Source organism: Neoarius graeffei, chromosome 3 (assembly GCF_027579695.1).
Source record: "Neoarius graeffei isolate fNeoGra1 chromosome 3, fNeoGra1.pri, whole genome shotgun sequence".
Taxonomy (NCBI): domain Eukaryota; kingdom Metazoa; phylum Chordata; class Actinopteri; order Siluriformes; family Ariidae; genus Neoarius; species Neoarius graeffei.
The window spans coordinates 73,669,072-73,813,250 of NC_083571.1; the positions used below are offsets into that span (position 1 = coordinate 73,669,072).

A 144,179-nucleotide genomic window follows, 5' to 3' on the forward strand; every position below is an offset into this window, starting at 1 on the left:
GACACACACACACACACACACACACACACACTCCAAAGGTAAAAGAAAAATAAATATAAGGTTCCATATTTTAAGCATTCACATCACCTTATCTGTGATTAACAAACATTTTAAAGAGGATTCTTTGTGATTTTTTTAGACCGAGTGTAACAGTATCACTGGCAGAATGATGTGAAGCGAGGCTGTGGGTGAACTGGAACTTGCCCAGTGCTGGAGGCAGGGATACGCTCTACTGGAGGTGCATACAGCCAATCAGTGCCAGTGTATAACATGACACACCCACTGAGTTTTGAGCCCCATTGGGTTAATATATTCTAGTCCATGTTGGTGACGTTTCCGTAACACGTCGCCAGGAGGCGCAGTACAGACTCACTCACAGGTGGAATGAATGTGAATGAAGTGGATTATTTACTCTATCATTAATCTTCCACAAAAATAATTTTGGAGGAGACACAAAGTTAACGGACTGAGCACATCTATATCTCATCTCATCTCATTATCTCTAGCCGCTTAATCCTTCTACAGGGTCGCAGGCAAGCTGGAGCCTATCCCAGCTGACTATGGGCGAAAGACGGGGTACACCCTGGACAAGTCACCAGGTCATCACAGGGCTGACACACAGACAACCATTCACGGTCAATTTAGAGTCACCAGTTAACCTAACCTGCATGTCTTTGGACTGTGGGGGAAACCGGAGCACCCGGAGGAAACCCACACGGACACGGGGAGAAAATGCAAACTCCACACAGAAAGGCCCTCGCCGGCCCCGGGGCTCGAACCCAGGACCTTCTTGCTGTGAGGCGACAGCGCTAACCACTACACCACCGTGCCGCCCAAAGTTAAATATAAACTTTTAAATTATATATAAATTATAGATGTTATTCCCTGCCCCTCCACCTTTTTAAATGCTGGAAGTAAACAATGATAATAAAAAGAAAGCAGTGTGTATTTTCCATGGAACATTTGGAATATTTCTCCCCTATACTACTCTTCTCTGTTTGACCAACTGCAACATTTCCTGAATATAGATCATCAGATGTGATCTGCAAATGACAAGAACCATCTCAAATAAGGACTTGATGGATGACATCAAAACAGCATTTCAACCCAACCCTTGGGACGTAATGATATTCAAATTAAATTAATCGACTCAATAAAGCAGGATATGTCACAAATATGACCATCAGCAGATATATCCAGTTAGGCATTGCTGAGCTACCACCATCACGCCATTTACACAATGAAACCTTCTGAAATAATCTGTCTCACGATCATTCTGAAAGGCACACTTAGTCTGTTTACATACAGTGGTGCTTGAAAGTTTGTGAACCCTTTAGAATTTTCTATATTTCTGCATAAATATGACCTAAAACATCATCAGATTTTCACACAAGTCCTAAAAGTAGATAAAAAGAACCCAGTTAAACAAATGAGACAAAAATATTATACTTGGTCATTTATTTATTGAGGAAAATGATCCAATATTACATCTTTGTGAGTGGCAAAAGTATGTGAACCTCTAGGATTAGCAGTTAATTTGAAGGTGAAATTAGAGTCAGGTGTTTTCAATCAATGGGATGACAATCAGGTGTGAGTGGGCACCCTGTTTTATGTAAGGAACAGGGATCTATCAAAGTCTGATCTTCACAACACATGTTTGTGGAAGTGTATCATGGCATGAACAAAGGAGATTTCTGAGGACCTCAGAAAAAGTGTTGTTGATGCTCATCAGGCTGGAAAAGGTTACAAAACCATCTCTAAAGAGTTTGGACTCCACCAATCCACAGTCAGACAGATTGTGTACAAATGGAGAAAATTCAAGCCCATTGTTACCCTCCCCAGGAGTGGTCGACCAACAAAGATCACTCCAAGCGCAAGGCATGTAATCGTCGGCGAGGTCACAAAGGACCCCAGGGTAACTTCTAAGCAACTGAAGGCCTCTCTCACATTGCCTAATATTAATGTTCATGAGTCCACCATCAGGAGAACACTGAACAACAATGGTGTGCATGGCAGGGTTGCAAGGAGAAAGCCACTGCTCTCCAAAAAGAACACTGCTGCTCGTCTGCAGTTTGCTAAAGATCACGTGGACAAGCCAGAAGGCTATTGGAAAATGTTTTGTGGACGGATGAGACCAAAATAGAACTTTTTGGTTTAAATGAGAAGCGTTATGTTTGGAGAAAGGAAAAACACTGCATTCCAGCATAAGAACCTTATCCCATCTGTGAAACATGGTGGTGGTAGTATCATGGTTTGGGCCTGTTTTGCTGCATCTGGGCCAGGACGGCTTGCCATCATTGATGGAACAATGAATTCTGAACTATACCAGCGAATTCTAAAGGAAAATATCAGGACATCTGTCCATGAACTGAGTCTCAAGATAAGCCTGGTCATGCAGCAAGACAACAGTCCTAAGCACACAGGTCATTCTACCAAAGAATGGTTAAAGAAGAATAAAGTAAATGTTTTGGAATGGCCAAGTCAAAGTCCTGACCTTAATCCAATCGAAATGTTGTGGAAGGACCTGAAGCGAGCAGTTCATGTGAGAAAACCCACCAACATCCCAGAGTTGAAGCTGTTCTGTACAGAGGAATGGGCTAACATTCCTCCAAGCCGGTGTGCAGGACTGATCAACAGTTACTGGAAGCGTTTAGTTGCAGTTATTGCTGCACAAGGGGGTCACACGAGATACTGAAAGCAAAGGTTCACATACTTTTGCCACTCACAGATATGTAATATTGGATCATTTTCCTCAATAAATAAATGACCAAGTATAATATTTTTGTCTCCTTTGTTTAACTGGGTTCTCTTTATCTACTTTTAGGACTTGTGTGAAAATCTGATGACGTTTTAGGTCATATTTATGCAGAAATATAGAAAAATCTAAAGGGTTCACAAACTTTCAAGCACCACTGTACTTCAGTACAGATATGCATCTAAGTGAAAACAAGACACTGATAAGTTCTTTGTGATAAAAGGTCAAGCACTCAACACGAGATATCAGGATAAATCAATAGATCGCTCACTATTCATCACAGAATTCATAGACAAATGAAGATAAACGTTAGAACCAAGAGGAAGTTTGACAATTTTGTGGTTTACTGCCAATGTTATTGTGTCACAAATGTCACAGTTCTTTAGGAACTTTAGTATAATATGTACGGTAAACTGCCATCACTTAATTTTATAAAAATCACCTAAAAATTAATCTACAATGCTATTTCTAGCAAATATATTTCAGCAGGATAATAGAAGTGACTACAGAAACTGAGATGAAGTTCAGTGAACACTTACCAATCAGACACAAAACGGCCAGTATAATCTTCCTGTCCATGGTGTTGTTTACAACCTAAAAGTAAATTATATATCAGATTATATATCAGCTATGCAAGCAAAGTGTCTCTGTGGCTGTATAAATCTTATCTTCCCTGTTTTATGATTACTGTTGTCATTTTCCCCCTATTTTATTTCTATTTAATTTATTTTCAATATGCATTCATACATGTTTTTTTATTAATGCTCTTGCTTTTCCATTTTATTTTTCATTATTTTAATTGCCTAATTTCACTCGTCTCAGTTTTGAAATGTTTTAATGCTTGTAAAGCACTTTGTAACTTTTTGAAAAGTTCAGAATAAATAAAGTTACAGCAACAACAACAACAACAACAATAATAATAATAATAATAATAATAATAATAATAATTTTAAATGACAGCTGTATAATTATAACAAGATATTATAAAGAGTTGTAATTAATTAATTAATTTGTAAATTTAAAGCAATTTTCTTGACATCAGACTAAATATTCTATCATGTACACTGTAAGTGAATATAACATTTTTAACCATAATATTTCAGTGAATATTAAATATCTTAATAATTAAATTGTCTATAAGAGCCTGATACATTTTATATCATCTTACAGTCTGGTGATTCTCGGGAGAAAGTAAAGTAATAACTCACCTGAGTCCACAGGTAGCAGAGATGGAGTGTTCTCAGTCTAGTGTCAAAGTCTAAAATATCGAGCAGGTAAATGAGATATTTATTCAACAGGAGTAACAACGTATTTACTCTCATGATGCAAAACCCATGATGTCAAAAGGGCCTGGCAGCCAATCACAGCTTGGCTGACAACCTGATAAACAACATTATTACCAAATGACGCTTCGTGCCATTTTCGTTTATTTATAGCAGGATAAAGAAAGGGTAAAAATAAAATTTAGAATGTGATTCTAAATTAGATAATTTTAATGCTTTCAGAGGATTTTCTGTTGGAAGCCATGGCCTAATGATTAGAGAAGCAGCTTTGGGACCAAAAGGTCACAGGTCTGAGTCCCTGGACCAGCAGGAATCACTGAAGTGCCCTTGAGTAAAACACCTGACCCCCCCCAACTGCTCCCCAGGCTGCTTTGGGTCTGTTGTACGTCACTCTGGATCAGAGCGCCTGCAAAATGCCTGTAATGTCGTTCATACTGTATGCTGAGACCACACCCTTGTGTCACCATTCTCTGTACAACATTTAAAAAAGACAAAATCTGATCTTTTTAAAATGAATACTATAATGAAGACATTTATTTTCACTCACAAATTACAATCTTGTTTATATGTACAGTAAATATAATGTTTAACTAGTAAAACTAAACGCATTCCTCAGATCATTCCAATTCAGTTGCACTGGATGTGAAAAAAAATACCAGTAAAATAATGAATTTTAGTTGAAGTCCCACCAAAACTTTTTAATCTCAGCAACACTTTTCTATCCCTCTTCAAACCATCAGATGAAGTTATCGTGCCAGGACAGAAAAGAAGCAAATAACTCAGTTGATCAGTTTGGGCTGGAGCAGGTTTTTAGTTTAGTTTAGTTTCACAGAGTTCGTCATAAATCCATACAGAACTGATTGACAGGCGAAAATTACAGGACGGATAGACCCAATTGACAATTTTCCCTTGCACAGATACAAAAACATAAAAATATAGACTGCTAATAAACTATAAAAGTATATAAACAAATTATGGATAAAAAAGAAAAAAGTTTCTAATGTCCTATTATTAATAAAATAGATAACTGACTATGGTGGCCGGTACGTAGGTAACTTTTCAAAATATAAAATATGAAGTCGACTCTTAAATACAGTTAGACTGGTTGCGTTCTTAATATTTGAAGAAAGGCTGTTCTAGAGTTTACCAGTTCTTGGCAGTGGCGGATCTAGACCAAAATTACTAGGGGGGCCGAGGTGGGGCCAGTGTTTTTTCAGGGGGGCACATATGGGCAAAACATGGCAATATTTAAGCGTTCAAAATGTTTTGTTTAGTTTATTTAAAACCAAAACAAAATACATTGAGCATAAATACAATGAAATAAACATTCTGTCTCAATAGCCTAAACATAAAATATATTGTGCTCAGTAAATCTTAAAACCATGTTTCTCTTTTTTGTAAAATAAGATTTCTATTTTTGCATACAATGAACCTTTTCTTCAGATGTGGCTGCACTGGAGTGTTGTCCAAGCACTTGCTGATATCTGGAGAAAGATGAATACAGTAAATATGAGAGTGCGACTGAGAACAACATTTATTTATCATTATTCAGTTATTAATTTATTATTATATCTATAATTTGTATTTTATATTTATTAATTATTATTCAGAATTCACACTTTCAGGGTAGGCTATATGAATTGTAGGTCGACACTGCTCACACACATACATTTGTTCAACATCACAAACCTGATGGTGTTGTACTTGATATGCATGCTGAATCTGGTTGTCCCAATGACTTGTTGGGTTGTCCCTCATTCTGTCCCTCAATCTGATCCTGAATGTCTTCATCCTCACTCTCAGATTGCTTTTCAGATGCCTCACTTTCCACCTCTCCAACCACCACCTCTGGCTCTCTCTCCACCTCTGGCTCTCTCTCCTCTTTCATAATCTTCATCTTCCTTACTCTCTCTATGTTGCTTTTTGCCAACAGGGGCAAAAAAGGACATAATGTCCTTCTTGCTCCTTTCCATGATGATAGCCTACAGTAGGTCTATACTAAAAAGTAAACAGAGAGGAATGTAGCCTCTACATATCAAAAGGCCATTAAAGTTTTACAAGAAGGTTAAACACTGTCGGTTATTTTACCCATTTCCCAAAAATATTAAGTTAGGCTACTTATTGCTGTGCAACGCACTTTTAAGAAAGCGCAATAAAATGGATTTATTATTGTAGTGAACAACAACAGTAAAACACGGATATGTGCAAACACTGACGTTACAAAATTGAATAATTTTCCTTACCTTTGCCTCTTTGCAGTAGCCTAGTCCTTGCAGGGCTGCAGCTGTTATCTCTCATGTCCGAAGTTTACAATTCGCGCTGCTGCTGGTCTTTCTGCTGCAGGTAACAGTGTGCGTGTAGCGCTTTAAGGAGTCCGTGTAGAACACTCTGTCATGTCAGTTCCGATCTTCGAGCCAGCGCACGTCAAAATTAATAAATCTTGTTACCTGTTCAGCACAGGGGCCACAACAGGGGCCAGGAGCAATTTTCCAGGGGCACTGGCCCCCCCGGCCCCCGTTTAAAACCGCCTATGACCATTATGGGTCGGTCCTATGACATTCTGCTTAATCCCAACTGAGTCTAAGATGGACACAAACGCTGTTTTTAAAGGGTCTTCTGGGTTATCGAAGTGAATATTAAAATCTCCGACAACTAAAGCTTTGTCTAAGGAAATAACCAGATCTGAGATAAAATCTGCAAATTCAGAAAGGAACTCAGAATATGGCCCCGGGGGCCTGTAAATAATAAGCAATGGAATTAACTGGGCAGACTTATTTTTCGAGGCTACATACATTATATGAGTATGAAGAACTTCAAATGTATTAAATTTATAACCAGGTTTTTGTGTTACACCTAGATAATCGTTATAAATAACCGCGACGCCTCCTCCTCTGCCAGTTAGACGAGGCTGGTGTATATAACTGTATCCAGGAGGACTCGCTTCATTTAATGCTATATATTAATTTGGCTTAATCCATGTTTCTGTTAAACACAGTACATTAAACTCCTGATCAGTAATGAGTTCATTAACCATTAGCACTTTAGATGTAAGAGATCTAATATTTAATAGCCCCACCTTTAGATCAAAGGTGCTGGCAGCAGCTGTACAGTCAGTATGATCTAATTTTATATTGATTAGGTTACTGGAACAAACTCTCTGAAAATTTCTACCTTTTTGTTGAGCTCGGGGAACAGACACAGTCTCGATGTAGTGGGCCCTGAGTGACGACTCTGTGCAGCTAGCAGACAGTCAGTTTAGCCTGTTCGTCTGCTCCCTGGCCTTGGCTCTGGATTGTCAGAAATTAACTATAGGCCTGTTCTGAGACTATGACCTATGCTGCAGGAAATGAGAGCAGCACCTTCCCGAGTGTGATGGATACCGTCCCGCCCTAACAGGCCAGCAGTGCCCTCAAAATTAGCCCAATTATCTATAAAGTCCACACTGTTTTCAGAGCACCACCTGGACAGCCAGCAGTTCAGCGACCATAACCTGCTGTAAGCTACATCGCCACGCCGCATTGGGATGGGGCCAGAGCATACTACAGCATCGGACATCGCCTTCGCTAATTTAAACACCTCTACAAAGTTACTCTTAATAACCTCAGACTGACGAAGGCGTATATCATTAGCTCCTGCATGGATAACTATCTTTGAGAACCTGTGCTTGCCTAGGACCCTAAGATTACCTGCTATGTCCGGCGCCCTGGCTCCCGGTATACACCTGACTAAAGCTGCTGGTGCCCCTAAAGGCTGAGCTAATTTCACGTGCCGTATGATAGAGTCCCCTATAACCAGAGCTCTTTCAGGTTTCTCAGTGGGTGCATCACTAAGGAGCAGTGATGTGCGTGAACGAGTTCAAAAGAACGCGTTCACTGAACACGCTCATTTTTTCATGAACTTTGAACTGAACGCAACACGTTTTAATAAAGAACTTGAACGTGAATTTGTTCACATTATGTGTCATGAACGGCAGACATCACTGTAAATGAACGTTGGAATTTGTTTTCCCTTGATAACTCGAGTGGCATTTGTTTTCTCTTTTGAAACGCAACGAGAGAAAGTCTCCCCCTCCTGTATTCTCGCAGCCGGTGCCGCTCAAATCATGTACCACACCAGACAGAAATGGCTTTGACATTGTGTGCGCAATGCATTGCGGGGAACGTAGTGTCCGGCCGAGAATAGTTGAAGAACATACTGGCTTCCGCACTACGTTACCCATGATGAATTGCAGCAGGGCGGGGTAGGCGTAGCTGGCAACGATGAGAGCGAGGAGGAGAATGGGCTGGAGCGAGAGAAGGAGTGTGTGAGAGACCAATGACGAGAGTGAGAGAAAGCGCTGCAATTTAAAAAAAAATGGCTAGTGGAAGTGATGGCACGGAGAGCACAGACACTGATTATGAACATTTAAGACAATTTTACACACTGTCACACCAAGACCCCGACGGCAAAAACCTTACCTTTCTGTGTAACCATGTTCCTGTTTTGAACAGATAGACCACGTCCCCAACACTGAATAGAAATGGTCACCAAATACTGTTTGAAAGTTACCTAAAGTTAACCTAGTGACCTAAAGTTGCATTAAGTTATCTTACAGTTACATCTTAAAATCACTCTATCAACCATAAAGATATGCAGTTTCCTTAAAAATAAAGTTTTTTGTGCCTTTGAGCACACGGGCGCAGATGGGGGGGGGGGGGGGGGGGATTCGTCCCACCCAGATTTAAATTTACCTCGTTCGGTCCCCCCCACTTATAGGGAGGGAAAAAACGTCTATGATGTCTTTCTTTGCATAAGACAAACCTCACGGAAAAATCAAAAGACTAATTACCATTCGGTTTATTGAGGTGCACAGCAGTGTGTACATAGTTGCAACTGCGCAGACTGCACAGGTTGCGAGCTCGAGCTTGGTTGCTATGGTTACCCACAAGTTTGACAGGCATATCGGGGACAGCTCCTCCTAGTTCAGGACCCCAACACGGCATGATGAAGGGTGCCAAAAGGCAGAAAACGATTGAAAAAAAAAACGACTGTAAGTAAACTGTGCCTTACTTTATCATATCACCTTGCAATTTTTTGATAGTCTGTTCAAAGTAATGTCGTAGTGAAAGTAAAATCGTGCGGAGTAGAGATGCCTTTCTGGTAGCCTCCTTCTTTCGGTGGTAGCCTGTAGATACAGTGCTCAGAAGGCAGTTTTAATGTTTAATCTGGCGTTCCCTGCCATAATTTCAGCGAGCATATTGTTTCATAAGGAAACTTTGCGAAGAGTTGTTGACTGACTGCCGCTCACGCAACACACAGGCATAGTTAGAAAGTCAGGATGCACTGGTTTACACTTTACACACACACATGTAGCCCAGCCTCTCGCTATGTTTAACAGTTGGAACTTAGCGGTTTTAAAACTAGTTTTGCAGTTTTGCAATTTCTGTGCGTGATGATAATGTGTAAACTTTGGATTTCCATAGGCTATGTTAAAATGTTATCATTGTCCTGGCCTGCAGGTAGTTCCTGGTGATGGCAGTGAGGGAGGTGAAATAACATGTATACACACTACCGTTCAAAAGTTTGGGGTCACCCAGACAATTTTGTGTTTTCCATGAAAAGTCACACTTTTATTTACCACCATAAGTTGTAAAATCCATAGAAAATATAGTCAAGACATTTTTCTGGCCATTTTGAGCATTTAATCGACCCCACAAATGCGATGCTCCAGAAACTCAATCTGCTCAAAGGAAGGTCAGTTTTATAGCTTCTCTAAAGAGCTAAACTGTTTTCAGCTGTGCTAACATGATTGTACAAGGGTTTTCTAATCATCCATTAGCCTTCTGAGGCAATGAGCAAACACATTGTACCATTAGAACACTGGAGTGAGAGTTGCTGGAAATGGGCCTCTATACACCTATGGAGATATTGCACCAAAAGCCAGACATTTGCAGCTAGAATAGTCATTTACCACATTAGCAATGTATAGAGTGTATTTCTGATTAGTTTAAAGTGATCTTCATTGAAAAGAACAGTGCTTTTCTTCCAAAAATAAGGAAATTTCAAAGTGACCCCAAACTGTTGAACGGTAGTGTGTATATATATATATATATATATATATATATATATATATATATATATATATATATATATACACACACAAAATGGAATCATTTGCTGACAGCTCAGTCCCCACCAGTTCAAAAATCCTATCTGCGCCCCTGTTTTAGCATCTTGTAACAGTTTTGCCTTCATTGCCTTCATTCAAGAGTTTTGCTCATTTCATACACACACACACACACACACACACATTATATAATATATATCAAATAATTAATATATATGTATATATTAAACTATATATTATTTACTTCTTTAATTAAATGCTGGAATATTTCATTGCACTAAGTATAGAACTGGTCTACCTTGTCTGTACTGTTGCATGTTTCATCGCCTGGTAAGAAACCCACAATTGCAGTGTCATGAGCAAATGTCTGCAGTGAACAGTTTCAGAGAACGTATAGTGATTTTCTAGCTCGTGGTCTGAAAAATGTTTTTATTTTCATATCTCACCAAAAAGTAAAATGAACTGAACTTTGAACTAGTTCAGAATTAAAATTGTGAACTTTGAACGTGAACTGTTCACTTTGAGCATGTATGAACTGAACTTGAACTAGTTCAGAAAAGGTGTGAACTGGCACAACACTGAAAAGCTTGTTCGCCATTAGATTGCAGCAATTTGGAGGTCAGCGGTGCTGCATGTGTGATGTCATATGCGCCACTGCCTTCTTTTGTGTGCACACTGACTCTATAATATTCTCTGCAATGGCGTGCGTCCTTGATACTAATTGTTTTGAAAAAGATGACAAAAGCTACAATGGGATGGTACACAAGTGTCATAATAACAATTATATTATTTTATAATTTTAATAATTTTATTTTAGCTGCTTATAATAGGGAATATTGAGTGATGTTTTATGACCCAATCCCACAACACTGTTAACTATAACTATAGCTATAACTATACGTATAACTATAACTATGATTATACCTTGTGGCAGTTCGTGTGGGTGGAGCACAGAAAGACGGCAGGCCAGAATTAAGTTCCACAAACTCTCTATTTTAGCTTTTCAGCTTTAAACTATTCACACACACGCGCACACACACCAGTCGGCTGGTTGGGGAGAGAGCTTCCTTCCTCTGCTCTCTCTCTCCTCATATAGGGCGCGGTCACTGGGGAAGACACACAAACACAGATTAACCAACATCAGGTGCAGTGATTCTGCCACTTGCCTTCCCTGACTCCACGGACCGACACTTGACCACGCCCCCACTGCCACATACCTATACCTAAATTTATTTCCAGTCTGGAGCAGTCACAGCACAACTATAATCCCGACTATCGGTTGTTGATTTTTGTGGGAAAATGTAACAGTTGTAGGGATTCTTTGACACTTCTACAATCAGCTTCTCCTCCACTGATGCAACAAGGATGCACAAAGATGTTCGGGAAAAATAGCACGTGCTCAGACAACGTCACATGTAAACAATTACCTGATAGGTAAGATGCTTTATTGGATCAGGTTCAGGTTTGGGAAAAATCCCCCCCCCACCTCTACTTAACATAGCACAAAATAAAAAGAGTCTATATGGTCCTAATTGGTATTGTTAGAACCAGAAGAGGTTGTCATTTTATGAGCAACTTAGTTATGGAGGTTAATCCAAACAAATTCCTGGCTGCTGCGTGCTCGCTGCACACAATGCATATGGCACAATGCATCACCCACTTCTGCTGGCTCCAGCACTGAAAGTGAAAGTGCCTAACCCAAGCTTGACACTAACTGTGTGGTGAGCTCTTTGGGATGGCACTTCTGACTTTTGTTTCCGGATTGCAGGAACTGCTCCATGTACCAGACGTCGCTCAAATCCTTCTATATGAATTTGCCTCACAAATTTATCTTTTACAAAATGTATGGAGCAGACACCAAACCGTCTTGTCTGTACAAATCAATCCCCATGCTGAGCAAGCTAGACGATGCAAGGAGGGGTTATGGTTCTACTGCGGGAGCTCCATACATAACCTCCAGAACTGTCCGATCCGACCAGCCCATGAGAACCCAGCCGATAAACCCGTACCATCTACAAGTCCAGTGAGAAAGCTCTCCTCAAAGTCTTTCCAGTTACCAGTGATACTAAAAGTTGCATCCTCCATTCACACCCTATCTGCTTTCATCGATTCAGGGGCAGAGGGGAACTTTATCAATAAAGCCATTGTGCAGAAGCTCAACCTACCCATCACCCCACTGCACAGTACACTCAGCATCCGGACCATTGATGGAGGACCCATAGATGACGGGCTGGTCACCTCACGCACCTAACCTGTGCAGATCCAGGTCGGAGAATTACACAAGGAGCTCATATCCCTCTACATTACGTCAACCATTAATCATGATATTATTCTTGGATATCCCTGGCTGCAGCTCTACGATCCTCTCATTTCCTGGCAACACAAGGAAATTCTCCAATGGTCACCTACATGTTTCCAGAGCTGTCTTTCTTGTCCTCAGGTCCAGATAGCCTCCACCTCTGTAGAGAGCCCTCAACCCGACTCCACTGACAATGTTCCTGACTGCTATCAGGACCTCTCCGAAGTCTTCAGCAGAGGGAAGGCTTGTGGGCTATCTCCACACAGACCTTACGACTGCACCATAGACCTACTACCAGGTATGTCTCCGCCCTGCAGTCGCATTTATCCCCTGTCCCAGAAGGAACATGCTGCCATGGAGGATTACATTCAGGAGTCTCTCAAACAGGGATATATTCGCGCATCCAAATCTCCTCCATCAGCTGGTTTCTTTTTCGTGGAGAAATGTGGGGGCGGGCTGAGGCCCTGCATAGATTACAGAGGTCTAAACCAAGTCACTATCAAGTATCCTTATCCTCTTCCCTTGGTTCCAGCAGTTCTGGAACAACTACGGACCGCCAAAATATTCTCCATACTAGACCCACGCAGTGCATACAATCTGAGCCAGATCAAGAAGAGTGACAAGTGGAAAACCGCTTTTAGCACCACTGCTGGACACTTTGAATACTGGGTCATGCCTTATGGCCTTTCGTCGGCTCCCAGCGTGTTCCAGTGTTTCATCAATGACGTGCTAAGGGACATGCTGGGCAAATATGTCATTGCATTCATAGACGACATCCTAATCTACTCCTCAGGTCCGTCTTCACCAGGAACACATCAGAGCAGTCCTCAGGCGACTACTGGAAAAATAACCTCTATGTGAAGGCTGAGAAGTGTGAGTTCCACCAAAGCAGGATCTCCTTCCTGGGCTACATTATCAGCACCAGTGAAGTCAGTATGGACTCATCCAAGGTCTCAGCCGTAACATCCTGGTCAACACCCAGATCTATCAAAGATCTTCAATGCTTCCTAGGCTTTGCAAATTTCTACCGTCGGTTCATCCGAAACTTCAGCACTCTGGCAGGGCCTCTAACCTTGCTGCTGAAGAAGGGTCCCAAGAGCTTACGTTGGAACCCAGCGGTAGAAGAAGCCTTCAACCGACTTAAGCAAGCCTTCACGTCAGCCCCTATACTCCAGCATCCTGATCCTGCAAAACCATTCATCATAGAGGTTGATGCATCCAACACTGGAGTAGGGGCCATCTTGTCCCAACATTTCGGGGATAAACAGAAGCTACACCCCTTAGCCTTCTTTTCTAAGAAACTAACTTCAGCAGAGAGAAATTATGATGTAGGAAATAGAGAACTGCTTGCTATTAAATTAGCTCTGGAAGAGTGGCAGCACTGGTTAGAGGGAGCCACTCACCCCTTCGTCATCCTTACTGATCATAAAAATCTCTAGTATCTCAGAAAGGCCAAGAAATTGAACCCACGTCAGGCCAGGTGGGCTCTACTCTTCACGCACTTCGACTTCACCATCTCATTCCATCCAGGGTCCAAAAATGTCAAGGCAGACGCCTTACCCAGGGCATTCGGGCCATCCCACCACAAAACAGGTTCATATCCCATCGTCCCACCACAATGTTTCATGCAGTCCATTACCTGGGAACTGGACAAGGAAATCAACGAATCACAACCCCAAACCCTGCCGGTCAACCTCCCACCTGGTCTTCTCTATGTGCCAAAGCGTCTCCTCAGTAAACTCATCACTTGGGCACATGCATCTCCCACCACAGGACATCCGAACAGCCAGCGTACATACCAGATGCTAAGGAACAGGTACTAGTGGGAGAACATGTTATCTGAAATCAATCAGTTTGTCGCCTCCTGCTCAGAATGTGCTCAAGCAAAGGTCCTGAGAACCCCCCCACTGGCAAACTATGCCCACTACCCATTTCCCAAAGACTATGGTCTCACCTGGCGATCGACTTTATCACAGACTTCCCTCCCTTTCAAGACAACACCATGATAATGGTAACCATAGACAGGTTTTTGAAAGCCTTGAAACTCATCCCACTGCCTGGTATCCCCACAGCCTCTCAAACCGCAGAGCTCTTGTTCCAGCAGGTCTTCCAGTACTATGGCATCCCAGAAGACATAGTTGGTGACCAGGGACCCCAATTCATTTCAAAGTTTTGGACAAGTTTCGTGGAGAGGTTGGGGGTATCCATGAGCCTCACTTCCAGTTATTACCCTCAGTCCAATGGTCAAGTAGAGAGAGCTAACCAGGAAATTGGCTGCTTTCTCAGAATCTATTGCATGCACAACCGGGGGACTGGGCATGCTTCCTGCCCTGGGCCGAGTATGCACAAGACTCGCTGAAACACTCTGCCACCCAACTGACCCTGTTTCAGTGCATACTCGGCTACCAACTGCCCTTGTTCCCCTGGGACGATGTACCCAACCAGGTACAAGCTGTCAATGATTGGTTCAAGCACAGTCAGACCGTCTGGGAGGAGGTTCATCAATGTCTGGAGTCAGTCTGCGCCAAGTACAAGATATATGGGTCATTCCATGCCAAATCAACAAGAGGTTATGCTCGACCATCTCAGATTTCAATGAAATTTGGAGGGCTCAGAGATACTATTAAAAGAAGTTAATCCCCAAAACTTCAGCTTCCTATCACCAATAGTTTCAGAGATACAGGCATTTGAATTTTTCGATTTTTTTGGTTGTTGCTCAAAACATACATATTTCAATGTTAGGGTTCAACCCAGTCTGAAACGGTCAATCGGTCAACTTACTTCTTGGGACCCCCGCCCTTGTACCACCCAAACGTCTGGGACGGAACACCGCAAAAAAACCAGAGAACCAGAGATCGGTTTCACTGCTGTTTAATCGCAGTATTCTCGCCAAAGATGAAAGATTACAAACACCTTTTATAACAAATTATAATCTCTCTAAACCAGGGGCGCAGATAGGATTTTTGAACTGGGGGGGACTGAGCTGTCAGCAAATGATTCCATTTTGTGTGTGTATATATATATATATATGTGTGTGTGTGTGTATATATATATATATATATATATATATATATATATATATATATATACACACACACACACACACACACACACACACCGTTCAAAAGTTTGGGGTCACTTTGAAATGTCCTTATTTTTGAAAGAAAAGCACTGTTCTTTTCAATGAAGATCACTTTAAACTAATCAGAAATCCACTCTATACATTGCTAATGTGGTAAATGACTATTCTAGCTGCAAATGTCTGGTTTTTGGTGCAATATCTCCATAGGTGTATAGAGGCCCATTTCCAGCAACTATCACTCCAGTGTTCTAATGGTACAGTGTGTTTGCTCATTGCCTCAGAAGGCTAATGGATGATTAGAAAACCCTTGTACAATCATGTTAGCACAGCTGAAAACAGTTTAGCTCTTTAGAGAAGCTATAAAACTGACCTTCCTTTGAGCAGATTGAGTTTCTGGAGCATCACATTTGTGGGGTCGATTAAATGCTCAAAATGGCCAGAAAAATGTCTTGACTATATTTTCTATTCATTTTACAACTTATGGTGGTAAATAAAAGTGTGACTTTTCATGGAAAACACAAAATTGTCTGGGTGACCCCAAACTTTTGAAAGGTAGTGTGTATACATGTTATTTCACCTCCCTCACTGCCATCACCAGGAACTACCTGCAGGCCAGGACAATGATAACATTTTAACATAGCCTATGGAAATCCAAAGTTTACACATTATCATCACGCACAGAAATTGCAAAACTAGTTTTAAAACCGCTAAGTTCCAACTGTTAAACATAGCGAGAGGCTGGGCTACGCGTGTGTGTAAAGTGTAAACCAGTGCATCCTGACTTTCTAACTATGCCTGTGTGTTGCGTGAGCGGCAGTCAGTCAACAACTCTTCGCAAAGTTTCCTTATGAAACAATATGCTCGCTGAAGTTATGGCAGGGAACGCCAGATTAAACATTAAAACTGCCTTCTGAGTACTGTATCTACAGGCTACCACCGAAAGGAGGCTACCAGAAAGGCATCTCTACTCCGTACGATTTTACTTTCACTACGACATTACTTTGAACAGACTATCAAAAAATTGCAAGGTGATATGATAAAGTAAGGCACAGTTTACTTACAGTTGTTTTTTTAAAAAAAAAAAACGATGCAATCGTTTTCTGCCTTTTGGCATCCTTCATCATGCCGTGTTGGGGTCCTGAACTAGGAGGAGCTGTCCCCAATATGCCTGTCAAACTTGTAACCATAGCAACCAAGCTCGAGCTCGCAACCTGTGCAGTCTGCGCAGTTGCAACTACTGTATGTCTGTACTGCTGTGCACCTCAATAAACCGAATGGTAATTAGTCTTTTGATTTTTCCGTGAGGTTTGCCTTATGCAAAGAAAGACAGCATAGACGTTTTTTCCTCCCTATAAGTGGGGGGGGGACCGAACGAGGTGAATTTAAATCTGGGTGGGACGAATCCCCCCCGTCCCCCCCTCTATCTGCGCCCGTGCTCTAAACGGCTATTGTGTCTGTCGAATGTGTGTGTTTGTATGTGACCTCAGAGAGGGGTGTGTGTGTGTCTATGGGAGGGTGTGAGTGAGTGACATCATTTTGATATCTGTGTCTGTGTGTGTGTGTTACATCTTAATTACATCACTGTTCTGATGGAATGTTCAGATGTATGTGTGTGTGCTTGACTTGTGAGTGAGCAGCTGGATCTTGGGGCAGGTAAAATAATCATAACATATTTCTGATCATATGACATGATAGCAAGGTACAAACATTGCTTACGCACATACGGAATCTTTCAACAAAGATATAAGTAAATAAGAACAAACCTAAACAAAGACAGTCATACGAAACATAAACAAAGAATATGTCTGGCAAAACAAAGAAATGCTACTTCACCAGAGAAAGGTCAAACAGGATTCAGGATTAAACTCATGAAGTCTTAACATTAGAATTATAAGGTCTTAACAACCCTAAATTATATTATGTAATTATAAAACTAACTTAAAACTATAAAACTAACTTAAATCATTGAATGCATCTTAGATCTAACTTTTAATTCCCAATACACGTTGGCTACAGTTGTGTGAGATATCAAAGGCCATTGTGAGTGTGTGTGAGATATCATCGCAGACCCTGTCGCCATTCAGACACATCTCAGATCAAAAATACACATTTCATATGAAAATAATCAAAATGTTCCCAAACAATGTCCAGCCGAGACATAAGGTCATTTTAACTGACAGAAATTAATCCTTAATTTTGTCACAAATATATTACTGCCTTCTTGGTCAAGAATAATACTTATATAAACCTAACAATCCCCCCCTTTGATAATAGTATCACTATTATCAAATCCTAGGATCATATTTGATCATTATCACCTCATGATCATATATGTGATTACATCGAGAATTAATCTTGAGTTAATCTTTGCCCTTCTTGACGTATATTGGTGCTCAGAGGGCGGGCATGCCCGATCAGCCCTCGTCCCACCTCACCGGAGCTTAGAGAAACTCAAAACCTCTTAATTCGTCCCAAATACACGCTACTTCCTTCAGAGTAATTTGTTCTAAAACAGAGGGAAAAATGAAATTAGAAGGCATATCGACCTATAGTGAGAACAGAGTCCTGTACGAATACAGAGTTTCAGAGCATAGAGATGTGTAATAATAGTAGAAAACGGCATCAGATGACAGACATAACACATTCGTGTGGTGTGCGCTTGTGCAGTCCAGTTAGCGAAGTTAGTCCAGAAGATGTTGTCTCGAAGTCCAGCTCGAGCGGGTAACCCTGCTCCGAGCAATGAAGTGGTCCAGAAGGCTCGGGCGGGTAGCCCTGCCCTGAGCAAAGATGAAGCAGTCACGAAGGCTCGGGCGGGTAGCCCTGCCCCGAGCAATAATGAAGTCACGAAACCCGTGATGAGGACTGTCATGGTTGTAGTGAGGATGATTGGTTCCAAACGGGGTGCAAGATCTCTTCCCCTCTTTGTTCACAACGTCTTGAGGATTCTCAGTCAAATCTGTGTAGAGCTCAGAAATAGAGAGACAGAGAGGGAGAACAGAGATTCTTGGGACACAGAGAAAACGTTAGTAGCAAACTTGTCATTGTAACACAACTTTGTTATGGAGCCTTCTTTAATTGCGTGGCATGGATCCACTGTGGAAAAAGATCAGTTAAAACAGCAGTAAAAGTAATGGCGACTATGTCTGCAGGCCCACCATATCTAGGTTTTCCCAATTGTCCAAATCATTACTTTAAAAAGTCACACCAGCACTCGTCTCCCACGTGAAAGGGGTGTGTGGTGGAGATAATATTGTACTATTGACCTTGGTACAAATTTTATGCAACTTATCTATAAGGGCTGCAGAATACTCATCCATATGCATTTTCAAATCAAAGGTACCCAGAGCCGGAGTTCCCTTCTTCCAGGGGAGAGGGAAAGGTCTTCCAAAAATAATTTCTTGATGTCATGCGAATTTCAGCCAGAATGAATTATGGATTACAGAACCAAACCTGTGTCCTGCATGACCTTAATTAATTTGTCTTTCAATGTTCGATTAGTACCTTCTACGATACCAGAGGATTGAGGAATGTGAAAACACCAGTTTAGTTTAGAGATACTTAGAAAGGGTACCTTTGTCTGAGTCTATGGCATTTGAAACTCCATAACTATAACAATAATTATTATTATTGATTTCTTATTATTTTATTGTTATTTTATTGTTCTGCTTTTTTACTGTCCAGTGTCCTTGGGTACCTTGAAAGGCACTTATAAATAAAATGTATCATTATTATTACTATTATAACTAGGTATTATTTATTTTGCCAGAGTACTACCTTCGTGTTGTCTCGAAAACAGGAAAAAAAAAAAACTTCTACCCATTTAGAGAATTTGTCCACAATCAAGATGACAAAAATCAAATGAGAAAGGTAGAGCGCATGTCTCATGCAGAATATCAGTGAACACACAGAATAACCACAGAGGTATTATAAATATCATAAATTATAAAACAAGAGCCGTTTAGAGCAAGAACCACCAACAAAGAGTACTTCCCCCATCCCTAGAGGGCTGGAGGAGAGATCAGACCTGATACTAGTAGTATGCATGATTTTTAGACAGACAATATCAATGTCATCCCAAGTATCATCCCGAGAATTAAGGAGGCATGCGAGAGCGCGACCTACATTATCAAAAGAGGATGTGACACGAATTTCGAGATTGTTAGTAGAACAGAGAATAAACAGTCATATGTTAATTTAATTACCTATTAAATTACTGATAAATTAATTTAATGGGTCTGTAAATTTTGCAACACCTGTTTAACTTGATGTGATGAGTGCAAGATCAGTGGGTGAGACAAAACCAATTTTTCCGCATCTAAAACCATCAAAGCACATGCGGAGACAGCCCCCAGACACGCAGGTAAGCCTTGAGCAACAATGTCTAATGTTTTGGATAAAAACGCACAATGATGCATTTCCTCCCCCCTCATGCTCCCCAGAGGCTGTGCCTTGGTGTTCACAGGCATAGAGGTGGAAGGGCTTGAAGTGAGCAGGTAACCCAGGGGCGGAACAAAGGGTGCTTCTGAGGGAGTGATAAGCAACCACCATAGCGTCAGTCCAGGTCAAAGGATGTTGCAGTGGATCGTGATGAGAGATTGAGGAACGGAGAAGCTTGTCATATAAAGAGCAGTCAGGGATCCATTTTCTGACCCAGAAAAGACATCAGTGCATGTTTAGTTGCAGGGCGTTTTGTGTCTAGAATGACAGCCTTGAGAAAGTTCAAAACTTCAAAAGTTCAAATACTTAAGTGTCCATGCAATATTGCAGCTTGGTTCTGGAAACCTTAAAGCCCTTATGCGCCAGATGTTGGAGCAGGCGCAAGTGTCAGTGTCTTGGCAGATTTCTGGTGACTCAACAGATACCAGAACACACAGACCACAGAGTCCTGAGGGAGGGAGAAGGTCACAGAGCGCGTTATGAATTACAGCTGAAAAAAACAGCAGGAGATGAAACCTTGAAACCTTGAGTCCAAACGCTATCTCCTCATGTGCGTGGAAAAAGGCAGAACAGAGATCATTAATGGAAAAACAGCAATGATGAGCAGGAACCTGTGACATTACAGAAGAAACAATCAATTCATTAATCTTACGTAAATCTTGTGTAAAATGCCAGGTACCATCAGGTTTAGGTAGCAATGACAGGTGTATTGTACAAGCTGGTGCACGATCTCACCACGCCTTGCTTGAGAAGAGACTGTAGGATGACATCCAGAGAGAGAGGTACTGCTTAACATAAACAGAATGCACATGAATATTGAATCATATTTTGTGTAGTTTCATGTCAATTTAAGTTCCAGGTTGCAGTGCAACAAAATGCAGAAAGGTTCAAGGACAAGGAATACTTATACAAGCCAATGTATCATAATCATGATAATTTATGACATTTTTTTCTTAATGGTTAAATAAAGATAAACCCAAGTCTCCAATTTATAAACACCACTGGAAGGAAAAAAAAAATCTCTCTCTTTTTTTTTCAACATTCTTCAAGTAAACGTTTGTTAACTCTGTTTCTTGCTGAAAAAAATTATGGTTAACTAAATACATTAAAAGCCTATCCATTCCATATCCTCTGTGGTTTTTAAAGGCAAAAGTATGGAGGTTTAAAACTCAGCAAACAGTTAATCAGAGCATTTCATATCAATATTTCGAAATTAGGAGGAACATGGTTAAGCTTAGCCTCATAAGTAGCAATAAGTTTAAAGAAAGAAAAGGAGATATAAAACAGGGCAAATTGAAATGACAAACAATTTCACTGAATGTAATTTGAATAAAATTGAATAGCTGATAAGCACTTTTTGTTGGATTCGATACGTGACAGAGACTCAAAATACAATTTTTAATTCAATTAACAGTATTAATGAGAATTGGTTGTCTTGGACATTTTGACTTTATGTATATGGAATTTACTTAGTAATATAGAGAGATTACTTATTAAATTTATTATTGTGAGAAAGTGCCAAAAATAATGATTTTCTCTGCTCATTGCAGATTTCTGTGGCTGTCCTTGCCTGCTGTTCTTGCATGAGTTGTTTGTTTATATTATAGCTATCTGTAACAGTCTGGGAGTCTTATCTCAATGTTGACTGAGAAAGAGACAGAGAGACTATAGAGATGGAACAATTATTCAAAAAATGTCAAAAATGAAGTAAAAAGCGGGTTAGCTCGCTGTTGAACTAATTCAACTAACTAAACAAGTCCACGTCTCGCTAAAACGCGTCAGAAACAGGAGTATATAGGATATTTAAAGGTTAGAATTACATATGATTAATAAAAATACCACTACATGATCAGTTTTAAATGTTTTAGATCAACATTAAACATTAGGTTAAACAAACTTTTCGGCATTTCCATTCACACGTAGGGTAAATATATTTGATGTCTTTTATTATGCCTTTAAACAGGAAGTGGTATAATACTCAATATTTTAAAAATGATTCCTGATAAATATCTTCAAATCTGAAAGTGATATTTGATTTGGCTGAATTAATCAAACTCTAAGCCTTAAATATATTTCTTCTGTTTTTACCATGTCTGTTTAATTTAAGTGAATGTTTTAAAAATGGTTTTTATGTTGTATTTGCTTGTACAGTTATTTCATTATTTTAGGTCTGAACGCATAGAATTACGGCCCAAATCTGATGAGACGAGAGTTTTGCCCTAAAGAGCTGCTTTTTCTTTTATCCAGTGCGCATGCCCAGTTCACAAGCATCATGGGAACTGGAGTTCTAATGTTATTTTGCCGTCATATACTTCGTATTCATCATTTATAAGATCTAGACATGAAACTGCATTAATAGCTGCACTATTAATTATTAAAACACATTAATAGTCTTGTAGAGTGCTCGCGGACCTGTTCAGAGATCACCTCGCAGACCACTCGTGACTTTCCTGTAGTGTTGCCACCTGTCCCGGTTTTTCCTGATTGTCCCGGATTTCCATGATCTGTCCCGGAAAAAAATAATAAAAATCCGGGACACTGAATGTCTCGGTTTTTTGTACATGATGGGCAAAATGTGTATTTCAACTTGCGAGCCAGCTGAGAACCAGTTTGCTTTTCCATAGCTCGCCGTGCTAAGCAGAGCCACGTCATTACGTTGCTGAATACGTCATTACGTCGCTGTAAATGTCATTTACGTCGCTGTATACGTCAGTTACGGCGCTACGTTTACATAAACCTTGGCGCGAATATCAAAGCAAAAACAACACAGAAGAAGAAGCAGCAGCAACAACAACAACAATAATAATAACTAGACAGGGACACTCTAACGAGTGCAAACCCCGCCTTTTCCCTATTAAAATACATTGGGCGAAAATTTCGAAGTTCTGCCATGACCTTGACCCTTTGACCTCCAAAATTTAATGGTTTCCTTCCTGGGTGATTGGCAACACGTACAAAATTTGGTCCAAATCGATCCATTGGTTCTTGAGATATCTTGCAGACACACAGACAGACAGACAGACAGACAGACAGACGGACAGATACACACACACACACAGACTGACGCAGGTGAAAATAATAATCCCTCCGACTACTGTCGGCGGGGTTAATAATGGATGACTTCGCGTTTGTACAGCTGCGGCTTCTCGTCGCTTAAAAATGGCGATCTTTCGCAGTCTTGTTATTGTTGTTGGTCTTAACAACTCCGCCCCCTGGCTGACGTAAGCGGTTCTTTCCTCTGGCCCAGCAGAGAGCTGGTGCTAGCCTGGAACCGTTTTTTCTGGCCCCAGAGCCAGTTCTTTGTCAGTGGAAACAGAAAACCCGGTTCCAAACTAAGCCCTGGCCCCGAACCAGCCCTGGAACTGCTTTGGTGGATAAGGGGCAATGGAGGATGCTTGGACTGATAAAAGAAACAGACTCTCTGTTGCAATGGTGAAGGCTGAGCTTCAAGTCAGGCTAAACTTTCAGTTGTCCTGTACTGAGTTCAAGACATTCATTGAAAATCAGCCAGGACTCATAGCAGCAGCAAAGAAAAACACCAAATATAAATGGAAGATTAGGTAAGGTTTTGGTGAATTAAATGAAATAGTGTAGTACATACTCCTGTATGTACTGTATGTGCCCAGTTATATCAGTTACATGTCCTCCTATGTATTTGTTTAGCCAAGAGCAGCAGAGGCACAGGCAAGCACAAGCAAAGCACACACCACACTCTAAGCAATCAGGTAAGCTGTTTGACACTACCCCTTACATTGTTACATTCAGGTATTCTTAGATACAATGAAAAATTAGATTTATTTTTATTCCACATAAGCAAACAAACAGAACTTAATTATGTATTCCCCTTTTACCTGTGCCCACTACTGCCCTCAGGTGTCCACAACCAAAAACTGTTGGAAATAAACCAAAATAATGAAGACCTGCTATATTATGTAAAGCAATTAACTAAACAAATAACTAACAAAAGCATCATTTTTACTAATTAGAGCAATACAATTTCAGCGTGGGCGGCACGGTGGTGTAGTGGTTAGCGCTGTCGCCTCACAGCAAGAAGGTCCGGGTTCGAGCCCCGTGGCCGGCAAGGGCCTTTCTCTGTGGAGTTTGCATGTTCTCCCCGTGTCCGCGTGGGTTTCCTCCGGGTGCTCCGGTTTCCCCCACAGTCCAAAGACATGCAGGTTAGGTTAACTGGTGACTCTAAATTGACCGTAGGTGTGAATGAGAGTGTGAATGGTTGTCTGTGTCTATGTCTCAGCCCTGTGATGACCTGGTGACTTGTCCAGGGTGTACCCCGCCTTTCGCCCGTAGTCAGCTGGGATAGGCTCCAGCTTGCCTGCGACCCTGTAGAACAGGATAAAGCGGCTACAGATAATAAGATGAGACAATTTCAGCGTAGAAGGGCGATTTTTGTCTTGGGTTAGATGTGCGAAGGGCGCCGTTGCTTACAAGCAAAAAGGTCGATTGGATGGTCGAAATGTCCAGGATTTTTGTCAGACACAGGTGGCAACCCTACTTTCCTGATAACTTTCCAGTTACAAGTTTCGGACTATCAACACACAATGAATATAAAAAATAAAATACAGATGATCTACTCACCAAACGCTGAAACTAATTGATTAAGAAGCAGATTTTTCCTCTGATGATTCCATTCTGTGTTATGGGAAGAGGATCTCTTCTCTTGGATTTCTAACAGTGATGAGATTCACAAACGATTCGGATCTTTTTCGGGACGAAACATAAATGACTCGATCGAGCGAATCGATACAGACACATGGACTGCATTTGTTGAGTTCATGCACACGTAATGGTTTGAGGAAAGTTCATACTTTAATTTCATGCAGCATGAAAGTGTGATTATTGTTTACAATTTGAAAACAGGAATACAAATAAGGTTTCCGTAGTTTCTGAGTCAAGAATCAAGAGTGAATCAAGTAAATTGATTCACACGCATGCGAGTTTGTTCTAAAGAATCGATTCAGTGAAGCTTTCGTTGAGATCATAATGCACACCCATGTCAACTTGTACAGAATGTCCGTATTTTATACGGATTTGATTCAATAAACATAGTATACGGGCGTACAAATAAAGTTATACGGATTCTTTTAAACAAAAAAAACCTTCAATATTTATTTAGAGCTATAATCAATTCCCACGATGATAAAAGAGCACATAACATTTACACTTTGCGTTTGTTTGTTTTTTTGTCAAACATTGAAGCCTTATATAAATGCTATAACAATTAAAGATACATTACACAGCTCCGAGAGATTGCAAATACCTGAATGAGGATAAATCAAAACTGAGCCGGCCAAATTCTCTAGAATTTGTGTAGAATGCTAAACCACAGCAATTCATCCAATCCCGTGGGTTTTTTCTCGGGGTCCGGGTACCTTACAATAATACAATTAATATAATACAATTTTCCCCCCATGGTGGCACGAAGGAATCAGTCCCGAGATTAATTAGGGTAATTATTATGGGTTTAACATAAAAAGCGCGCTCTTCCCGTGACAGCTCCTTCACTTCACGAGGGTCACCTTCCCGTAAACAAATTACGAGGATAGCCTTCCCGTGTTTACGAGGTTTAACCAATCTTCCCATGGCTCTTCCACGAGGTCCACCAAAAACATAACCAAAATAATAAACAACTGGGTTTTTTTTCTATTACTACCAACCAGGCGGAAGTCTAACCAATCAAATTAATCAATTAAAATAATTTACTCACCTGATTGGGAGTAATCCCCGTACGGGCCACCAAATTGTTAGGGTTCAACCACTGGCGGCTCGTTAATAGGGGCGATTTGGGCGACGCACTCCCAAACAGGGAGGGAGGTTTTTTTTTTTTTTTTTTTTATATACTCCTACTACCAACAGTAATGTCATTGTCCAATCAGGCTAAGGTCGCGCCTGGTGTAGCCACGCCCTTTTGGGGCGATTTCTGTCAGGTTCAGATTTGCCCCAAAATCTCCCATTGACACTAATGGTACGTACGGTTTTTTCGAAAATCCTGCTCCCAATGCATTTTCTATTAGGTTTTATGTGCTCGCACAAGCAGCGTGCTTACGTCATACGCCTGTTGCGCCGCGCAAGTGTTGCCAGATTGTGCATTTTGGCGGGTTTTGAACATAATTTTGGGCTGGAAAACGTAACTTGCGTGGGAAATGTGTGAACATTCTATGAAGATGGCGGCGAGTGTTGAGTGCAACAATACGATAGCGTCTCTGAAAGAAGTTCCCTTTAGTCGTCGTACCAATGAGGAGAAAACGGCAATCAAACAGCTAGGACCTCCTAGACCGAATTTAAACATCAAGCAAGTGTCTACGAAGGGGGAGAAGACCTACTCAAGAGGTTTTAACAAGAACTGGTACCACCGGAAAACTTGGCTAGCTGGCTGTGATGTAGTCAATGCTCTTTTTTTGCTACCCTTGCGTTCTCTTCCACCCTGGAAGTAGCACAGCAGACGGTACAGTGATATCTGATATTTGAATTTACTAGGCAAAAGTTGTTTGTTTTTTTTTTTTTTTGTGTGTGTGTGTGTGTGTGTGTGTGTGTTTTACCAATGCCAGTTTAACATTGCTTGGAATATTTCAGTAGCCTCAAGTTCTCTCTGACTTGGTGTAAATTAAGCATATTTTCAGTTTATTGTACAGTATATGTGTTCATTGGAGCCAGCAGCACATTACCTTTTTTCCAACTTGTTAAGCCAAGTTGCACTGACTACAAAACCTTGTGTAACTTTGTGTGTGTATATAGCTAAATAACTAAAGCTTTTTGTGTTCATTGACATGCTTGTAATACTGTAAATTTCCTTTTAAGGCATGGCTTTCTGGAGGAATTCTTAGGAAAAAAAACTGCAGAATTTATTTAGAATTATTTGTTGTTAAAATGGTGCAATTCCATATAAAAAAAACCACATAATTAAGCTGCACATGTTTGATGGTTATGCTTTTCTTCATCTTTTTCAAAACTTGAATAAACACTTGTTTTGGATTTATATCCTGCCACTTTAATTGCATTCTTTAGAATTAAAGAAATTAGAATATGTTTATAATTAAGAATTTGTGTCTACTTATTATAGAATACTGGAAAAATATGAGAAAATAAAATGAGTAATGTAATATTGATTGTGATGCCAAATGTTTTGCTTTGAAGGCTTCACAATGAATCTTCCTTAGTTTTAGCCTGGCAAGCCAGACTAAATGTGAATATTTGCCATTCGTAGGCAAAAATATTTTTGGCGCTAGGCGGGTGGGTCTAGTTTACTAGGCTACCTTAGTTTGCCACCTTTAACTTGTTCAATGTTGCCACCTAGTGGAGAGAAGAGATATTGTCTATATTGATATCTGAATTTACCAGGCAAAAACAAGTTCGGCCAATTGATTTGCTACCTAGGTCAATTTACTTCAGTCCTGTGGACATTTACGGTCCGTGTAGACATAACGGGGGAAAATTGCCCCCCCCTGAAAAAAAATTCAGGAGCCGCCACTGGGTTCAACCCAGTCTGAAACGGTCAATCGGTCAACTTACTTCTCGGGACCCCCGCCCTCGTACCACCCAGACGTCTGGGACGGAACACCGCAAAAAAAACAGAGAACCAGAGATCGGTTTCACTGCTGTTTAATCGCAGTATTCTCGCCAAAGATGAAAGATTACAAACACCTTTTATAACAAATTATAATCTCTCTAAATGGCTATTGTGTCTGTCGAATGTGTGTGTGTGTGTGTGTGTGTTTGTATGTGACCTCAGAGAGGGGTGTGTGTGTGTGTGTGTGTCTCTATGGGAGGGTGTGAGTGAGTGACATCATTTTGATATCTCTGTGTGTGTGTGTGTGTGTGTGTGTGTGTGTGTGTGTGTGTGTGTGTTACATCTTAATTACATCACTGTTCTGATGGAATGTTCAGATGTATGTGTGTGTGCTTGACTTGCGAGTGAGCAGCTGGATCTTGGGGCAGGTCAAATAATCATAACATAACATATTTCTGATCATATGACATGATAGCAAGGTACAAACATTGCTTACGCACATACGGAATCTTTCAACAAAGATATGTTATAAGTAAATAAGAACAAACCTAAACAAAGACAGTCATACGAAACATAAACAAATGTGGCCTTGGGCAGATAAAGCGAGCGTTGACTAAATTGGACCTTAAGCAGAAGAGCAATTACTGACTACGCCACCAGGGGACTTTCACCCCAGGAATATTAACCAAAAAAACACTTCACAATGTTGACACGCAAGGTTCGTTTGACTAAAGACACCAGAGACCAAAGTTATGAAAATACAAAAAGGTTATTTTATTTTGTTACGATGTTTAAAAAATAATTCTTTCCTTTACTTCACAATCACTTTCATTCACACTCCAAAGGACTAACTGACATGCATGTGGGGCAAGGGTAAGGGAAAAATCAATATTAACAGGGCCGAGCTCGGCCTACCAGCCGGGGGCAAGATACCAGGAGACGGAGAAGGGATCCAAGGAGGCACACCATGCAAGCCCACGTGTCACACTCACTACAAACCAAATCAAAATAAATCAAATAAAATCAAAAACACGACAAAAGGAGAATTCCACACAGGCACACGTGAACACACACACGGACAATAGGAAAACACCACCACCTAAGGGATCAGCTGCCACCCCGCCTTGGGCACACAGTACCTGAAAAGTAAATAAACAGAAAGGAGGTATGAAGAGAGAAAATCAAACAAAAAAATAACACAGCTTGATCACAACAAACTAACCAATTAAAATGCACAACCACACACGATGTAAACTAAGGGAGGGAAACTACGTGGACCACTGATGATCCACAGCTTACAATGGCCTCCCACCAGTACTGGCATACAGCTGGCAACCAAAGGCTGCTTGCCATGACAGAAAAGGTTGGCAGACGTGGTTGCTAGCCACACACAAATTCACATAAAGTAAGCTCTCGCGAGCATTAAAACAAATAAACAAATAAAAAAAAGACATTAACATAAATCAGGCCCAATAAGATAGCCCACTGGCTATCCGCAGCTATAAAAAAAGAGCCTCCTGCCAGCAGGAGAAACCTGAGCAGGACTAAACCAAATAAACAAAAATACCCAACTTAACAGGAAAAGAAAATATCCCTCATACCACACTCCAAGCACACATACACGCACACTGATTATAGATGAATGATGATCAGGCACACAAGCAGTCTCACACACACACACCCTACAAAGGTTAAAACTAGTGTTAAAGTGCTGTGGTGGTTTCGCAGCCCTCCTCCTGCAGGCAGCTGCACCAATCAGAGAAAGCAGCACTCGGTAGAAACGCGCTGGCAAGAACAGCAGCAAACCCGGACCAAAACCGGCAACACCACGCGATCCAAAACTTCTCGCCTAGTCCCAGCGAGACTCACAGAATTTCATGGGCCATCTGCACTTAATACAGACGCCAAGAAAACGTTCGGAAATCACTGCACACAAAATGCACAGCTGGACAAGACCGGAGGAAAGCCAAACAGTGGATACACGGCCACAGGTAAACGGGAAGGGGTGTGACAGGAAACAGCGAGGGGGGGGGGGGGGGTCGTCACGCCTCCAGAGTTCAAAATCACTCTACCATAAATAGGCTGGCGACGCACGCCATTGGTTGAGGCTGCCCCAATTGCCAAGAAGCACTTAACCCAGTGCGTCTCGCCACACAAAGAATATGTCTGGCAAAACAAAGAAATGCTACTTCACCAGAGAAAGGTCAAACAGGATTCAGGATTAAACTCATGAAGTCTTAACATTAGAATCATAAGGTCTTAACAACCCTAAATTATATTCTGTAATTATAAAACTAACTTAAAACTATAAAACTAACTTAAATCATTGAATGCATCTTAGATCTAACTTTTAATTCCCAATACACGTTGGCTATGGTTGTGTGTGATATCAAAGGCCATTGTGAGTGTGTGATATCATCGCAGAGCCTGTCGCCATTCAGACACATCTCATATCAAAAATACACATTTCATATCAAAATAAACAAAATGTTCCCAAACAATGTCCAGCCGAGACATAAGGTCATTTTAACTGACAGAAATTAATCCTTAATTTTGTCACAAATATATTACTGCCTTCTTGGTCAAGAATAATACTTATATAAACCTAACAATCAAAGTGCAATATAATCTTTATTATGCAAGATAGAAACCTAAAATTTTGCACAGACTCAATGTATTGTACTACAAGCTTCAACTTAGAATTTCAATGGTCATTGTATATTAGATGGTGATTTTAACAAGGAAATTAAAAAGACAAATTTGCATTTTTTTTCCATTTTTAACTCATTCTGGAAGCTTGCCTGTGGCAGTAATGCTTAAACTAAGAATGTTATTCAAATCTACACAGAAATATCTACCAATTTCAGTTTTACCAAGTCTCCACTATTCCTAGTTTGTCTGTAATAGGGTTTTGAAATTCGCCAATTTCTAAAACATGCCATTTTCAGTAGCAAGAAATCCAATGTAGGATAGCAGTTAGGAACTTGTAAATTTTTTTCAGTAATCCCCAAGACCCATATTTTATATTTCCAAATTTTTGTTCTGTGTCTCTCAAGTATTGTTAAACTACAGGGGTTTAAAAAATCCATTTTCACCAAATTCAAATTTTTTATATATTTTCATATAACTGATATTTGAGGGTTAATAAATGCTTCAATAAGGCTCAAGTAGGTTAGGAGACATGTTTCTTCCTCAATTTTAAATAAAATCTCAATTAATGCTCAGTATTAATTATTTGTAAATTGATTGTAATCTAAGACTGTGTAACATTAGCAATCAATGACCAGCTATTGTGTACCAGTCAACAGCCAGCCTTATCAATATCAACACAGCACAATAGGTGACCTTTGATACCAGAACAGGTGGCTCATATCTTGTAGTTTTAGAGTCTGTAAACTGCATACTTGTTCAGATAACATTATATTGCTTGGATTATATTAAATACATTGTAATACAGAGCACTGAGAAAATTTACCAATGTTATTAACTGAATGTGTTTCTTTGCAAGGATTGGATATTTTGAATAGTTGACTAGGGAATTTAATTGTAGTTGCTTTCAATTTGAGATCAGTATAAATGAGTTTGTTCTTAGACATCTAGAAATGGCTGAACTTCCTCCCTGTTCTATAGGAATTGGACTAAAGAAAGATTCTGACTGCCATAAACTAACATACAACAGAAATTGTAAGTTAAATACACTCTCTCAGTATAGTTTGGAGCAAATTTCATTAATTAGAGAACTGAACTTGAGAACATTTCAAGCTCAGACACAGTATGTCTGCATCATGAGAAACTGTTTCTGATGAAATATGAAGAGCTACAGAAAAGTTGTTGTGATCCATATGAAAGGCACAAGAAAAAAGTTAAAACAGAATTACGTTCAATTCTTCCTGAAACAGCAGATTCACTTTCAAAACTGATAAATAAAAATATTAAACCTGGACAAAAATTGTGTTCTAAATGTTCACAGAGAGTGAAAGAACATTTAAGCCAAGCAGATTCAGCAGGTTCTTCAGAATCAGAACAAGAGAGCATGTGTGTAGATGTGGATCCAACATACACTGGTGAGGTAGCTGAATCACTTGCCAAAAGCCTTGTGTCAATTGGTTGCTCTCCACTGAAAATTGCCAAGTATAGCCACAAACAGAAAGCTGCATATGGCAAAGCAAAGCTGCAACGAGTAGAAGAAACTTTACGTTCTAAAATGAAATTTTATTAATTAATGAAATTTGCTCCAAACTATACTGAGAGAGTGTATTTAACTTACAATTTCTGTTGTATGTTAGTTTATGGCAGTCAGAATCTTTCTTTAGTCCAATTCCTATAGAACAGGGAGGAAGTTCAGCCATTTCTAGATGTCTAAGAACAAACTCATTTATACCGATCTCAAATTGAAAGCAACTACAATTAAATTCCCTAGTCAACTATTCAAAATATCCAGTCCTTGCAAAGAAACACATTCAGTTAATAACATTGGTAAATTTTCTCAGTGCTCTGTATTACAATGTATTTAATATAATCCAAACAATATAATGTTATCTGAACAAGTATGCAGTTTACAGACTCTAAAACTATAAGATATGAGCCACCTGTTCTGGTATCAAAGGTCACCTATGGAGCACTTGCATGTGACGTCACAGCCGATCCAGATTGTGACAGACGCCATCTTGTCGGTCAAACGCCATATTTCCGCCTTCTACTTCTGCTTCTACTTCTACCTTTTCTTCTGGAAAACCCTACTATATACAGTTCTACTACAACGGCTGCGGCTACAAGCTCTCCCTACCTGTACACGTTTTTTATGTTTTTTGTGTGTATTTTTGCATGTTGTTCGTCTGTACCAGACTTCAATATCCACTACAACCGTATGGACTTACTGGACATTGGTTTCCAGCAGAAAATGACGGTTTGTAGCGATTTCCATCGCATGCACAACATTCCGGACAAGATAGCGAGACCAGCAGGGTCTCCGTGGATTGTTATCAGAAGCAAAGCGAAGGAGGCGGCGTCGGGAGCGGAAGCAAAAGCGAGGCTGCAGGCAGAGCCGGCCTGTTAACTAAGCTCAGAAAACAGCCACTCAAATCTCCACTGCCAAGCCTCTACCTCTCCAACGCCAGATCCATGGTAAACAAGACGGACGATTTGGAATTACAACTGGAATTACCTTATTCTATTCTATTCTATTCTATTCTATTCTATAATCGGCTGGTCAGTGCTATACTACTTAAGTGACTTACCCGTCCAATGAGGATTATTTTCTTGTTTACAAGATGCCACATCTGAGTCGCTGACAAATCCTGAATTTCTGTAAAGATAACTGTCCAGAGATTTATAAGCATGCAGTGCTTCACCACTGAACAGCGAGGGAAAGTTGATGAGGTAATTATACACGTCTGGGTATTCCGCTGGCAGTTCAATATCCACTGACACGGTCATGAAAACTACATCCGGTAAGCCATAAGGGTCACTAATCCGTAGATCGTTTATTTTAGACATATATCTAGTTATCTGTTCATTAGAGAAATGAGCCGTGTAGTCCGTCGGTTGAAATTTATCCATTCTGTACACGAGTGCAGCAGTATTCAGCTGTGTTTTTTACCAACAAGATGGCGGCTGTGTACTTTCCGGTCACGTTACTGCAAGATCTCTATAGTGCTGTGTTGATATTGATAAGGCTGGCTGTTGACTGGTACACAATAGCTGGTCATTGATTGCTAATGTTACACAGTCTTAGATTAAAATCAATTTACAAATAATTAATACTGAGCATTAATTGAAATTTTATTTAAAATTGAGGAAGAAACATGTCTCCTAACCTACTTGAGCCTTATTGAAGCATTTATTTACCCTCAAATATCAGTTGTATGAAAATATATCAAAAATTCGAATTTGGTGAAAATGGATTTTTTAAACCCCTGTAGTTTAAAAATACTTGAGAGACACAGAACAAAAATTTGGAAATATAAAATATGGGTCTTGGGGATTACTGAAAAAAATTTACAAGTTCCTAACTGCTGTCCCACATTGGATTTATTGCTACTGAAAATGGCATGTTTTAGAAATCGGCGAATTTCAAAACCCTATTACAGACAAACTAGGAATAGTGGAGACTTGGTAAAACTGAAATTGGTAAATATTTCTGTGTAGATTTGAATAACATTCTTAGTTTAAGCATTACTGCCACAGGCAAGCTTCCAGAATGAGTTAAAAATGGAAAAAAATGCAAATTTGTCTTTTTAATTTCCTTGTTAAAATCACCATCTAATATACAATGACCACTGAAATTCTAAGTTGAAGCTTGTAGTACAAGACATTGAGTCTCTCTGTGCAAAATTTTAGGTTTCTATCTTGCATAATAAAGATTATATTACACTTTGAAATATGTATGTTTTGAGCAAAATGCAAAAAAATTGAAAAATTCAAATGCCTGTATCTCTGAAACCATTGGAGATAGGAAGCTCAAATTTTGGGGATTAACTTCTTTTAATAGTATCTCTGAGCCCTCCAAATTTCATTGAAATCTGAGATGGTCGAGCATAAATTTGTCAGATATTTGTTGATTTGGCATGGAATGACCCATATGCAGATAAGCATAGAGGAGAGACTCCCAACTTCCTACTTAGTGACAGAGTATGGGTGGCCATGAAAAACCTAAGGGAGACCAACACCTGCAGGAAGCTCCAACCTCGATACATCAGGCCATTCAAAGTCCTGTGGCGCATCAACGAAGTGTCATACCGTCTCGAACTCCCTCCCCACAGCCGAATATCACCCACTTTTCACGTCTCACACCTTAAACCTGTCATCTCAGGACCCATCACCAGCAACACACTGACCCAAGAACACCCCTCACTTGACCTTGAAGGAGATCCCATCTACCAGGTCAACAAGATCCTCGATTCAAGACGTAGAGGAGGCCAAGTTGAGTACTTGGTAGACTGGGAGGGGTACGGGCCAGAGGAACAAAGCTGGGTCAAATCCAAGGACATCCTTGACCCCCTTCTGAAGCAAGAGTTCCACGCCCAACATCGTAGCAAACCAGCACCCAGAGGTAGGGGTCGTGTTAGGACTGGGACTGTTTTGGCCTCTAGAGGCCGCTGTTATTTCATTTTCTTGTCATGTTTGTTTTGGCCTCTAGAGGCCGCCACTGTTTCTGTGTTTTATGTTTGTTGTTTTCCATGTGTCTTGTGCCCCGCCTAGTCCTCATTAGTGTCACCTGTGGCCTATTTTAGTTTGTGTATTTATACCCCTGAGTTCAGTCCTCTTGTCACGGAGTCTTTGTGCTGTTATGTTTAGCTCCAGTTACCTCTGTTCTGTGTTCCTTGCTGTTGTCTCTTTGGTTTTGCACTTTGATTTTCTTTTTGGACTTTTTGGACTTTGTGTTTACTGTTTTTTTGATCTTCTGAGCGTTGGTATTTTGCCTTTTCTTTTCTAGTTTTTTGCTTTTGTATTTAACTTTGACCTTTTGGATATTTTATTTTTCCCTTCATCTTCTGAGCATTTTTTGGATTATATTTTTGTTTGGACTGTAAATATTGTAAATAAACTTTTTGATACTTTTCTACTTCCGCCTCACACCTCTGCACTTGAGTCATCCCCCTGCTGGCCTAGTGGGGGTTTGCTGGATTATCACACCAACGAACCAGGTTCGAATCCCAGCAAAACCCTAACAGAAAGACTCTGTCATGACCGACTCAGCAGAGGCTGCTTCAACTGTCTACCTGGCCAACCTTCAGGGAATTATGGCAGCTTTGACATGCTTCGGAGCGACCATGGACACTCATGGGTGAACACTCACAAGCCAACGTGAGGCCCTTGCTCGCCATGAGATGCTGCTTCAGCAAATTGGGAAAACCCTGGCACAGCTGACACCTTTGCCTGCATATCCTGATCCAGCTCCTGCTCCAGTGCCTCCTGCCACACTGTCTCCTTCACCTCGTGAACCCAGCCTTCCTGCACCACAGAGGTATGACGGCAAGCACGGTGAGTGCCGGGAGTTCCTTACCCAGTGCCAACTCACCTTTGAGCTCCAGCCTACCACCTACACTACGGATCGCCGCAAGATCGCCTTTGTGATAACCTTGTTAGCTGGTAAGGCACGAGCTTGGGCAACAGCTATCTGGCAGAGACGGGGACCCGAGTGCTCTGATTTTGAACTATTTACTGAAGAGATGCTTCGGGTCTTCGACCAGGCGGACATCAGTACCGACGCAGCCAGAAAGCTCATGTCCATCCGGCAAGAAGGAAGCGTCGCAGATTATGCCATCTCGTTCCGGACGCTCGCAGCAGTAAGTGGATGGAACGAGACTGCCCTGGTGTCAGCCTTCCACCATGGTCTGTCTAACCCCATCAAGGACGGCCTGGCCTCTATTGGAGGCCCAAGTGACCTCGAAACTCTCATCTCACATTCTACTCGTCTGGACAACAGAATGAGAGAACGCCGCCAAGTCCTGAGCCTCCCCAGCCTCCCTGCCTCTACCTGGAGCCCGTCTACCTCCTCCAGTGACTGTCCAGAACCCATGCAAGTGGGTCGTACTCGCCTCTCCGCATCTGAGAGGGAGCGCAGAAGGAGGGACAAGTGCTGCATCTACTGTGGCAAGCCTGGTCACTTCCGAGCATCATGTCCCGAACTCTCGAGAAAAGGACCGCCCCGTCCAGCCGAGGGAGGGTTGTGACGGGGCCTACCCTCTCTCCCGGACTCCCTGGCCAAGGAATCTACATCCCGGTCTCCATCTCCTGGGGTGAGTCTGTCCACTCTTGTCAAGCTTTGTTAGACTCAGGGGCGGCTGGAAACTTTATGGATGTCAACTTCGCCCAAAGTATCAATGTCCCGACTGCACCTCTTGAAGTCCCACTGTCTGTGTCTGCCCTCGATGGCCAAGTGTTAGGTGATGGAAGAGTCACCCAAGTTACTTCTCCAGTCTTCCTCCAGTCTCAAGGTCACAAGGAAGAAATATCCCTGCACCTGATTCCTTCACCAGAGTTCCCAGTGATTCTAGGCCTTCCTTGGCTTACCCGCCACAACCCTCGCAGAGACTGGGTAACAAGCCAGGTTGTGGAATGGGGCCCTGCGTGCCATGCCTCTTGTCTGCTCTCTAGCTCTCCTGTGTCTCCTGCCGAGCCTCCTGATCTCACCGAGTTATCTCAAGTTCCCACAGAGTACTGGGATCTCAAGGAAGTTTTCAGCAAGAGCAGGGCTGCCGTTCTTCCTCCGCACCGGGCCTACGACTGTGCCATCGACTTGCTCCCTGGGACTACCCCTCCTCGTGGCAGACTGTTTTCCCTCTCTCAGCCAGAACGCAAGGCCATGGAGGAATACCTCAAAGACGCCCTGGTCTCTGGGTTCATTCGACCCTCCACCTCACCTGCTGGTGCCAGCTTCTTCTTTGTCGGCAAGAAGGATGGGGGGCTCCGACCATGTATTGACCACAGGGGCCTGAACAAGATCACTGTGCGCAACCGATATCCCCTTCCGCTGATGTCCACAGCATTTGACCTGCTCCAAGGCGCCACCGTCTTCACCAAGTTGGACCTACGGAACGCATACCACCTCATCTGTATCCGACAGGGAGACGAGTGGAAGACTGCCTTTAACACCCCGTCTGGGCACTACGAATACCAGGTGATGCCCTTCGGACTCACCAACGCACCAGCTGTTTTTCAGGCCCTAATCAATGATGTCTTGAGGGACATGATTAACCTGTACGTTTTTGTCTACCTCGACGACATCCTTATCTTTTCCAAGACCGTGCAGAAGCACCGCCACCATGTCCGCCAGGTTCTCCAGAGGCTGCTACAGAACAATCTGTTTGCCAAGGCCCAGAAATGCGAATTTCATGTTCCCGAGGTCTCCTTTCTGGGTTTTATAGTACGGACAGGCCAACTCCAAATGGACCCAGCTAAGACCCTGGCCGTCCGGGACTGGCCCACTCCCAAGTCCATCAAAGAGGTTCAGCGGTTCTTAGGATTTGCTAACTTCTACCGCAAGTTTATCAGGAACTTTAGTTCTGTAGCAGCACCCATGTCGGACCTCACCAAAGGGACAGGTGGATCTTATGTCTGGTCTCCTCAGGCGGAAAAGGCGTTCAAAGACCTCAAGGACCGCTTCTGCATGGCACCCATTCTGGTCCTCCCGGACACCTCCCAACCATTCATCGTGGAGGTGGACGCCTCGGACAGTGGTGTCGGCGCGGTGCTCTCTCAACGTTCGGAAGGAAAGCTTCACCCCTGCGCTTACTTCTCCCACCGCCTGAGTCCTGCGGAGTCCCGGTACGATATGGGGGATCGAGAACTGCTAGCGGTCAAACTGGCCCTTGAGGAGTGGAGGCACTGGCTGGAGGGAGCGCAACATCCATTCCTGGTTTGGACTGACCACAAGAACCTGGAGTACCTCCAGCAAGCCAAGAGACTGAACCCACGACAGGCTAGGTGGGCCCTGTTTTTCAGTCAGTTTGACTTCACCCTCTCGTACCGCCCCGGCTCCAAAAACACCAAACCTGACGCACTGTCCAGGCTGTTCTCTGCCACTAACAGGGAGACTGAAGGCGGGCCTATTATCCCTGTGTCCCGGATTGTGGCCCCTGTCCGCTGGGGTATTGAGAAGGCCGTCCGACGAGCCCAACGCCAGGACCCCGGTCCTGGGACGGGGCCACCGGGCCTCTTGTACATCCCACATCAAGCCCGGGCCAAGGTTCTCCAGTGGGGTCACTCTTCCCCTCTCACCGCCCACCCGGGAGCTCGGAGGACCCTGGACTTCCTGAAAAGACGCTTCTGGTGGCCTAACATGGAGAAGGAAGTTAGGTCATTTGTCCTGTCCTGTGAGGTCTGCACCAGAACCAAGAACCCGCGACAGCGTCCCCAGGGTCTCCTGCATCCTCTGACCATTCCCCGGCGTCCCTGGTCCCACGTGGCAGTCGACTTCATCACGGGTCTCCCTGAGTCTCAAGGTAACACTGTCATTTTGGTTATAGTCGACAGATTCTCGAAGGCCTGCCGCTTCATACCACTGTGCAAACTCCCTTCTGCTCTTGAAACAGCCAAACTTATTTTTAATCATGTCTTCCGAGTCTTTGGTCTCCCACAGGACATTGTCTCAGACCGAGGGCCCCAGTTCTCCTCCCAAGTGTGGCACGGGTTCTGCAAGGTCATCGGAGCCACTGCCAGCCTCTCCTCTGGGTTTCACCCACAGTCCAATGGCCAGACGGAGAGGCTCAACCAGGACCTGGAAACCACCCTGCGAGGCCTGGCTATGGATAACCCGACATCGTGGAACACCTGGCTGCCATGGGCAGAGTATGCCCACAACACCCTGCAGTCATCAGCCACCAAGCTGTCGCCATTTCAGTGCCAATTCGGGTTCCAGCCACCTCTGTTCCCGGACCAGGAGGAGGACGCGGGGGTGCCCTCAGTCAACCAATATGTGAGACGGTGTCGCAAGACCTGGAGCAAGGTCAGGAAGACCCTCATCCAGACCTCCAGAACCAACCAGACTCAGGCCAACCGCCATAGAAGACCTGCCCACGCTTTCTGCCCTGGGCAGCGGGTTTGGCTGTCCACTAAGGACCTTCCACTGCGGGTGGAGAACCACAAGCTTGCTCCTCGCTACATTGGCCCCTTCAAGGTGGTGCGCAGGGTGAACCCTGTCTCCTATCGGCTCCAGTTGCCCCGGACTCTGAGGATCAACCCCACATTCCATGTTTCCCTGTTGCGACCCATACTGACGTCCACGTATGCCCCTGCCCCTAGGAACCCCCCACCCTCCCGCATCTTCCAGGGTCAGACTGTGCTCACTATGCATCGCCTGCTTGACTCCCGCCGGGTCCGCGGCGGGCTGCAATATCTTGTGGACTGGGAGGGCTATGGTCCTGAGGAGCGCTGCTGGGTTCCTGCTCGGGACGTCTTATATAAAGAACTGTGTCGGGACTTCCATTCGGCCCATCCGGATCGCCCTGGGAACGTCAGGAGACGCTCCTGGGGGGGGGGGTCCTGTTAGGACTGGGACTGTTTTGGCCTCTAGAGGCTGCTGTTATTTCATTTTCTTGTCATGTTTGTTTTGGCCTCTAGAGGCCACCACTGTTTCTGTGTTTTATGTTTGTTGCTTTCCATGTGTCTTGTGCCCCGCCTAGTCCTCATTAGTGTCACAGAAGCCTATTTTCGCTTGTGTATTTATACCCCTGAGTTCAGTCCTCTTGTCACGGAGTCTTTGTGCTGTTATCTTTAGCTCCAGTTACCTCTGTTCTGTGTTCCTTGCCGTTGTCTCTTTGGTTTTGCACTTTGCTTTTCTTTTTGGACTTTGTGTTTACTGTTTTTTTATCTTCTGAGCATTGGTATTTTGCCTTTTCTTTTCTAGTTTTTTGCTTTTGTATTTAACTTTGACCTTTTGGATATTTTATTTTTCCCTTCATCTTCTGAGCGTTTTTTGGATTATATTTTTGTTTGGACTGTAAATATTGTAAATAAACTTTTTGATACTTTTCTACTTCCGCCTCACGCCTCTGCACTTGAGTCATCCCCCTGCTGGCCTAGTGGGGGTTTGCTGGATTATCACACCAACAAAGCAGGTTTGAATCCCAGCAAAACCCTAATAGGTCGTCCCAGAAAGATACATCTGTAAATGCCTGCATCCTCACATACAGCTAGGTCTCTCCATTGCATATAAAATTTGGACTCCACTCCAGGCTCTAATAAGAAAGACTTGAATTTGGGCACCCTGTAAACCTCCTTAGTTTGAGCTTACTTAAGGTCATTTTAGCATGGAGTGATTCAAAAGAGGTATTAAAACTCCCTTTACCCTTTACTTCAACACAAAACTTGATTTTAAATTGAACAGAGTCAGAACAGAGACAGAAGAGAGCAACTGGACTTGCTTGAAGATTCTTGAAAATTGTGCGTACAAACAGATATGTTTCTACGCACTTTGGGATGAGATCCCTTCGACTGGTGTGGGAGTATGAGAGGACTTACAGAAAACTGGCAGACATCTAGCCAGAGAGGATCGTTCATTTTTGTCAACCTGGAACGACCATCACTGAACAGAGGTGGGTGTATGACATCTTTTATCAGCCACCTACAATGCAGCCATCAGCATTCTGATTCAGATTCTATGATGATCCATGAGAGGATAAATACTTGATACTCCCTATTAGTCAGACAGAACTGAGGAAGCCTTTCGGATGAGAGGTGAAACGTCTTCAAGAATCATCAAGCAAGTCCAGTTGCTCTCTTCCACCAATCACAGATTACTGTGTCTTTTGTAATTTTCCATTTTTAAATAATGTTCAAAATATTTTATGGTTAGCTTTCGACTTTAACATTGTAAAGTGTTGTGTGGAGATTAGTTAGAAAAAAAATTTATTCAATTTTAATGCCAGCAGATAACTCTGAAAATACACAAAAGGTTGTACTGGCATTTCCTACCTACTGTATGTGAACTTTTGTAATTGTACTTATTCTCTCTGAGAAACACCGGAGCTATAAATAACCCATAGGTTCCACCGAGATTTGAACTCGGATCGCTGGATTCAGAGTCCAGAGTGCTAACCATTACACCATGGAACCAGATGGACTCTAGTCGGATTCTGATCAGATCCCAAAACGAACACTGTGGTGTTCAGGTCCTTTCAGTCTAGAAATTGGAGAGCAAAAATCACTCGAATGAACGAATAATTCATCCAGTTCTTCAAAGGCATTTTAAACTGTGTACTGAAAATAATACCGTTCACATTTTACCTCGTAGAAGGAACTAAACCGGAAGTAAAATGTATTCGAATGACGTCACAAATATGATAAATTAAAGTGTACATATTAAAAATGTATCAGAACCCACATGATAAAAATAAAATAATTAAGTGAACATATAAGCGTAAAAAGATTGAATTATAAATTGTAAAATAAAATAAAATATAATTTTCTAAAGAAATTTTCGAATTATGAGTACTGAGCTGAACACTTACACAAAGAAATTTATTTATTAAAAACATACAAGAAATGCATTGAATTAAGTTTTATATTTATGAATAAATATAGTCCAGCAAGTGTAGTACTGAGTAATTATGTAATTTTATACACAAAAAGGCAAACAATCGCAAGTAGTCAGCCTGCTGAGGTTGAATCCCAAATACCTGTTCACTCTTAGTGTAAGTGCACTATATAGGGCATGAACTAATGACTGTTACCGCCTTTGTAGTGCACTGAATGAGTAATGTGAGGGGATTTGGGATTGGACCCATGTCCCTTCTTTCTCTCTCTCTCCCTCTCTCTCTCTCCATTTCCTCCTTCCATACCGAGTGTTAGAGAGGAGATAAGTGAGTGTGAAGTGTTTTAAAGTGATATTAATGCGTAATGTGACTGAATTTGTGCTTTAGGTTTCGGTTTATGGTGTTGTCATGGCGAATGAAGGCTCGTGCGCCTGTCATTTAGAAGCTTGCTAGTCAGTTTAGCCTCTTGCTCATTTTACTGATTTTTTTAAAGTGATAAGCAGCTCACCTTAATTATTTTTAGTTTAATAATTGTTAAAGAGAATGTGTATTTATGTTTCGCTGAATCTAACTGAATTATTTCCCAGTGTGATATTTTTGCGAAGTTAACAGACGCTAATTGTTATGCTAATGCTAACAGTTTTAGCCGAGTTTGTACACGTAGGCGAAACCTGCATAATGACGGCTGATATTTAGCAACTAGCTAACTCAGTATTTTAGTAAGAAAACACACGGTTATAATTTGAGATGATGAATGAGGTGTCAGTGTCATTTCCGGCTCCTGTCCGGCCGTGATGTGTTTCAATGTAAAAATATTAGCCGTATAACTTGCTAAACCGTGATCTATTGTACACGATACAAGATGTGCTTCTCCCTTCCCCTTTTCTTTATGTTATCTTTTTTTATTACGGTCGTTGACTTATTTCTGAAACGTGTTGTCCAGTTCAGAGTGAGTGAACTTGTTTATATGTTTGCACTTTCTCAGGAAGCGGTAGGCCTCAGTGAAGCCTCGGCCTGGCGTGATGTCGGAGCCGAAAGCGGCCGCTCCGGCGCCCGGAGACACCTACAAGGGCTGGCTGTTCAAGTGGACCAACTACATCAAGGGATACCAGCGACGGTGGTTCGTCCTGAGTAACGGCCTGCTGTCCTATTACAGGTAAAGACTGCTCTTTAGAAGGTAGGGTTTGGATGTTTGTTGTGTTTACAGCTTCATCACTGTCCATTTCATCACAACACAATATAGAGAATTAAAGTGAAACTTAATGCAAAAAAATTAGTCTGTGAAGTGGCACTGAAATCCAAATGAGTCTTTTTACAGATACGATACAGATATGTAAAACAAAAATGCCAGTATTTTGTGATTTTTAATTGTATAGTTCATGATTTCTGGGGAAGGGGGAAAAATACACACGTAGTACTAGTGCATCTCAAAAAATGAGAATATTGTGAAAAAGTTCAATATTTTCCATCAGTTATTTAAGAAAGTGAAAGTGTTATATATTATAGACTCATTACACATATAAACTAAAATGTTTCAAGCATTTTTCTATTTTAATTTTAATCAGTATGGCATACAGTACAAAAACACCAAAAAACCCATCTCAAAATATTAGAATATTTCATTTCAAGTTTGAGTAAAACAGTATGAACACAGTGTATCTCTCGGTCTAGTTCAGTACACACAACCACAATCATGGGGAAGACTGCTGACTTGACTGTTGTCCAGAAGATGATCACTGATGCCCTCCACAAGGAGGGTAAGCCACAAAAGGTCATTGCTGAAAAGGGTGGCTGGAAAAGGTGCACAAGCAACAGGGATGGCCGTAGTCTTGAGAGGATTGTCAAGAAAAGTCGATTCAAGAACTTGGGAGAGCTTCACAAGGAGTGGACTGAGGCTGGTGTCAGTGTATCAAGACCCATCACGAACAGACATCTTCAAGAAAGGGGATACAACTTTCGCGTTCCTAATATCAAGCTACTCCTGAGCCAGAGACAATGTCAGAAGTGTCCTATCTGGGCTAAGGAGAGAAAGAAATGGACTGTTGCTCAGTGGTCCAAAGTCCTCTTTTCAGATGAAAGTACATTTTGCATTTAATTTGGAAATCACGGTTCTAGAGTCTGGAGGAAGAGTGGATAGGCACAGAATCCAAGGTGTTTGAAGCCCAGTGTGAAGTTTCCACAGTCTGTGATGATTTGGGGTGCCATGTCATCTGGTGGTGTTGGTCCACTGTATTTTATCAAGTCCAAAGTCAACATAGCCATCTACCAGGATATTTTAGAGCACTTCATGCTTCCATCTGCTGATGAGCTTTTTGGAGATGCTGATTTCCTTTTCCAGCAGGACTTGGCACCTACCCACAGTGCCAAAACTACTACCAAATGGTTTGCTGACCATGATATTACTGTGTTTGATTGGCCAGCCAACTTGCCTGACCTGAACCCCATAGAGAATCTATGGGGTATTGTCGAGGAAGATGAGAAACACCCGACCCAAAAATACAGATATGCTGAAGGCCGCTATCAAAGCAACCTGGGCTTCAATAACACCTCAGCAGTGCCACAGACTGATCACCTCCATGCCACACCGCATTGATACAGTAATTCATGGTAAAGGAGCCCCAACCAAGTATTGAGTGTATAAATGAAAATACTTTTCAGAAGTTGGACATTTCTGTATTGTAAATCCTTTTTTTTTATTGATCTTGGGGAATATTCTAATAATTTGAGATACTGAATTTCTGATTTTCATGAGGTATAAGCCATAATCATCAAAATTAAAACAAAAAAGGCTTTAAATATTTCACTTTACATGTAATGAATATAGAATATATGAAAGTTTACCTTTTTGAATTAAATTATGAAAAAAGGAACTTTTTCATGGTATTCTAATTTTTTGAGATGCACTAATATGTATGTATGTATTACGGGTCCCAAGAGTGGTACCACGGTAATAAAGATAAGTGTACCTGTAAACAGGTGCAGAAAAACAAGGAGAGATGACACAGGTTGTTTACAGTTGTTCCCCGAAAGTGCATCTCTTTATTTACTATCATTCATAGCAAAATATCTTTCTTTCTTTTGTGTCGTAGGTCAGTATCATCATGTTCAATACAATTACATTCATGTAATACAATTACATATACATATTCCAAACATTCCTACATTTACCCTGTCACCTTACACAAGTGATAAAAGGCCACTATGGCTGAATAGTGCAATAGCATGGAAGCTCCATTGTATTTAAAAGCAGGTTACCCGTAGCCACCTAGTAAACCACTTAAATAAACATTCATACTGAATGAGATTCTACAAAGTAGCAAATAGCACCGATAAAGATCTGGTTCATTACTGTAAAACACTCAAGTTACTTATAAAACAATAATATTAAAGTGTCAGTGTCATTACTATACTCAATCAATATAATCTAGATGAAAACCATTCATTTCAGGGTCATAGCTTAGTTAATACTGTACACTCATTACCAAAAGATAACTGTTACATCAAAACTGTATTCCTTAACCTAGCGTCTTAATACTCTACAAAATACCCTTCATGAAGTTAAGGTATTTATTTATTTATTAACTTGTATTCCTTGTCACAATAATCATGTCTTACGACCAGTGTGTATTTACGGATTTACTCTTGAAACTTCGTTTAGCACCAGTGTTGCGTCAGTGTATATTAATTTATTTATACTTGTTAAACTTCTTAAAATATCCCTTTCATCAAACCAGTGGGTGAGCATATCTATACTTGTTAAACTTGGTGAAATAATAACGGTAAAACCAGTGTCGGGGGGCTCAAAATATTACGTTAGCAGTTAGCTACAGTATCAATACAATCCCATAGGATTCGGTAAGCTAAAAAGACGGCTGCTAGCAGGCTGAGGTATCTCAGTTTGCCGCCACGGAGGGCTCGCGGAACGACTGCTGAACGTTAACGGCAGCTAGCCGCTTCATACGATGGCAACTTTCTAATATAACTGTTATGCTAAAAGTTCAAAATAACACAAAAACAAGTGTTCAAACAAGCATCAGTTATGAGTAGTTTACGCTACAACAAGGACGGGGTTTTACCCAGTACTAACCTGTAAACAGGTGCAGAAAAACAAGGAGAGATGACACAGGTTGTTTACAGTTGTTCCCCGAAAGTGCATCTGAGGGACGAGCGAGGGTCCGCCCCCCTAAGCACTCCCCCCCCGTGTCACACACTTGTGTTCCTACTGGGCACTAGGCCATTCTAAAGTGATAATAGTAATAAAAAAAATATTTATAAAATACTAACAAAAGTAGTAATGAAACTACACACTTGTGGGCATCTATTTTGGGTGCGCCACATATGTATGTATGTCTGTCTCATTCTGTACTAGTCTTCTGTTCACCCAGTTAAATGCTCTCTCTAGAATGTATGCTCTGCCAACAGTATTGCTTGAAAGTAGCAGCTTATTAGCAGTAAACATGATTGGATGGTGTGTTTTGGCTGTGTGGGGTTCCCTGACCCGACCCCCTTTCTCCAACTGAGAATGTGTTTTGAGCTAATTCATGTGAAAGAGGGTGGGATTTGAGTTGTGGTCATGTGACTTTTTTCAGAGGGGTGTTTAACAATCTTTCTGAACCTCAGACTGATGGAGAATTCTGTATTTATACACTTTCTCCATCAGTAATCTCCTCTTATTTACCGCTTAAATGCACGCCATAATGTCAAAAACACCCAGCGTCTCGTTGTCTAGGACATCATCCTGGTTACAGTTAGTTGTTTATGCCTCAGAGAAATGAGTGGTGGCAGCAGTGCAGATGGGACTTTGTGTGTCTGGGTCATGTGACTGTTGTAAGGTGGTCTTTTCCTGTAAACAGTGTGAACTAGTTCATCCACTCTGCTCTGTGGAGAGAAATCAGGACGTGTGTGAGGAAGAGATGTAAAGATCTGGCCTCCTGACTGCTGGTGGTGAATGTTAATCATGTCTCTGAAGGTCACTGAGTCACATTAGGAGTCACATGAAGATTGAAGCTGTGTGTGTGTGAAATGACCAAACATAAGTTTGTGACTCAGATCTGTGGAGCCATGTAAAACAATTAATGTTCCTTTGTTTATGATCTCTGCTTCAGTCCTAGACCTACAAACCAACTATAGCCTGAAATTGTGTTCAGTTTTCCATAGCATCCTCTGATGCACAGATTAGGACACATCAGTGTTGTTTCCTGGAGTCATTGGGTGTTTCAGGTCTTACGACAGACACCCTCTTCCAGGCAACTTGACCAAGGCTGATCAGACCTCAGCCTGTATCCTAGTAGCATTCTTCTGCCCCCACTGCTCCCCCCCCCCTTCAACCAGACCCATCTGGATGGTCTCTCTCCCGCCTCCATGTTGTTACCAATGGCTCCTCTTCTGCTGGCACCAGTTATGCCCAGGGCTCTGTAAGCCTTGTGCAGGGAGTCACCAGCAAATCCCCTACAGCCCACCTCCACTGGCATACATCTAGTCTGCCAGCCGTTCCTCCGACAATCCTCCACCAGCCCCTGGTATCTTCCATCTTCCTTTCTTGAGCCTCCTCCATCCTCTCTTCCCAGGGTACCGTCAACTCCAGCAGTATCAGCTGCTTTGTGGCCTCTGAGACTAAAATGATGTCAAGTCTTAATGTGGACTGGGTGATGTGTGGTGGAATTTTCAGCTTCATCTCCAAATTAAAAGTCATCCTCCAGTCTGGGGCTGTGGAGCGCAAACTTACAGAGCAGTCTTTTGGTGTTGTCTTCAGCACCTGTTCCTTAACAAAGTGAATGAATGATCTTGGCTGCAGCATGGGTGTATCTGCTGTCCTTGATCCCCTTGCTGATTGCCTCCGTGATGGATTTGAGGACCTGGTCATGTCTCCAGCGATACTGGCCATCACTCAGTGCTTGGAGCAGCTGCTTAGGATATGCTCAAAGGTTCCTGTCTTAGAACACAGGGAGCATGCAGGTGTTTCTGCTTTGCTCCATGTGAACAGGTTGGATGGGCTTGGAAGGATGTCGTAGATGCCCTGTGTCTCTGGGCATTTTACTTCCAGATATCCTTCCAGGTGACACTCTGCTCCATTGCTTGTTCCCACTTCATCCAGGCACCTTGCTTCCACATTGCCACTGCTCTGCTGGTTCACTCTTCCTCCACTGAAGCTTGCACCTCCTTTCACCTCTCCTTCCCAGTAGCAGAGCTATATGAGGACTTCGGTAGGCTCCTGAGTCCAGCTCTGCCCTGCACCACACTCCTAAAGATGGTCTTGTGCTTCAGCTGAATTTCTGCCTGCTGGTCATCCCCATCCTCACCACAATTCTTGCACTGGACACTTTGGTGTCTCTGGATTCCGTGTACTGCAGGTGTTCCCATGCACATGCCGCAATGAATTCCTCCTTGACCGAGCTGAACAGGAGCCTGAGCTTGTTGTTCCCATATAGTGCGATGCTGCGTGGCAGACTCAGCCAGCTGTGTAGATGGCTGCTTACCTCGTGCTCCAAGCATTCCACAATGGTCATGCAGACTTCAGAGATGAGCAGAGGCCAGAGGATTCTTGGGAGGATTTCATGTTGGTAAACCTAGGTCTTGAATCTTCCAGGGAGTCCAGACTTGTCCACTGATCTTAACCAGCCCTCCAGGTCAGCACTTGTTGCTTTGATGGAGTCTGTGTCCTTCAGGCTGCAGTTGAAGACCTTCCCGAGACTCTTCACTGATTTTTCTGTGACTGCTGGAATCTGTACTTCTCCCATCCTGAAGCGGAACTTGTCTATGATCTTCCCTCTTTTCAGAACCAAGGATCTGGACTTTGCAGGTTTGAAACTCATGCACGCCCATGACACGAGTTTCTCTAACCCCTGGAGGAACCACCTGGCACGGTTGTTGTCACTGTGAGATCATCAGAGATGCCAACCACTACGAAATTTTCGTATTTTATACGATTTTCTGCCACTTTTGCACCACTATGACCAGTTAATTCGAAACTACGAATTTCGCAGTGATCGGGAAAAAAAATCAGTTCGTTCCGCATTTTTGTTTGGTATGTTGAACTCCGCCATGATCGAAGAAAATTCAGTCTGTTCCGCATTTTCAGAAGGATGAAATCCGCGGGAATCATTCAAAGCTTTCGTGATACGTCGTCGCTGATTGGTTGATATTCGCTTCCGGGTTTGAACTCGATCAATCAAAATTCGTGATAGTGCCGTCCGACAATATATCTGTGAATAAAACACATTTCATAAGGATTGACTTGTCTAAGATTCATTTTTTTTATTTTGCAAAGTAACAAATGTACTCTTTCACTGTGCATTCTATACTCATGAAAACATTACAATATATCGTATTGTGTGCATATATGCATACAGTTTGCAACCGAAAACATGTTCTTCGGCCCCGGACTACAGATCTGTTTATTGAAAGGTTGGCATCTCTGGATCGTCCATGAAGGCTCTTATGGGAGGCTGACTTGCTGAGAGGGCCCTGGCATTCCCTATCTGTTGCTTTAACCAGCATATTCATTGCCAATGCGAACAGTGTCACTGACATGGTGCACCCAGTGATTATCCTGACTTCCAGCTGGTGCCAGTCTGATGTTACCTGGTCAAAGGAGACTCTCAAGCTGAACCTACTGTGTAATAGTCCAGGATGAGTTCTTTCATCTTCTGGGGTATGTGATGATGAATGATTCGTTTGGAAAAATTAAATTAACATCGCATGTCTGGAACCTAAAACATACCAATGTTTACAAAAAACTTTTTCCTGATGCGTTATTTAGTGTTCAGGTTTAATATCCAGAATATTATTCTATTCATGTAAATCAGGAGCCTACTACTTAAACATTTGGATTACATGTATGTAAATAAATCTGTGAGGGGGTTCCTGGTATTGTTGTGATATTGGAATATGAGTTCTGGTCTGGGGGATATACCTGGGGTGAAAGTAAGCCGGTCCTGGCCGGTCCGGCGTACCACTAAAAGATTTGGCCATACTGGAAAGAAAAATATACTGTTTCTGAAAAAAAATGCACTTTCAGCATAATAACACCTGCTAACGTTAATTTACCAAAAGCAACACGTTTTCCTCAATATACATTGCATATAACTCGTTCTGACCTGTCTCTGAATTATGTCTGAAGTGAATTCCTTCCATGTTTCACTTGACAGACAATGTGCGAGAGAGTGCGCGGAGCCACTGCTTAACCATCTTGCGCCAACGTGCGCAGCTGGTATCCAAAGTGTTTTAGTAGACAGAATGTCCAAAATGAAAAGTTAGTTTTCAACTGTTCAGCTAAAAAAATGTTATTAAAACAATTTTGTTGAAATGTGTTTGCAATTTATTTATAATCAAAAACTGATACAGGAGGATGAAAGAGTGATAGTGTGATTAAAAAAAAGTACTATACTAGTACTACTGAGTGATAAGAAGTCCTAGTGAATGTTTGATAAGTAGACAATAAATAATTAGGTGTATTTTTCGGTGCTCGCTGCGCACGTGCACTATGACTCAAAATAATAGTAACGGCAAGAAATAAAAGTTACTTTCACCCCTGGATATACCAGAAATATGTCATGGGGTGGCACGGTGATATAGTGGTTAGCACTGTTGCCTCACAGCAAGAAGGTTCTGGGGTCGAGCCCAGTGGCCAACGGGGGCCTTTCTGTGTGGAGTTTGCATGTTCTCCCCGTGTCTGCATGGCTTTCCCCCACAGTCCAAAGACATGTGGTTAGGTTAACATGGGATAGCCATGGCTTGAGGTTCGGCTGAAGTGCCCTTGAGCAAGGTTCCTCACCCCCAACTGCACCTCAGGTGCTGCCCACTGCCGTCTGTCTGTCTTTCTGTCTGTCTGTCTATCTATCTAATAAATGTGTGTGCGTACTCATTTGCTCGTGTGTTTTTACTGCTTCAGATGGCTTAAATGCAGAAGAGGAATTTCACTGTGTGCTTAAAGGTCATAGGCAACTGTTTTAATTTTATGCACATTTGAAACTTTATATGTTAAACCCTTTGTAATTTTCTTCTGGTCCCAAGAAGTATTGTTAATAAGTAATAATTAAAATAAGTTAGTGCAGATCGTGGCGAATTTCTGTTCGGCTATTTTCGTGACCACTCGGTGTGTGACATCATTTAAGACAAACAAACTGCTTGAGTTGAGTCCACTTCCGTGTATTTTCATTGCCGTTCGGCTTGATTGCAGACGTGCGTTTGGGAATTAAAAAAACAAAACAAAACATGCCTTATTGTTGTGCCATGAACTGTAACAACGGGACCGGTTCAGGAAGAAGTTTTTACCTTTTTCCGAGAGAGGAGAAGAGGTGGAGCGAGTGGGTTGGCTTTTTCCGAAAGAGGAGACAAGGCGGAGCGAGCGGGTTGGCCTTTTCCGAAACTGGAGACGAGGCGGAGAGAGTAGATTGTGCGCGTGAAGCCAGAGGGGTGTGGTTTTTTTTTTTTTTCCCCTGGAAGAGGAGAAGAGGCGGAGAGGGTGGATTGTGTGCGTGAAACAAAATCAAGCAGTCAAAGAAGAAACGGACCAGCAATGCTCAAGCAAAAAGGAGAAGATTGGAGGTAAACATTTTTACTTTTGCTTGCAATTGACAAGTCAAGAATCCTGAGGGATCCTGTACAATTATTGTGGAAATGAGACAAAGGGATATTTCCTCGTTTAGAGTAGGCTATAAATAGTATTATGCCACGGATGGCAGGCTAATGTGTCCTACCAGCGCACTGTCAAGTAATCGTTACCTATATCCACTAGGGAGGGCGGTTTAATTATTCTTCAAAAGGGCTCTTATTTAGTATTATGATGAAAGTAGGAATTTATCATAACTACCAGGATAAATCGTTTGGGCGCGAGTCTTGTTGAGGTCCAGGGTCACCGCGATCAGAGTCGGCCGAGTCGCTGTCCGAGGCCGCACGGTCAAACCAGTGAGCCACATTCACCGATTGCTTTGCGATGGCCATAGGTTCATACATGTATGGTTTCACCTCTCGATATTCAATTTGGAGAGTTCCTACTTCAAAATCGCTATCGCTTTCAGGCATTTTACACAACCTCTCATGACCAAAGTCTGTACACGTGTGCTCGCAAGTAAACACAGAGCTGCTCCCAGTCTGTTTGCCTTGAATGACATCACAACGACGGTCCCCTGGCAGTGAAAGTGCGCATAAGTGAGATGTAAACAGACCTTTGGAAATTGGGCAAAACAGTATATTTTAACCGTTTTATTCAATTTTAGGGTGCAAATTAGACACTAAGCAGATTGAATTCGCTTTTTGGGTCGTTCTTCTAGACAATAAAGTTGATATTCCACATTTCACCTCTGACTGTTGTCTATGACCTTTTAAAGGACAACTGAAAGCAATTTTTTTTTTAAATCAAAATTCTGTTTCTCATTTTATTAAATATAGAAATGCATTTTTGATAGCTATTTTGTCACTGCTATAGCAAGTTGAGTGTTTGAAATATGGACTGATATTACATAGCATATGTCAAAGCAATGGCCGTAAACGAGATTCGTTGAGACCTGTGCAAGACATCGTAGGACGGAAGTAAAACGTACAGTGGAAATCGGAATGACCAACATCTGCTAATATCTGGGTCCGAAATCGCTCACTCATTCAATACTTCCTATATAAGGAATTACTATATAGAGGACTATATAGTGAGCTCATTGGTAAAATGAGGGGGGGGGAAACCCTTTCAGAGACTAGTCCGTCATGCTGGTATTTACGTCATTACTGTCGCACAATTAAAACGTGCCAGATCAGTCTGCTGGTGGGTTTTCAAAATAATATATACATGCATGTGTTTTTGTGATAAATCCATATTATGCTGAGCATATTTCCCACATTTAGTAAATACAAAGTACCTGCATCTTTCAGTGTTTTTTTTTAAATCAAGGCTGAATACTTTTCTTTTTTGCCGCTGCCTTTTATCAAATCAAATTTGAGACTTTTGATTTCTTTCAGTGCAACTGCAAAAAAAGATGCACGTGCCCTCTTGCGAATGCTGATGTAATCAAGCCGGAAGTTTTGTTTTTGACCGCAATCAGGAAAGTTTGAAAAAAGTAAGCAGTAATCGTCATTTAAACTCATTTCTGTGCAATATTTCGTTTAGAAAACAGTTTTCAAAATGGCGGCGCTGACACTTCACATTTCGAAGTCTCGCACAAGTCTCGTGAAGATCGCGCGGATAAGTAACGCCTGCCGTGGACCAAACGAACTGAATTCAACATAGCTAAAAAAACGAATAGGCCGATAAGTATAATATTTAATTGCAATTAGTTGCCAATGCGAGTCACGATACAAGGTTACTAAAACCGAAAATGTAATTGAATAACTCGTTAATTAAGAAATAAAGCAAGTTTAAAAATGACTTCAGTTCCCCTTTAAGTCTGTGCTTGAGTGTACATGTGACAAATAAAAGCTTGGCTTGGCTCAAAGGCATTTCTACTAAACACAGTAGGTTTGCAGTTAAAATAAAACTACATTTAAAAAAAATTTACACTGAGTTTTAACACACACTGTTTCCATTCAGTTATTAAAATGTCAGTTTAATAAAAGGATAAAATGCTTTTGTATTTTGAGATATATACAATATGTCTCATATTACCCAGCAACATTCACACGGTTGATACACTTGTGTAAGAAAAGTGTGCATCTCTCTCTCTCTCCCTTCCAGGACCCAGGCGGAGATGGGCCATACATGTCGCGGCACTATAAATCTGGCCACAGCCAACATCGCTGTGGAGGACTCTTGCAACTTCGTGATCTCAAATGGCGGTGCACAGACGTATCACCTGAAGGCGAGCTCTGAGGTGGAGCGGCAGCGCTGGATCACGGCCCTGGAGCTCGCCAAGGCCAAAGCAGTGCGCATGCATGCCGAGTCAGGTGAGTCACTCTGAAGCAGACACAGAAACTTTTTCTTTCTGTATGCTTAATTGAATCTGATCAACTGAATGAAAGAACAGATTAAATAAGCACACTTCCTTTCTGTTGCAAGGATGGACGGCGGTGGAGCAGACAGAGAGCCGGAAAATTTCTTCCTCCAAAAATATATATTTTATTTTTTCTATTTTCAAAACTTTTCTTAAAATAGTGCAAAAATTTACAGTGTGCCAACCAAAGGCTCAAATTGCCAAAAAGAAAACTATACAAACAAAATAAGAAAATACAAAAATAAAGAGGCTTCAAGTTTGCCAGACTAAATCAAAAAGACCCTGAACAAAACTATTAGTCAGCCAAACCACAGTACCTTCAAACAAGATGTTCCAACCACAACTGAGGCTCTGGAGCTACTGCAGAGCTTACATACCCGCAGCCCCTCCCACAGCTGAGCCCAAATTGCAAAATTAATCAATCAACTAAATAATGACATCCTAAATACAAAATAATTTAAAGAAACAAACACAAAATATACAAACATCCAAAATAATTTTCATTAATCAAAACCCCTTCAGTGCATAGTAAAATGCATGTTTCCCCAACACCAGTAAAACACCCCTGTTGAAATAGTCCGTTCCACCAAACACCCGCGAAACCCCTCCATAACAAGCCAATGGTACAGTCCCTCGGTTTCTCACAACAAACAGGAAGTATGTGGAGTTCGCATGATGAGTTACTGAAAACTGTTTCGTGTTCTAAAACTGCTAGAACTAAAGTAAACTTGATGTTAGAAATAACCGGTTTGTACGTGTGTTTCCTAGACCATAGACAATGCTTAACAGATGGGAGATGAAAATGCTTAGAAATGTGTGATGCGTTTTGAGTGGAGCCAAACAAATGTTACTAGAATGCCGGTAGGTCTTTCCCTGCACTCGTAACAAATGCTGCTCTCGTTAGAAACTATGGCAAACGGTGGAGTATGAAATGCTTGAAAACCAGTAATACCCATACAGAAAACAGTAATGGAAATGAAGTGCAACTCACAGCGACAGGTCAGCAAAGATGTTTGAATGTTGCCGGCAGATTGCTGCCTGTGCGCTGGCGTGAGAGGTGTGTGTGTGTGCGCAAGCATCACGGCTCACTCCGTGACACTTTCCTCTGTCTTTACTCAGATGACTCTGGGGATGAGTGTGCATCCTCTCCACCGATAGCAGGTCAGGGCATTGGGGCTCGTAACTCAGAGGTCCAGTCCACGTTGAGAACTCTGGGAAGTAAAGTGGAGGACCTCAGTACATGCAATGACCTCATCGCCAAACACGGCTCTGCCCTCCAAAGGTCAGCCCCACCTCTCAGACACACATCCTCTTATTTTGTAATGCGATCGGTACAAAGTTGACATGGTTTCTCTCAGGTCCTTGTCTGAGCTGGAGAGCATTAAGCTGGGTGGGGAGACGAGCGATAAAATCCGGCAGGTGACAGAGAGGGCCACGCTGTTCCGCATCACGTCGAATGCCATGATCAACGTAAGTTGCGTGTGATGTGTGAATTATGTGAATAACATTTTTTTTAAGCGTCCTCCGTTTCTTCCAGCAAAACAGGTGTCTGCAGACTTCTGTTTTCATGTAAGAGCTCTGTGTGTGTGTGTGTGTGTTTTGTATTCAGGCGTGTCGGGACTTCCTGGCCCTGGCTCAGGCTCACAGTAAGCGGTGGCAGAAAGCTCTCCAGGTCGAGCGGGAGCAGAGAGTTCGTTTGGAAGAGACTCTGGAGCAGCTGGCCAAGCAGCACAACCATCTGGAGAGAGCATTCAGAGGAGCCACGGTACTGCCTGCCTCGTCCAGTAACCCCACAGCCGACAGTAAAGGTACACATGCACCAGCTCTAAGCTGCAGTGTGAATTTGATGTGCCAGATGTCACAATCAGATTTTTACTTTTACAAATTCGCGTTTTAATCTTTATTCTGATTTAAAGGCTCATCTGCAGCAAAGGGTGATGCCAGTGATGATGAGGAGAACGAGTTTTTCGATGCGTGTGAGGAGTTTATCACTGTCCCAGCTGACCCCAAATACCACAGGTCTGTATTTACCCCCACTTCCTGTTTCTGTATCTCACACTGTGGACTGGACCTAAGTGTGTGTGTGTGTGCGTGCGCGCGCGTGTGTGTGTGTCTGTGTCTCTCTCTCTCGGTGTTTGTCTGTGTTCCTCTCAGGAGGTCTGGCAGTAATGTCAGTGGGATCAGCAGTGAGATGGTGATGGACGACGGCACCACATCGGTGAGAAGTTTGGTTTTGTCTCCTCTCTCGTTTTTATCCCCCGCTGGCCTAAAGGCCCAAAGGGGGATTATGTCGTGCCGATGTCCGTCCGTCCCGGGAAGGGTGCTCACCTTCTGAAATCAACTCCTCTCAATTTTTGGAGGAACTTTACGGAACTTGGCAGGATTCTTTGTTATATGTCGGTACTGTGCATATTGTAATTTCATTCTATTCAGTCACATTTTACCAGAGATCCAGCCCTTGATTCACAAAATTATAACTCGACAATTTCATGAGTGTTTTCCTTCCGAAATCAACTCCTCTCTCAATTTTTGGACGAATTTCTCGAAGCTTGGCAAAAGGCATTGCTATATGACGGTAACGCGCATGTTGCAATTTAATTTCATTTGTGAAAATTTTACCAGAGTTTTGACCCTTGATTAAATAACTTGTACTTTGACAATTTCATGAGGGTGTAGGTTCTTCTGAAATCAACTGTTCTCACAGTTTGTGGAGGAATTTCACCAAACTTGACAAAAGGATTTGTTATATGACCGTTATATGCATATTGAAATTTTGTTAATTTGGGCAAATTTTTTACCAGAATTATGCCCTCGATTATTAACAAACTTGTACTTTAGGAATTTCATCAAGGTGTGCTTGCTTTCTGAAATCAACTTCCCTCACAATTTTTATCCCCTGCTGGCCGAAAAGCCCGAAGGGGGATTATATCGTGGTGATGTCTGTCTGTCCCGGGAAGGGTGCTCACCTTCTGAAATCAACTCCTCTCACAATTTTTGGAGGAATTTCATGAAACTTGACAGGATTATTTGTTGTATGTTGGTAATATGCATATCGTGATTTCGTTCAATTCAGTTATATTTTACCAGAGTTATGGCAGAGTTGCCAGTGGGGGATATTGTGCTCTCAGAGCACTCTTGTTGTACTTTATGAAGTCTGATGCTCATTAAAGTATGTTTATTTTGCATCATCTTTTATTTCCTCATTTAAAAAATGCTCATTGGTTGCTTTCAGCTGGATGAGCAGTCTCTGACGTCCAATCCGGAGTCTCCTCACTCCCAGGAGGTGGAGCCAGTGAGGAGGAGGCGGACCCGAATCCCAGACAAACCCAACTACTCGCTCAACCTCTGGAGCATCATGAAGAACTGCATCGGCAAAGAGCTCTCCAAAATCCCCATGCCTGTAAAGGAGCTTTCACACCATGCATCTCAGTTTTTAACACCAATATATTCAGCTAATGTGAAAATAAACAACAAAGTTAGACGATTTACTAGCACTTCAGATACTTTTAAATGCGCTTCACAAAGAGGGACGTGTTCATTTATATTAATTAGAAACAGGCATAACTCTTTCTTAATCACTCTTAACTCGAGCACAATGCTGAAAAGATTAGAATCTGATTCATTTAATTCACATTTTTTCCATTTAAACCACAGACTTTCTCAGTACTTCTGGATAAAACTGATTTGGGGGTGGGGCTACATATGAGTTCAGTCAGTGATGTCACTAAAATATGCAAATTATTGGATGACCTGATATCTGAAAGCTTTTATTGAAACTGCTCAAGAGCTAATGTTAGCTGTGATCAGACAGTTGTCATGGTTGTTTAATTATATTCTGACTGGTTTATCTACCAGTGAGCGAGTTTATTAGCCGTTAGCTAATCTGCTAACTAAAGTTATGGTAGTATTGGAGTACTGGAGATAACTACAGGATAAATTTGCACATGTAACTTATTCATATAAGTCCATAGATATTTGCATGAAGAATAAGTGTACAGTATAGATCAGGGTTTCCGTGGAGTCTTAAGTCTAAAATTTGATAATCCTAATTTAAGGCCTTAAAAAGTCTAAAATACAAGCATATTTTGCATTGTAGGTCTTAAATGTAATTTTGTGAAGTCTTAAATCCTTACGTCCATTTACCCCATTCGCTTTTTTTTGTTAAATGTGTTGGTGATATTCATAATTAGTCATATAATCTAGGCCTACTTAGTGTCAGTAGGCTACGCTGCAAACTACAAATGAGACACAGTGGAATCCGGCGTCTAGCCTGGTTGGCATGGTGATGCACAGGGCATGGTACGCGTGCATTTAGACAGTAGAGCCTAAAAGAAGCGAGGGAGATTGTCACGGTTTGTAGCAAAATGGGCAAATGCAAGTTTAACGACTGCTGGCTTGAACGCAATGATTTCGTAGACTGGTTAAAACGTGTACCAAACAGTCCGTTTGAGGCGTACTGCACATTGTGCAAAAGAACACTCAAACTCGGCACCCTGGGTGTAAAGGCACTGGAATCGCACGCGAAAGCGGAGAAGCACCAGGCTGCCCATAAAAGTCTGCAACAATCGCATGCCATCACTCAATTTTGTTCACCGTTGTCAGGTCCAAGCACATCTCGAGACGGTGTATCAGCTAACTCCGTGCGAACAGTCACATTACAACACACAAACCGTACGGAATCGAATACCTCATCCTCAAGTGATTTGCGGGATGTCTTTGGCTCCACTGCAACTTTAAAAGCCGAAGTGTTGTGGATTTTAAACAGTGACAATGCATCACTCATATAAAAGCAATGACAAGATTGGGGAGCTTTTTCAGGCCATGTTTCCCGATTCTAACATTGCCCAAACGTTCCACTGCGGCAATGTAGTTCTCTCTCGATCTCTCCATTTAATCAATTTGTTAACGATCTAGCGTAATGCAGTGGTTTTCAAACCTTTTCCTAACATCCCTTTCTCCCTCTCTGACCCCCCACCCCAACCCACCCATTCTAGTCGGTTTGTCAATGATCTAATGCCATAACGTTCCACTTCATGTTTGGTTTCTGTTCCTCATTAATGCAAGAGCGCACCCTAGGGATGTAATGAGTTCATTGGTGAATGATGATAAATTTTGTTATTTTGAAAGTAATTCAGGCTCTCCCAATTTTCTTTATTTCTTTTTGTGCAGCATAAGTCTTAAATTTAACCTGTTATGGTCTTAAAAAGTCTTAAATTGAACTTGTTCAAGCCTGCAGAAACCCTGATAGATTAATGCTCTGTGTCCTTTTCTTTCTGCAGGTGAACTTTAACGAGCCGATCTCCATGCTGCAGCGTCTGTCGGAGGATTTGGAGTACTCTGAGCTGCTGGACCGAGCCGCCAAGTGTCAGAGCTCACTGGAGCAGCTGTGTTACGTAGCGGCCTTTACAGTGTCGTCTTACTCCACCACCGTACACCGTACAGGAAAACCCTTCAACCCTCTGCTGGGGGAAACATTCGAGCTTGACCGCCTGCAGGAGAGTGGATACAGGTCCCTCTGTGAACAGGTACCGAGAGAGAGACTTTTCTAAGAAATTTATATAGGTAAACACAAACGCACACATTGAGAGAGGGTTTTTTTTGTTTTTTGTAAATGTGTGTGCGTGCGCGCGTGCGTGTGTGTTTTGTGTATAGGTGAGTCATCATCCTCCTGCAGCAGCTCATCACGCTATCTCTGAGCGAGGCTGGACCCTGAGGCAGGAAATCACTGTGGCCAGCAAGTTCCGGGGCAAATACCTCTCCATCATGCCCCTTGGTACAACACGCGCGCGCGCGCACACATACACACAGATAAACATGATTGATGGTGATGATGAATTCTAGTCAGTGTCACAAAGCAGCTGTTGAGAAATCAGAATATAGATTTATACCATTTCAAATACTTGGTCTATAAAAAGTGAGACAGAAAGACAGATGAGGACAGAGAGCATGAGATACAAACATAGAAAAAGCAACAGTGTATGAGGCAGAAAGACAGAGTGAGGGAGACCGACTAGTCAGAGAGAGCATTAGAACGACATGGGTTGAAAGTAGTAGGAAGATGGAGAGAAAGATGGATGGTTCTTTTACTGTCTGATGAATAAATGTGTATAATAATGTATTTCCAGGCTCTATTCACTGTATATTTGAGAAGAGTAATAATCACTACACCTGGAAGAAAGTGACCACCACCGTGCACAACATCATTGTAGGAAAGCTGTGGATAGACCAGGTGAGATCACCACCATCACCTGGACACACTGCAGTAAAACTGTGTGTGTGTAAAACCCCCACCAGGGGGCAGTGTAGAGCCTGAAATACTGTTCATGTGATCAGTGTGTCACTGTACCACAAGCTCTCTCTTCTTAAATTACTCAGACTTTAAGTCGCATCTGTAAGTATATAGACAGTCTACATTGTGTTACAAAATGTATGAAATTTATAGCTCCTTAAATCCTTATCGCTAAAGAATGCAGATTAGCGGATTCTGAACATGACCTTTGAGTACTTGCGAAAAAAATACCGAGCTTCTAAGAAAAGTGTTGGTTGTACTAGCACAGTGAGTGATGCTTCATCCAGGCTAACTGAACCGGAGCCACAGCTTGCTCCACGTATGGCCCACCTGGGTTTGATGAATTGCAGGCCGCACTGCAGAGGGCGATGGAAGAAATGGCTCAATTTAATGGCACCTTATCAAGCCTGCAGTCGGATCAGTGTCAGGATTAGTTTGGGTAAAATGGAAATTGATTTGGCAGCCATTTTCAACAATTTGGATCTCTGAACTGGAAGATGAGAACGGGAGCCTGAAGCAGATGGTGAAAATAAGTGCTAGAGAGTGTTCAGATCTGGGAGAATGCGTGATGGATACGGCTAACAGAGAGCCACCTCAGTGTACAACTCTCTTTGGACTGAAAGAAAAATCTGAAAAGATGAAGTTTCAGGAGCATGTGAAGGGAAGATGGTGCACTGATGTTTGATGAAGATACCTGCAGAAGGTGTTTCACTTCATCCAGTCATCACCTGCTTTCATAACTTTTCTGGAAAAGATGCACATTTTGACTGCGGTAAGGGCGAAGGTGGGGGATCCAGTGGAACGGTTCTATACTTTGTTTCCTGACATGATGAAGGAGGTGTCAGGAAAGAGGAAGCAGTTGCATGATTTGGATGTTTGCTTCACATTGGCGTACCCCCTGCCATGCTTCGCTTTACATGGGAGGGGGAGAAGGTGAGCTTCATGGATCCTCGAAAGGCAGCAACCTCGCGCTCTGAAATGGAGTGCGAGGTTAACAGGCTGGCTCCAGTCAAAGCTGGAAAGGAAGGTATGGGTGATGTCATCCGAATGTGCTAAACAGTTTTATGTTGTTGGACCCACGGAAGGGGCACATGAACATGATTAAGAGTTCAGGATTGGAATGGATATTTAAGTTTTGAACTGGATTGGGACATTAATAGTCAAGGAGGTGTGTGTGTGTGCGCGCGCGTGCAAATGGCATGTGCAGGACAGTCCAGACACGACCAAGTTATGATGATGAAGGCTATTTGAAATCTTCCTTAATTCCACCAGGATTGTACTCCGGAACTGGAAAACTAGAAGCGTATCTTGTTGTAAGGACTGGATTGAGTTCATGAGTACAGCCTCAGATGAGTTCACATTGGCCAAATTGAAAGATTTTGTGTCTAAATTCACTGAATTGTAGGTTAGAAAGGTTGATGCCCGCCGTGTTGTGGAGACGGGGAGCTGCTGTGACCATCATACTGTGCTGCTATTAGTGTTGGTTTTTGTTTTCTGCCTGTTTGTGTACTTTGTTACCTGCAGAATGTGAATAGCGTGTTAGCAAATAAATAAATACATTTTAAATAACAAATAGAAGTATTGTATTTAATTTGGGAACGTCCTGGAAAGAATAAATGAAAAATAAAATGAGTATTTAAATATAATGTGGTCTTTATTTGATGTTTGAGTTGCATCCTGCTGGGAATATTTTATTATAAACGTCACCCTGAGGAATGAAGAGTCTGAATAGAGCTCGGGGCACACAGTGTGAGGAATGACCGTCACCATTTTAATTCTCAATGAATGCGTATTTGGTTATCTATTTGTGCTTTCTGAAATTCACTTGTACTCCAGGAAGAGTCCTTGTTCATGCCTGTGCAGGACTTTACTCCAGTTTGATGATGTGTACGTATAACTTGCTGAGCTTGTCGTTGCTCTGGTAACCCCCAAGTCTGTCTCCTCTCTGTTCTGTCAGTCAGGAGAGATTGATGTGATAAACCACAGGACAGGAGATCGCTGCCACCTGAAATTTGTTCCTTACAGCTACTTCTCTAGAGATGTGGCCAGAAAGGTGAGACTCCAAACACATCCTCTGCTTATTAATGAGCAATAACAATTTTTAATAAAATTGTATAAAACCTCTTGAATGTACAACTCCCTCCATCTCTGTCTCATCAGGTTACAGGTGTGGTGACTGATAAGGACGGTAAAGCTCACTACGTGCTCTCAGGGACGTGGGATGAGAAGATGGCGTGTTCCCGTGTAATGCAGAGCAGCCGAGGAGGAGAGAATGGGACGGAGGGACGCCAGAAAACCGTCTACCAGACACTCAAACCTCGAGAACTATGGAAGAAAACGCCTCTGCCGTAAGAACTCCTCTCTCTCTCACTCACTCTCTCACTCACTCACACAACAGATGTAACGTGTCCTGTATTTCTGTGTTGTAGAGATGGAGCAGAGAACATGTATTACTTTTCATCACTGGCACTGACACTGAATGAGGCTGAAGACGGGGTGGCCCCCACAGACAGCCGGCGACGCCCCGATCAGAGACTGATGGAACAGGGGCTGTGGGATGAAGCCAATGCTGAGAAACAGCGGCTGGAGGAGAAACAGCGTGCTGTGAGACGGGAGAGAGAGAGAGAGGCTGTTCAGCTCGCCAATACTGAGGATAGTGAGGGTGAGACGTGGGTGGGGTGGGGGCGAGATACACTTGGGGGGAGGGCATGCAGAGGTGATGTTGAGAATTGCAGTGAGAGTGAGACATACAGAGTGTCTTCTTGAGGACAAAATGGGCCAGATTTTATTTATTTATTTATATTAGCATTGTCTGGGTGTTTTATTTATGTTTGTGCAAATGCATTTTTAAGTTCTGTCTGTCTTTTCTGTTTCACTCTCCTGTCTGTCTCTCTCTCTGTCTGTCTCCCTCAAGCTCTCATTGAGGACTCAGTAACTGACTCACCTCTGAAAAGCAAGTACTTCCATCTTTTCCCTGTCCTTCTGTCTCGTGTGTGTGACTCTCTCACACTCTCTCTCTCTCTCTCTCACACACACACACACACACACACACACACACACACACACACACACACACACAGAGCATTCTTTCTTTTATTTTTATCATATCCTTCCTTACCTCTTACTGCTTTTCCACTGGACAGTGTGGTATGGCTCCATCCTGTTAAAATCATGGTTCTTTTCAAGTCTGCAGAAAGAAGGAGATTAAGAGAGAAACTTTAACAGTCACTGATGTTCACTGGAGAATGTCCATTAGAAAAGCCGCTCTAGTCCGAGACATGAATCAGGACCGTTTCTAGCTCTGCCCACATGGCTCTGCTCAGTTCTTTTGGACAGACTGCAGGAAGGGGAACCACTCCAGTCAGAAAGTTAACTCGACCTATTATGAAGTGAGAGGTCTAACACTTTATAACTAACTAAATCATACTGATCAGGAGAAAGTGATTAAAGGTGTTTACTTTCTCATGTTGGTCAAATCGCCCTTTCTGCAGAACATAGTCCATGGGATGGAGTTGGACCTCAGTCAGCTCCTCCTACCTGGGCAGAGCTGGGCGGAGCCCATTTGGATGCACAGTGAGGATGATGTCATGCCGGTCAGCACAGACAGTTTAAGCAGCAGATCGACAGTGAAAATGTCAGCTGTGTGGAAACATCACACTTTCTGTGAGGACATTTAGATGAGTGCTGTGCAAAAGCACCGTATCAGGAATGGGGTGTGTGTGTTTTGACTCTTATGACCATAACACTTTTTATTCCTCTTCAAGGCTGACCAGTGTGTGTTCATTCGGGAGGTCCCATCTTCCTGCTTGATGTTTTGCTTAATCATGACTGTTTCTTTTCTGTTTGTCATCCATTTCCTGTTCACCATTGCCTTGTTTTCTTCATTTCCTCTCCCAGCCTTTCCTGACGACACCACCTCTGACCTCTCACTCTCAAGCAAGTATTCCATTCTTTCATAACTCCACTCTGCAGATCTTCTGCTTCTTAAGATACACACACACACACACACACACACACACACACACACACACACACACACCTCATTTCTCTCATTACTGCATCTTTTCTTTCTGATCTGTCCATCAATCATCACGGCCCTGTCTGCAGTCGACACTCTGCACAGCTCACACTCCACCCCTTACTCATGCAAGTACCACTTACTTATACACACACACACACACACGTAACCTCATTATAAGAATCCTCTCTCTCTCTCTCTCTCCCTCAAGAATAATCAAAGTAATATTTAAACCTGCCGACTTTCACAGGAAATCATTTGACTGACGCAGTAACCGACCAATCAGACTTTCCTCTCAGCTCGTCAGCAAAAACAAGTGTTGCTCTTGAATCTCTAAGACTCAATGTATCAAAAGTTTGTGCACCCCTCAGAAACCAGTGCATGCATGTACACATTAACTAAAGTATAGTGGACCAATCAGGTTGCAGCGTTCAAGAAATTATTTAATTTTGTTGCAGTTGATAGTAAAATCACCACAGAAGCTCCTGCTAATAGTCCCAGAGCTTTAACCTGTACAGTGTACACACACCCCAACAAAACAGTATGTATCCTCTACTCAAAGCTCCCTGTCTCTGTTGAGCATCATGTCTGTCTCTTTCTCCTCATTTCTCTTCTTGTCTTTCTTGTTCTTTGGCCACACTGCTTTTAGGCAGAGTTTATTTTTAGTTTATTTTTTTGTAGATTGTTTGTTAGTGATTAGTTAGTAAATGTGGCAGCTTGTCAGGGTTTTGTGGGATTTCAGATGATGCAAACCCACTCATGGTTATCACACAATTCCTCTTCCCCTAGTGTGTGTTTGTTAGGTTTGCCAAGATGAGGTACTCATGGCAAAAAGTGTTTGTTCTTTTCCCCATTACATGTATCAGTAAAGCCCGGCGCGCACGGGTGACTTCTCGTCACAAGCGTATTGTGATTTTTATTTTTTTGACGCAAGTTTCCCCTCTCGGGTAGCTGGGTGTGTGCATTATCTGCGACCAGTGGGCAATCTGGGGAGGGGGATGCAAGTCACATTGGAAATCACGTGACTACTTCACAGGCGGGATTGGCTTAGCCTTTGGAGGTGATCGTATCATTACTGCAAAGATACGCACACGTGGCGATATCTCTGCAACAAGTCAGTGATGGGGGGGGGGGTTGGTCACAGAATATCAAGCATGTTTGATGCCTGCGATCTGTTGCAGGCAACAAAAAATAGCTGTCACAAATATCCGTGCACACAGCAGTTTTTCACTTGCATCAAAAAGTTGCATGGCCAAGTGATGGAAAATCACCCCTGTGCAGCGGGCTTAAAGGAGATACGTAGAACCTTTTATTTTTAAGTACATTTCTGAGTGGATAGTATCTCCATCCTTGACTCTTGTCTGCTGCATAAATGGGGAATAAAAAATATATATTTTTGAGAGTTAAAATCGACCGCAAAGTTGGCATTTGAGCTTCCCCGCTGAACCAGCCAGCCCTGAGTGCGTGACGTCACAGCAGTAACTGGTTTTAAGGCCGAGGCCTTTGATGGCTATAGACCAAAGTCATCTAAATAAATTTATGGTGAAAGTAAGAAATCCCGTTACCAACTTGCTCAACTAAGACTGATTTGACTTCGTTGATTGTGGGTTGAGGGCGGCACGGTGGTGTAGTGGTTAGCGCTGTCGCCTCACAGCAAGAAGGTCCTGGGTTCAAGCCCCGTGGCCGGCGAGGGCCTTTCTGTGTGGAGTTTGCATGTTCTCCCCGTGTCTGTGTGGGTTTCCTCCGGGTGCTCCTGTTTCCCCCACAGTCCAAAGACATGCAGGTTAAGTTAACTGGTGACTCTAAATTGACCGTAAGTGTGAATGTGAGTGTGAATGGTTGTCTGTGTCTATGTGTCAGCCCTGTGATGACCTGGCGACTTGTCCAGGGTGTACCCCGCCTTTCGCCTGTAGTCAGCTGGGATAGGCTCCAGCTTGCCTGCGACCCTGTAGAACAGGATAAAGCGGCTAGAGATAATGAGATGAGATTGTGGGTTGACTCTCATTAAAACAGGATAGGTGTTGTGCAACATACATGTACATGCATGCATTTTCACTCCTCTCTCATCTCATTATCTCTAGCCGCTTTATCCTGTTCCACAGGGTCGCAGGCAAGCTGGAGCCTATCCCAGCTGACTACGGGCGAAAGGCGGGGTACACCCTGGACAAGTCGCCAGGTCATCACAGGTGCATTTTCACTGATAAAACGTAAAAGGCTAATTAAATAATCAGATGAACTGAGACAATCACATTCTGAAGCAAATTAAATAATCTTATACCGGTAACTTAACCCATTGACGCCGGATGCTGCATCGCGCAACATTGCCCCTAGCGCCGGATGTTGCATAACGCAACATTGCCCCAAATGCTGGTTGCTGCATAACGCAGCATTGTTGATTTGTCATTATTTTCAAGACGCATGCCAGATTTTTTTTTTATAAAAATGTGTTAGTGTTAATGCTGAATGAGCATGAGCCAATAAAAGCAGAGAATTTTATCTTTTAAATGCAACTTATTTCATGTCTTTATGTGCTTCAGAGGCTGAGATATTGAATTTTTCATAGGCGTTTTCAATTATTTTTATTTCAGAAAACCCTCAGGCAGATGGGGACCTTTTCTAAAAACTGGCTTAGGCATTTGCAGACGTTTTTTTGCAGGCATTTCAGGCGTCAATGGGTTAAACACACAATACAAGTTACATGTATTAATCTAAATGCAGGGAAACAAGAAGTGGTGGTGTTTTTGTTGTTTTGTATCCAAATGAGAGTCGGAGCTTACCCGTCTGTGTTCTCGCTTCTTGAAGGCCGATCTTGTGGCCGCTTGTTTTGAAACAATCTGACTTTCAGTTGTTTGTTCAGTTCTTCGTTCATTCGCTTCTTCCCCATAAGGGCGAGATATTACTGCTGAGGCAAGCATATCCAGCAGAGAAATCAGACGGCTGGTCCGCTTATTCTCCATTTTCTCCATACGGAGTACTCTCAATTACTGCTCGGTTCAGGCAATTACTAAAACGCGGGATGGGATGGGAGGTCACCGGTTTTAGCAACAACCGCGGGGAGGTTACTGCTCAAGTGATGTGTCCCTTTCCGTCCCGCGTTTTAGCAACAACCCTTGGCTCACACTCCTGGAGAACTGGTGCAACTGAACTTACTTTTTACTTGTACTTTTCCTTTGTTGGTGCTGCACCCTCTTTCAATACGGGCTTATAGCCAACGCTCCTCAACAGATCAGAGGTCTCGTATGAGTCTTCAGTAAAATGTGCAGAGCAGAGGAGAGACCACTTCGTGGGTGCCTGATGTGCCCGTGAACAACTCACAAAACGCGTCCAAATCTTTGCAGTCTGAACATTCTTGGGCCATGAATGCAACGTAAATCCACCTTCTGTCGTGTTGCTGCACCTACCAGCAACACATCTACGTGGCATGGCGATAAATTAGCTCAAAATGGAAGCTCGAAGTTGCAGTCAGCTCTGTGTTTTAATATAGCAAAAATGGGGATGAGACCGATAGACTTCCTGCTGTGACGTCACAGATGCCAAGGTCATTCACTCAGCCCGCTACCTATTTGAATCACTTTAATCGTAAAAATTACTATATTAGATTTATTGTTAACGCTTAAAACCATTCCTGTGCCATTCTTGAGGTCTCAAGGCATTTATAAACAAAAAGTGGTTCTTTTGGTTCATGGTTCTGTCTATATGCTTTAAGTAAATGAGTGATGCATTTATTTTTGTCATTTTGATTTGTCAATGAGTTAATTGCTTGTTGAAATTTTTACTTTTTGATTTATTTTTAACCAACACACTGAAAGTGTTTTATTTTGACTTGCCTTTTTTCATGAATTTAAACCTTTATTTAACATTTCATTTATTGGTGTTAATCACAGCACATCTGAGGACTGAAACGATGACTTGTGTATGATTTTTTTTTTTTTTTTTTAAAAACACCCTCTTTGGGAGAAACCAAAATGCTGACCTTTTTTTTTTTTTTTAAACCAGGCGTCCCGCAGGACAACTACAAGGCCCTTTGGTTCGAGCAGCATGAAGACCCGATGACTGGAGAATCCACGCATATCTACAAGGGCGGGTACTGGGAGGCTAAAGAGCATGGTGACTGGCACGGTTGCCCCGATATTTTCTGAATTAGCACTGTGTGCACCCCTGTCTACAGAGTGGACTATTCCAACAACAATAAAGGAAAAAAATGCATTAAATCAGCCTGCTTGCTTTCTTCTTGCTGGAAAACTGGATGCTTATCTGGACTTCCACATCTGTCTTTTCTCAGAAAGATTGCCACCTTCACTCTACCCCTCCACCTTAAACAGGAAATACCAAAGGGGCATACGGTACTTGTGACTCCGCCCACTGCTGTATGATTTCCTGTTCTCCTCTCCTCTCTGTCAGTGTTAACTCTCTTAAGGGAATGGACGTGTCTTCCACGGGGCGTGGCCTATAGGAGTACGGCTTATCCAGGCCGATCCCACACAGATTACTCTTATCTACATGAAACGACTTGAGGATCATGAAGGACATGGTTTTGGGGTTTAATGGGTCGATGTTTGTTTGTTTTTTCACGCAATCATTTATTTAAAATAAAAAATAAAATAAAATCGCTCATTACAGTTCCCGAGCGCCATGGAAAAACAACTTGCACTAAACCGTGTAGCAGAGTTACACAATGACTAGTGCCTGTGTGGTGTCACTTACACACTCCCTTCACACGTGTGTGTGTGTGTGTGTGTGTGTGTGTGTGTGTGTGTGGAGAGGTCGTATAAGGTTGAGAGGGACCTCTTTAAATAATGAACTCGTCGTTTCCATGTGTATGTGTGGAAATTTTATCGTATGTTGTGTTGATTGGGGAAATATAAATCATGTTTTATTTTCAAGTGTACTTACATTTAAGCAAAGTCACACAGAGTAAACTGACAATTATATGTGTATGTGAGCTAATGAAGTAATGTTAGTGCTGATATGAATTAACACTGGGAGGTTAAGCAGCTCGGGGAGCGTGTTTTGAGGAACAGTATGATTTTTCTCAGTGATTTTCTTGCAGTCTGTTGAAGGGAAACAGTCAATGCTTTAATGTTTTTTTTCTGTTTTAGTCTAAAATATTTGCCCTTTTTGTTCAGACACGGCCACTCATACTAATTTTTTTTTTTTTCTCTTCAAAGTTACTTTAAGTCACAGTAGAATTGTTTGTTGAAAGGTTTTTATTTTTTGGTGTAATCTTTTTCAATTATTTCCCTTGTATTTCTAGCTGTAAATTGTTTGGATATTTTTTCCCCTTTTTCTTTTTTTATTATTTTAATTTGGTTCTCTCTCTTGATCTCTGCTGTGACAGTATAGACCGAGTGTAGAAATGCTGCAGGATATAACACGAATAAAAATAAAGTCGATTTCTCCTCACTTATCCTTTTATTCTTATTTAATGGTTGTCTTAGCACTTTGTGAATCTTTTCAGCAGTTTATGGTTCAATAGATAGTTTTCACTGACGTCACGGCATTCCGGGGAACGCCCTCCAGCCGCCATATTGTGGGGCAAACAAAGGACCATCGCCATTACCGGCTACGTTATCTCGGACGAATTTATGAAGTTATATAGTCAGTTTTCTAAAATAAAGATCAATGTCGGCAAAATCAAGCAAACGGAAGTATATGGATGCATTGGACGACATCTCACGACAACGGTATGCAGCCAAACTGGCCTTGATTGGGGGAATTGACCCCTACGAAGTGGACAAAGATGCATTTTCAAGTGACTATGCAGGGCTGCCATCCATATCGTACCCTGATATTGTGAACTATTTCGTGAATAGTAAAAGTGCCTACACACTTGACGACCTCAAAGCATACAAGTTGCTGGAGTCATACAATTTTGTCTGTGGCTGGGTCTGTGAAGTCCACCATATAAAAACAAGTGACCATCGTGTCCTAATTACAGCCAAGGTATGTAAACATTGGAATTTTAGAGCTCTCAACACTACACATAAATGTGTGTGTATAATATCGAGTTGATTTAAGACTATTATGAATACTGTGCAATATTACTTTGCATCGGAAAGCTGCGCACATTTGCGCAAATGTGCGCAGCTTTCTGATTCGCTGTTTTTTTTTCCTCATCCTTATACTTCCTATGTTTCATGGACTGTAATGGATTTGCTTATTTAGTAATTTTAATACAGAATTTACTTTGAAATTATAATCAGACACTCCAACGCCCCCCCCAAAAAAAATCAGATCTGTGCGATTCAGCCGTGAAAAAGGCGGCATCCGCCAAAAGGCGTGCTGTTTGCATCCCTGCATACAGAATAGACCTAAAATGTTTTTCAAAAATGACCCTTGTGTGAGTGAAGTGACAAGTGTCAAATAGAAACGTGACAAATGAGCGATATTAAGTGTAAATTACAATGTAAACATACACTCAGCGGTTCCAGTTAGGCATTCTCAAGAGATTGTTTACACGATGTTTTGGTTTCCAAAAACAAACTTAAACACGATTGTTTATTTAAACAACTTACCACTTATAAAATGATCGGAGCAGACTTTGCTGTGTTTGGAAGGCTGATGATCCTTGCGGTTGATTCTCGCAAGCCATAGATTTCTCCTCTGTATGCTGAGTTTCTTTGTTTGCTCGCCTTCGTGCTCCCGTACAGTGGGAATTCCATAAAAGCTCTGCTTGACTTCATCATCTGACCTATTACGACAGATGTGAATACGACAGTTGTGCACCATTGCTAGCTTTAAATAGCCTGCTTGGGTTCTTTTGAAGACTTTGTACTCACGCGTTACAATGTGTGCTCAGTGACCCGTACGGTAAGCTTGACCCACAAGATGGCCGCCACTAGGGAATCCCCGACTCTGTGACGTCATGTGAAAACTATCTATAGGAAGACTTGGGTCCTGTGAAGAAGAGTATCTGAAAATTAAGCTGCATAAAACAAAAAAGGCAAAACAACCCAGGACTATTGTTGTTCTTTGACCCATATACTCCATCTAACGCTGAAGGGGGATGAGAGCCCTTGTATATTTAAAAAAAAATGAATCTGGGAGGGGGTGAGATTTGAGCCGTAACATAAATTCAAAAAATTTGAGTGTTTAAATCTCAGAAAAATAGGGGCTTTTTTTTTTTGGTAAAGGAGCCAGTTTGCTTCACTTCGTAGGGTTTGATCACCACAGCTGAGAGCTACAGGAAATGCAGTGTACACTTCCATCTCAGTGACCAGCGGTGCGAAGATGAACAAAATCTGAGAATGTCAAAAAAATTTCACCCAGTAAGTGTTTGTGCATTCATTTATTTATTTATTTATTTGTGGGGGAGATTCAACTTTCTCTGATCTTCCCAAAATCCACACTGGGGTTTACAGAGGTTTAGACTGTGACGGAGCAGGTTTTATTTCCTATCACACTCTGAAGCTGAGATCTGAGGGTCTGTTTTCTGATATTTCCATAGATATTTCACAGACTTCCACATTCCAGGATGAGTTTCATTTCTCACTCAAACACTTTATTGTAGGAAGCTGTGTGCGTGTGTGAAACGAAACTCCTCTTGTTTTCTTTTGAGTAAAGGGTGTGGAAACTTTTGCACATAATTATGTACCTAATCATCAGGTTTTGAATTCCTGTTGAACTGCTAATGTTCACTAATTCAATAATAATGAGTTCACTTGTACAGATCGATTGATTGATTTAATATCACACAGTAAATATTCAGTTAAAACTAAATTTAGTTTTAGTAAATGGAACTCTGTTCCATTTACTCAGGAATATCACCTGGAATAATGACTTCAGATTTCCAAAACAATTTACTGAATTAATTATTAATTTAATAGAATGTGTAATTTAGTGTTTTTATCCCCTGCTGGCTGAAAGGCCTGAAGGGGGATTATACTAACAATTTTTGGTTCCCAGAACGTTCCTGGAACACGAGCCTTTGGTTCCAGTTTGGTTCCGGCTACGTTCCCTGTAAGTCATTTTTGGTTCTGTTTAGGTTGTCACTTGGTTGGCAGGAAAGTTTAATTTTGGTTCCCAGAACGTTACTCATGTGGTTCCCATTTGGTTCCCTCACCGTTCTCACACCGTCCCTTTATCCTTGTTCATATCATGTTTGTTCCCTCAATGTTTCCATATCGTTCCCATAACCTTGTTGGTTACATGTTTGGTTCCCTAGATGTGCTCCTGATGTTCCCCCAACCTTGTTTATTATGTGTTGGTTCCCACAAGGTTCCCCTACAACATTCTAGTAACCTCGCTGGTTACATGTTTGGTTCCCTCAGTGTTCCCCCAATGTTCTTTCCCTCACCATAATGTTGTCATATTTCTGTAGTATGTAATTCATTGTAAAAGTTTTGGTTGCATGACAACTATTTACTTCAGAACATATAAGCAGTGATGAATGACCAGGAAAATGTTGCAGGACTAGAAAGTTTAATAGAAAAAAATATCAAGAATACAACATTGGTAAGGACATCAGCAACACAGTGCAACATTATTATACATTATAAAACATCTGACAACTATAGACAATTATGAAAACTATTTCTTAATAAAATACAGTAAAGGCAAAAAATAAGAAAAATTTTAGAAATGCCAAAAACGGGTGTATGTGCATAGAAGTTGGTGTACGTCTTCAATCTTGAGGACCAGCTGACCTAAAAAGAATAAGAAACAAAACGTTTAACGCCAACTTAGTGACAACGTTTCATTTAATTATTGTGAATATTCAGCGATTGATAAAAGAAAGACTTAAGTTTAATTCACCATCTGTGTGGTGCAAACTTCAGTGCATGCCCAATGCACTCCTCAATATCAGCTACCTTCTTGCCAGGGAAGTTCTGCATGCAGGCCTCTACAAATAGAAGTAAAAAAAAGTTACACATTTAAATCTCAGTCAAACTTGGCATAACACTGATTTGAAAAATATATGAACACTTACCCGTTATAATTTTGCAAAGGGTTAAGTTCTGGAAAGGCTTTTTTGCTCTCCTCCCCCTCAGGCTGTACTGCGCCAGAACATTGTTGGTAGCCACCTGGCATAGAATGCGACAAATGGCTGCCCCCGGATTCGCCCCTCCCAGGCTTTCAAGGAAACGTTTCTACAAAAAAACAAGAAAAACATAAGTATACAATGAAAATGAATTTGGAGAGCTTATGTGGTCTACTTTCATTAGCCAAATCAATACATTACCAATGACAATTTATTTCATATATAATTATGTCCAATTAATTACCATTTGGTTCCTTCTTTCTGGTTGAGCCAGACTCCTGTCTAGCTCCTCCAGCTCCTCCACTGTGCTGCATAGGCCCAACAGCACATCTTCCTGCAGAGGAGGCTGAGACGGGTTCGAGACCACGGCAGCCTCCAACATCTCTAACCTCCTGTCCATACCCTCCATCCTCCTTTCCATAGCCTCCATCCTCCTCTCCATAGCCTCCATTCTCCTAGTCATTTGCCCCATGTGCTCTTCCATGGCTAGGTACATTTGTGATAGAATTCATTTTAGTTTTTGAACATAATATACTTGTCATATGTGAAAGTGTGTACATAGTACTTACTTCTTTTTGTGTCATCCATCATCCTCAATAGGAGCCTCTTTTGTTCCTCCAGGACTACAGGTAGAATTGAGATGAAATTCATTTTAGTTTTATACCCAATACACTTTTCCTGTGTGAACATCAACAAGTGTGTATGAAGTACTTGCGCCTTATTATGGCAGCCATGCCTGAAGCCCCCTCCTCTTCGCCATGGGTCATTCCTGAAGTTTTTGAAAAGAAAATTGTTAGTGTTTGCTTTCTTGGTTAAGAACTTGTAATCAGATAGTAAATATAAAATTCAAAGCAAATGTACCCTCAACTGAGTCGGATGACGTTTGTTCCTCAATGTACGACTCTTCCAATGTCCAACGGCTGGGTGCTGGACTGACATGGGTTGAGGGACTGCTGCTGTCCTGCTCTGAGCTGCTGACCGAACTTGTTGGCTCTGCCATGAACTCAGGCTGTTCTTCAATCTCCACCTGTTGTATCTCTGGCATGTGTTGAGGTCCATCATGATGCTTCTTGCAGAGCCTGGCCTGTCCTTGCTGCATCTTGCGCAGCCTGCTCTTCCCTGCTTGCTGCATCTCCTGCATCCAGCTGGGCACACATCAGTGCTCGCACATTCAACACCTCTCGCCACACCCTCTTCCATTCCTTTGTGTAGGTCTGTCTGGCCAACCTCTTTGAACTCATTGGCTGCAATGCAATACCATGCAATACAATGCAAACAATGTGTACCTGTTGCAATGAAAAGCGGGGAAAATTTAAATACAACATTAGAACAACATAAATTTAAGCACAGTGTTTCAGTTTACAACCATACTTGCACTTGACAAAAATACACACAGGATTAAAACTGGGGATGAGGTAAGAATATGTGTGACAAACATGACAGTAGCATTGCATTCAATCGAGCAGGAAAGCAAAACAAATGTGTAACAAAAGAATGGTCTGTTGCAGAATATATCTCATCTCATTATCTCTAGCCGCTTTATCCTTCTACAGGGTCACAGGCAAGCTGGAGCCTATCCCAGCTGACTACGGGCGAAAAGCGGGGTACACCCTGGACAAGTCGCCAGGTCATCACAGGGCTGACACATAGACACAGACAACCATTCACATTCACACCTACGGTCAATTTTAGAGTCACCAGTTAACCTAACCTGCATGTCTTTGGACTGTGGGGGAAACCGGAGCACCCGGAGGAAACCCACGCGGACACGGGGAGAACATGCAAACTCCGCACAGAAAGGCCCTCGCCGGCCCCGGGGCTCAAACCCAGGACCTTCTTGCTGTGAGGCGACAGCGCTAACCACTACACCACCGTGCCGCCTGCAGAATATATATATATATATATATATAAAATATTCTACAATTACTTGTTGGCAACTTGTGTCTGCGGCTGGGACTACAATGGATGCATTAAGTCAAAGACTTAACTATAATCAATGGAATTAGCTTTTATAGTAGCTATTATAGTATTATTACTATAATATTAAAGTCTTAACTATAATCAATGGAATTAGCTACACCAGAAAAGGCAGCACAGAGAACATTCTAAAAAATAGCCCATTATTTTTCAACTTCATGTATTTTGACTCAACTTGGCTAAGCGTAGCGCACCACATCCAGTGAAGCTCCAGCCTGAGACAGTGTATGTACACTAGCCTTTATACAACCACAATAAAATGAATCTTACCTTTTCAAGAGTGAATCCCAGTCGTGTAGTCAAGTAGAATCCAAAGCTTTGTTGTCAAAGTAGAAGCTGTTGAAGCAAAAGGTGCTCTCTGCGTCCGAAGGTAGCAGCAATTGATTCTGTTCATTGCGATCAGCCCAATTATCCATGTCTTCACAGCCACACCCCCACCACGTCAGGCAACCTGGTGGCCAATCAGCAGTCTATGTTCATTTCAAACTGAGGAGGGCGGTCGTTGCGATACAAACGTTTAGATAGTAAAATGTTAACAAATGACTTCCATAGAACCCTCTCATGATATAAAACTACCACATTCTAAAAATACATTTCTATTTTCTACCCACATAGCCTACCGCATAAAGTTTGCAACAACAACCATTTATTCTAGTAAATATAGAGGCAGATATCCCTTATGCGAAAACAATACATTTTTTTTCTTGCGGCAGGACGGCAGTGTTTCCTGTCCACGAAATTGCCTTCTGCATTAAAGTACAGAGCCGTTGCAGTATGCCGTTTATTTTTATCCAAACTATAGCATTTACTGCACTAACACTGTAGTAATTCTGTTCTGCACTACAGCATTACTCTAGTAATAACAATTCACTGTAGTGCAGAGTATGATTCTTTCCATAAAGGATGGCATCATGGTAGCTAACATGCTAAATAAATGTCTGTACTATCGACATACCTTCAGTTGATCTTGCTGTAGGCCTAAAGGTCTCTGCATGCTCTTGCGAGAAGGCTTTCGCAGATAGCTTTTCGCAGACAATTGTAATTTATCGTTGAGCGGGAAGTAATAGGCGTGCACGATGTTATTCACCACTACAACGCAAGGGGGCGCGAAGTCGCGAAATTGCTAGGAGTAGTTGGTGGGTGTGGTTAGTGGACTGTTTATCCTCCGGTTACTTATAATGACTAGAACTGGAGTCGTATAGATGTACGTACTTCCTCGATCAACCGCTCTTCGTGCTGCTCCATCTTCGCTCATGTTTTTAAAAATGGCGGTCGTGAAAACAAACCAAACCGGGAAAGTAGGGAAGCAGAAGTGCGTGTACAGCAGATGTAGAGTGGACCAATCAGAGCCCTCTTGTCTGCGACGCTGTCTGCGAGGCTTCTGCGGTGGTCACAATTTTTGGGAGGTGCGCGCAGAGCATCTGCGAAGGTGGGGGGGCTACGCAGACGCTATCTGCGACACCGTCTGCGAGGACTGCGTTGTCAGCATAAATTGGCCTTTAGGTGAAACGTTTTCAAATAGATGCATGCTGAATTGCTGTGCCATTAGACTTTTCGTTTAGTGTACAGGGGAAAAAAAAGACCTCTGCAAAAACGTAAACATCCAGTTGTCCTCTCATTTCCAATGAGCTCTCTAACCATGGCTATTATAGGACGTGACATCACACACACGCGAGACAGTCTTAAAGGCATACCGCATATTTTGTAGATTAATAATTTCAGTCCACTGCTACAATAATATGCCGTTGTGTACGTTAACTCATGAGTTAAATGGCAATCTATTGAATTTGCAAAGTGTTGCTGTATAGCAGCTTTGTCAGTTACAAAAACAAAAACTGGTTGAACCAGTTTCCAAAAGCCAGAAGGCACACACAATGGCTTTAAAAGCCCAGCCATTTCATGTGCCTCCGAATGGCTGTCATTAGCAAGTAGGCTAAGCTTAATTGCTCTTGGTCTAGTTTTTTGTATGAATTTAAACCTCAGTTTGGAATACTTATTGAGACATCTACATTTTATTTTTTATTGTAGTCTACTTGACTTAATACAACTTGCGACATATATACTTATTTTATTGTAGCGTACTTTACTTTCTATTTTAGCTTTGGTTCAGTTAATGTGCTATAAAAACAATGAATGGAGAAACAATGAATGAAGGCTGCACCACAGACCTAAAATGAACTAGACTGGCAGCGCCAAACACTAGGTGGAAACTGGACGCCATCTTACCCCAGACTAACTCAGCTGTGAGTTGTTTAACAGTATTTTATTTATTTTCAGAGGGATTTTCACATTGCATGCCGATTTTTTTATAGGCTACACAGCAATAACAGTTTGCTGTGCGAAGTCTCTGAATGGCTGTCTGAAAGGCTAACGTTCCTTGAACTTTTAGGGAACCACTCATGTGAAACGTTAGCCAGTAGTTGCACTGCTACCACCACACAACGTTATGCTTGGTTGTTCTGAGAACCAGTGACAGTTTTTGTTTCCTTGATATTTTGTTTCCTTGAAGTTTTGTTTCCTTGATAAAGTCTGGGGTAGCCAAAAATGGCGGCCGCAGATTTCGGTACCACATGACCGACTGTGGGCTGCACTAATACAGTGATATGCTCACTGTTTTTCATAGCCAAGAGAAACAAGGAGAGAACATACCAAGTCATTAGGGGAAAAACTGTGTTGTACTGCAGGATAAAAAATGAAATATTGTTTTTTTAAGGCCACAAATACAATGGGTCCACAAAACCCAGCATCAATAATGTGCAGGGGGGTCACTAAATGTTGTCTTTAAACCAGTTTGCAAAAGATAAAATGCAATGGCCAGCTAATCAGCCATTTAATGTGTGGAATCTGAATAGCAGTAGCCTAACAATGGCCGTCATTATCAAGTAATTAGGCTCTTGGCCTACTTGTGTGTGTCTGCATTTCACTGAATTTAAAACAACTTAAAACAACTTGAGACATCTGTACTTATTTTATTGTAGCCTACTTTACTCTTTCTATTTGAGCTTTGGTTCAATTAATGTGTTATAAAAACAATGAATGGAGAAACAATGAATGAAGGCTGCACTAATACAGTGATATGCACACAGTTTTTCATAGCCAAGAGAAAAAGGAGAGAACATACCAAATCATTAGGGGAAAAAAACTGTTGTACTGCGGGATATAATTTGAAATATTGTTTTTTAAGGCCACAAATGCAAGGGGTCCACCAAATCCAGCACCAATAATGTTGTCTTTAAACAAGTTTGCAAAAGATAAAATGCAATGGCCAGCTAATCAGCCATTTAATATGTGGAATCTTAATAGCAGCCTACCAATGGCTTGCATTATCAGGTAATCAGGCTCTTGCCTACCACACACACAATGAAAGGGGAACCCCGTTTGGAATGCAACTTGCAATATAATTCACTTTGTATGGTACTCTTTGCACTCTTTGTAAGTTAGACCTACTTTTGTGTATGTCTCCATTTCACTGAATTTAAAACAAATATCATACCTTTTTGTATTTTACTCTATTTGCACTTTGGTCCAATTTAGCCCTACCATAAAAATGAACAGGAGAAATTAATGAATAATGTCACACTAGGCTGGCCTAGTGTAAAATATCAAGGAAACAAAAACTGTCAGCACTGGTTCTCAGAACAACCAAGCATAACGTGTGTGGTGGTAGCAGTGCAACTACTGGCTAACGTTTCACATGAGTGGTTCCCTAAAAGTTCAAGGAACGTTAGCCTTTGTTTGGTTTTTGCTGTAACCAAAGGGAACGTTCTTTAAATGGTAGTTTTTGGTTTGGTTATAACCTAACCTTTAGAGAACCAAATTCTAACGTTCCCTTTACATCCTCTGTTACTAGGCTCACCTTCTGAGATCAACTCCTCTCACAATTTTTGGAAGAATTTCATGAAACTTGGCAAGATTCTTTGTTCTATGTCGGTAATACACATCCTGCAATTTCATTCAATTCAGTCGCGTTTTACCAGAGTTATGGCCGAGTACCAGCGGGGGATATTGTGCTCTCAGACACTCGTTTATTCCTGCTTCATCCTCGTGTTAGAAAGTGTGAAGTGATTGAGTGTGTGAGAATTTCAGTGATAAAAGATTTAAATAAAGGAAGTTGGAGGAATGGATTTATTTCATTTATTATGATTCAACCAATCAACATCCATAACCAGAGTCTGAGGAGTCAGAAAACTACTGTCAAGAATTTTAATCCAAACCATCAGAAGAAATTTAATAGCATTGAAAAACACACATCAATGTGATCCGGAATAATTGTGTGTATGAATGAATGATATATATATATATAATATAAAGCTGATGTATAAAGTAAAGCTCTTTCCTCTGTGCTGCATGGTGTTCATCAGAGATTAGATTATAATTTAACTCAATCTTTATTCTTTACAGAATTGTGCACCAGGACCACGAGCTGTCACTCTGCAGTATGGAATTGATTCCACATGTCTGCAGGAATTGATCCCGCTTCATCCCTCTGATCTGCTCGATCACATCCCGAGTCACTTCATAAGTCTGGTCAGAGTTGAAGGTTTTCTGACTCTTGTGTTCAGTCACATACACCTTCTCGATATTGTTGTTATGCAGATGAATGATGATGCGATCCTTGTTGCTCTCATCACAATGTTTTGTGTATTTGGACCTCACGTACTGGGGCAGTTCATTAGCTCTTGATCCATTAAGATTTCCCACCTCATAGTACGGGAGGTTCTGCTTGGGGAGGATTTCTTCATTATTGTGGAACCTGCAGAACCCAAAAGCTCCAGTTTGAGGATGGCCCAGTTTTGGTTTCATACGCCTGTTATAGTCCACATCAATGTATTCACGTGAAAACCAGTACAGGAGCTCAAGACCGTGTCGAGGATCCGGCTGGCCAAATTTTGAGACGCGAAGGTCATTTAAATTTCTGATCACCTTCATGACTGATATCTGAAAAAAAAAAGAGAGAAATTTACATCTGACGATCAAATTGATAGTCAGTTTACTTTTAATGTCAAATGAACTGGATCCCAATAAAATATGGCTGAGTTCTGTAATATTTTATATTTTTGTGTGTGTTTTAAATACTGCATATTATAGAGTATACACAGTGGTGTAGTGGAGATTTTTAAAGTGGGGGTACGCGATTCGTGACGTCATCGATTTGATATCATGTCAGAAGCGTAGCCTTTGTTTGGTATGAATGATTTGTATAAATGTTACGTTCTTTTAACAACACAAGAGGGCACAAGAAGACACTTTTTTTTTCAGACGTTTTTATGTGTGCAATTTTCATTCGTGTTTGTCAGTACAGCCCAACTGTTATGGCGAAAAGCCGCGGTTTATTTTGTCTCCAATAAATATGCCGAAATGGCTAAAGAGGAACAAATTCGCCTTCTCCTTCCGAATGCATCGTCGTAGACAGCACCACTCTGCTGCTGGAACTCAACATAAACCTTGCATAGGTTTAACATGGACTATCATGCGTGAAGCCGAAATATTGGAAATTATGATACACAAACACCTTTGTTCATGTTCGATTCATGTTCATTTGAGCCGAGCTGCATTCGGAATTCGATATTTTTACTAGCCTACTTACTGCCGTGGCAACAGCTACAGCATGTGTCCAGAAGTTCAAAAAAAGTCACGTCACTCACATCGCATACAAACAAGCAATGGGCTGAAATTTATTACAAAAGGCACTAATCGAATAAATCAGGTATTTAGTCTGGCGCGATTGAGGCACCTGCGTATACAAAATACATGACATGCAGCCATTGGGTTAAGCCCTACCATGCACTCCTTCTTAAAGACTTGAGTATTTCTTTAAATTTATTGTCATTTCACATTTTTGGTTGTACAACAAAACACTAAACAGGAAGGCCACAAAGATTATGAATTTCAAATCATATATACTATATAATACAGTATGTGGTGAAATTATCCGCGTAAGGATGACCAGGCAGGCGATTATATCAGTTCTGTTGCCCTCTCGGTGCTGCTACCATGAACGCCCGGAAATCTCACACACACACACACACACACACACACACAGAGAGAGAGAGAGAGAGAGACCCTACTGTTATTATTAGGCTATTCAAAATCATAGGCCTATACTGAGCAAAAATCGCATTAGAACTTCAAAGATCATAAAGCATTAAACCGACAGATCATGCTGCCTCGAAAGTGAAAAAATAAAATCCGTATAACTTACATTTGACGTTGGCTGTCAAGAGCGTGTATAAACTCAGGCCATTGAATGACACTTTTTTTTTTTTTTTTAAATTTCACCTCGGGAGAAGTGGGTGGACGGCGTACCCCCGCGTACCACGCCCACACCCCTGAGTATACACCATACTGTTCAGTATTTACTGTATTATATGATAAATTTAGAACAAGGTAAGTCTGACGGTTTTGAAATAATCTGTGGTCTTTAGTTAGTGTTATCTCATCTCATCATCTCTAGCCGCTTTATCCTTCTGCAGGGTCGCAGGCAAGCTGGAGCCTATCCCCTACTGTTATCCTCCCAGCGCTAACCACTACACCACCGTGCCGCCTAGTTAGTGCTATTCGATTATAAATATAAACTTGTAAACTCTCTAAAACTCCACATACCTGTTCAGGTTGCAGGATGTGTTTCTCTCTCTCTCTCTCTCTCTCTCGGTGTGTGTGCACTGTAAAAAAAAATTCCGTAAAAAAACGGATAAAGTCCTGGCAGTAAATTACCAGTAACTTCTCCGTTTACATTACGGCCCTTCCGTTTATTCTGTAACGGAGAATTCCGTATTTTTAGAGTAAATTCTCTGTCCATCATAAAAAGGAGAATTCCGTAGATTTACAATACATTCTCTGTTCATTCACATGTACTCCCGTTCATTATAGAAAAGGAGAATTCCGTAGATTTACAATAAACTTTCTGTTCATTCACATGTATTCCCCTTCATTATAAGAAAGGAGAATTCTGTGGATTTACAGTAAATTCGGTTCTTTCACAGACACTTCTTTTAGTGGAAAACTGATAACCCCTTAGATATAAAGTCGATTTCTGTCCAAACTAGGAAAAAATGTCTTAAGGACAAATATATGAATCTGAATATGCATTACCAATATGTGATAGTTTAATATATATAAACAGAGATTGTTTTTGTCATCTACACAAAGTTAAGTCTTTTAATACAGTACATTACACACGTCTACACAAGGTGAGATGCCATTTTAGTAGTTTATTTCAATAATTCATGCTATGAATTCAGAGATGTTATCTTCATCAAATATTCATTATGACTAGCACACTGACATTTTTAAGAACATACAAAAAACACAAAATGATTTGATATTTGTACCTTTTAAATTGGATTGAAGGGACAGGTCTATGGGAAGTCATGCTGTTAATTCACAAATAATTAATTCAAGAATATTTAACACCACCACAAATTTCATCAAGTATTCATTATGACTAGCACCCTGTCATTTTTAAGAACGTCATGCAACATACAAAACCCACAAAATGATTTGATATTTGTAACTTTTAAATTGGATTGAAGGGTGAGGTCTATGATTCCCAACAAACAGGTTTCAAAGTCTCTTAAGAAAGAACAAAAAAAAGAAACACGCACCTAAACAATTAAGGGGTGGGAGTTGAGGGGCATTCCAGACCTCAGCAGAAACTCAGCTTTGTGTGTGTGTGCGTGCGCGCGCATGCGTGCACATGCATGCAAATGTTCACATTTCCATTCAGGGGTTTTCAAAACTGTTCAGTTCACACAAGAACTTCAGAAGTCTTGGGGGCAAGTGAAGGTGTTTCTTTCCCTTCTTCTCAGCCTTTGACCCTCGTTCTGGATTTATTCCCAGGAAAACTCTAAAAGAATATTTAAAGTATTTTTAGATATGCTGTTGGAGTGATGTTATGACTTAACACATAGAATTTGCTTATGCAAGCTAGTTGAATCATACACTTTGGGGCCTGACCCGCACGGATTTTATTGAAACTTGAAACTTTTATTGAAACTTGGTGTGCCTTTTTACTGGGAAGGTAGAATCCCAGAACTACGTTTGCCTGAGTCTGGCATCAATAAAAAGGGAGAAAAAGCTAAGAATGTCTAATTAAGAGGGTGGTACACTGTACATTCATCCTTGTTTATGTCAATCAATCACACAGAGATTGTTTGGATGATGTCTTATCTGGCTCTACAAATAGCTCAAAGAGCAGGGAATACAGCGAGCAACAGAATATGAATTATGAGATGTTAATATACTAAATATTGAATATAGAAAAAGTTGTCTTTTAAAATTAGTCAGTTTTTGCCTAGGACAGGATAGGTAGGATATCATGTCAATTTCATCAACAGAAAGTGTGGTCTTGGTCTCTAGAGTCATTGCAGAGATAATGCGACTTCTAGAGTGAAATGAGTTGTAGTAAAGTTGTAATAGAGTAGTGTCAGAGAAGAGTACCCCAACTGACAGGAGTTCCCCATCTGACACTCCACCCAAAATGCTCATGCTATTTTGGGCGGAGTGACAGGTTGGGTACGTACCGTATATCAGGTGGGCTAACCTTCTCTGATACTACTGTACTACTACAACTACTTTATTACAACTTATTTCACCCTAAACGTCAAATTATATGACAAGGACCAAAGACCAAACTTTCAGGAGATGTTATAATACCCCAACTTAAGTAGAAAAATGACTCATTTTAATGTAGCTTTTTAAAATTCAAATGACAATATTTTAATATCTCATAATCTATCATAATATTCTGATGATTGTTGTATCCCATGTTGGTTGTGTAATTTGTAGAGCCAGAAAAGAGCTTCCAAGCTAAATCAAAACCATTTCTATGTGACTTACCCTGACAGACATAATCAAGGATAAATGTATGGTGTCCAACACTATTAATCAAAACTTTCTTAGTCTGTTTCTACCTTAAAGGTGCACTGTATTTAATACTGTATTTCCAGAATTAATTCTGCCCATTCACAAATGTCACCTTGTTCACAAATACTTACCACCACCATGAAATTTTAAGTATTCATAATGACTAGGAAAATTGCACTTTTCATTCATGAAAAGTGGGATCTTCTTCATGTCCGCCATTTTGAATTTCCAAAAATTCTACATTTTAAGCTGCAAAACTTATACTATACTATACTATACAATACTTTGGTACATTGGTTTATTACTTACGTAAATATTCATTAAAATCAAGTTTCATTAAAATCAGCCCCAAAGCGTCTGATTGCACATGAAATGAGCCTAATGGATTCATTGCAAAACAAATTGTAAATAGTTAGTACAATATTTAACCCTTTGAGACATGGCCTTATGCATTTGCTGTTACCAGAATGACAATGACCAAGTCGTAGTGCAGTACTAATGGCCCTCTGTTAGTAGTGTAGTACTGTCCAGTGAAGAAAATCACCGGAGCATCTCAGATGTGGAAAAATCTTTTTCTGCTTTTATTGAGCAGTGCCAAACTAACGTTTCGACGTTACCGCGTCTTCATCAGAGTCGTTCATCGTTTTTTTCCCGACTCTGATGAAGACGCGGTAACGTCGAAACGTTAGTTTGGCACTGCTCAATAAAAGCAGAAAAATATTTTTCCACATCTGAGATGCTCCAGTGATTTTCTTCACTGATTAGAACTCAGTCCTTTCCCGTGACGCACCAGATAGTGAGGAACAGGAGCGCGGTGGATCTACTTTTCTAGTGTAGTACTGTGTTTGTTAACTTTACAATGACCATTACAGCGTTCCACTAGTGGAACGGTGTGCATTATGGGGCTGCACTTTATTTTCAATTCTCACAAAATCAGAATTGGCAGAGGCTGAAAGTTGAAAAACTTTGAGCTTTTGAATTGTGTGTGAGGTGTCAAAATAGAACTTGTTGAAAAGAATCAGGGGACTGTCTAGAATGTGTGTGCCAAATTTCACCACTTTCTTTCACATGGTCCTATTGGCTGCCATATACATTATGGAAAAAAGATCTGTCACAACCATTTACCATACATTTCCATAGGCTGTCATAGACAAAGAATGTGGAGGAAAGATGCTGAATAAACCATATAGTACGAAGGATGAGCGACAAAAAAGGGCCAAACCGTGCCCTTTTGAGTAAAAGCATAAAAATCGGTACACATATCTTTCATGATATTCTGATTAATATAAGATGTGGAGGCGTTGCGAAAAATGCTGAATTTTCAAGATGGCTGCAAAATCCAATATGGCAAACCCATATTAATGAAACTACTGGGCACTTTGTAGTAAAAGCATGGAAAGTGGTACACAGTTACTTCTTCATGTGCTGATTAATAATAGAAATGGAGGCATTGCGAAAAATGCTGACGTTTCAAGATGGCCGCTAAATCAAATATGGCTAACCCATATTAGTGAAACCTCCCGGCACTTTGTAGTATAAGCATGGAAATTGGTACACAGTTCTTGATATGCTGATTAATAACTGTCACAAAAACGTCACAAAAAAAGCTGAATTTGCAAGATGGCCACCAAATCAAATATGGCCAACTACTAGATTGCTCAACATATGAAGTATATTTGTGCTGATTTGCATGCTCCTACTGCAAAGTGCATGGTGGTTATACTAATATGGGTCAGATATATTTGATTTGGCGGCTATCTTGAGAAATCAGATTTTTTTTCTGCTATGCCTCTACTTCTAATATTAATCAGCATATCAAGAGCTAACTGTATCAATTTTCATGCATTTACAACAAAATACCTGATAGTTTCATCAATATGGGTTGGCCATATTGGATTTGGTGGCCATCTTGAAAATTTAGCATCTTTAGCATCGCGACGCCTCCATATCTAATATTAATCAGCATACCAAGATGGATATGTGTACCAATTTGCATGGTTTTACTCAAAAGTCGCTCGAAGTCGCTCGTCTGCCGTACTAAACAGTAGCCTTCACAGCAAAACTGCTTGTGCCCCCCCCCCAAAAAAAAACAAAAAAACAAAACATAACAGTAAGAATTGCTTACCTTTGAATGAACTCCAGCGTGAGAGCCATGTCTTTTGGGTACTTTATGTTAAAAACATAAAATGCAGCAAAAGTGTAACTCAGAGCTACAATCATGGAGCTGATGTGGTTGTTTACGACTTCTTGGTCCACGGCGATTTTGTAATGATGATCACCTTAAACATGTAAAATTCATAAGAGAATATATTAACAAATGAAAACGGGTGGAACACGATACTTAATTATGAACTCCACGGCCACCTTGAAAGTGCTGGCTTCCAAACTTCTATTACTTCATGCACCGATCATAGAGTTTTAGCACACAAGACTTGATGGAAATAAGCCCACCCATTAAAAAGTTATTTCACAAACAAAACATAGAGTGAGTTTCTGAAAACAGAACAGACAAGAAGGGAGAAAGCGAATGGGGAAAGAGGAAGAGACAAAGAAGGGAGCGAGAAGCAGGAGAAAAAGACAGGAGAGAAGAAGCATGTGAGGAATGAGGAAGATAGACAGTGAAATCAAATCCATAACACATATTTTTTTGAATATCAAACAGATTACAAACCCGTGGTAAGGATGCAAGGTGTGCTTTGCAGTGGTAGTGCGGCAGCAGCAGATTCCTGTTGTTAGGAAATAAAAGAAGAAATACTGAATAGCTGAATAACTATTTTTCCATCCAGAACAGTATGCCCCATACAAATACATTGTAGTTCATCATGAATAACACAGTGATAAAACATTTATAAACCCACCTCACTTGGGTGGAAGAGTTGTTCAGGCTTTTCTCTGAAGAATTTTGCGATCCCAGAGATCAGCTGTACTAGATCGTTACTGGGTGCCATCTTTATCCCCCTGGACTGTAGAAAGTCTTTGATGCCCTTTCCCTTTCTGGACACCTCCTCTGCCAGCTTTGTTTGGACTTCCAAGCCAAGAAGTGTGTGTGTGTGTGGTCAAACATGCATGCAGCTTCAAAAAGGAAGGGCCACTCCTCCATTAGAGTTTTCACAGTGCTTCCATTGTTGATTGCAGTTCGTTGGATGGAGTATGTGTCAGTCATCAATTTGCGAACAACTGATTCCTCCAGCTGGCGGGTCTTGAAATCGTTCTTCAAGTCATCTTTTTTAGACTCTAGTTCAGGAGTGTTCTCAACAGCAGGCTGCCACTCCACACATACATATCGATCCGAGTGGCTGGACTTCTTTCTTATCTCATCTCCCCTTTCTGCTGCTGGCCTCGAGTTGAAGGTACATGGCCTACTAATGTTCTCAAGTCTGTTCTCAAGCTGTATGAACACTGAATCATACCCAGTTCCAATTACCGTGGTTCCATTCATCTCTCTGTCTTGGAAAGAGGAGGGATATTGTTGTACTATCTTCTTGGCAATCTCACGCAGCTTTCCTCTTCCAGGTCTTCCACGTTCTTTAGCTAGTACATCGTCAATAACTATACGGATCATCTCTCGTCTCTCTTTAGGTTTTGGTCTCTTCTTTTCACGTAAGGCAAGCATAAGGTTTGGAGGCATTTTGTGCCATAGTACAACAGTCTCCCGGGATGAAGACTCCTCCATGGGACCAGGTGTCAGAGGTGGATTTTCAGGGAGATGGACATTCGGTTGCAGAGACGTTGAGCCAAGTACAGCTTGCAAGTCTATGGATAAAAAACAACAATTTAATCAAATAAATATGGTTACACTTAGATTCACACCAGGGCTTGATGTTAACTTTTTTGCTTACCGGCCATTTTGGCTAGTGGTTGTCCTGACTCACTAGCCATTCAGTCTTTTCACTAGCCATAATTTACATAATAACAGCTATTTACATCATAACAGCTATAATGTAATATAATGGGCTATAATATAATAGGTCATAATATAATAAGCCACAATATAATATAATATAATATAATATAATATAATATAATATAATATAATATAATATAATATAATATAATATAATATAGGCCTAATACTGTGATATTGCACTTAAATGCCATTGGCCCATGCAAGAAAGAACTGATCTGCCAAGAATACCATTTGCTGTACATTGACCAGAAACGCCAAGCACAATGAACATACCCTGTTGTGCATCAAATTCTATGTAGTCATTATGACTGGGAAAATTGCACTTTTCATACAAGAAAAATGGGATCTTCTCCATTGTCCGCCATTTTGAATTTCCAGAAATGGGCATTTTTAGCTGGAAACTTACTGTATTTTGTCATACTGGTAAATATTAGTTTATTACTTGGTAAATATTCATGAAAAGATCAAATGTGGCAATAGGCATCTCATTTTCAATGAACATTGTTGTTGCAATACCTACTTTGACCACAGTCTTACACACTGCACCTTTAAGTTCTTTATTTTTTCAAAAAAATACTGTTATCATTGGAAGGTTCGTTCGAAAACATTTGAATTGAATTCAAACTGAATTGGGCTGGGGGAACAGTGACAGCAGTCAGAGGGCCCTCGGCCACAGGATACAGGAATCACAGGGCCCCTGGGCCATGCAGTATGGCAACCAGAGGGCCCCTGGGCCATGCGGTACGGCAACCAGAGGGCCCCTGGGCCACGGGATATGGCAACCAGAGGGCCCCTGGGCCACGCGGTACGGCAACCAGAGGGCCCCTGGGTGCTAAATTGGCCACACTGAGTGGACTGAAAGAAGGGGCGGAGACTTTGGCTCTCTCTCTCTATATATATATAGCCCCCTGCATCACTTCTCTTCACTCATAACCTGACCTTGGCTTTCAGCTTGACAACTTGCTTTGCATTCAACCTGTGCAACGTCACTTGTTTAGTTTAATATTCAACAGCCTTTTTAACCCTTTAATTATGTAATTATCCAAGTTCACTTTAGAACTTGCATCACTGAAATCCGAGACGGACAAGTCTGGCTCTGACTCGGAGTTGAGGCATAACGCCACTGCCTCCTCCAGAGTTAAAAAAAAAATGGCGTCTTTTCTGCGCAGTCATTTTCTTGGTCTGGCTAGTTGTTCTGAGGTAAATTTAATAACAATAGCTGCTACAGAAGAAGATTTGGCACGAGACCACAGGAATTGACAGTAATGTAAGCAAACAAAGTGTAAACAAACATGGACGATTGACTAATTTAGCCAGCTATGAAGATGCGCCCAAACACAGAATCAGTCTGAGCCGCAACCAAGGGGACACCACGTAAAAACATGACCATATCTAAAAATAATTTCATACAAACATATACATTTTAATACACAAATACGTGTATTACAGTCTCATTAACTAGTGTCATTTGTATTTGAAGTTCAGCAACAACATTTTTTGCAGTTACAGGTGTATTTTCTTGTCGGGCGATTTCGGGCGCTTTCGGCAGCTATGGGAGAATACAAGTCGGGCGCTAACGGCAGCTATGGGAGAAAGAGGGTTAAAGGCTTGTATACATTTATATTATATTATATTACATTACATGGGTCGTCTTCACTCTGTAGAATGCGCCGTTCATTTGAATGGGGCTCCCCAACGTTCGCACGTCTGTTATTTGAGGATCAGACGTGTTGGTCTATATCGGACCGCTGCCAATGGCAACAGACACCGGTGTTCCAGAACGGCAACGGACTATTTTGTGTTGCGCAAGCAACAACCTCTCAATCATTCATTAAACTTAACATGAAATCAAAAACGTCGCCACCATGTGTGAATAATTTAAGTATAGCCATGTAATAAGCGGGTTAACGCAAGGCGAGGCGGTCCCTTTCGTGGAATAGCGGCACTTCAGAGAGATCAAGACCCATGATTCTCTCTGTCGTGCCGCTATTCCACGGTAGGGACCTTCTCGCCGAACGTTAACCCTTACATATTATATTATATTATATTATACGTATATCATACAGCACCTTCAAAGGTTAAAAGCCTACCTTAAAAGGCTAGTGCATTTCGTGTTTATATTATATTAAAAATTTTATAAAAAACACCTTCTGCACTTTAAGGCTTGTTGTATTGTATTGACTTTTGGCCATCTCTGGCAACTTCATCTAGTGAATTTAGCGACTTTTTGCATATTACCTTTGATATGTAAACAACAGCTACTTTCTGCCCTTAAGCTTTACATTGCAGCTTTTGGCCATCACTAGGAGTTTCACAAATTCCTTAATCAAACGCTCTCTACCTAATGGTCAGTCTGTGACAAGGCAGTGGCTCCTTTACTCTCCTTCCTCTGGTTGCATCTATTGTTTTGCTTGCAAACTGTTCTCAAGTAAGCACAATGCGTTTGTCAACGGGTTTTCTGATTGGAAACATTCTGAGCGTATCGGTGAGCATGAGAGGAGTGAGGAGCATAGGGCTTGCATGTTAGCATTACACAGTCGTTCCAAAGACACAGGAAGAATTGATTCTGATCTTGTCAAACAAATTGATGGAGAAAGGCAATACTGGCGGGACGTTTTGAGAAGAGTTGTTGCTGTAATTCAGTTTTTGGGAGAGAGGGGCCTTGCCTTCCTCCATATTATTGTATAATTTACTGTGTGTAGCACTCAAGAAAATGTCAGGTCTAAAATAGCTGTGTAATGTGTATTAAGCTATCTTACCCATATATTTTCTAAAAGTCTATACTCTGTTATCTAATGTGCATTGAAACATCTCCCAACTTCCCACATTCCTCTCTTCCTTAGTTCTGCAATGCACTTTGCATTACATTGAAATGCATTAATTTTCAATAGTTTCGGGCCTAAAATAGCTGTGAATTGTGTATTAAGCTATAAAACCCATTTATTTTCTAAGGTCTATGCTCTAGATAAAATGTTATGTGCATTGAAACATCTTCCAGCTTCTAACATGCCTCTATACCTTTGGTTTGTAATGTACATTTTATCACATTGAAATGCATTGATTTTCATTCAAATACATTGGTCAATTATGGGTTTCAGGCCTAAAATAGTTATGTACATTAAGCTATCAAGCCCATATATTTTCTGAAGGCACATACTCTCCAGATGTGATATAGCAAGACTTGGAATTTGACCCATCCTGTTACAGTCTTCTGCCTCAATCTATCCCTATGTTATATTACGGGAAAAGGGTGTGATTGATATATAACTGTATATTTTCTACATGCCTATGATGTCTACATGTTATATAACACAGATGAAAACATATCCCATCATCCCACATACTTTCATACACCTATACCCATACATAGGCATGTATTGCAAACTGCACTGGGTAGCGTTATAAAAGCTAGTAAAAATATAAGACGGCTACCACTTAGAGAGGGCTATCATACCAAATAATGTCCCTCAGACATAGAGGATTACAAAAAATCAATGATAGATTTTGCCACCTCAGGTGGTACCAATATGTGAATTTTTGGGTCCTGGCCCATGGACTAAAAGTTGAATAAATATAGCTGCAAGCAGCAATGCGGGGCAAAGCAGTGAATCAACCTGTCCCAGCCCATGTTGCCATCGCAACAGATAGATCTGACAAGGCAGATGATCAGAGGCATACACAAAGTTTTTTTCCAAGCAGAACACTTCGCAATATAGTGTATTTGGTTTACAGTATAATAAAAGTAAACACTTACCTGCAGTGAAGGCTTGAATTAACCGCCTCCTTTGAATTGGAGGCAAAATGCCATCCAAGTCTTCGCTGGTTAGGTATTGCATATCATCAATGCTGTTAACACCAATATGTTTTAGATGATCCATCAGCTCTTCTATGACGTCAGTTGTTAGTACAGGCATGGCCCTTGTTATAACATTCTTCACAACCTCCATTGTGGAAGATGCCTGAGTGGCGAGAGCAACCTTGCACCTCTGTGGTAAAAGGACAGTGGAGAATAATCACTGAGACTGTCAAGGGTTTTACAAGAAAGAGTTTCTGAACCATTTTTTTCCATTTCATAGACACCAATCTCAGGTACCCAGCTGGCAGTTTTCCCCTGTAGCAAAAGCAGGACAGTTTTTTCACATTTGATCAGAATGCTGGCTATTTCACCCAACTGCAGTTGTCCTTTGGTATATTCCTGTATCACAAGCATACCATTTGCATACTTGGTCCCTTTAACTTGTACTTTGTCTGTGACAATGGAGTTGGAGGAGTCTAGTCCAAAATCTGCAACAGCTGCCCTTATGCTAGCATCATACAGCTGTGGATAGAACCGTGTGGAGTCTGACACCTGAACCTGGGAGCTGAATAAATTTCCCTGACTCTGATAAGCTTGAAACAGCTGATGCCTATTCGCAAGTGACTTTGTGACATTCTTGAAGTTTTGACTTGACCTAGTGCATCTTTTAAAATAGCTATGTTTGCTTTCAAAGCGCATCGTCCATGTGTGTATGAGAGGACCAAAATGTAAACTCAAATCTGCATAGTGCAAAAGATAGTGGTGTTTTGGTCTCAGAGGGGAATGTGGGAACAACTCCTGCCTCATTTCCACATACTCTTCAGTCAGTACCTTCATGTATGCAATCTGGGACTCTGAAAGGGTAGGTGCACAGACAACTTCAACTAACTCCCTGAGAAGAAGACACGCCTGCCAGACAGCATTATCAGCATCTGCAATTTTATCATACACCAAAATGGGCAGGAACTGCAATAACCACTTGTTCTGGGCTGCATGGCCACCAAGTTTTGTTCCTTTGTTTGGAATAGCATTTGGCTTGTTACTGCTTTCACCTGGAAATGAAGTGAGTCTTTCATTTAATAACTTGTAACTAAACCACTTCTCGTTCTTAATTAAGTACTGCAAATACATTGCCAGATCATAGTCCACAACACCCTCGAACAAATCATGCGCTAAACAGGGCAGCAGTCCAGGCTGACAGACATGAAAATGTGACAGTTTGTTAAACACACTGTTGCCTTTAATGCCCTGATGTGTGGTCACATCTGGGTGACTCTCCAGAAACTGCACAGAGTCATTATACTCAGTAGGATCTCTTGGAGTGAAAACTGTGAGAGGATTGGCCAAAAACGCGGGTCTTGTGACAAGACAGTACCTACAGAAATACTCAGCACAACTAAAATTTTCTGTGAACCCTCCAATCATGTGGGAACCCAGATTATCTCCCATAATGCATGCAACAGTGCCTTTCAATGTCTTATCCTCAAAGGAGATGCCCTTTTCCTCCAATTCACCCAAATCTGACACAAGCTCCCTGAAAACCTTGTCCACGCCAAAATATTTATAGTCTTTCTCTGAACAAAGCAGTACTAATTGAATCTGATCAACTGTTGATCTCAGATGTGGATGTAAATTACCAAGAGTGAAATACACAGCTAAAATTTTGTGCTTTTGCTTGGCAGATCCAAGAGGGTTAGCTACTTCAAAAGCATCCTGAAAAAGCATCACCTTTAAACTGTCTGGGTCTGTGGCAAACATCTCATTTGACCTAACAACATGCCCATCAGTAAAATCACGAAATACATGTATAGGCCTACCATGTTCAGCAAGGTCACCACTGTGCATCAGCTTTTTCAACATTGCCCTGAGACTGTCAAGTAAAGGAACATAATGGTAGTGTCGCCTCTTCCCACTGTCATTGTACCCCAGTGTCACTTCCACAGGGTGAACATAATTAAAGTGAGACTTAAAGTATTGCAGCCTGCGGTGGTGTGTTGTTAAAGGCCCACTGGCACATAAGGCTGCATGCAAAGGGCTCTGTTCGTATACGCTCTGTCCCAGACTTAGTAAGGTTTCACGTTGGACACCATACTGTTCCAATTTTAAGCCCAAAACTCCCATTGTGAATTCCTGCTGCACATCCTGCAGTGTTTTCATTTCATTGACAATTTCTGAAATAGTAGAGGCTGGAACTAAGTATTTAGTCTGTAAACCTAAACAAAACAGGGCCAGATTTTCAATGAACCTATCTTGTGCATTTTTGTCATTGTCTGTATTACCCTGACATACCTGACTGTGTACATCAGTGTCGGGATCTGTACTCACATATGTACTGACCTCTGGTGTGCTGTCTGTAAGACGAGCCTGTACATCTGATAAATAAATGGAAGATATTTGGGTCGTGTTCCACCCACGATGAATCCTGGAAATATGGGATGAGAGAGAGGTCTTCACATTAAAAGTACGACCACAGCCATCAAACGGGCACACAACATGGAGACCTTCTTGGATGTGGTCATTTAAGTGAGACACCAGCTGTTTAAGCTCTACATATTCTCTCGTGCAATAATTGAATGAACACTTTAAAGGCACAGACACACTGCGGTTCCAAGTTTGCCTAACACTTCTCTCAGGATGGGTTCGTGACATGTGAACGGCGAGGCTGTTGAAAGAAGAAAATCTACTACCACAATCTCTAAGCGCACATGACATACGCACGTTGTTCAGGTGTCTGTGTGTTCTGCAGTGACTGACATATTCCGTGGATGACACAGACTTAAAACCACATATGCTACAGGTCAGCATGGTGGCAGGCAAATGGGACTGTGGCAAGTCCAACTTGATTTTAACTGAATAGACGGTTAATAGCTATATTCTCGTTAACGGCAATATAGCTATTAACCGTCTGTTCAGTTACCAACATGAGCCTTGCTGAGCTAACTTAGCTAGCAACTTGGGCGGCCAAACGGATTGTGGACGCTAAAAATTAAGTAAAAGTGAAACAGGACAACAGAGTCATGATAATGTAGACAAAACTATAACGTATGTTGTAAGTCTATAGAAATCCGAAACCCTACATTTACGACAGGGGCGTGTTTAGCCTATTTTTGGGGGTGCTCAAGCACCCCCAAAAACGAGCTCAGCACCTCCTAGCTCAGCACCCTCAAAAACACTGCTTTTGGACGTAATTTTCAGAAATAAGCGCCCTTGCGCACTGCGCAATGAATGTGTGCGCGGGCGTGTGTGTGTTCTTGAATTCACCTGTTACGTGATAGTTCTACGAGCAGTAAAATACCTCTCCTCCTTGCGTCCCCTCTGATTGGGTTGCCTGCCTGCGCGAGTGCTTGCTACGACATGGTGGGTTTTTTTTTAAACTGGATTCCACACCGATGAGGAACTCGAAGTAGCACCTGAGTATTACTGGCATAGCGAGATGTGAAGGTACGGACTGGAATTACAATTGTTAAACACAACACAATAATATGCATAATGAAATATTGATGTTCCCTGGTCTATGAATAGAATGATAAAAACAACATTTATCATCCATATCGAGATACTTTTGTGCAGAGCTGTACAAGTGCTACGGTGCTAGACCACCGTGTGTTACTCAGTTTTATTTAATGTAACATAGCGTTTACGTTTGCTTATCATTCACAAATCCAAACCCTGGTCATTGTCTGGGGGGACAGTGAGTGTGGTTTGGATATAGCCTACGTTTTCAAAAGAACACTACCAAAATATAACAAATATAACAAAAAATATAAACTAATGTAAACTAATGTAAAATCATAATAATACACACTATTATTACACAATACACAATAACACATTAATTAACAATTACCACTGTTCAAAATGAATAGCTCCAATATTACAAATGCAGTAGTAGGTCTTGTTTAGTTAAAAATATAACGTAAATATTTGTGTCAGTGGCTGTAAATGTGTAGATATCATAGTTTATTGGGTCAGCTTCTGTTAAAACATTGCATAAGTCTAGTCTTGTCTAGTCTAGTCTTCTTGTCTAGTTAAGTCTAGTCTAAATGCGGAATAAACGTGGAAACACTGTCGTTCAAGCCAGGTGTCTCTGTCAGCTCTGGGGGCTAAGCACCCCCAAAGATCAGATGCTAGAATCGCCCCTGATTTACGAGATGTAGATCCTAGCCTATTAAGACATCACAAGTTGGCTGGTAATCTTGACCGCTCTGATAGCTGTGTCGTGGAAGATATTAAAAAAGACTAGACTCACGACATGATTCCAGGCTGTAGCCGATTAAATTGAACTACATACAAAGATGATTTGATTAACTGTGTAACTTATTATTAGGATGCAGTGCTGCAGCACAGCAACCTATGGGCTCCCCTAGGGGAGCCCATAGGTTGCAGTGCAAAGCACTGCAACTATTGTTCTTCTACGTATTTTTCTTCTTCTTCTTCTTCTTATTCCTACGCAAATTTTGATTTCGAATAACTCAATAACCGTACGTCGCACACAGACAAACAATATATCAAAACGTGCGGCTCGATCGGACTCGCTATGCTATTACTTTTCTCTATAGAATACGATTTTTTCGCGACGTAGTCGCGAAAAAATCGCCCCAAAAAACTCCATTCATTTCTATGGAATTAATTGAAAAAAAAGCACTTTTTCAATGTTTTTCAAACATCCACTGCTCTGGCATGCTTTCACCTAGAGACATGATTCAAACTCTAAAACGTAGGAAAACTTCTCCTCTGTGGATCTGGCATTCAACTTTTCTGCTAGGTTTTACACTTTCGGATCAGGCCCGGTTCAAACGCCATGTGGTTTCTGGGAGAAAATCCGGCTTTTGAATGGGTGTCTATTGCGTTACACACCAGTGAGGGTCGTTAAGCTTAGAGTGTAGGCGGCTTCAAAAAAAAGGTCAAACTTTCTCGCTTAAACTCTGTTTTCAGCCACAAATTTCACTCTACAGACATGATTTTCTCAAAAGTAGTAGGAAAACTTGTCCTGATTCACACAATGTGTCTACCTAAACGATAGGATTTACGGTTTTTGAATGACAAGCCTCAAAGTGAGGAGAGCACAGGTGAGCGGCCTCATTGACTCCCAGTATAAACGTTGCTGAAAAGTCACTCGTTTTTAACTCCCTGTAGCGTCCTCATTTTTAACAATACAAACAAAAAAATACATCATTTTATTCAGGAGACCCTTCTAGCGCTCACTGTGAAAGAATTTTGTGAATAGCTGCTTTCGTTGTCGAGTTATTTGTGATTGTTCGAGGCCTACTCTTTGCAAAACACAGTAGACACCTGACATAATCTTGTGTGTGTTTCTTAACTCTCCTGTTCAGGCCCGTCACCATGCCAATTGGGGCCAGTGACGGGGCAGAGGGAAAAGCTGTCTCAAGCACAAACACAAATCATGCTCAAAATTTCAAACTTAAACTGTTTTCAGCCACAAATTTCACACTACAGACATAATTTTTTCAAAAGTAGTAGTCACACTTGTCCCAAAAAAAACCCATTCATTTCTATGGAATTAATTGGAAAAAAAAAGCACTTTTTCAAACATCCGCTGCTCTGAGAAACTGAGAGGAGGGCAGCCGACAGGCCTCACCTTAGCCGCCCACTTTATTAGGAACACTTCTGTTCGTACATACAAACTACAAACACTCTTCTTAGAGTTTAGAGTTTATTTTATTTTTAAAAGGGACAGTGCACAAATTAAACATTATCCTTGTGGTAAGGACAGATGTCTGTCCCAGGTTATAGCAGTACATGCTAATTTCCGCCTGTAGTCACTTTGGTCATACTGTTGAATAGCTCTTCTTCATGACGGCTGCTGTCTCAAGCACACACATAATCATTGCATTGAAACGTCATTGCGGGTCACACATTCACGGCCAGCGAACATGCGTGAGCGAATTGCTTCGCGCACTGCATCCTCTCACAATTTCCCCCGGGGAATTGTCCGGTCTAGTTAATAATACTATTTACCACAGAAGTGCAGTACTCCAACTCACTCAGACAGCAGAGAGCGAGCAAGCGGCGGCTGCGTTCCCTCTGAAGACAGTCTCTCCCACAATGCATTGCGTTCTTCAAAATACGGGTAAATCATCCGTAGAATAATATTACGGAAAATTCCCTCCTAAGAATACGGTAGTTCGTACCTTTTAATTACGGACATTTTTTACAGTGTGTGTTAGAGAGACTCGCACTCTTTATGACCTCAGTGAGGTGAAACAGGAGGCTGGACTTCAACAGAAATACAAACACACAGAAACCGAAACTTAATGTGAACCAGATATTTAATACAGAGAAAATACCCCCCCCCCTCCCCCACACACACACACACACACCAAGCTGTTTCATGGAGTTGAACAGTAGAGCCAGATAAATAAATGATTTTAAAAAGACTGAATATTTATCCTCTCTGATATTAGATGTGGACAAAACTCCATCACACCACTGAAAGAATTATAATTACTGAAAGTTTAAATAATTGGCTCGTGGATTTTCCCTCTGCAAACTGAAATCTATCAGATTAAATGGAATAAAATGCAGAATTAAGTCACTATTTTAAAAACAGATGAGACAGAACGAGTGAGTGCAGGATAGCGTGTGAAGACCACAGCAACAGTGCCATATACTATTACAGTGCAGTAATATTCCTAAATTTCTTGTGTTTTTCGGAGATTTAAAGATACTCTGCCTTAGTTAATTAGTTAGATGTCACATTTCTGCTAATTTCTGCTAAATTTACATTCACTGATTCTGAATTAACACTAAACATGCTGGGTTGAGGCTGTGTTTGTTTTGGGGTTATAATCCCAGCGACAGCAAGGCCATCATGGTAGTGCAGTGGTTATCACTGTCACCTTCCAGCAAACAGGTTCTGGGTTTGAACCTCAGGGCCAACGGGGTCTTTTCTGTGTGGAGTTCCTCTAATAACTCAACCTGCTGGGTTAAATGCAGAACCTGTTTCATTAGATTAGATAAAACGTTATTGATCCCTTTGGGAGGGTTCCCTCAGGGTTGTTTTAAGCCCAGCATTTATTCATTCATTTATTTATTGCAAGTGGCTAATACTGTTCCTATGATGAAGCATGGTGGTGGCAGCATCATGCTATAGGTGTGCTTTTCACTAGCAAGTGTGAATGAATGCAGGTGAATACAGAGATGTTCATAAAGAAAACCTGTTCCAGAGTGCAGACAGAGTGTCTTCTGGATGAGTTTCTGTATGTCCCTGAGTGGCTCTGCCAAAGTCCTTATTTGAACCTGAAAAAAAAAAAAAACATCTCTGAAGAGACCTGAAGTTGGCAGTTTGCAGACCCTCTTCATTTGTTTGTGTGTGTGGATGGTAAGATGTTAATGAAGTGACAGACAGACAAAAGTAGTTTTTTTTTTTTTTTTGGGGGGGGGGGGGGGGGGGGGGCATTTTAAAAGACAAAGGTGCTATGACCCCAGTAGTTGGTTGTGTGATTTGGTGGCATTGGAGATTGCTGTTTTGATTCCAGCTCACTGTGCTGAATGATGTGGGCATCAGGTGGTTGGAGTAAATGGTGCTGTAGAATCTGGCAAAAATTGTGGGTAATAGATATTTTACAGCATTTCCTATTTAATGCAAAACTGTGTCTTCCAGCTCCATAACCCCTTTCATCTCCTTTTCTGACCCTGGTGGGATAACTGCCTGAATATTACCCCTCCCCCCCATCACACCCATCTTGCACTTTCCACTTCACTCAGCCCTGAACTGTCTGCACTCGTAGCCTGGAGTCCTGGCTGGGGTTCAAACCAGCAACCTCTCAACCCAGAGATAATGCTCATATACATGAACCACAGGAACTCACACAGGTAGATTGTTTTATAGAACTTTTTATACGTCACACTGACCATCCGCTAAAATGAAACACTCAGACTCAAACCAGGGCTTTCACACACACCAGAGACCATAATGCTAACCACTGCACTGGTGCTCATTGGCCGTTTGTCTTCATCAACAATTCAAAACAATACAGTGAAGTGTCTCCAGGTGAGCTGGTGAAGGTTCAGTGATCATGACTTCCATGTCTGTCTTCTCACTAACAGGAAGTGTAGCTCTGAAAGCACTGCTCACCAACACACTCTGTACCTATGTGCTTTCTGGAAAGGGTTTAAAAATGTGTCACACATTTGCAGGGGCGCCACCAGAAATTTTGGGCCCCATGAAAGATTAGAATTTTGGGCCCCCCAACTTTGCCCACCCTCGTCACAATTGCACTATTGTCATTATTTGACTTTTGATAGCCCATGGACCTTGAGTTTGTGACTATTACATTTTATGTATTAACCTACCAGGGACTAGATGAAAACTGGTCAGTGACTAATTCTGGTGCATTTACAATCACAAATGAAAATTCAAGATTTTGCCACATGCCTTCTTGTGCTAGGACAATTGGTAGTGAAATGTGTGATGTGACTGCTGTCCGTTATTAGCAACACTTTAATCTAGCAAACTGTATATGGCGCTCGCTCATTAAAAACTTCAATCCTAAAGCATTTATGGGTTGTACTGCTGCTTACCTCCTTCTCCAAAGGGGGGTTCAGTGGTTTGGTAGGGCGGAGGTCCCCCTGAGGCTGAATCTGTGCATATTTAGGGCACCCCATTAGTTATGAAACTGGTTATTAGCACTAGTTATTAGCACCAGCATAATGTAATTGTAGCGAGTTCAATGTGTGGGTGGAGCACAGAAGACGGCAGGACAGAGATCAGGATGCACAACGGCTTTTTATTGCCAAACTTTTCAGTCTAACATTTAATTTAAACATCCGGAGACTGACTCGCGCACACGCAGACTGTAGTCTCCTCTCAATGCTCCCCTCCGCTCTCACTCTCCCTCCTTAAGTAGGGCGCGGTTTACTGGGGAGAACACACACAAAACATAGGTTAATCACACTCAGGTGTAGCGATTCTGCCACTTACCTTCCCCAACTCCACCCTCCTGTCACAGACCGGCGCTTGACTACGCCCCCGCTGCCACATACCCCCACCGCCCGACTCAGGCCAGGCGCCCATCCGGCCCGCAGCTGACTCCCCCCGACGGGAGAGGAAGTCCGCCACGACCATCTGCGCCCCCGGCCTGTGGACCACCTTGAAGTTGAAAGGTTGGAGTGCTAGATACCAACGGGTGATCCGCGCGTTGGCATCCTTCATGCGGTGGAGCCACTGGAGGGGCGCGTGGTCCGAACAGAGGGTGAAAGAGCGCCCCAGCAGGTAGTAACGGAGGGCGAGGACCGCCCACTTGATCGCCAGGCACTCTTTCTCGATGGTGCTGTAGCGCCCCTCATGCACTGACAGCTTTCAGCTGATGTATAATACTGGGCGATCCTCTCCCCCCACCTGCTGGGACAAAACGGCCCCCAGCCCTCTGTCCGACACATCCGTCTGTAACAAAAAGGGGAGAGAGAAGTCAGGGGAGTGTAAAAGTGGCCCCCCACACAGTGCAGCCTTTACCTCAGAGAAAGCCCACTGGCACTGCTCCGTCCACTGGACCGGATCTGGCGCCCCCTTTTTAGTGAGGTCAGTCAGCGGGCTGGTGACGTCCGAATAATTAGGTATAAACCTACGATAATAGCCAGCCAGCCCCAGGAACTGTCTCACCCCCTTTTTGGTCTTGGGCCTCGGGCAGGCTGCAATCACTGCTGTCTTATTAATTTGGGGACGCACCTGCCCGTTACCCAAGTGGAAGCCCAGATACCGTACTTCCACCCACCCAATCACACACTTCTTCAGGTTGGCAGTGAGCCCCGCCCGCCTCAGCGACCTAAGGAAGGCCCTCAGGTGTTGCAGGTGCCGCTGCCAGTCATTACTATAAATGATGATGTCGTCTAAGTACGCGGCCGCATAGGTGGCGTGGGGCCGGAGGACCCGGTCCATCAGCCGCTGAAACGTAGCGGGCGCCCCAAACAGCCCAAACGGAAGTGTGACGAACTGGTGTAAGCCGAACGGTGTGGAAAAGGCCGTTTTTTCCCGGGATAATGGAGTCAAGGGGATCTGCCAATATCCCTTCGTCAAATCCAGTGTCGAGTAAAAGCGAGCCGTGCCTAGTCAATCGAGCAGCTCGTCAATACGAGGCATTGGGTACGCATCAAATTTAGACACCGCGTTGACTTTTCTATAGTCCACACAGAACCGGACCGAGCCGTCGGCCTTGGGAACCAAGACCACCGGGCTGCTCCAGTCACTGTGGGACTCCTCGACAATGCCCATTTCAAGCATGGCCTGAAGTTCTTCCCGAACCACCTTTTTTTTGTGTTCGGGTAATCTATAAGGACGGCTACGCACTACCACCCCCGGGGGCGTCTCTATGTGGTGTTCTATGAGGTTGGTGCAACTGGGCAGGGGCGAGAACACATCCGAAAACTCGGCCTGCAACTGGGCGACCTCCGTGAGTTGGGTCGGGGAGAGGTGGTCTCCACAGGGGACCGGAGAGGTGCGAGATGCCAATGACCTTTTTGGACCTCCAGCCCCAGCTCCACCTTCTCCAGAACTACCGACACCAACGCCACGGGGACCTCCTCGTTCCAGAGCTTTAGCAGATTGAGGTGGTAGATCTGTAGCGCCCCCTCCCTGTCCGTTCGCCTAACCTCATAGTCAGTGTTGTGCCAGTTCACACCTTTTCTGAACTAGTTCGAGTTCAGTTCATACATGCTCAAAGTGAACAGTTCACGTTCAAAGTTCACAATTTTAATTCTGAACTAGTTCAAAGTTCAGTTCATTTTACTTTTTGGTGAGATATGAAAATAAAAACATTTTTCAGACCACGAGCTAGAAAATCACTATATGTTCTCTGAAACTGTTCACTGTAGACATTTGCTCATGACACTGCAATTGTGGGTTTCTTACCAGGTGATGAAACATGCAACAGTACAGACAAGGTAGACCAGTTCTATACTTAGTGCAATGAAATATACCAGCATTTAATTAAAGAAGTAAATAATATATATAGTGGGCGGCACGGTGGTGTAGTGGTTAGCGCTGTCGCCTCACAGCAAGAAGGTCCTGGGTTCGAGCCCCGGGGCCGGCGAGGGCCTTTCTGTGTGGAGTTTGCATGTTCTCCCCGTGTCCGCGTGGGTTTCCTCCGGGTGCTCCGGTTTCCCCCACAGTCCAAAGACATGCAGGTTAGGTTAACTGGTGACTCTAAATTGACCGTAGGTATGAATGTGAGTGTGAATGGTTGTCTGTGTCTATGTGTCAGCCCTGTGATGACCTGGCGACTTGTCCAGGGTGTACCCCGCCCTTCGCCCGTAGTCAGCTGGGATAGGCTCCAGCTTGCCTGCGACCCTGTAGAAGGATAAAGCGGCTAGAGATAATGAGATGAGATAATATATAGTTTAATATATACATATATATTAATTATTTGATATATATTACACAATATGTGTGTGTGTGTGTGTGTATGAAATGAGCAAAACTCTTGAATGAAGTCAATGAAGGCAAAACTGTTACAAGATACTCAAACAGGGGCGCAGATAGGATTTTTGAACTGGGGGGGACTGAGCTGTCAGCAAATGATTCCATTTTGTGTGTGTATATATATATATATATATACATACACTACCGTTCAAAAGTTTGGGGTCACTTTGAAATTTCCTTATTTTTGGAAGAAAAGCACTGTTCTTTTCAATGAAGATCACTTTAAACTAATCAGAAATACACTCTATACATTGCTAATGTGGTAAATGACTATTCTAGCTGTAAATGTCTGGTTTTTGGTGCAATATCTCCATAGGTGTATAGAGGCCCATTTCCAGCAACTATCACTCCAGTGTTCTAATGGTACAATGTGTTTGCTCATTGCCTCAGAAGGCTAATGGATGATTAGAAAACCCTTGTACAATCATGTTAGCACAGCTGAAAACAGTTTAGCTCTTTAGAGAAGCTATAAAACTGACCTTCCTTTGAGCAGATTGAGTTTCTGGAGCATCGCATTTGTGGGGTCGATTAAATGCTCAAAATGGCCAGAAAAATGTCTTGACTATATTTTCTATTCATTTTACAACTTATGGTGGTAAATAAAAGTGTGACTTTTCATGGAAAACACAAAATTGTCTGGGTGACCCCAAACTTTTGAACGGTAGTGTGTATACATGTTATTTCACCTCCCTCACTGCCATCACCAGGAACTACCTGCAGGCCAGGACAATGATAACATTTTAACATAGCCTATGGAAATCCAAAGTTTACACATTATCATCACGCACAGAAATTGCAAAACTGCAAAGCTAGTTTTAAAACCGCTAAGTTCCTACTGTTAAACATAGCGAGAGGCTGGGCTACGTGTGTGTGTGTAAAGTGTAAACCAGTGCATCCTGACTTTCTAACTATGCCTGTGTGTTGCGTGAGCGGCAGTCAGTCAACAACTCTTCGCAAAGTTTCCTTATGAAACAATATGCTCGCTGAAATTATGGCAGGGAACGCCAGATTAAACATTAAAACTGCCTTCTGAGCACTGTATCTACAGGCTACCACCGAAAGAAGGAGGCTACCAGAAAGGCATCTCTACTCCGTACGATTTTACTTTCACTACGACATTACTTTGAACAGACTATCAAAAAATTGCAAGGTGATATGATAAAGTAAGGCACAGTTTACTTACAGTCGTTTTTTTTTCAATCGTTTTCTGCCTTTTGGCACCCTTCATCATGCCGTGTTGGGGTCCTGAACTAGGAGGAGCTGTCCCCGATATGCCTGTCAAACTTGTGGGTAACCATAGCAACCAAGCTCGAGCTCGCAACCTGTGCAGTCTGCGCAGTTGCAACTATGTCTGTACTGCTGTGCACCTCAATAAACCGAATGGTAATTAGTCTTTTGATTTTTCCGTGAGGTTTGTCTTATGCAAAGAAAGACAGCATAGACGTTTTTTTCCTCCCTATAAGTGGGGGGGGACCGAACGAGGTGAATTTAAATCTGGGTGGGACGAATCCCCCCGTCCCCCCCTCTATCTGCGCCCGTGTGCTCAATGGCACAAAAAACTTTATTTTTAAGGAAACTGCATATCTTTATGGTTGATAGAGTGATTTTAAGATGTAACTGTAAGATAACTTAATGCAACTTTAGGTAACTAGGTTAACTTTAGGTAACTTTCAAACAGTATTTGGTGACCATTTCTATTCAGTGTTGGGGACGTGGTCTATCTGTTCAAAACAGGAACATGGTTACACAGAAAGGTAAGGTTTTTGCCGTCGGGGTCTTGGTGTGACAGTGTGTAAAATTGTCTTAAATGTTCATAATCAGTGTCTGTGCTCTCCGTGCCATCACTTCCACTAGCCATTTTTTTTTAATTGCAGCGCTTTCTCTCACTCTCGTCATTGGTCTCTCACACACTCCTTCTCTCGCTCCAGCCCATTCTCCTCCTCGCTCTCATCGTTGCCAGCTACGCCTACCCCGCCCTGCTGCAATTCATCATGGGTAACGTAGTGCGGAAGCCAGTATGTTCTTCAACTATTCTCGGCCGGACACTACATTCCCCGCAATGCATTGCGCACACAATGTCAAAGCCATTTCTGTCTGGTGTGATACATGATTTGAGCGGCACCGGCTGCGAGAATACAGGAGGGGGAGACTTTCTCTCGTTGCGTTTCAAAAGAGAAAACAAATGCCACTCGAGTTATCAAGGGAAAACAAATTCCAACGTTCATTTACAGTGATGTCTGCCGTTCATGACACATAATGTGAACAAATTCACGTTCAAGTTCTTTATTAAAACATGTGTTGCGTTCAGTTCAAAGTTCATGAAAAAATGAGCGTGTTCAGTGAACGCGTTCTTTTGAACTCGTTCACGCACATCACTGCTCATAGTCGACGTCCCCGACTCGCCGTGTGACCTCAAAGGGCCCTTGCCACTTGGCGATTAATTTGGAGCTCGACGTGGGCAACAGGACGAGTACCTTATCTCCCGGAGTGAACTCTCTAAGGCGCGTGCCCTTGTTGTACAGGCGGGTTTGCTGTTCCTGGGCCTGCCGCAAATTCTCCTGAGTTAGGTGGGTGAGCGTGTGGAGTTTTGCGCGCAGATCCATAACATATTGAATTTCATTTTTGCTCTGTGAAGGTCCCTCCTCCCAATTTTCCCGCAGTACATCTAAGATGCCGCGCGGCTTACGCCCATACAATAATTCAAACGGGGAGAACCCCGTGGAGGCTTGGGGGACCTCTCGCACTGCAAACAACAAGGGTTCGAGCCACTTATCCCAGTTACATGCGTCCTCACTTACGAATTTTTTGATAATATTCTTGAGGGTGCGATTGAACCGTTCGACTAAACCGTCCGTCTGTGGGTGATACACGCTGGTGCGGATCGGCTTAATACCCAGTAGCCCATACAGTTCGGCCAGTGTTCGTGACATAAACGAGGTGCCTTGGTCAGTCAGAATCTCTTTCGGGATTCCGACCCGGGAGATGACGTGGAAGAGGGCCTCTGCAATACTACGTGCGGAGATATTGCGAAGAGGCACTGCTTCCGGGTATCGCGTTGCATAGTCCACCAGAACCAATATAAAGCGGTACCCTCGTGTTGACCGATCTAATGGCCCGACGAGATCCATCCCAATTCTTTCAAACGGGGTCTCGATTAATGGTAGGGGGCGCAAGGGCGCTTTTGGAATGGCCGCTGGATTTACCAACTGGCATTCGCGGCACGCCGTACACCACTTACGGACGTCGCCGCGAATCCCCGGCCAATAGAATCGGGCCATTATCCGGGCGAGTGTTTTATCCTGCCCGAGGTGTCCCGCCATGGGATTAAAGTGAGCCGCCTGGAATACCAATTCCCGGCGGGTCTTTGGAATTAACAACTGGGTGACATGCTCCTTCGTCTGAGTGTCCTGCGTCACTCGGTATAACCTATCCTTTAAAATGGAAAAATAGGGGAAGGGCGGGGTGGCGTTCGGCTGGAGCGTTTGACCATCGATTACTCTCACTTGGTCAAACGCGTGTCGTAGAGTTTCGTCTCGCGATTGTTCCAGTGGGAAATCCGCGAGGGATTCCCCAATAGAAAGAGGAGGGGCCGGGGGCTCCTCACTCTGTCGCAGAGATGACGTAGACGGCTCTGCGACCGCAGCTCCAGCCAAAGCGACACCGGGACCCTCCCCTGATAACCGGCAGGACCCACTCTTTACTAGGCGTGCCATCAACCCTCGAAATCCCGGCCAATCATTCCCCAAGATCAAAGAGTGGGTAAGGCGAGGATTAACCGCCGCCTTCACTATGGATTTGTCCCCTCTGAAATGTATGTGGACCGACACCAACGGGTAGTAGTGAATATCCCCGTGCACACACAACACCTTCACTCTCTGTGCTCCCCCCAATGCCTCGTCTTGCACCAGGCTTTGGCGGATCGAGGTCTGATTGCAACCTGAATCCACCAACGCCTGATATGTCGCCTCTTGTACACTTACCGGTATGCGATACGCTCCGGCCTGATCGAGGGCAGCCTCTGGCGTGTCGGGGATCCGCACCACCGCCCCCACCTCCATCGCGGCACACTGTTGCTGTAGGTGGCCCAGTTCCCCGCAGCGCCAGCAAACCGGCCCGGGCCTCCCCTCTGCAGCTGTGGATTGAGGGTCACTCACCTGAGGGGGGGGAGAGACAGACACAGAAGGGAGAAACGGGAGGGCACCACGGGTGCGGCGGGCCGGCTGGGGTGGAGCCGGCCCCCGCCTCCGTGGTGGGGGAATGGGGCGAGGACGGGACACGGGAGGAGGGGGAAGAGAGAGAGAGAGAGAGAAGAGGAGAGAGATGATGATGCCATCCGTTGTCCTGCCGCCGGGACAGCCACCAGATGATCCTCCGCCAGTCCTACGGCCTGATCCAGCGACGCCGGGCGGTGGCACTGGACCCACTCCGCGGTTCCGGCGGGCAGGCGGGCGATGAACTGTTCCAGCGCCACCTGGTCGATGATTCCCTCGGCGTCGCGATCTTCGGCCCTCAGCCACCGCCAGCAGGCGTCCCGGAGCTGCTGGCCGAACGCGAACGGGCTGCCGACTTCCTCCATCCGCAGTGCGCGGAAGCGCTGGCGCTGCTGCTCCGGCGTGCGCCCCACGCGCTGGAGGACAGCCCGGCGAAGGTCGGCATAGGCCAGCCGGTGGTCGGCGGGGAGCTGTAGTGCGGCTAACTGTGCCTCTCCCATCAGGAGGGGGAGGAGGCGCGCCGTGCACTGCTCCATCGGCCACCCCGAGGCTTCAGCGACCTGCTCGAATAACGCGATGAACGCCTCGGGGTCGTCCTGTGGGCCCATCTTAGTCAAGGTGATGGGAGATGGGCCCGCGGCCAGGGCGCTGGTGGACCCCGCCGACGCGAGGAGGCGCCGGAACGCCTCTCGGTCTTCCTGCTGAGCCAGCACCAGGGCTTCAAAGCGGCGCTCCTGCTCCTTCCGGAGCGTGATGAGTGCCTGGTGCTGGCTCTGCTGAGCCGTGGCGAGGGCGTGGACCAAGTCCGCGAACGGGGGGGATTCCATGGGGCTGCAGGACCGGTGCTCCACCTTCCCGGGTTTCAGCACCACTGTAGCGAGTTCAATGTGTGGGTGGAGCACAGAAGACGGCAGGACAGAGATCAGGATGCACAACGGCTTTTTATTGCCAAACTTTTCAGTCTAACATTTAATTTAAACATCCGGAGACTGACTCTCGCACACGCAGACTGTAGTCTCCTCTCAATGCTCCCCTCCGCTCTCACTCTCCCTCCTTAAGTAGGGCGCGGTTTACTGGAGAGAACACACACAAAACATAGGTTAATCACACTCAGGTGTAGCGATTCGGCCACTTACCTTCCCCAACTCCGCCCTCCTGTCACAGACTGGCGCTTGACCACGCCCCCGCTGCCACAGTAATATTTCATCTTGTTTATCACACAAGTCCGTTCAGTTATTAAAATGGAAAAAATATCACTGTACAAACTGCAAAAGTGTTCTCTTGATAGGCTAATCCAACCACGTTCATACTGTTCATTAACCATTCGCTAATATTTTGAACACACATGTGAGAGATAGCTACATTTCTTTGGGAAAAACTGAGTGACCAGTTGCCTGCCTCTCCGGTCCCTCTCAGCTTTCAGCTGCCTTTCTTTACGTTTTTGACAGCCACTCTTCATATTTAGCGATCATAGACTGTACGCACTCCACTGCTGGCTGGCTGCTGCACCGCGACACAGCAGCAAGTAGTGTTGCACTGATCAGCACACAGATTTAACGCATCGCGCTTCTACCAGAACTGGACCGTACCATTTTGCAAAAGGGGGAGGGTTAAATGACAATATGTTGAAGAACTCAAGAAATAGACAACCTTGTTCAATTAGCTCATTTTACCAGATGGAATATTGCATTGTTGTTATTTCAAAAGTCTTATTAAAATCATTAAAAGCATATTATCAGCCCCTTAAAGGGCCCCATGGCAGTGCTGGGCCCCTAGAATTGTTCTAACCTTTCCCCCCCTGGCGGCGCCCATGCACATTTGGGGAAAATTTCTGAACAAAACAAAGTGTGGACATATTTATAATTGTTTGTTTAATGAGCTAGAAAATTACTTTACCCAGTAATTAGAGTCATGACTCCCCCAGAGCACCATGCCTGGGGCTGAACCCCACACCTTCCAAAAACTATAAGAGCAATTCCAGCGTTATGGACGTGACACTTGAACTCAAAATGGCAACAAATGACCCAGTGCATGTTTTATCGTCTCCCAGTATTTAAACAGGTGTTGCATATTTCAAGGTTGTACCATACTGGAGAAGTGATAGAACAAGAACAATTCCCATAGTACATCTAGGGCATGCCAGAAAACGCCAATAAAAGATGCGTTATGGATGTGACAGAAAAAGTATCACTTTTCTTGGGTGACTGTACATTTTTATCAAACTCTGTGAAATTGTAAACCTAATGTCAAAATGGAGATATCCGTTTGATAGAGGGGTCCAAGGTGAATATTAAAAAATCTTTGTTTAAAATATTTTGTATTTCATGCAGAGTTTCGGAAGGAAAAGTCAGCGTTATGGATGTGACGAAATTCCGTTATGGATGTGGCGCGTCTGAAATAGACATGGCATATGTTTAGAAAATCAGCAATTTAACCACCATAACACTTTGAAAAACTCTCTAAATATCAGCTAAAACTATCAAAGTTCTTAAATAATATTTAGGATGGCTATTGTTTTGCTGTTTTGTGGATTTTAGCATACATTTCTGTGGCTTGTGGCAATAATATAGAATTGTACATGATCAAAGTTGATTTTAGCTTGGGGTTTACATTATAAGAAAGAAAGACTGACAGTGACACATTAGGTTGGTTACAAACTGGTTCAACTTATTCACATCTGTAAAATACAGGCCTAGGTGATATCTCTGGGAGTGGTTTTGATGTATTACATGTTGCTTTATTTTTGCATGGTGAGGCTGACATTTACATGGAATTGCCCATAACTCCAACCACCTCACCACACAGGTAGAGTGCAGCTAATGTAAATGAGTTTTATTAAAAGCTTAACACTCAGTTCTCTTCCTCTCTTTATTCCACCTTTGGATGAAGGCTGAACTGCAGTGAAAAAAGTCAGAACACTGAAAAACTCGAAAATAAAGGAGTAAGAGAGTCCCACTTGAACTGATTACAATGCAGCTAAAATACACGGAGTGTGTGAGCACTAAATTCGATCAGAAGATCTGGAGTCATTATTACATGTGAAGTTAATGAGTAAAACACACGACTAACAACTGTGGTTTTATTATTTTGTTTAATGCTGTTTGAGATAATGAAGCTCTGAAACATAACCACATAGTGAAACACACGCATACACACGCACACACATGTTTGCTCATTCAGTGTTTTTACTCCGCCTGCATGTGAATGTAAGAACTTCATTTTCACAGTATTAATCATCTTCATTAAAGCAAAAACTGGTTTTAATATAAATCCTCTTCATACAGAAACATCACTTATTCTGAACTATGGACAGTACATTGAAACTTATGTTTACTTTAATTGTGTTAAAGATTATTTTATTTCAACATTTTATTTAGTTTTTTTTAATTAAAGAAAATTAAATTCATCAATTGTATCTAATTTTGGATCATAAAGTCTGCTGGAAACCTCATGTAGGATACGTACGAGCAAAACTGGCAAAGTGCTCGGCAATTCTGTGGAAAACAAAACATATTCTTGATTGCAAATCTTTGTATACTCTATATTACTCATTATTTTTGCCATATTACTGTGTCGAAGTCTGGGGAAACACCTACAAAACCACTCTGCAGCCGATATGTACAATACAGAAAAGAGCAATAAGGACAATAAACAAAACAGGATACAGAGATCACACAAACTCACTATTCATAAAATCACACATGTTGAAATTTATGGATCTGGTCAAATTCATCTCATCTCATTATCTCTAGCCGCTTTATCCTTCTACAGGGTCGCAGGCAAGCTGGAGCCTATCCCAGCTGACTACGGGCGAAAGGCGGGGTACACCCTGGACAAGTCGCCAGGTCATCACAGGGCTGACACATAGACACAGACAACCATTCACACCTACGGTCAATTTAGAGTCACCAGTTAACCTAACCTGCATGTCTTTGGACTGTGGGGGAAACCGGAGCACCCGGAGGAAACCCACGCGGACACGGGGAGAACATGCAAACTCCGCACAGAAAAGCCCTCGCCGGCCCCGGGGCTCGAACCCAGGACCTTCTTGCTGTGAGGCGACAGCGCTAACCACTACACCACCGTGCCGCCGGTCAAATTCAGAACAGCACAAATAATGTATAAAGCGAGAAATAATCTATTGCCAAAAAATATACAAGGAATGTTTAGTGAGAGAAAGGGGGGATATAATCTAAGGGGAGACCTAAATTTTAAAAAAACAAAGGTTCGAACAAATATGAAAAGCATGTGCGTATCGAGCTGTGGGGTGACTTTATGGAACAGACTGGAGACAGAAATAAAACAAAGTGCAAATATAAATCTGTTTAAAAGAAGGTACAAAAAAATATTTTTAAACAAGTATATAGAAGAGGAAGTATGTTAATGGAGGATGATGAGGGATAAATAGAATAGAGTTGATTGTTATATTAGAACTAATTTAGTATATGGTATATATGGTATGTATTTATTTATGGGGATAGTTTATATATTCATATTTACAGGGATAGGTATGTAGTAGATATTTATTTTTGTAATTATATATTTATGTAGATATTTATGAAGTGTATATATGGTATATGACCTGGCGACTTGTCCAGGGTGTACCCCGCCTTTCGCCCGTAGTCGGCTGGGATAGGCTCCAGCTTGCCTGCGACCCTGTAGAAGGATAAAGCGGCTAGAGATAATGAGATGAAATGAGATATATGGTATATAGTATATATATCTCATCTCATTATCTCTAGCCGCTTTATCCTTCTACAGGGTCGCAGGCAAGCTGGAGCCTATCCCAGCTGACTACGGGCGAAAGGCGGGGTACACCCTGGACAAGTCGCCAGGTCATCACAGGGCTGACACATAGACACAGACAACCATTCACACTCACATTCACACCTACGGTCAATTTAGAGTCACCAGTTAACCTAACCTGCATGTCTTTGGACTGTGGGGGAAACCGGAGCACCCGGAGGAAACCCACGCGGACACGGGGAGAACATGCAAACTCCACACAGAAAGGCCCTCGCCGGCCCCGGGGCTCGAACCCAGGACCTTCTTGCTGTGAGGCGACAGCGCTAACCACTACACCACCGTGCCGCCTAGTATATATATATTTTTTGTAATTATATATTTATATAGATATTTGTGAAGTGTATATATGGAATGTGGCGGCACGGTGGTGTAGTGGTTAGCGCTGTCGCCTCACAGCAAGAAGGTCCGGGTTCGAGCCCCGTGGCCGGCGAGGGCCTTTCTGTGCGGAGTTTGCATGTTCTCCCTGTGTCTGTGTGGGTTTCCTCCGGGTGCAAGACATGGAAGCTCCACATAGCGAGTAAGACTTGAAGCTGCCCTGGCTGGAGATTATTTCATTAAAAGTTTATATGAAAAAAAAATTAAATTCGATTTCTCCAACAAAAAAGTGGAGGGGGAAAGATAATACTGATGTTGCTGATAAACAGCGAGGGAAGAGTGAACAGCTGATCTACTCCGACATGACTGAATAGGGGGAGGCAACTTTTATTATTTATATCCCTGGTACAAGTAGTGCTGCCATGACAGCCTTATTCTGCGGACTGTAACCTTGCTAGACTACCTACAAACAGATCTGCATACAATCTGACTTACCTAAATCTGTCGAAGAGGCAAGTGCGCGAGTTTTTACACGTTTCTGGCAGCATAAGCACTCATTAGCACACTTAGCATGCTCTTGACTCATTCATAAAAAACTCCATCAAGACATCACCAGGCTAGCCTACTGTAATTACCATAGTAGGCAGTCCAACCCCCACGGCAACACAGAAAGAGGGTAAACAAACACTGCTTTACACAGCTCGTGTGCTCGGAACATTTTGAAGAAAACCGTTTCACTCAAACAACTCGGATGCACTGGCATTAGGAATACCGTACAAGCCAGCGCTGAATCCAGATGCAGTTCCCACAGTCTTTGGCCAAAAAGCGGACAAGACAAATGAGACAACACGGTCAGTAGTCTGCAAAAGAGAAGTTCAAAGGGTAAGAAAACACTTTTTATGGCTTCCCTAAGTTTTTTATTAAGCATGATATGTTATTTTGAGTTCCTTTGGGCATAAACATAATAATTGCTGATGCAGCTAAGCAGCTTGATGTTTGTTGGGTGTCTTGCTTTGATTTAGTGTTGTCAGAAAAGCCTCAGTAATGACTAACTAAAACAAATCTATAAATATTGTTCACTTGTGTGTGACTAATTGATATGGTAATGCTTGTTTTTCAGGATCATCATCGTTATTCGTATCATTGTCCGAAATACTCGAGGAAATCAGTGAAGAAATGTCGCTGGCGCTATGGTCAATTTTGTCAGATATGGCTGTGAATTGTAAGTGATGTCACACTTTACGTAAACCATGCATACACAGTTCTATTAGGTATACAGGAATTTGTTTGTGGAATAGCCGACCTCGATCAGAGTCAAACACATGATCATTTTAAGAAACGGGTGAAACAGTTTTTATGGAGTAAATTCCAAACAGAGTTTTATGATGTGTATATATAACTAATTTTTAATCATTTTGGTGCTATTTCTGTAATCTAGTTGTACTCTGTGATAATTACAGTTAGCGTATTTTTTATTCATGACTTTCTCATCATTGTTTATACAATTGTCAATTTATTATTGCCTCTTATATTTTATTGTTTCCTGCTGTCATCAAGAGGACCACATTGGAAATAAATGTATTTTATACTTTGTGTTGTCCTCGGTGCTATTTATACTGTATCTTTTTACATGTATGAATTTTACCAAATAAATCCATACCATACCAGCAGCTCAGGTGTTTCTGGCAATATTTCCGCCTTTTTTCATACAAGTGCATCCTGCTGTAATGTTCACATGAATCCTGTATAGTAAAGCAGTGTTTGTTTACCCTCTTTCTGCGTTGCCGTGGGGTTGGACTGCCTACTACTTTATTATGGGCTCTCAATATTACAAGCTACCAACCCATGCATGTATTTACTTTACATTTTCTATTCCTTTAAAAAAAATCAGACACCACTCATCTCATCTCATTATCTCTAGCCGCTTTATCCTTCTACAGGGTCGCAGGCAAGCTGGAGCCTATCCCAGCTGACTACGGGCAAAAGGCGGGGTACACCCTGGACAAGTCGCCAGGTCATCACAGGGCTGACACATAGACACAGACAACCGTTCACACTCACACCTACGGTCAATTTAGAGTCACCAGTTAACCTAACCTGCATGTCTTTGGACTGTGGGGGAAACCGGAGCACCCGGAGGAAACCCACGCGGACACGGGGAGAACATGCAAACTCCACACAGAAAGGCCCTCGCCGGACCTGTGGTTCGAACCCAGGACCTTCTTGCTGTGAGGCGACAGCGCTAACCACTACACCACCGTGCCGCCCCCACTCATCTCAGTTAAAAGCATTACTTTGTTAAAAAATCCAAATAAAGACAATAACCATTTTAAGGTGTGTATTTTATTTTTTGAAGTGTATTATTTTTTTAAAATAGCATTAAAAAAATAAACAACAAAATAAAAACCCTTTAGTGTTTCCTGCAAGGCCTCACCCCCAAAACACAGCAGGCTGGGTTCAAGAGGTGAAGCGTTCAAAATTGAAAGCCAGCATGATTGACAGCAGAGTAGCTCTGCCTCTTTGTCCTGTTTGGTTGGATGTTGGTGATGTTTCTCTTGGTTCCAGTCCAAGCTGATATTTTACTGAAGCTGCTGAAGATGAGGAGAAACTTCACCAACCTGCAATATGAAATATGAGAATAAATCAGGAGGAAGATCTTTAACACCACTGAGATCTTTCTGTGAAATGTGGAGTCTGTCGAAAAGTTCACTTTAGTCCCTCCCACTTCACCTTCAGTTTCGTTTCTCCAGAAGTTAAGCACTCCGTGAAGAAATCTCAAAAAAAAGAAAAGAAACCACTCAAACCCACACAAGAGTTGGGTGTAAAACCTGCTCCAGTTTCCTGTAAGTGTTTTAATTTTTTAATAACAGGAGCTCAGTTTCAGTGTCTTTCTTTCTTACTTTCTTACTTACTTATTTGCTTGCAGTAGTTTGCCTGTTTAATGTGTCCTGAAAATCCTGAGATTCTTTAAACAGCACCTCTGACAGTAGTGCAGGTTTATGCTCTCATTCTAATTCATTATTATTTCTATAGTAACAGCTCATTCACAGGGGCGTGTCCAACAGATGTTCTACTGATAATAAAAACATGTGGAATGGTTGATATGGTGAAGTTTTCTGTCAGGAGAAATGTGTGTATAACGTCTCTGGAAGGGGTCTCCAGTGTCAGTGCTGTGTAACAGTCAGAGGTAAAGCTGGAACTGTAAGTTTCCTGATGCTTTCAGGACAGAGGAGTTTACACTTCTTTACAGTTTCTCAGGAACATGCTGTTTTTTTCCTCTTATTAATTCAGAGAGAGAATAAAGAAAGACTGGTGAGGGAACGACTGTTTACAGCTGCTATAACATCAGTGACAACAGGAACTCACTCATTTTAATGACGTTTTATATATATATATATATATATATATATATATATATATATATATATATATATATATATATATATACACACACACCTTGTAGCCACTGACGGTTATTACACAGCTTGCTTCCTCTTTTCTTCTCTTTTCCTTTTATTATAAAGTTGTATCCTTTTGTCATTGTGACGGTCACACACGTTACGTATCAGTTTTCTCCATCCTTGTTTATCTTCCACAACAGTGTCCCATTGACTTAGCACATGAGCAGTCTTCAGGGCATTTTTACAAGTGTCTTTAAACCTCAGTTTTGGATGGCTGACAGGTCGAGTCCCCTGGGTCAGTTCACCATACAGAAGTGCTTTTACAGGTCTGTCATCATCTAATCTGCAAACATGGCCGAACCAGTGCAGTCGACTTCTAATCAGTCCCAGTTCAATGTCTTCAACACCTGCACATACTAAGACTTCCTCATTACTAACAAATTGGTCCCATTTAATATTCATTATCAGGTGAAGGTGACGTTGCTGGATGGTACGTAGTTGTTTGACCTCGTGCTGGTATAGGGTCCATGTTTTACTACCATACCGTAACAGAGGCATCAAACAGTGTTTGTAAACTTTGGCCTTGGTGGATATGGTGAGGTTGTGTGAGCCAAAAACTCTTTTTTGTAATCGTCCAAAAGCACAGGATGTTGCATGAATACGTGAAGCACATTCCACTTTCATCGAACAGTCATTTGTAACAAAGCTACCAAGATACTTAAAACAAGTGACATTTCCTAATTTTATATTATCAATGAAGAAATCTGCTGTAGTGCCAATGAACATAGTGTCTGTTTTGGTGGTGTTGATATGCAGGCCCATTCTCTTTGCGAGATTGTTGTATGCATTTAATAATAACTGTAGACCAACTGATATGTCACTGAAGATTGCAATGTCATCAGCATATTGAGCTTCTCTGATGAATTCTTTAAGAACTCTGGTCTTTGCTTTAAGTCTGCGGAGATCGAACAGATCCCCATCATAATGAAACCTAATCTGTATACATATGATGTCTGTATACATAATCTGTAGACATATGATGGCTGTTGTACGTTCTGGTCTTACTGATGAGTCACTATCATTTGTGGTTCTAACATTCCAAGCTCCAAGGTTAAGAGGCTGTTTTCTGGTGGCATTGGTGTGCCGTGATGGTTGCGTTGATGACACGGTAACGTTGTACGGACTTCGCTCACTTATCGCCACTGCCGTATGTTGTGGCGCATTGGGTACCCCGTATGCGGTAGCCCTATTCTTATCTCTGAATCATACTGTCGTGAAAACTAAACTGTGAGGCTGCGCCATGATGTCAACACTACATGGCGCGAGTGTAGTATCCCTTGGCGGGAGGCCCTGTTGATTGACGACACAGCATAGCTGAGATGGCCGTAGGAACATCCCGTTGCTTGGTGCCGGAACTGATGCCGAGTTGACTTATCAGAACTGCCATTGTGCATGATGGCCATTGGCTCAAGTAGAGCTCATCCACCCTTTGACAGGTCTTGTTTTTCATCCTGCTGGGTGTCATGCCACCCTCCTCACTGATGTGAAACCAGTGGGGGAGACGGTTTAGACGCCGACCACCTGTCCATGCGGCAGGTTGTACTGGGTTACAATGTTACCAGTAGCAGGCTGTGAACCTGACCTGACTGACATTCCACAACATTAAATGTAGCTATAAATGGATAAAAAGTCTGACATGTCATTTTTTAATCAATATAAAATTGTAATTGTTGGTAAATCGCTGTGGGATGAACTGCCAAATCAGCTTTGGTGTAATAACAGTAACTCCACTGCATTGTGTTTTTATTCCTTCCGTGTTTATGATAACATTATTTCTGGAACATTCACACTGAGGTTGTGCTTTATGTTCATTAATGCAGTAAATAAAGTCCAGTAAAAGAAGTTTGATGTAAAGTGTTTTTGTCATTTTGTGTAATTATAAATAAAGATCTTATTTAAACTGCATGATTAACCTTTTTCTCTGAGGAATTAAAATCTCAGTGATTTCTCATCAATTTTTTACAGAATCCTCTGAACCATCAGTGCTGAGCATGCCCCGTGAGCTGAAACACACGGCCCAGCTGAAACGCACCGGGTTTGGTCAGCCCCCACCCCGACACGGACTCCACCTGCTCCACTGGTTCTGCACACACTGCCTCTATTTCAGTGAGAATGATAAGATGGTTGCACGCTGTGATCCGAAAAAAGGAGATTTTGGTTTTCACCTGTTTGAGAATCGATTTGAAAATGGCGTTCGACTTCTGCCACATATAAATTTCCCATACTACGTGGTGGGGAACATGAACAGTGACAGAGCAGATGAGCTGCCTGATTACGTCTCTCAAGCATTTACCGGTTACTATGACAACAGCAATAAGGACCGCATCATAGTCAGCCTTAAAAATGGCACGTTTGATAAAGTTTACATCACCGAACACTTAGACGAGTGGAACTATGACCCAGATAAAACCTATCACATTAATAATAAACTCATTGAATACATCAGTCATAAGAAAAGGACGAATTTCCTGAATGATATGGGCATCAGATCTACAGTCAGCATCACTCCAGAGATCCGACCCAACATCGAACCCCCTCCTGCTCCACAGAGGCACGAAACTCGCGTCATGATTAATAACAGACAGAACTCATCCAGGAGCCGAGGATTCTGGGATTATTGCACAATCCTGTAAACTTTATCTCACCGAATGTCTGGATCATTACATGCACATTTATTCATTTAGGGGTCATATTGTAAAGTAAAGGGGGTGGGGTTACACAGGGGTGTGTATTCCATCTGGGAGGATGAGGATGCTATAGACAGGTATAAAGATTAAGAGTGGTTCTATCAGTTAGAGGAGAATATATCTCATATTTGAAAAAAGGAGGGGGTTTACAAACTTTTGAACTGCTATCACTGCTATTTCATCCTCAAACTTTTGCACTAGATTTTCTACATGTCTGTGTGCTGTATATCTGTTTCATCACCTGAACAGTAAACACACTGCAGTATGTTATTTACAGCATTATTTACATACAAGATACTTTCAATGTAATAAAAACACATATTCTATTTCCTTCTAGTAGGTTCCATTCATTTGGTTCGATAGCATGTAATATTGTTAGCATATCGCTTATCCTACGTGTATTACGTCACTCTACCCAGTGGAGAATGAGAGTTGAATATGGTTTACGATATTGTATGGTTGTCAAGACAACATGACGTCACACGTGGAGCGGATGTGAATATTCAAGGAGGAAGTTTTCTACTGCGCATGCGCAGAAGCATTTTTTTATTTGCCAGGAAAGAGAAAGATGCGTTGAACACCTGAAAGGCTACCAAAATTTCATTAGATATTCTTCACACATATTTACAACTTGTAAGAGAATCTTGTAATTCTCATTCTCATCTCATCTCATCTCATCTCATCTCATCTCATCTCATCTCATCTCATTATTTGGTTTATATAAGTATTATTCTTGACCAAGAAGGCAGTAATTTATTAAAATGGTGACAAAATTAAGGATTAACTTAAGGTTCAGTTAAACTTACGGTTCAGTTAAAAATGACTTTCTGTCTCGGCTGGACATTGTTTGGGAACATTTTGTTTATTTTGATATGAAATGTGTATTTTTGATCAGAGATGTGTCTGAACAACGCCAAGGTCTGTTTTGATGTCAGATCGACCCACACACACTTTAATGTTGGATATAATGGTAGCCTTATTGCTGAACAAAGAGTTAAGACTTTATATTTTAGAGCTTTTTAAGATCCTTTATTATTTTGGACTATTGCATATACTATGGCAGTGATTTTAAACTGTTCCTGTGTAGCCTGACCTTCGTCCAATAGAGAAGAACACTTCTTTGTTAGACTAAACATAGTCTTTGTTTAAAACATTGTCGTAAAAACATCGCGCGCACTTTGACGTGCGTAAATGAAATTGCTGAATTGCTAAAATATTATTTTGCTTATGATTGAAGGTTTCTTTCACACACACACATATGGAATTAAGATGTGATTTGCTGACCTAGCACATAGACACAGATATCAAAATGATGTCACTCACTCACACCCTCCCATAGACACACACACACACACACCCCTCTCTGAGGTCACATACAAACACACACACACATTTGACAGACACAATAGCCGTTTGGAGAGATTATGATTTGTTATAAAAGGTGTTTGTAATCTTTCATCTTTGGCGAGAACATTGTGAATAAACAGTAGTTAAACCGATCTCTGGTTCTCTGTTTCTTTGCGGTGTTCCGTCCCAGAATTCTGCAGGTGGTACGAGGGCGGGGGTCCCGAGAAATAAGTTGACCGATTGACCTTCTAACTGGGTTGAACCTAACAATTTGGGGGCTCGTCCAGAATGATACTTTCCAATCAGGTAAGGCGTCTCTTTTAATTGATTAGTTTGATTGGTTGGACCCCAGCAAACACAAAACGTTTATAAAACATTTCATTTGGGTTGCATTAAGGTTAGGTTTTATTAAACGTTTATGAAACATTTATGAAACGTTGGTGAAAATTTAATAAAGTCATATTTGCTGACCCGTGGCACATTTTTTATCATCTCTTGGTATTTTTAGATATTAAGATGTCATAATGATTGTATTACAATTATCAAAATAATCAGTAAATGAGTAACGTTTTATTGATGTTTTATAAACGTTCTCTTTAAAACGTTTCATTCACAACGTTTATGAAATGTTTATAAAACATACATATTCGGAGACTTCTGGCTAAAACAGATAATATTAAAATTTCTACAATTAATTGTGTGATTATAAACACTACATGATGACATGTTTTTAAAAAGTATCAAAAAACATGGGAATAATTTTATGGAAAATAAGTGGTTGTATAAACGTTTAATAAACGTTGAAAAAAAACCTTCGATCTAGCTAAATATTTTTTAGATGTAGATCTAGATAGATAGATAAATCATTAAATGTGTGGCTCTAGTCTCGTAATTATCAAGTATGGTTTGAATAATTTGGATAGATGACCATTCGTCGTTTTATATTTGCTAAAATACATGCCCTTTTGGCCCTGGCATTTTGTTCGCTGGTTCCCTGCGCCTGCGCGACCTACGTCTTTGCGCAGGCGCAGGGACCGGAAGTAGCGCCATTTTGAGCGTGTTGCTGTTGGGACAAGATCGAGAAGGCCGGGTCCACTTAGAAGTTATCTTAGAAAATCTCCTTCATCGAAGGCTCGCAGCTTTGGCCAAACAACTTATTTGATTTAATTTGCTTTTTTATTTCAACTTTTAATTGATTTTGCGCATTTGCTATGATTACGTTAACTTTAATGTTTTGGTTCTTAGTAGCAAGGCTTCTTTAATAAATTTAGATAAATTTTTAATACTAGTATCTTTATCATTTTTGCTGTTCATGAGGGCTTTATATGTAAATGTGAATATTGTCTATGTAAAAAAACTCTGCTCTCAAATCAGTTTTGTTGAACTTGCAAAGAGGAATGTGTGGCAGCGGGGGCGTGGTCAAGCACCGGTCTGTGACAGGAGGGCGGAGTCAGGGAAGGTAAGTGGCAGAATCACTTCACCTGAGAGCAATTAACCTGTGTTTGTGTGTCTTCCCAGGGACCGCGCCCTATTTAGGGAGGGAGAGCGAGAGCAGAGGAGATCTCTCCCGAACCAGACACCTGATGTGTGCGTGTGTCTGTGTCAAACAGATTGTGTTCCCTGAAAAGTGGAAGCAATAAAACTATTTGTTGAACCTGATCTCTGTCCTGCCGTCCTCTGTGCTCCACCCACACCTAGGGAAAGCTACAGTGGTGCCGAAACCCGGGAAATGGAGCACCAACCCAGCAGCCCCATGGAATCCTCCCCGTTCACCGACCTGGTCCACGCCCTCGCCACGGCTCAGCAAAGCCAGCACCAGGCGCTCGTCACACTCCAAAAGGAACAGGAGCGGCGCTTCGATGCCCTGGTGCTGGCCCAGCAAGAAGATCGCAAGGCGTTCCGGCGTCTCCTCGCGTCGGCAGGGCCCACCAGCGCTCCGGCCGCGGGCCCGTCTCCCCTCACCTTAACTAAGATGGGCCCGCAGGATGACCCCGAGGCTTTCTTCACGTTATTCGAGCAGGTCGCTGAAGCCTCGGGGTGGCCGATGGAGCAGCGCGCGGCGCGCCTCCTCCCCCTCCTGACGGGAGAGGCGCAGCTGGCTGCACTACAGCTCCCCGCCGATTGCCGGCTGGCCTACGCCGACCTTCGCCGGGCTGTCCTTCAGCGCGTGGGGCGCACGCCGGAGCAGCAGCGCCAGCGCTTCCGCGCGCTGCGGATGGAGGAAGTCGGCAGCCCGTTCGCGTTCGGCCAGCAGCTCCGGGACGCCTGCTGGCGGTGGCTGAGGGCCGAAGATCGCGACGCCGAGGGAATCGTCGATCAGGTGGTACTGGAACAGTTCATCGCCCGCTTACCAGCAGGAGCCGCGGAGTGGGTCCAGTGCCACCGCCCGGCGTTGCTGGATCAGGCAGTCGAGCTGGCGGAGGATCATCTGGCGGCTGTCTCGGCGGCAGGACAGCAGATGTCGACATCTCTTCTCTCCTCTTCTCTTTCTCTCTCTCTCTCTCCTCCTTCTGTGTCCCGTCCTTGCCCCATTCCCCCACCGCGGAGGCGGGGGCTGGCACCACCCCTGCCGGCCCGCCGCACCCGCGGTGCCCTCCCGTTTCTCCCTTCTGTGTCTGTCTCTCCCCCACCTCAGGTGAGTGAGCCCCAGAGCACCAGTGCAGAGGGGAAGCCCAGGCCGGTTTGCTGGCGCTGTGGGGAACCGGACCACCTTCAACAGCAGTGCACAGCAATGGAAGTGGGCGCGGTGGTTCGGATCCCCGACGCGCCAGAGGCCGCCCTCGATCGGGCCGGAGCGTATCGCATACCGGTGAGTATCCAAGGGGCTACATATCAGGCATTGGTGGATTCTGGTTGTAATCAGACCTCAATTCGCCAAAGCCTGGTTCAAAACGAGGCATTGGGGGGAGCACAAGGGGTGAAGGTTTTGTGTGTGCACGGGGATGTTCACAGCTACCCTTTGGTGTCGGTCCATATTATTTTCAGAGGGGAAAAATTTATAGTGAAGGCGGCGGTTAATCCTCGCCTTACCCACTCGTTAATTTTGGGGACAGATTGGCCGGGATTTCGGGGTTTAATGACGCGCCTAGTAGAGAGTGGGTCCTGCCAGTTGACAGGGGGAGGTCCCGGTGTCGTTTTGGCGGGAGCAGCTGTCGCAGAGCCGTCTACGTCATCTCCGCGTCAGGGTGAGGAGCCACCGGCTCCTCCTCTCTCTATTGGGGAATCCCTCGCGGATTTCCCATTGGAGCAGTCGCGAGACGAGACTCTGCGGCATGCGTTTGACCAAGTGAGAGTAATCGATGGTCAAACGCTCCCGCTGAACGCCACCCCGTCCTTCCCCTACTTCGCGATTATGAAGGATAGATTATACCGAGTGACGCAGGACACTCAAACTAAAGAGCGAGTCACGCAGCTTTTGATTCCAAAGAGCCGCCGGGAATTGGTATTCCAGGTGGCTCACTTTAATCCCATGGCTGGACACTTGGGGCAGGATAAAACACTAGCCCGAATAATGGCCCGATTCTATTGGCCGGGGATTCGCGGCGATGTCCGTAGGTGGTGTACGGCATGCCGCGAATGCCAGTTAGTAAATCCAGCGGCCATTCCAAAAGCGCCATTGCGCCCTCTACCGTTAATCGAGACCCCGTTTGAAAGAATTGGGATGGATCTCGTCGGGCCATTAGATCGGTCAGCACGAGGGTACCGCTTTATATTAGTTCTAGTGGACTATGCAACACGATACCCGGAAGCGGTGCCTCTGCGCAATATCTCAGCACGCAGTATTGCAGAGGCACTCTTCCGCGTCATCTCCCGAGTTGGAATCCCGAAAGAGATTCTGACTGATCAAGGCACTACGTTTATGTCACGAACACTACGCGAACTGTATGGGTTATTGGGGATTAAGCCGATCCGCACCAGTGTGTATCACCCACAAACGGACGGTTTAGTAGAACGGTTCAACCGCACCCTCAAAAATATCATTAAGAAATTCGTAAGTGAGGACGCACGTAATTGGGATAAGTGGCTCGAACCCTTGCTGTTCTCAGTGCGAGAGGTCCCTCAAGCCTCCACGGGGTTCTCCCCGTTCGAATTATTATATGGGCGTAAGCCGCGCGGCATCCTGGACGTGCTGCGGGGAAATTGGGAGGAGGGACCTTCACAAAGTAAGAATGAAATTCAGTACGTTATGGACCTGCGCGCAAAACTCCACACGCTCACCCACCTAACTCAGGAGAATTTGCGGCAGGCCCAGGAACGGCAAGCCCGCCTGTACAACAAGGGTACGCGCCTTAGAGAGTTCACACCGGGAGATAAAGTACTCGTACTCTTGCCCACGTCGAGCTCCAAATTAATCGCCAAGTGGCAAGGACCCTTTGAGGTCACACGGCGAGTCGGGGACGTCGACTATGAGGTGAGGCGAACAGACAGGGGTGGGGCGCTACAGATTTACCACCTCAATCTGCTCAAACTCTGGAACGAGGAGGTCCCCGTGGCGTTGGTGTCGGTAGTTCCGGAGAAGGCGGAGCTGGGGCCGGAGGTTCAAAAAGGGAATTTGGCATCACGTACCTCTCCGGTCCCCTGTGGAGACCACCTCTCCCCGACCCAACTCACGGAGGTCGCCCAGTTGCAGGCCGAGTTTTCGGATGTGTTCTCGCCCCTGCCCGGTCGCACTAACCTCATAGAACACCACATAGAGACACCCCCGGGGGTGGTAGTGCGTAGCCGCCCTTATAGACTACCCGAACACAAAAAAAAGGTGGTTCGGGAAGAACTTCAGGCCATGCTCGAAATGGGCATCGTCGAGGAGTCCCACAGCGACTGGAGCAGCCCGGTGGTCTTGGTTCCCAAGGCCGACGGCTCGGTCCGGTTCTGTGTGGACTATAGAAAAGTCAACGCGGTGTCTAAATTCGACGCGTACCCAATGCCTCGTATTGATGAGCTGCTCGATCGACTAGGCACGGCTCGCTTTTACTCGACACTGGATTTAACAAAGGGATATTGGCAGATCCCCTTGACTCCATTATCCCGGGAGAAAACGGCCTTTTCCACACCGTTCGGCTTACACCAGTTCGTCACACTTCCGTTTGGGCTGTTTGGGGCGCCCGCTACGTTTCAGCGGCTGATGGACCGGGTCCTCCGGCCCCACGCCACCTATGCGGCCGCCTACCTGGACGACATTATCGTTTATAGTAACGACTGGCAGCGGCACCTGCAACACCTGAGGGCCGTCCTTAGGTCGCTGAGACGGGCGGGACTCACGGCCAACCCAAAGAAGTGTGCGATTGGGCGGGTGGAAGTACGGTATCTGGGCTTCCACTTGGGCAACGGGCAGGTGCGTCCCCAAATTAATAAGACAGCAGCGATTGTGGCCTGCCCGAGGCCCAAGACCAAAAAGGGGGTGAGACAGTTCCTGGGGCTGGCTGGCTACTATCGTAGGTTTATACCTAATTATTCGGACGTCACCAGCCCGCTGACTGACCTCACTAAAAAGGGGGCGCCAGATCCGGTCCAGTGGACGGAGCAGTGCCAGCGGGCTTTCTCGGAGGTAAAGGCTGCACTGTGTGGGGGGCCACTTTTACACTCCCCTGACTTCTCTCTCCCTTTTATGTTACAGACGGATGCGTCGGACAGAGGGCTGGGGGCCGTTTTGTCCCAGCAGGTGGAGGGGGAGGATCGCCCGGTCCTATACATCAGCCGGAAGCTGTCAGTGCGTGAGGGGCGCTACAGCACGATTGAAAAGGAGTGCCTGGCGATCAAATGGGCGGTCCTCGCCCTCCGGTACTACCTGCTGGGGCGCTCTTTCACCCTCTGTTCGGACCACGCGCCCCTCCAGTGGCTCCACCGCATGAAAGATGCCAACGCGCGGATCACCCGTTGGTATCTGGCGCTCCAACCCTTTAATTTCAAGGTGGTCCACAGGCCGGGGGCGCAGATGGTCGTGGCGGACTTCCTCTCCCGTCAAGGGGGGGGGGAGTCGGCTGCGGGCCGGACGGCTGCCCGGCTTGAGTCGGGCGGTGGGGGTATGTGGCAGCGGGGGCGTGGTCAAGCACCGGTCTGTGACAGGAGGGCGGAGTCAGGGAAGGTAAGTGGCAGAATCACTTCACCTGAGAGCAATTAACCTGTGTTTGTGTGTCTTCCCAGGGACCGCGCCCTATTTAGGGAGGGAGAGCGAGAGCAGAGGAGATCTCTCCCGAACCAGACACCTGATGTGTGCGTGTGTCTGTGTCAAACAGATTGTGTTCCCTGAAAAGTGGAAGCAATAAAACTATTTGTTGAACCTGATCTCTGTCCTGCCGTCCTCTGTGCTCCACCCACACCTAGGGAAAGCTACAGAATGAAATAAACTTAAGTGCAATAACAAAAATGTGTTGTTATATTATAAGTTTAACAGGTATTAACATGGGCGGCACGGTGGTGTAGTGGTTAGTGCTGTTGCCTCACAGCAAGAAGGTCCTGGGTTCGAGCCCCGGGGCCGGCAAGGGCCTTTCTGTGTGGAGTTTGCATGTTCTCCCCGTGTCCACATGGGTTTCCTCCGGGTGCTCCGGTTTCCCCCACAGTCCAAAGACATGCAGGTTAGGTTAACTGGTGACTCTAAATTGACCGTAGGTGTGAATGGTTGTCTGTGTCTATGTGTCAGCCCTGTGATGACCTGGCGACTTATCCAGGGTGTACCCCACCTTTCACCCGTAGTCAGCTGGGATAGGTTCCAGCTTGCCTGTGACCCTGTAGAAGGATAAAGCGGCTAGAGATAATGAGATGAGGTATTAACATGTTTCTAATAAAGTTTCTAAAACATTAAAGAAATGTTTTACTATTGTTTTTAAATGGTTTTAAGAAACGTTTATACAATGTTTTAAAAAACGTTTCTGAAACATTTCCAGAATGTTGTATGATGGTTTCCAGAATGTTTTTCAAACGTTTATATAACGTTTTTTCAAACGTTTATAAAACGAAAAAATTGTCCACAAATTTTCATTTTATAAACGTTATTTTGTAGTTATTTTCAAGTTTCACATGCTTAAGGCGGCACTGTTGCTTCACAGCAAGAAGGTTCTGGGTTTGAACCCAGTTGCTGACGGGGGCTGTCTTGTCAAGTTTGCGTGTTCCCAGTGTCTGCATGGGTGTGCTCTGGTTGCCCCCACAGTCCAAAAACATGCAGGTTAGGCTAATTAGTGGCTCTAAATTGACTATAGATGAAAGTCTTCCGGATTTATCCAGATATTTAAGACAATTCTTGAAAATCTCCGGTTTTCCAAATGGAGAAAAATTTCAGATTTTTTGTTCCGTTTCATAGAAATTACGTTTTGCGGTCACGTGGCTTGTTTGCGTTCGGCGACAGGGTGCCACCATTTTTGTAGTCTCGCAATGCTTGCTGGTGTGTACGAGACCTTTTTATATGCTTATATACATACCACGTGTCATGTGAACGAGATCGTGCTTTAGAAAACGTGGTCTTCTGTGTACCTTTCTATTGAGCGAGACAATTGAAAAGGCTTCTCTATTGAAATGTTTACTGATTCAGCAATAATGTACAAACAAGTTGACAGGAAGGAAAGGTAAAGAAGTTCAAACATTTATACAACGTTATATAAACGTTTTTGTGTTTGCTGGGACTGCCTGCCCTAGTAACAATTTTATGTTCCCAGAACGTTCTGGACACGTATGCCTTTGGTTGCCTATATGGTGCATATACGTTAGGTTTGGTTGCCACTTGGTTGCCATGTGGTTGCCATGGAAAGTTTTTCTGACATTGCCCAAATGTTTCCTGTTGGTTACAACAACAACCTTCCCCTGCCCTTCCCCTAACCTTGCTGGTTGCATGTTTGGTTCCTGAATGTTAGCCTAACGTCCCCCTGACATTGTAGAATGTTATGTTTTGGTTAGATTTTGCTTGCAACTAATTAGCAACATCAACACATAACTGCTAGCACATCTACATGAGAAAACTGTCAGTGATGAATGAACAGGCAAATTTGGCAGGTCTTGAAAGTTTAATGAGATAAAATATCAATAACAAATTTGAATAAAAAAATGTTTGAAAATAAAAAATAAAAGAAAAGTTTCTGAAAGTGTAATGGTGCATTCAATAAAACAATCATATATATACAAAACAGAATAAAATAGAAAAGTTTCTGAAACGGTGCATTCAATAAAACACATTCAAAACAGAATAAAATAGAAATAACAGTTTTTTAAAGTGTAACTGTGCATTCAATAACAAAAACAAAATAGAATAAAAATCACTGTTCACAAAAAAGAATAAAAATTCACTGTTCACAATTCAATTGTCCATCCGTTGCTGCTGACCAGCTGATCTGAAAAGAAAAAGGAACAAAATGTTTAAAAACAAGAACAATGAGCACATGTCCACAAAAGCATGATAAACCACCCTACTACCAACCACGAAATTTCTGTGATTGCACCAAATTAGAGAGCAGAAGTATACCGTCTGTGTGGTGCAAATTTTAGAGTCTGCCCAAGGCATTCCTCCACTTCAGCTTCCGTATGGCCGGGAAATTTTTTGACACATGCAGCTAGAAGGCAAAATAAAGGAAAGTTACACATCAAAACCTAATCAGTCAAGCATGACATAAAAGTGATGTGATCAATATAAACACCTACCCTTTATAATCTTGCACAGAATGAGGTCATCAAAGGACATTTTGGCCCGTCTGCCCCGCAAGCTGTACTGGGCGAGTACCTCATTATTTGCCACTCGGCGTAGCATACGGTGAATGAATGGCTGCCCCTAAACCTGCTCCTCCGACAGTTTCAAGAAAATGTTGCTGTAAAAAAATAAAAATAATTATACAATGAAAATTACTGTAGCGAGCTTATACAATACACACATATTATAGACAGACAGACAGACAGGGCAAATTACCATCTTGTTCCTCTTGTCTGGTTGTTCCAGACTCCTATCCAACTCCAGCAGCTCCATCACCATGCTGCATGGTTTAGCCAACACCACATCTTCTTGCTGGAGTTGAGGCGTGTGTGTCGGGGTGTTGGTCTCCACCAATGACTCGATCTTGTCAAACCTAGCCTCGGTCCTGTCAAACTTCGCCTCGATCCTCCGCATCAAGCGACTCATGTGGGCCTCTGTGACTATGGGGACAAATGTGATGGAAGTTGTAATTTATAATGTACTTTCCTGAGTGAGTGAACTAGTTAAGTGTGTATAAAAGTACTTACTTCTCTCAAACATGGCTGCGATAGCCGAGACACTCTATCCGTTATGAAGCGTCCGGCTGCTGGCTGAAGTTTTCAAAAAGAAAATATTAGTTTTCCTGTTCATGATTTTGTATTCCAACATCTGTAAATGGGAACTTGAAAGCAACTGTACCTTGAACAGAGTCAAAAGAGGTTTCCAGTGACTCTTGGAGGTGCCTGGCTGACTGAATTGGGTGTAGTGCCTGGCTGCTGGCTGAAGTTTTCAAAAAGAAAATGTTAGTTTTCCTGTTCATGACTTTGTATTCCAACATCTGTAAATGGGAACTTGAAAGCAACTGTACCTTGAACAGGGTCAACAGGACTTGGGCTAGGGTGGTGAGGACTGGCTCCAGTCCCGGCTGGTGTTGACCCTGAAAAGATGGTGCATATGGATGTTAAGTCATTTATTGGGGGGGGGGGGGGGGGGGGGGTTTCTTATACATGGTATTTGCAAAAGAAGAACCTATGATAATACATTAGACATTTACAAATAAATTGAAAAACACTTACATTGTGGTGGTAGGGGCATTGGGTCCTGCCGACCTGAAAAGAGCACACAAACATCAGATCAGTCACATAATATGCACCGGTTATTCATCATGAATGTTAGCTCCAAGCTATGAATGATGATTTGGGAACTGTTAACTTACACACAGGGCTTCCAGGCACAGTCAGAGTCTTGGGTTGCTTCTTGGTTGCTGCTACCACTGGAGCAGAATCATCTGGAAGGAAAGACCATACAATGTGCAATGTAAATTTCTTGTAAATGACTTGAAAATGAACACTGAATTGAGTAACTAATGTTGTCATTAGTGAAGAGAGCTTACCATCATCAGAGGATTCGGAGACAAACCTCCTTGGGCGCTTACGCTGCCTTATTGCAAAAGCGTTCACATCATCCTCTGTCTCAACACTTGAGGACTCCATCAATTGCAAACACTTCTGTTCAGCTTTGGCGTATGAATCTATGGAAAATGACTTTTAGTCAGTAGCACAAAAAAAAAAAACCCAGTGCTGCCATAGAGAGAACAATTCAGTATATTCTATGTAGTGCATAGCAGCGATAGCTCACCTGTTTCGTACCAGGTTTTCTTAACGGGATGTTTGGCCCAAGTTGTATTTGGTGCTCGGCACTTCACAACATGCAATCGCACATTGTGTGTCGTCCAGTAGCAGACCATGCCATGCTAAAAATATATATAATTAAAAAATATATATAACAAGCATATATATATATATATATATATATATATATATATATATATATATATATATATATATATATATATATATTTGCTATCAAAAGTATATAGGCATATATGTAAGCATACATATTTGCTATGTATCGACAAAAAAAAGACTCGTACCTCAGAAGTGTGTCCAAGCCATGAAGATGGCACAACCTCAATAGCATTGTCTGTGAACTCAACAACAGTGAAGCTCATCTGTGAAAACAAAGGCATCATTAGCAAAATGGAGCAAAAGGTATTAGTTCCCTTGGCTGGCCTATGAAAACTCCTGTAGGTGTGAAACAGTCTATTTGGTTTTAAGAAAACATTACAAATAAACATGGCATTAAGATGGACATATTTTCCCAATCCATCCTTTTTACATGGCTAAAACACAGAATCTCCCATTAGCAAAACACATTTTGTATCATATTTTGCAAGTGTACACAGCAATTACCCTAAAAGGATTCCTCCAAAAAAAATCATTGTGATGGTTAAATTGCGTGTGTGGATGTCTCCTAAAAATCATGCAGGACTGTCATGAAAACATTAGTCTGTTTCTGTGGCTCCTCAATCATCAAGGCCTGTTTTGTGAGTTCACATTCTGGCACCAGCTTCATGACACACTCACTCCTTTTCACTCTGAAGCACCCAATGATTCTTGAATCACAAGGATCTGTGAACAGAGGATCCACCCTCTGAAAGACCTTGCACAAAACCATGTCATTCCTTTCTTCAATGGCCTCACAACATTTGGCACCTGCCAAAATGTATGCATTGTTTGGTCTTTGGGTTTTCTTTTTCGGTGCTGGAGCTGTGGGAGTCTGATCCTGGTCCATCTCCGAGAGCCTTTTAGCCACTTGAATTAGTGGTCTATTCCCTGATCGGACCAGACGTTTCAGCTTGCCCAAGTAGTTTTCAAACTGGAAGGCGCTGCATGCATCAAGGCATCCAAAGGTTTCTGCTTCATCTGTTAAATGGAGCATGCTGTGCACATTATACACCATGAAGTGTCTGCCATACAGCTCTGCAGTCTGTGACACAAAATACACCATCAGGTTTAGTCTGCATACTTGCCGGCTAGGTTGGGAGAAACCAAAATGTTCAGTGCCACACTGAAAGCCATGAAATGCCTGTACAGTGGCCTGGACAGAATGCCCTTGAGCACTACTTTTCCTGTATACAGGGCAAACTGGCGCAGCTCTGTAGCTTTCCAGCGGTCGACTTCTTCCAAGCTCCTGGGCTTTCTGGTAAAGCAACTTGGTATATATATTCTCTCAAACCACACAGTCTTCTGCTGACCTCCTGGAGCTGTGTAGTCGACAGTCTCACCTTCCTGCTTCCCCTCACCTATTCCACTAACAGTTTCCTCATGACACCTAAACAAGCTTGGTGCATGTAATCAATGGGAAACATTTTGATCATATCAATGGGAAGTTGCAGGAATGGGGACACTGTATAGCCCTCAGTTTCCTTGACAGCCATCTCTCTTCTGAACAGGTCATTGGTTCGCAGGGTGCTTTGGACATCAGGGTATGTTACACGGCCGTCTTCCCATGTCCCTTTCTGTGCACATTTGTCACATCCATAGTATCCTGTGCACAGTTTTGTTGCTTTGACCATTGCCTTGGCAGGCGCATCACATACAACACAGCGCATGACAACCATTTTCCTTTGAATTCCGTTTTCAAGCAGATCCTTCATTTCTGCAACTACATCGTTGAGAAACTCCAAATCATTAGGTTTAGCAGGACCAGATGTTAAGGTGACAGGAAAAACATGAGTTGGACTCAGATGGATGGCACACAAGACAGGCCACAGAGTGGTCTTGCTGTTTTTGAACAGTGGAACACCATCAATGTTCAGAGACAACTCCAGGGTGGTTATTTTTTTCAGAACCTCTTGTGGGTAGTGGTTTAGTTGTGCTTCAATAGCTCTCCTTAAACCAAAGTGAACATACTCCATTCCTGATACCGGAGTTGACCTGATGTCTCTTGGGGTTGAGAGAAGGGTTCTTGCTGTTGAAGGCAACTCTGTGTGTCCATTGGCTTTTAATCCTACAAGAAGGTCATCAAGTGCAGAGTGTGTAATCTGGTGTTTTAAGGCCCAGTGTTGTAAAAAGTCCTTTAGTGAGCTTTGTGGGTCGTTTTCCTCAATGTAAGAGTCACTGGTGTCACTGCTATCCTCCACATTCATGGGTGTGCTCCACAGCGCATCTGATGCAAACTCAGTACCAACACTACTGCTTGTTGGTACTGCCATGCACTCTGGCTCTTCTTCATTCTCCTCTGCCAGTAGTACAGATTGTTCTTGCAGTTGCTGCTGATGTTGACGAAGCCTGGCCGCTTCTTGCATAGCCTGCTCTACCCGTGAAGCGTCTAGTGCGTCCTTCTCCTCTTGCATTTCTGCTCTCAAAGCCTTTCGCACCGCTTCCACCTCTCGCCGCACCCTCTTCCATCTCTTTGTGTAGGCTTGTCTGGCCAATCGCTTTTCACTCATTGTGGGGAAATACAATGTGACTGCAATGACAAAACTAAATGACTAACACATTAACAGCACATTGGCACAGTACACAGTAATGCCACAAGTCAATTGATGATACTAAAAACACGTTCATCATTCAATGAATGACTTAACTTTATCAAAATCCAAAAACATTGCAGAGTGAAGCGTTGCTAAAAAAAAAGATACAACTGTTACAATGCTTTCCATGGACATTGCAACATGGAACTCAAAATTACATTAAAAGATATGTGCATAAGCCCATATCTTGCCATTCTGAAGCAGGCTGAGACATACCCCAAATTTGCCAAATAACTGAGACAGCAGCAAACATAACAAAATCAGTGAGGACCACTCTATTACATTGCAAAGCACTCAGAAAGGAGCTTCATGTTCAAAATACTGCACATATCCTTTAAAGGAGAATTCTGGCTGTTTTGCAAATAAAATTTTGAACTTTTGATTCCCCTGAAGTCAGTGCTGAGCACCGGTGAAGCATTTGATGAGCTCAGCGCTGACTTCTGGGGAATCCAGAAGGCAACAAAGGTATGTGCTGGCTTGAAAAGTTCAAAATTTATACACCTATGTGCTAGCTAATGCAGTAAATGTGCAATGTTTTCAAACATCAGGGTCCACACACCACGGGCAATCCCATGAAAACCATTTTGAAACAAGTTATGTGAATATACAAATGTTGAAAGGCTGCCCCGTAGCCACCGTTTCAATTGAAATCCGCGTAGCAGCTATATGCATAACTTTTTTTTTTTTTTTAGACGGGATGGATTTTTCTCACGGTTTGTGCTACTGCCAACTTTCCTTGACCACAAAAGTTTGAGACATATTTGCAAAACAGACGGAATTCTCCTTTAAGGTATAACCACAACCAGAACGAAATCACAAATTACCTTTTCGAAAGTAGAGTACTTGAACAGAACGTAGGCTTCAGTACTTCCAACAGAGATGTTTGTTTCCAAATCCAACTTCAACAATCCAAGTTCCGGGTAGTGACTTTACTACACGCACCTACGTCCTCTTATCCATCTGTCCAGCCAATGAGGAGCATTCGTTTTGCGTCACATGCCGTTGCGTCAGGCAACCTGACCAATCAACAACTTACAGTGGCTAGGTCTCGTTTCTTCCTGTAGACCCCATGGGAACAAAGAAAAAAAAAATAATGTATGGAAGTCAACGGAGAGATAACTTATTTTATAGTTCAGATTCCCTTATCCATTGGATTTAATACATGATGATTATTAACTTTTATGACAACCCTTCACACCAACAAAGTGTTGTTTTTCGACAGACAATAAAAGTTACGTTACGTTTTCTGTGCAACCTCTGAACTACAATGCTTGTCTCGTGCGATATTCTAAACTCTAAGCAATGTGGTTTGAGTGAGCTAGGCTAACAGAGTACTGCAGTAAACGTGTTGCTGATCTTTGCAGCCTACAAAAGTAGGCCCTCACTTGAGGTTTTATCCACCAACATATTTCGTCAAATAATATATGGGGAAATCCGTACTGCTGTTATGCCGCCGTTCTGAGGCACAAATACACAGACATTTTAACAGAGAACACCGTCACCTACACGACATGTATATCAATATGGGGAATGCGTAACCTCGGCGCTATGGCGTTAGCCATGCTAAGGTATGCTACATAGCACTATATCAAGAGCGTGCTAAATCACAACAAAGGTGAAAGAATTATGTACGAGTTCTTTGTCAGATGGGAGACTGGAAAAGACTTGTTTTAGAGATACCAACAACGGTTCACTTCGTATAACGTAGCCGGTGACTGGAGATAGAGATGGTTGCATGCATAGCAGCTAACTGCTAGGTGAATAGTGAAACATACATTGCATCATAGAACTCAAACAACCAGAATAAAATAACACATTACCTGATCGCACGTACTGTAAATCCAGATAACGTACACTGGCGCTGGTAGTTCTAAATCCAACAAGGAGACTCTGTGAAATTTTCAAATAGCTAAATAAAAGGGCTATCGTAACATCCATTAAGTCCGCCATTTTGTTATTTGCCTTAGAGCTGTTTGAAAGCACAGAGAATTCTGGGTAATGTGCATCGTATAGTTCTCAGAACAACAAAAAAACAACCAAACATAACGTTGTGTGGAGGTTATAGTGTAACCAAATGATAACGTTTCAGTTGGTTAGTTACCTCAACGTTTCGGGGACGTTTGGCTTCGTTAGGTTTCTGCATAACCATGAGGAAACGTTCTCTAAATGTTAGCTGCTGGTTACGTTCTAACAAACCTTTAGAGAACCATAGGCTAACGGTACATTAACGTTCTGTGTTACTAGGGTGGTTGGTAGTATCAGAAAAAAAAAAAAAACAGTTGTTTATTATTTTGGTTATGTTATTGGTAATCCTCGTGTAGAGGCATGGGACGTTTTTATCGTAGACTTTTGTTTATGGGATGTTTTTTGGTGACCCTCGTGGAAGAGCCATGGGAAGATTGGTTAAACCTCGTGTAAAAACACGGGAAGGCAGAAGTGTGACCAGAATGGCATGTGTGGGTGGGCAGTTAGCTCATCTGGGGGGGCAGAAAACAATACCTGAAAAATTGGTGGAAAACCACTACTACAATTACTAGGCCTAATAGTCCAATAATAATAATAATAATAATAATAATAATAATAATAATAATTCAATTCGGTAATCAAAATATGGTCACACTAGCATAAATCATGACTGTCAATTTTGTTAACAGTGTAGAATTTTTTTATGAAGTTTTTGTTTTGTTTTTTTGTTTGTTTTTTTTTGTAAAGAAAAAAAAACTAAACTAACTTTTTTTGAAAAGCCTGGCTATGCTGAATCGAAATTTAAATGTTGACATTGAAAATGTTGGGATGCACCATCTACTGGTCTTCATGAATAGCTGACCTTTGACCTGGACCATTATCTACAGTACAAGTCTGCGGTTACGCTTAGCAAATTCTGAAACAAATTCATTCATGTCTAGATTTTCTGTGATTTCCTTCTCATGTGCCAGAATGACTAAATTTTTCTTCCTTGAATGCAGCATTGTTCTGCGTAGTGGAGTGAGGATGCGGTTCAAGGTGGAGAAAGAGCTTTCGCATGCAGCTGAAGACACGCCAATGACAAGTGCTGTGACATATATTGAAAGCAATATGGGGAAGGCCTCTTTGTACTGCTGAATGCATTTGCATGCTTCAGAGAGGTTAGCATCAGTTGACAATTTATTGAGCAACATTGCTTTTGCCACAGAAATTTCATTTTGCAAGCTTATGCTGTTAAGCTCTGTGCCTGCAAGCACCTGAAGTGGTTTCAGGAGAGAGGGCTCAAGAAAGGACTTTGATTTTGGCAGGAGAAATGATGTGGACCTCATCAGTTCAACATTTCTCTGAGAGAATCTTGTCTCCATCTCTACAATAGCTCTGTCAAGAATGTTTAACATGGCCCTTTTAAAAGTTTGATTAGGAGCTATTTGGTCATCAGAATGCCCAAGTGTTGACAAGACAACGCTATCACCAAGCTGTGAATTAACTTTGCGTTTTCCTTTAGGTGGGGGCGAATTGGTAGGCCTACTTCCACCCTGAGAGAAATGCTCCTGCCAGAATGAGTCACTCCTCATCTCCTTCAGAGTAGCCAGTGAAGCTGTCACCACCTCCCCAGCAGTGCACATATCCACTGCTTGGGCCTGCAGAATGGCATGGTTTCAGTGCACCAAGGACCTGAAGGAGGAACTTTCCTGTGTTAAAGAAACACTGTCGTTTTAATTGGGTCGAAAGACCCAATGCCTCTGTGCTGATGTCAAAAGGAGCAGTGTCATCCTCTGCTACATCTGAGAGAAGCCCTCTGATTGTGTCCTCATTGGTGACAATGGACTTCGTGACCTCATAATGACTGGTCCACCGTATTTCCAGTAGTCGTTTCAGTGTAGGTGTGTTGTATGTGTGTGCAACATAATGTCTGTGACAAAATGTGTTTAAAGAATTTGACCAGTCAAAGAACTTCTTTGCCAGGGGTTCTGCTTCCATTGCGTGAACCACTGCCAAATGGAGCTGGTGGTTGTAGCAGTGCACGTATGGAATGTACTTCCCCACTTTGTTTTGCAACAAAGCTTGGACACCACCCCTTCCCCCAGACATAACAGACACACCATCATAGCACTGACACACTAAATTGTCTGGTCTGTAGCCCAGGTCAGTCAAATGCAGGGGTGTAGTGGGCGTGGTACGCGGGGGTACGCCGTCCACCCACTTCTCCCGAGGTGAGATTAAAAAACAAACAAACTGTCATTCAATGGCCTGAGTTTATACGCTCTACAGTAAGTGACACGTGCCTTTGTGCTCATCATCAATGCCCCCCCCCCCCAATCGAACGTTACGTAAAACGTAGCGACGCAAAGTAGAATGCATTCTAAACGCAGCCGAGATGTGTGTGTGTGCGTGTGTGATTTCCGGGCGTTCATGGTAGCAGCACCGAGAGGGCAACAGAACTGATAATTGCCTGCCTGGTCATCCTTACGCGGATAATTTCACCACATACTGTATTATATATATGATTTGAAATTCATAATCTTTGTGGCCTTCCTGTTTAGTGTTTTGTTGTACATCCAAAAATGTGAAATGACAATAAATTTAAAGAAATACTCAAGTCTTTAAGAAGCATGTCATGTATTTTGTATACGCAGGTGCCTCAATCGCACCAGACTGAATGCTTGATTTATTCGATTGGTGCCTCATCTCATTCTCATCTCATTATCTCTAGCCGCTTTATCCTTCTACAGGGTCGCAGGCAAGCTGGAGCCTATCCCAGCTGACTATGGGCGAAAGGCAGGGTACACCCTGGACAAGTCACCAGGTCATCACAGGGCTGACACATAGACAACCATTCACACCTACGGTCAATTTAGAGTCACCAGTTAACCTAACCTGCATGTCTTTGGACTGTGGGGGAAACAGGAGCACCCGGAGGAAACCCATGTGGACACAGGGAGAACATGCAAACTCCACACAGAAAGGCCCTCGCCGGCCCCGGGACTCGAACCCAGGACCTTCTTGCTGTGAGGCGACAACGCTAACCACTACACCACCGTGCCGCCTCGATTGGTGCCTTTTATAATAAATTTCAGCCCATTGCTGGTTTGTATGCGATGTGAGTGACGTGACTTTTTTTTGAACTTCTGGACACATGCTGTAGCTGTTGCCACGGCAGTAAGTAGGCTAGTAAAAATATCGAATTCCGAATGCAGCTCGGCTCAAATGAACATGAATCGAACATGAACAAAGGTGTTTGTGTATCATAATTTCCAATATTTTGGCTTCACGCCTGATAGTCCATGTTAAACCTATGCAAGGTTTATGTTGAGTTCCAGCAGCAGAGTGGTGCTGTCTACGACGATGCATTCGGAAGAAGGCGAATTTGTTCCTCTTTAGCCATTTCGGCATATTTATTGGAGACAAAATAAACCGCGGCTTTTCGCCATAACAGTTGGGCTGTACTGACAAACACGAATGAAAATTGCACACATAAAAATGTCTGAAAAAAGTGTCTTCTTGTGCCCTCTTGTGTTGTTAAAAGAACGTAACATTTATACAAATCATTCATACCAAACAAAGGCTACGCTTCTGACATGATATCAAATCGATGACGTCACGAATCGCGTACCCCCACTACACCACTGGTCAAATGTGAAAGAATGTGGTCGGAAATGTACTCAGCATCAAGCTGATGTAGTTCAATTAATCCAATTAGGTGTTCCTTGGGGACAGAGTTTTGGACAAATCTAATTACTACAGACAAATTCTCTATGTTACAGCGATCTCTGGTACCATCACTTTTAATGCAAAGTCCAGGAGAGTCTGCTTTCTCGTATCTGGCTTGGATATTGTTTAGCACCATTTTGGTGAGGGTTTCAATTATTTCATTTTGTATTACGTTTGACGTGTATTTTGCATTGTCTGGGATATGTTTTACAATTTCTGCCAATTTCTCATCTTTTCTGACTGTATATTCAAAAAACTTCAGGAAAAGTCCCTCCTCCCCACCCTCGTGATTGTGACCACGCAGAGCCAGTTCATTGACAGCCAGGAACTGAACGGCCTCCCCAATGCTCTTCACATTTTTTCTATCTGCGTTTGACCCAGCAGGTGAGCTATGCTTTCACCCGTCTCTGCCCGACGCTGGTATTCCTGCCACGCAGACATTGATCTGACGTGCGGGAGACTCGACGCATGTTTTCGGAAGCCGGCGTCTTTTTCAAGGGCTTTTTTCCAATTTGTGAAGCCACGTTTGGTAAATATATCCTCGCGGTCCGAATGTGAAATGTTAAATTTGCGGCAGGCAAAGCAAAAGCTGGCATCGCGGATAATGGAATACTCGAGCCACGGTCGAGAATGATACCAGCTTGCACTAAAGCACCGAAGGGTTTGTCCAAATGGGCGCTTGGGGTAATTAGTTAAAATAGGCTGGGACGGGCTATCCATATTTAAGTCGGAAGGGACGTGCACATCAGAGGTTTGGGAGGACTGCGTACTTTATGAAATGCAGGGGTTTTGAGTTCCTGAAGCGGCCACAGAACTGCAGGATGGCGCAGACCTATTCAGATCCTGTGAAGGGCTTTGCTCCGCGTTGGCAGCAGCGGTGCTGGGCTCAACAGCGGAGTCAGAAGCTTGCGCAGCGACAGGGGCGGACGAGGTCTGCTTTTTAATGAGCCACCTATGCATGTCTTTTGGTGTTACGTACTAGTTAATAAAATGTTTTAATAACGTCTGTGTGGGTTATGCTTAGTGGCTGGCTGCCTGCCTAGGCTGGCAATTCAACTAGCTAGCACAGTCTCCTAGTCTTAATAATAGCAGGCTAGCACAGGCAGACTGCTGTAACTAGCTGACTTATCTACACAAATCAACAAGTAAATGAAACGAACAAGCTCAACTCAACAAAAACTACTACCACTACTTTGTGAAAAGATGACAGAGAAGAACGAAATAGGAACTGTATGGGCGCAAAGTAAACTCCCGCACAGCGTTGTGCTTGCTAGTTGAATGGAGGAGGACTGACACGCCCCCTATTCAAACGAACCAACTGGAAAGCAGTTTTCTTCTTCTTTCAGGTTTAATGGCGGTTGGCATCCACTATGGTGCATTACCGCCACCAACTGTATTTTTGCGGAACTGCGACACTATCTAGTTGGAGTTTCAATGGAGGAGTGACCAAAAAAAAAAAAACAATAAATACACTAAATCCTACCTAAAAGGCCTGTATTTTTAAGGAACTCAAAAACATGCTTCCAAGCAGATGGTACTGAGAAGGCAAGTAACCTATCAAGTGTGAGCCTAGTCTCCCCTAGCTCTCTAACTCGTTCTAACAGAATTGCTCTCTGGACACTATAAGCTTGGCATTCTAATAACACGTGATTTACAGTCTCTCTTTCCTGACAGTAGATGCAGTGACCAGTGGCATGTTTGCCAATTGTGTGGAGGTTGCCATTTAATCTACTATGACCTATTCTAAGCCTTGTGATTACTTGTTCTTCTCTACGGCTACCGCTGCCCAGTCTTCTTGAAGGGACCTGTTTTTGAATTGCTCGTAGAAAGCTGCCCCTACTTTCCCCATCCCACTGCCCCTGCCATGCACCCAACATTTTCCTGAATATAATAACCTTGACCTCCGCTTTGCTTAGTGGGATGTTAGACTGGATTTCAGATTTCAAAGCCTCTTTGGCAAGCTGATCCACAGCCTCGTTTCTTGCAATGCCCGAATGGGATGGAACCCATAGGAAATTTACTAAAATGTCTTGCTGGTGTAGTCTAAAAAGATATTGAAGTACCTCACAAAGTAAATCAGGCCTACACTTAGACTTGCCGTGAAGGATACTATTCAATGCTGACAGGGAGTCAGAACATATGACATTGAATCTAGATTTAGTGTCATCAATCCACATTAAAGCAAGATAGATGGCAAATAACTCCACTGAATAAACTGCAAGGTGGTCAGACGTCCTTTTTGCTATTTTTGTCTTATACTGTGGGATAAAAACCGCAGCTGCAGTTTTCCTAGTTTCAGGGTCTTTAGAGCCGTCTGTAAAAATTTGAACCCCTTCAGGATAGTTATTGCGAATGTGAAAGTTGGTTAAATATTTCACATTACTATCATCCTCAGCTTCCTCGCGCATCTTCACCAGGTTAAGATCCACCTCAGGCATAATAAAAAACCAGGGGGGAATAGCTGGCAGTGGTACCACAGAGCTATGGGCCACCTTGGTTAAGCCAAGCTCTCCAGCCTGATCATTTCCAACCCACCCAAAACTATTAAAGTTTGCCTTGCCATGCTCCCAACATTGATTAAGGATATGCTTGGTTGGATGATCCCCTTTATAACCCTGCAGGTTCGTCCAGTACACCATCCCCAACTGCTGCCGCCTTAAAGCCAATGGCATCTCCCCTGCTTCAACCTGAAGTGCAGGGACTGAAGAGGTTGTGAATGCCCCACTGCACACTCGCAAGGCCTGTGCCTGGACCACATCAAGTTTCAATAAGTGTGTCTTTGCTGCCGATCCATACGCAATGCACGCATAATCCAGTGACGATCTAATAAGTGCTATATAGACACGTTTTAATGCCATCATAGTGGCACCCCAATCACTCCCCACTAGACACCTAAGTATATTTACTGCCTTTTTACACTTGACAACAACTCTCTGAATGTGATCTCTAAAAGTAAGTTTACTATCCATCCAAACCCCTAAGAACCTCACCACCTCAACCTGTTTGAGCGGCTGCATATATAAAATAATTTGCACAGGAGGTACACGTCTTCTCTTGGTGAAACAAATAACCTGTCTTCTCCACTGAAAAACGAAAACCCCACTTATCGCCCCAGTTCTCCACAAGACTGACCGCCGCCTGAAGTTTCTGACTAATGAACACTGAGTTTCGGCCCCTAATCCACAGTGCTCCATCATCTGCATACAATGAACGTCCAATATCATTAATCATTATACTGAACAACAGAGGGCTGCAAACACTACCCTGTGGAACTCCATTATCCACAGGATAAGTACCAGAATATGACTGTCCAACACGCACCTCAATGGTCCTATTTAACAGGAAGTCCATGACCCAGTTATACAGCCTACCACTTATTCCCATTACCTCTAACTTGATAAGGAGTCCTTCACGCCATAGCATATCATATGCCTTTTCTATGTCAAAGAAAACTGCATTGACTTGCTCTTTGTTTGCTTGAGCTTTCCTTACAGTATCCTCCAAGCACAACACAGGGTCCATAGTCATCCTTCCCCTGTGAAACCCACTCTGACATGAGGTAATTAAACCTCTCTTTTCAACGACATAAGTCAACCTATCTGTGACCATCTGCTCCATTAACTTGCAGAGGTTAGAGGTCAACGCAATGGGCCTGTAGCTTGTTGCCTCGCTCTTTTCCTTACCTGGTTTTAAAATTGGTACCACAACAGAGTGTTTCCAAGCTAGGGGAATAGTCCCCATTTCCCATATCAAATTAAAATGCTTCAAAAGTACCATTTGTGCTTCAGGCCTTACTTTATCCACCATTACATAACAGATGTCATCTTTGCCTGGAGAGGTAGATCTAACTCCCCTAAGGGCCCGCTTTAACTCAAACATAGAGAATGGTGCATCAAAGGCCTCATCAGTAATAATCTTTTTCTCTAACACATTAGGGTGCAACCTTACCAATTCCTCCCTAGCCACTCTAGCCTCAGCAGACACATTATTCATACTACAACCCTGATTCCAAAAAAGTTGGGACAAAGTACAAATTGTAAATAAAAACAGAATGCAATGATGTGGAAGTTTCAAAATTCCATATTTTATTCAGAATAGAACATAGATGACATATCAAATGTTTAAACTGAGAAAATGTATCATTTAAAGAGAAAAATTAGGTGATTTTAAATTTCATGACAACAACACATCTCAAAAAAGTTGGGACAAGGCCATGTTTACCACTGTGAGACATCCCCTTTTCTCTTTACAACAGTCTGTAAACATCTGGGGACTGAGGAGACAAGTTGCTCAAGTTTAGGGATAGGAATGTTAACTCATTCTTGTCTAATGTAGGATTCTAGTTGTTCAACTGTCTTAGGTCTTTTTTGTCGTATCTTCCGTTTTATGATGCACCAAATATTTTCTGTGGGTGAAAGATCTGGACTGCAGGCTGGCCAGTTCAGTACCCGGACCCTTCTTCTACGCAGCCATGATGCTGTAATTGATGCAGTATGTGGTTTGGCAGTGTCATGTTGGAAAATGCAAGGTCTTCCCTGAAAGAGACATCGTCTGGATGGGAGCATATGTTGCTCTAGAACCTGGATATACCTTTCAGCATTGATGGTGTCTTTCCAGATGCGTAAGCTGCCCATGCCACACGCACTAATGCAACCCCATACCATCAGAGATGCAGGCTTCTGAACTGAGCGCTGATAACAACTTGGGTCATCCTTCTCCTTTTTAGTCTAAATGACACGGCGTCCCTGATTTCCATAAAGAACTTCAAATTTTGATTCGTCTGACCACAGAACAGTTTTCCACTTTGCCACAGTCCATTTTAAATGAGCCTTGGCCCAGAGAAGATGTCTGCGCTTCTGGATCATGTTTAGATACGGCTTCTTCTTTGAACTATAGAGTTTTAGCTGGCAACAGCGGATGGCACGGTGAATTGTGTTCACAGATAATGTTCTCTGGAAATATTCCTGAGCCCATTTTGTGATTTCCAATACAGAAGCATGCCTGTATGTGATGCAGTGCCGTCTAAGGGCCCGAAGATCACGGGCACCCAGTATGGTTTTCCGGCCTTGACCCTTACGCACAGAGATTCTTCCAGATTCTCTGAATCTTTTGATGATATTATGCACTGTAGATGATGATATGTTCAAACTCTTTGCAATTTTACACTGTCATACTCCTTTCGGATATTGCACCACTATGTGTCGGCGCAGAATTAGGGGGACTGGTGATCCTCTTCCCATCTTTACTTCTGAGAGCCGCTGCCACTTCAAGATACTCTTTTTATACCCAGTCATGTTAATGACCTATTGCCAATTGACCTAATGAGTTGCAGTTTGGTCCTCCAGCTGTTCCTTTTTTGTACCTTTAACTTTTTCCAGCCTCTTATTGCCCCGTCCCAACTTTTTTGAGATGTGTTGCTGTCATGAAATTTCAAATCAGCCAATATTTGGCATGAAATTTCAAAATGTCTCACTTTCAACATTTGATATGTTGTCTATGTTCTATTGTGAATACAATATCAGTTTTTGAGATTTGTAAATTATTGCATTCCATTTTTATATACAATTTATACTTTGTCCCAACTTTTTTGGAATCGGGGTTGTATGAATTCTGGCAAACACTGTAGCAAGGGCTTCTGCTTTCTCCTTGTCCGTTCCCATGACTTCATCATTAAACTTGATAGCTGGTAAGGAATATTCCCTCCTAATTCCCCCATTCTTCTAATCATCCCCCACACTTCATTAATTGCCGTATCTCTTCCAATAGTGTCACAAAATGCTCTCCACCGCTCCCTCTTTGCCTTTCTAATCACCCTCCTAACCATAGCTTGGGCTTTTTTATACTCAACTAGATCAGTGAAAGAGAAAGTAGACTTAACCTTTTTAAAAGCCTTATTTCTTACCTGTATTGCTTCCTTACACTCATCTGTCCACCAGGGCACCATTTTCCGCTTCCCACTGCCTGACGTTTTCCCAATGAATTCTAAAGCAGAAGAATGCAATAT

General features: G+C 42.6%; 5 protein-coding genes and 1 non-coding gene across 16 annotated transcripts in view; 2 read left to right on the forward strand and 4 right to left on the reverse strand.

Annotated features, from left to right (window-relative positions):
• Positions 1 to 6,383, reverse strand: part of LOC132882901 (uncharacterized) — an 8,193-nt gene extending 1,810 nt beyond the window's left edge. Inside the window, exons 1-5 of one of the 3 annotated variants that reach the window (XM_060916003.1) lie at positions 6,282 to 6,383; positions 5,728 to 6,036; positions 5,471 to 5,522; positions 3,964 to 4,013; positions 3,295 to 3,349 (exon numbers count right to left, since the gene is read on the reverse strand). In XM_060916003.1, the coding sequence (XP_060771986.1) occupies positions 3,295 to 3,334 (40 nt within the window). In that variant the 5' untranslated portion in view covers positions 3,335 to 3,349; positions 3,964 to 4,013; positions 5,471 to 5,522; positions 5,728 to 6,036; positions 6,282 to 6,383. Of the gene's footprint in view, positions 1 to 3,294; positions 3,350 to 3,963; positions 4,014 to 5,470; positions 5,523 to 5,727; positions 6,148 to 6,281 lie in introns of those variants that run through there. The other 2 variants (XM_060916006.1, XM_060916005.1) reach the window with 2 other exon arrangements.
• Positions 6,384 to 40,969: 34,586 nt separating this feature from the next.
• trnaq-cug (transfer RNA glutamine (anticodon CUG)) lies at positions 40,970 to 41,041 on the reverse strand. Its single transcript has one exon. It is a non-coding gene; the product is annotated as a tRNA-Gln (tRNA).
• Positions 41,042 to 41,696: 655 nt separating this feature from the next.
• On the forward strand, positions 41,697 to 69,088 carry LOC132883548 (oxysterol-binding protein 1-like). Of its 5 annotated transcripts, none has more exons than XM_060917280.1 (18): positions 41,697 to 41,787; positions 42,446 to 42,616; positions 53,123 to 53,331; positions 54,498 to 54,660; positions 54,737 to 54,848; positions 54,988 to 55,186; positions 55,295 to 55,397; positions 55,533 to 55,596; positions 56,611 to 56,778; positions 58,658 to 58,903; positions 59,031 to 59,151; positions 59,504 to 59,607; positions 61,625 to 61,720; positions 61,828 to 62,015; positions 62,097 to 62,329; positions 63,565 to 63,603; positions 63,775 to 63,813; positions 67,682 to 69,088. In XM_060917280.1, the coding sequence occupies exons 2-18, from the start codon at positions 42,483 to 42,485 to the stop codon at positions 67,822 to 67,824; spliced, it is 2,361 nt and encodes a 786-aa protein (XP_060773263.1). In that variant the 5' UTR covers positions 41,697 to 41,787; positions 42,446 to 42,482; the 3' UTR covers positions 67,825 to 69,088. The 5 variants fall into 5 exon arrangements, with proteins under 5 accessions (XP_060773263.1, XP_060773265.1, XP_060773266.1 ...); XM_060917282.1 differs by having other exon boundaries at positions 55,536 to 55,596; XM_060917281.1 differs by lacking the exon at positions 41,697 to 41,787 and adding an exon at positions 41,894 to 41,912.
• Positions 69,089 to 81,838: 12,750 nt separating this feature from the next.
• Positions 81,839 to 97,392, reverse strand: LOC132883549 (zinc finger and BTB domain-containing protein 17-like). Of its 5 annotated transcripts, none has more exons than XR_009654365.1 (6): positions 97,190 to 97,392; positions 91,169 to 91,400; positions 86,366 to 87,260; positions 86,179 to 86,233; positions 85,633 to 85,786; positions 81,839 to 82,488 (listed from the first exon to the last, which is right to left on the reverse strand). XR_009654365.1 is itself a non-coding variant. In XM_060917287.1 (6 exons), the coding sequence occupies exons 3-6, from the start codon at positions 86,453 to 86,455 to the stop codon at positions 82,365 to 82,367; spliced, it is 423 nt and encodes a 140-aa protein (XP_060773270.1). In that variant the 5' UTR covers positions 86,456 to 87,260; positions 91,169 to 91,400; positions 93,536 to 93,884; the 3' UTR covers positions 81,839 to 82,364. The 5 variants fall into 5 exon arrangements, 2 of the variants coding, with proteins under 2 accessions (XP_060773270.1, XP_060773269.1); XR_009654364.1 differs by lacking the exon at positions 97,190 to 97,392 and adding an exon at positions 93,548 to 93,897; XR_009654363.1 differs by lacking the exon at positions 97,190 to 97,392 and adding an exon at positions 93,536 to 93,897.
• Positions 97,393 to 115,619: 18,227 nt separating this feature from the next.
• Positions 115,620 to 118,821, forward strand: LOC132882902 (uncharacterized). The gene is made up of 2 exons (XM_060916007.1): positions 115,620 to 115,706; positions 117,406 to 118,821. The coding sequence occupies exon 2, from the start codon at positions 117,432 to 117,434 to the stop codon at positions 118,071 to 118,073; it is 642 nt and encodes a 213-aa protein (XP_060771990.1). The 5' UTR covers positions 115,620 to 115,706; positions 117,406 to 117,431; the 3' UTR covers positions 118,074 to 118,821.
• Positions 118,822 to 127,805: 8,984 nt separating this feature from the next.
• On the reverse strand, positions 127,806 to 133,377 carry LOC132882903 (uncharacterized). The gene is made up of 12 exons (XM_060916008.1): positions 133,324 to 133,377; positions 130,055 to 130,132; positions 129,760 to 129,874; positions 129,515 to 129,652; positions 129,338 to 129,409; positions 129,192 to 129,230; positions 128,990 to 129,058; positions 128,821 to 128,901; positions 128,670 to 128,732; positions 128,359 to 128,582; positions 128,097 to 128,260; positions 127,806 to 128,008 (listed from the first exon to the last, which is right to left on the reverse strand). The coding sequence occupies exons 2-9, from the start codon at positions 130,130 to 130,132 to the stop codon at positions 128,704 to 128,706; spliced, it is 621 nt and encodes a 206-aa protein (XP_060771991.1). The 5' UTR covers positions 133,324 to 133,377; the 3' UTR covers positions 127,806 to 128,008; positions 128,097 to 128,260; positions 128,359 to 128,582; positions 128,670 to 128,703.
• Between the last annotated feature and the right edge of the window lie 10,802 nt (positions 133,378 to 144,179).

What these genes read in the sequence shown, in the direction of transcription:
- LOC132883548 (XM_060917280.1), top strand. Translation starts at nt 42,483, where the DNA reads ATGTCGGAGCCGAAAGCGGCCGCTCCGGCGCCCGGAGACACCTACAAG. An exon ending in GCGCATGCATGCCGAGTCAG is followed by an intron (nt 53,332 to 54,497) that starts GTGAGTCACTCT and finishes GTCTTTACTCAG; the next exon opens with ATGACTCTGGGGATGAGTGT. An exon ending in ACACTCCACCCCTTACTCAT is followed by an intron (nt 63,814 to 67,681) that starts GCAAGTACCACT and finishes TTTTTAAACCAG; the next exon opens with GCGTCCCGCAGGACAACTAC.
- LOC132883549 (XM_060917286.1), bottom strand. Translation starts at nt 94,015, where the DNA reads ATGCTGACCTGTAGCATATGTGGTTTTAAGTCTGTGTCATCCACGGAA. An exon ending in TTACAGACAGCACACCAGAG is followed by an intron (nt 86,234 to 93,547) that starts GTCAGTACATAT and finishes TCCTAACAACAG; the next exon opens with GAATCTGCTGCTGCCGCACT. An exon ending in ACCTTGCATCCTTACCACGG is followed by an intron (nt 85,787 to 86,178) that starts GTTTGTAATCTG and finishes TACATGTTTAAG; the next exon opens with GTGATCATCATTACAAAATC.
- LOC132882902 (XM_060916007.1), top strand. Translation starts at nt 117,432, where the DNA reads ATGCCCCGTGAGCTGAAACACACGGCCCAGCTGAAACGCACCGGGTTT.
- LOC132882903 (XM_060916008.1), bottom strand. Translation starts at nt 130,132, where the DNA reads ATGAGCTTCACTGTTGTTGAGTTCACAGACAATGCTATTGAGGTTGTG. An exon ending in TGTGCCTGGAAGCCCTGTGT is followed by an intron (nt 129,231 to 129,337) that starts GTAAGTTAACAG and finishes TGCTCTTTTCAG; the next exon opens with GTCGGCAGGACCCAATGCCC. An exon ending in TCCTGTTGACCCTGTTCAAG is followed by an intron (nt 128,902 to 128,989) that starts GTACAGTTGCTT and finishes TGAAAACTTCAG; the next exon opens with CCAGCAGCCAGGCACTACAC.